Source organism: Callospermophilus lateralis, unplaced genomic scaffold (genome assembly GCF_048772815.1).
Source record: "Callospermophilus lateralis isolate mCalLat2 unplaced genomic scaffold, mCalLat2.hap1 Scaffold_91, whole genome shotgun sequence".
NCBI classification, from domain to species: domain Eukaryota; kingdom Metazoa; phylum Chordata; class Mammalia; order Rodentia; family Sciuridae; genus Callospermophilus; species Callospermophilus lateralis.
Genome location: NW_027517238.1, coordinates 507,518 through 651,696, shown reverse-complemented (window position 1 = coordinate 651,696; position 144,179 = coordinate 507,518). Strand labels below are relative to the sequence as shown.

At 44.8% G+C, this 144,179-nt stretch overlaps 1 protein-coding gene and 2 pseudogenes across 1 annotated transcript; 1 reads left to right on the top strand and 2 right to left on the bottom strand.

Annotated features, from left to right (window-relative positions):
* Positions 1-26,417: 26,417 nt before the first annotated feature.
* LOC143387292 (endothelin-converting enzyme 1-like) lies at positions 26,418-93,721 on the bottom strand. The gene is given in 19 exon segments (XM_077108546.1): positions 26,418-26,609; positions 27,386-27,481; positions 28,860-29,050; positions 29,744-29,811; positions 30,432-30,542; positions 33,756-33,859; positions 35,421-35,498; positions 36,218-36,316; positions 38,260-38,370; positions 41,924-42,038; positions 43,468-43,610; positions 47,981-48,172; positions 49,123-49,188; positions 50,203-50,349; positions 51,372-51,466; positions 59,410-59,436; positions 60,205-60,417; positions 62,115-62,182; positions 93,561-93,721. Coding segments are annotated over 19 exon segments (2,277 nt in total).
* Positions 93,722-94,729: 1,008 nt separating this feature from the next.
* LOC143387393 (bifunctional purine biosynthesis protein ATIC-like) lies at positions 94,730-117,792 on the top strand (annotated as a pseudogene).
* A 10,104-nt stretch (positions 117,793-127,896) lies between these two features.
* On the bottom strand, positions 127,897-141,245 carry LOC143387392 (fibronectin-like; annotated as a pseudogene).
* Positions 141,246-144,179: the final 2,934 nt, after the last annotated feature.

The window sequence follows — 144,179 nt, the reverse complement described above, 5'->3', positions numbered from 1 at the left end:
ACAAAATACATAAGCATATGGTTATTCACTGCTACATCTCTGTAACTTTTAAAATATTTGAAACAACCTAAACACCAAATATGGGTGGTTGAAGACACTTGGTACACCCACACAATATGATACTCTGCAGCTATAAAAGAGAATAGGAAGATCTTCTGAACAGAAACAGTGATTTCTAGCGTATACTTTTCCCTTGTGGTGCTAGGCACAAAACCCAGGACCTCAAAAGTGCTTTATCACTGATCTATACCTTCAACCCCAAGGGTATAATTTTAATTGGAAAAAAAGACCCCAAATTATCTATAGTATGCTATCTTCATGTAAGAATGGACATAAGAAAATGAATAGCTGGGTGCGGTGGTGCACACCAATAATCCCAGTAGCTCAGGAGGCCGAGGCAGGAAAATCAAAAATTCAAAGCCAGCCTCAGCAACTCAGAAAGACCCTGTCCCTAAATAAAATATAAAAAAGGGCTGGGGGCTGGGGATGTTGCTCAAGCGGTAGCGCACTCGCTACTCAAGAAACTGAGGCAGGAGGATTCCAGATTTGAGGGTCAGCTTTGGCAACTTAATGAGACCTGTCTCAATAACAAGGGCTAGGCATGTAGCTCAGTGATAAAACACCCCAAGGAGGGGGGAGTACTTGGAGAACTGGTTGATCCCTAGACAGAGACAGGGAAAATACAACATGATGCTGGAATACCTTGTATACCAGAAAGCAAAGAAATTTTTTCTTTTTAAAGGTAGTGGCTTATTCAGAGAACTCAGGAGTCAACCTGAAGGAATCCCAGAAGGCCAAAGCCAGAACAATTTGAATGACAAAACAAAAAAATAATTATGGATTAACTCACAGAATAAAATACGTACCTGTGAGTACATGATGATACAAATAAATAAATAGGAAGAAAAAGTTTTTCCACATAGAAGTACAATCAATAAATGCAGAAAGAAAAAGAGAAAATCACAATTAGGCAATTCCAAATGTAAATACTGCAGACAAGATCCACCAGGAGAAAAAACATTTATTTGTAGTCTTGAAGTATCTCTCACAAGCTACTTATCAATTTGAAAGGGAAAAACTCTATAGGAGAAATACCAGCAGACACCAGCTTAATAAACTAATCATCACTGACACATCACTCCTGATACACTGAGAAAGAACATATAACCTCATTCTTTTCATGAGAAAACACTCAATAAATTCAAACTGAGGGCCATCTTATAAAATATCTGATCAGGAATCTTTTCAAGTGTCAAGTTCAGGGTTGAGGTGTATCTCAGAGGTAGAACATGTATTTAACATGTGCCATGCCCTGGGTTCAACCTTAGTAACACACACAAGCGTCAAGGTCATGAAAGAGAAGGTGAGGACATTTATAGATTAGAGAAGACTGAAAAGAAATAACAAGTAGGGATTATAGCTCAGTGGTAGTACACTTGCCTAACATGAAGGACACTGGTTTCAATCACCAATACCACAAGAGAAAGAGAGAAAAAAGGGGAAAAAAATTTAAAATGCTATTAGGATTCTGGAACAGAAACAGGATATAATGGGAAAATTGGTAAAAGGTGAATGAGGGATATAAAGGTTGAATGAGATTGTGCCAGTGTAAATTTGCTATTCTTGAAAACTGTACTATGGTATGGAATATATTAATATTCTATAAGTCAAAAATTAGTTCAAAATACAATTTTTCTTTTTTAAAAAATGGGGCTAACAATAATTTGCTCCTATTTAGGTTCACATACTAATGTTAAAGAGCTTTACAATTTAAAAAAGATTAAACACAAATTGTTAAAAGAATGTAAAATGCCGTCTCAAAATTATCAGTAATACATCTAGACTCATAATTTTCTAAGCTCTGAAACAGTTACTAGATGGGGTAATCATATAATTTACCATTCAAATTAGGCCCTTTACAGGAAACAAGAGAACTTTGGTCATCCTATTAGGTCAGTGGTCAATGTCACTGAAGATCTCAAATCACTCTTAGTTGGCACAAACTTTTTTTTTATGAAAGATACTCAGACCTCCCCCCTCAGCCTCTGGAGCAAAGGCACTAGGGACAGAAAGTTGAACCAGAGGATGCAAAACTCCCCTACAACTTAGAATAATCAATGATTCATGGTAACATTCTTCAAACACATCTTTTGACATATTAAAAGAGTCTACTATGTATAAGGGGAAAATAAGCTAATGCATATTAATTTGGGGATCCCTTAATTGTGATTTTTTAAAAGAAGGACAGGAGGGCTGAGACTATAGCTCAGTGCTAGAGCGCCTGCCTCACACTTGTGAGGCACTGGGTTTGTTCCTCTGCACCACATAAAAAAATAGATAAATAAAGATACTGTGGCCACCTACAACTAAAAAAAATTTAAAAAAAGAGGACAGGAATGAAGTCACTGCTGCAGACAAAATCCACCAGGAGAAGAAATGTTATTTACAGTCTTGAAGTATCTCCCACAAGCTACTTATCAATTATGAAGGGGAAAAAAGTAACTCTATAGGAGTTACTTTCTAAAGAGGCATTTAGCTTTCACTGCCTTGCCTAAAATTCAAGTACACACACTCAGTCACCACAACATGCAAGGGGGTGTGTGTTAAGGTCAAGTACTCTGCTGTCTGCCTTTGGAACTGCAGTTACCTCAGGAAGTTGGACTGGTTCCAAATTCTAATACTTCTGAAAAAGATCAACAATTGCAAGTATCAGTTGACAATATTAGCCTCAAAGATTCAAAAATATTAATCAGTTATGTCGTTAAAATTCTATATAGATTAAGACCCACTTCCTTTATTGGTTTTTGTATTTGTTTGGTACCAGGGATTGAACCCACTGAGCCACATCCTCAGCCCCTGTTATTTTTTATTTTGAGACTGGATCGCACCAAGTTAGGACCTTGCTAAATTGTTGAAGCTGCTTTGAACTCATGATCCTACCATCTCAGCCTCCCAAATTGACAGAACTTAAAAAGTAGGTATAATCTTACAAAATCAGTAATCCCATTCCCTCACTATAATACTTCAATTTTAAGTCCCTCAAGAGATTTTTCTAGTGGAAAATTCTATCCAAAACCAATAACCATCGTTTTTATTAGACCTGCAAAATTATAAAATGCCTCTCCTTTCATGTGATCTTTTTCTAAATAGCAAAAAGAATCCTGTTTGACAGAGGCTAATACTATTTACCAAATTCTGTTTCTTTAAAATAATGCATATGGGGCTGGGGGTTGTGGCTTAGTGGTAGCATGCTTGTCTGGCATGCATGAAGCGCTGAGTTAGATTCTCAGCACCACATACAATTAAATAAAATAAAGATCCATCAACAACTTTAAAAAAAATAAATAATAATGTATATATTAGAATAGCCTGAGGATATAACCTTGTAAATCAAAAATCAAATTTAAAATTACTTAAATATTCTGGGACAGAACTAACATTTAATGTGAAATACAATAACCCAAGAATCTGTAACTTCATACACAATTCCAAGTCTGCCCCAGAACAGTAAAGTAGTCAACTGCCTATACTTTTATTTTTTACAAGGCTATCCTTGCCTAGTGGGAATTTACCTTAAGAATAAAAGCAGCCAGAATATTTCATTAGTTTTTCTGTTTTATAAGAAAGTTAGAAATGGTAGAAGTTCAGTTATTCAGTAGGCCATATTTTATGAACAGCACATCTCTCATTAAATTTTAAATGCTTGATTATAAAACCTTACATGTGCCAGGTGCAGTGGCACAAGTCCGTAATCCCAGCAGCTCGGGAGGCTGAGACAGGAGGATCTCAAGTTTGAGACCAATCTCAGCAACTTAGCAAGGCCCTAAGCAATTCAGCAAGATCCAGTCCCAAAATAAAAAGAGCTGGGGATGTGGCTAAGTGGTTAAGTACCTTGGGTACAATCCCCAGTACTAAAAACAACAACAAAAAAAAAAACTAGTTGTAGTTGTGATGCCATTTCTGTTCTCCTAATCTTCCCACTTCAGATTTTAATTTGCACAAAAACAAAGTTTCAATGTCGGTTTCTCAACAACAACAACAACAACAACAACAAAAAAAAAGAAATACAGGGCTAGGGATTTTAGCCTGTGGGTACAGTGCTTGCCTAGCATGTGGGAGGCCCTGGGTTCAATCCCTAGTACCACAAAAGAAGAGAGAAAATAAATACAAATGACTTTTGACAAGGCACTAAGATAACTCACTAGGCAAAGAACTGTCTTTTCAAGAAATGGTACTGAGACAACAAATATCTGCATACAAAATAATAAAGTTGGACCTCCACTTTACAGTGTACACAGAAAATAATTTGAAATGGATCAAAGACCTAATATTATAAAACTCTTAGGGGAAAAAAAGGACTAAATCTTCAAAAATTTGGTTTAAGCTAGGCACAGCAGCTCCTACTGACAATTCCACTATACTCAAGAGACTGGGGCAAGAGGACCATAAAGTTCAAGGCCAGCCTGGGCAACTTAACAAGACACTATTCTCACTGTTTCAAAATTTAAAAGAGTTGGGGGGCAAAGCTCAGTGGTAAAATACCCCTGGGTTCATTCCTAATACCACAAAAAAAAAATAAATAAAATTTAAAAAATTTTCGCCCCTCAAGAGACATCTTCAAGAAAATGAAAAGACTGACTCAGGGAAAGTTTGAAAATCCTGATTCTGACAAAGGGTCTATACTCAGAATATAAAGATAACTCTTGTCCTTTTTTTTTGAACTATGGTCAAACTCAGGGCTTTGCAAATGCAATGCAGACGCTTTGATGCTGAGCTACATCCCAGCCCAAAATAACTCACAGCTCAACAATACACAGATAAATATTGTATTTCCAAGATCCTGCATTCAATCCCTAGTAACAAAAAGAAAAAAAAAAGAATTCACATATATAAAAAGTCTAACTTCTTCTATTCATCCCCAAACCCCTAGAACCTAGATTCATTATCTTGCATATTCTGCCACCAGAATCCTCCACTCCAAGCCCAAGGATCAGGTCCCTGAAAATGCGACATACACCATGCTTATTCCAAGCCCAAATCTTTGCTCATGCTGGTCACCTGCTCATAATACATATCCCCTCTTCCCATCCAAACCCTGCCTACAGTGGTCTTAAGTTCTTTTCTTTCTTTTTAACTGATCTCTCAAGTTTTTTGTTTTGTCTTCATTTGTTTATTGTTGCAGTGCCAAGTATTAAACCTAGGGTCTCAGACTTCTATACTTAAATTAGTACTTGCCTAGGGCAGAGAGAACTGGGGGCAACTTATATGGTTATGTACTATTTCCTAGGGCCTACTTAAAAAAAAAGTCAGGAGTCATCCAATTTATCCTTTCTTACATTCCTTTTTTCTACCTTCAGGGTTCAATCCTTTCCATTCTCCTTAAAAAATTATATTCTGATATATTCTGATTCAAAACTGGCTGTACTCATTCTTCATCTCTGCTTACTTTTCTTGTCATTCCAAAATTCTGTTTGTTCCCACACTTCAAGCCTGCTTTCCTAATTCCACCTGAATCCTTTATGGTCTTTTCCTCCTTCCTTTAATCACTCCCTAGTTAATATTAACACTTCCTGAAAACCAAGTAAAAAAAAAATCAAGGAAATAAACTGGGCATGGTGGTGATGCCCATAATCCCCAAAAGTCAGGAGGCTGAGATGGGAGGGGGGAGGGGGGAGCAAGTTCAAGACCAGCCTGGGCAACTGAGGGAGATCTCACCTCAAAACCAAAAAAAAACTAAAAGGGCTGGGGATATAGCTCAATGGTACAGCACCCCTGGGTTCAATCCTCTGTTCCATCAATGAAAGAAAAAGAGAAAAGAGGAGGGTAGGGAAGACTATATATGTATACAAACACCACTCTGGCCACTAGCTTTTTTCAAAATTTAGTATGAATATATGGATTACAGTGGTTTCTAAAGAATAAATAAATGTAAATAATCATGGGGGGGAAATGTGATGTTGCATTTGAGTTTTAGCATTGTAAATTATTACAGACACAAGAACTGAAAAATGTTTGACTTACTGATAAAGGTTTGAGAGTTTGTTTTGTTTTGTTTTATTTGTGGTACTGGGGATTGAACCCAGGGCCTTGGGCATGCAAGGCAAGCACTCTACCAACTAGGCTATATATCTCCAGCCCCTGAGCTCTCCTTTTTCTAATGAGCAGTCATAACTTCTGAGCTACACACCAACGGTAAAAAGACCATCTTTCAAAACCAAAAGTTCATTTATATCATTTATATTCTAAACTGACTATTCAAAAGTGAATATTTCCAGTGAATCTCACACTTATGTATAATTATAATGCACCAATAAAAAATTTTTTAAGTTTTTTGGGGGACTCTTTTTTTTTTTGTACTGGGGATTGAACTCAGTCACTCAACCACTGAGTCACATCCCCAGCCCTATTTTGTATTTTATTTAGAGACAGGGTCTCGCTGAGTTATTTAGTACCTCACTTTTTGCTGAGGGTGGCTTTGAACTCACAATCCTCCTACCTCAGGCAGCTGGTATTATAGGCGTGTACCACCGCACCCAGCTGGTACTTTTTGATAAAAGATACAGTCAAGTAACAAAATAACAAAGATGCAAAAGCTGGGTGTAGCTCAGTGGTAAAGAACTTGCCTAACATGTACAAGGCCCCAAATTCAATCTCCAGTGCCATAAGAAAGAGAAAAAAAACTTCAAAAGATGCAAACTGTACAGAATTTGACCTTAAGTTATATTAAAAACAGGGGCTAGAGATATAGCTCAGTTGGTAGAATGCTTGCCTTGCATGCACAAGGCTCTGGGTTCAATCCTCAGGACCACAAAAAAAAGTTATATTACAAAAAAGGACAAAATTTTAAGTTCAACAAATTAAAATCCATAGTGGGCACATGTTCAGTGCACAGGTGGTCCTGGGTTCAGTCCCCAGCAAAAATAATTTCCATACAAAAAAAAAAAAGAACAGGAAAGAAAAATATTAAATGTTAATAGTGGTGACCCCTACATAACAAGATTATAGATGATTCTTACTTCCTGTTTTTTGCTATTTTTTAAATTTCCTGCTTCATGTAATCACAAAACAAGTTTTTGAACACTAACATTTGACTATAGATGTTCCTCTTTGGCCTTTATATCAACCCTAAACCTCAATAATATTCTTCAAATCCAAGTCTGCCCCTTTAGTTTTATAAACTGGGTCAATGATACCCCATCTCAAAGGAAATTACAGAACCACTTTAAATTTAATTACATATCAGGGCAAAACAATTTTAGGGCACTCCTGAATGCTAAAATTGAGTTGTGATACCATCTATTTTTGCCCTAAAACTTACCTGAAATTGATCCCTAGACTCCAACTTACTCAACATTTTATGTGATAAATATTTACCAATTGCCTACTGTCTGCCAAGCACTATTATACGTGCTGACACATCCACAGTGAATAAAAAGGACAAAAATCTGCTTTCATGGAGTTTACATTCTATTGACAAGACTCAGCCAGCACACACCGGGCTCAAAAAAAAAGTAAAAAACAACTACTAGTTAATACAGGTCATAAAAACTGACAAACTTCACATACACTTAAAATAGCTTAAACTGTCTCAAATTTCAGCTGAGGCTTCAGGAGATTGAAAAACGCCTCCTGGTTGGCAGCAAGCCAAGGAACTAGAAGCCATTTGAGAATTCAGAAGTAGCTTGAGATCCTGCAGTATTTCATCCATGTAAATCTCAGCTGCAGTTTATTCACGGCTTGAAGTCATATGCACGCCTAAAAATCAGGAAAAATAATAGTTTCTTAATATTTTAGGTTAATGTATTATTCTTTTTTAAAAAAATATTTATTTTTTTTAGGTGTAGATGGACACAACACAATGCCTTTATTTTTATGTGGTGCTGAGGATCAAACCAGGTCCGGCCCATGCTAGGTGAGCGCTCTATAGCTGAGCCAGAATCCCAGCCCCAACATATTATTCTTAAAGTAAAAATAGATTATGTCTTATCACAGGAGTTTATTCCAGAACTTACTTTTTCCCTCATACTTCATAATGAACCAACTCAGTGAGCCAGACACTAAATAAGACTCTTTGGTCTCAAAACATCCCACAACTGATAATAGCTAACAGGATTGGGGCACTTTAATCTCTTTGGCTAAACCCAATAATAAGACAAAAACTAGAGGCCCAGCGGTACCTCACTTGCCTGGCATGTGTAAGGCACTGGGTTGGATTCTCATCACCACATATCAATTAATAAAGGTCTATCAACAAATTAAAAAAGACTTAAAAAATAATAAGTTGTCCTAGAAAAATGTCATAAGACAAATATCATCAACTAGTCCCTATAAATCCTTCCCCTAAACATGGAAGAATAAAACAAACCTCAAAGCATAATCTTCAGAATCACAACCAATTATATATAAATCAAGGTCACTAGATAAATGACTCTTTGGGATCTTGGGGGTTGGGATCTTGGGATTGAACTCAGAAGCACTTTACAACTGAGCTACATGCCTGAGCATTTTTTTTCCTCTTAGTTATAAATGTCACAAATACTCTTGTTTTCTTTCACACATGCTAGGCAAGCACTCTATCACCGAACTACAATGCCAGCTCCCCCCAGGCCTTTGAATTTTTAACTTTGAGACAGGGTCTCACAAAATTGCTGAGGCTGGCCTGTAAAGGGTAATCCGTCCTCCTACCTCAGTCTCCAATTTGCTCAAATTACAGGCATGTGCCTGTAATTTTTAGTTTTTAATTTTTGACACAGTTTCCCTAAATTGCTGAGGTCTCACAAGTTGCCCAAGTTCATCTCAAACTTGCAATTCTCCTGCCTCAGCCTCCCAAGATAACCTCTATATTTTAGAGAAGGGAAAACTTGACACCAGAATCAGTTAATGTGACTACTGTAATACAACACATTTATTAAAATGGAAGACCAAACTCAAACCCAGATTTTTCTACTGCATGTCAGAGGCACTGCTGAATATACCAAACTAAATCATATATTTTAAGACCAGCAGGTACCATTTGTAAGCGAGTATTTAATATCAAAAGGGGAGGGTTATTATATAATAAAGTGGGAAAACTAGCAAAGATTAGTTGCATTTCTTTTCATACATTAATTTCTGAGGTTATAGTGCAGAAGATACTTTGGATCTATAGCAATAAGTGTTTTTACCACTGCTTTCTTTTTTTTTAATTTATTTTCTAGTTCTCGGCGGACACAATATCTTTGTGTGCTGAGGATCGAACCCGGGCCACATGCATGCCAGGCGAGTGCGCTACCACTTGAGTCACATCCCCAGCCCCTTTACCACTGCTTTCTATGGCACCTTCACTAGCTTCCCGGCTCCAACAAACAAATAAATAAAATTAAAAAAAAAACTCAAAACATGATTGAAATGCACTTAATTAAAATTCCTTGCATCAACAACAGCAATGGAATTAGGAAAAGTAGGTGGCAGAAGAGAAGCTAGTTAAGCCTGAGGTAACACTCATCCTTCTGATTTAGTTCAGATGTCAACTTCTAAGAATCCCTAATTCCTTCTTCCCAGACTAGATGCATAATAGAGTTAGCACTGTACTTGTCTCATGATATTTTATCTGTTTACCTGTCTAAACCAAGTTCTTTGAGTCCTCAACCCCAGACCTAGCACCAGTCTGGCACACAGAAGGTGCTGAATAAGTGAACAAATGAATTCAACTTACCACTTTTATTAAATATTTTTATTAGTTATTGATGGACTTTATTTAGTTGTTTTATATGTGGTGCTGAGAATCGAACCCAGTGCCTCATACACGCTAGGCAAGTGCTCTACCACTGAGCCACAACCCCAGCCCAACTTTACCACTTATGCCAAAGCTCCAATATAATTGACCCAAATGGAAGTCCTCTTCATTTTAACAATGACAAATAGATAGAGTTTTAGCATGGTTTTCAAACCATTTTTAGCAGACAGACCTTTTGGGGCTGTGGACGTGGCTTTGTGGTAGAGCAGTTGCCTAGCAGCATGCTCAAGGGCCTGGTTCTAGTTATCATCATATTTTGCTGGAGGCCTTCTTGACTTCTGAACAAAGAGAAACACGAATTGAGTCTAATGTAAAGAATCTCTGCTTAAAGATCAGTGAGATAAAGATAACCTACTTGTCTAGCAGTTTGTAGCTATGAACTAATTAATTATGGTACAGTATCACTATGTTCTCGATTACTCCACAGAGCTTCTTTTCTGTATATAGACTTTCCCCGGCTCTCAAATATAGGAGAGTATTCTTCCTCTCATTCTTACATGCAGGTTGCATAAGAAATAGCACAGCATAATAAAAAAGGCAATTATGGGCTTGGAGTCAGTCATAGCAGTGCAAATCACAGACCACACTTTACTGGGCAGATAACCCTGGCAACATTATTAACTACTCTGCACTCCAGTTTCCTTATCCATAAAACAACAACAATATCTACCTTATTAAAATTCTTGGAGAAATAAATAAAATCATGTATGTATGGTTCCCAGATAGTAGGCACTCAATAAATGGATATTATTATTATTGCTACTAATGTTATTTTTTTTTAGATCTAGCTTTGGCAAAGAGGAAAAAAGAATACAGCAAATATTACTGGCTTCAACCTGTAAGATAAAACTGAAAATCAACAGAGGGTGAAAAAAAAAAAAAAGAAAACTAGAGGGCTAGGGTTGTGACTCAGTGGTAGTATACTTGCCTAGCACACATGACACACTGGGTTCAATCCCCAGCATCACATAAAAAAATTAAACAAACAAAATAAAAGTATTGTGTCCATCTACAACTAAAAACAATTTTTTTTAAAAAGGAAAACTATAATACAAAAAAAAAAAAAAAAAGCAACAAGAATATTGGTTTTTCATCACATATATCAGCCAGGTGTAGTGGCACACTGCACTTAATTTAGTTCAGATGTCAGCTTCTTCTAGGAATCCCTAATTCCTTCTTCCCAGACTAGATGCATAACAGAGTTAGCACGTACTTGTTATAATCCCAGGAACTGAGGAGGTTGATGGTAAGTTTGAGGCCAGCCCCAGCAACTTAGTGAGACCCTAAGCAACTGAGCAAGACCCTGTTTCAAAATAAAAAGGATTGGAATATACAGTCTGTGGTAAAGTGCCCGTGGGTTCTATTGCCAGTACAAAATAATAATATCATATATCTATCACAAAACAGCTGAGGACACAGCCATTTTCTGGTTGACACAGGTCTTTTACAAATTTAGTTCCTTCAAAGAACGCACTGATTTTCTTTTTTCTTGGGGAGAGGGCTACCAGGGATTGAACTCAGGGGCTCTCAACTATGGAGCCACATCCCCAGCCCTATTTTGTATTTTATTTACAGACAGGATCTCACAGATTTGCTTAGGACCTTGCTAAATTGCCGAGGCTAGCTTTGAACTCATAATCCTCCTGTCTCAGCCTCCTGAGCCTCTGGGATTACAGGTGTGCACCACCTTACCCAGCCTAATTTTCTTCATCAACCTGGCTGCCCCAAAACAGCAACTAGACTCCCCAGAAATGTCTACAGCCCTGAGAGATATTACACTCTGAAATCTTTTCATACAAAGAAAAAAGCTTTGTGTTCATAATAGACTATAAAACTGTTCTGTTTAAGTAAAAACTATTTGGACACCTGAATTCAAACTCATTTGTCTTGATAATCTGAAGGATGACCAGTTTCAATCTAAAGAGTTAGACTTTTAACAGGGACCCAAGAATGCCCTGAAAAATCTAAAAATCTAAATCTAAAAATCTAAAAAAAATCTAAAAATAAAAATCTAAAAATCTAAATCTAAAAATCTAAAAAAAAATCTAAAAGTAAAAATCTAAAAATCTAAATCTGTGTATGGACAATTTTCTGTGGAAAAGGTCAAAGCAACTTTCATCAAAATGTAAAAGTTGAGCCAAGTGCGATGGTACATGCTTATAATCCCAGCTATTCCAGACACTGAGGCAAAAGGATAACAAATTCAATCAATTCCCAAATCGATCCCAAGTTTGAGGCCAGCCTGAGCAACTGAGGAGACCCAGCCTCAAAACAAAATTAAGCCAGTTACATGCACCTGTAATCCCAGAGGCTTGAAAGGCTGAGGCAGGAGGACCTACAGTTCAAAGACAGCCTCAGTGGGTAAGCACCCCTGGGTTCAATCCCTGGTACCAAAAAAAAAAAATTAAAGGATTAGGGGTTTAGCTCATTGGTAGAGCACTTGCCTAGCATGTGCTAGGCCCTGGCTTCCATTCCCAGCACCAAAAAAAAAAAAAAGTCAGAGTGGTTAAATCACCACCCCCCCCCCAAAAAAAATGTTAAATATTCTCAACACAGCCTCTCTCGACCTCTTTTTCTTTGGGGCAGGGTGAACTCTACCACTGAGCCACATGCCCAGTCCTATTTTGAATTTTATTTAGACACAGGCTCTCACTGAGTTGCTTTGGGCCTCAGTAACTTGCTGAGGCTTTCAACTTAGGATCTTCCTGTCTCAGCCTCCTAAGCCACTGGGATTATAGGTGTGCACGGCCCAGCCCTCCAGCCCTCAACCTCTTAATAGGTTGGGGTAAGCAGATCTCACAGCAGTTTTTTTCCCTCAGAACTAGGGATAGAATCCTAGGTCTCACAAATGCTGGGCAGGCACTCTACCACTAAGCTACATCCCTTGGCCCTTTTAAATTTGAGAGAGTGTCCCTAAGTTGCCCAGGCTGGCTTTGAACTTGCAATCCTGCCTCAGCTTTCCAAGCAGCTAGTATTACAGGCATGTACCACTGTGTCTGACTTCATTGCAAATATTTTGAAGTGACAATTTAATAAAAACTCTAAGTTCCATATCGGCTTATGTTATCAAAATTCTAAGCATATTTCTCCCTTGCTTTTAGCATTTTTCATATCAGAGTTTTCTTCTTCCAGCCCCTACTATCTACCAAGCCCCATGTTCTGCCTCTTCGCAGTCAAAGAGGTCATTTCTACATGAAATGGTTTTATGGGTCCCGCCATGCAAAACTGATGCCTACTTAAGCAGGTTCCAGTTTACATTCAAATTCATTATTGCTAACATTTCCCTTCGTTTTATGCTTTCTCACTTGAACACTAAGTACAAATGAAGGACACCTTGCCATATGACTCTCTCGCTCTATTTATATATATTAAAAATGTTTGAACTCGTTAATTTGATGCAAACAGATGTACCCATATATTTTGAGGAACTGATCTATTCAAGCTATGGAAAAAGCAATTCTAGTTCTGCACTCCAGCCTGGATGCTTCAATGTTATCAACTAATCACATAATGACCACTGTGTTAAATACAAATTCCCACATTCCCTCTCAGGTTAGAAAAACAGAACTGCTCTGTTTCAATCCATTTTTAACCAGTTTCCATTACCAGTTGATATCATTTCCCCACTAGAGTGTTCTGATGAAATCTGTAACCTCTAACTCATTTACTATTTATATAATGTGTTTATATTTTAGCAATTGTAACCTTTCAGTACATAAAGCAAAGGGAAAGGAAGGTAAGGAGTTGAAGAATATACATCAAGAGGAAAATTAATTTTAGATTCAATGACATGAGACAAAATTAAACCTTGAAGTTACATAAAAGTATCTAATATACTAGATAAGTTTAAAACTGATCCCCACTGAAAATAATATCTTAAATTTATCTTTAACAACTGTTTCTTTTATTCAAAGGAAAATTAAGTTGCAGAACTAGTAACTACTTCTGTTACAACCAACTCAGAGCTTTTAGAAGTCCTCTCTTCCCAAAAAACCACTGAGAAAAACAAACTTCAAAAACACTCAAATCACAGTCTCTGTGTCTAGGAAGTTACCCAATTCACCAAGCACTGTCATAGTCAGCAATGCAGTCCTACTTATTACTTTCATTTAATTGCCAAAACATCTCAAAGATGCAGATAATGAATAATGCACTTGGTGACACAATACAGAAACTTCCAGTCTTACTCAAGAGTATGGAAAATAAGGGGGAAAAAACTGAAATTAGAAAAAAACTTAAACTCACAAAGTACTATGGAAGATAGAAGTACTTAGGAAATCCAGCACTGACCTCTACCTTGAAGTAGGCAAGCCAATCAACCTTCTCTCACAGTAAAACAATTAGGGATATTAATCAAAACTAACCAGGTTTTCCAGGAGCAACACTCAATATTCTCATAGGTAAACAATTCTTAATTGAACAGAATCATGCAGGATAAAAACATTGTGAAATCAGTACACACATCACACTGGAATGGAACTTATCTTTCCTCTGCGCCACAATGCCTGCATTGAAAAATGTGGACTAACAATATTTAAAGAACAGAGAAAATGACACTTGACAAAAACCAATGACCTGAAATGACTCTGGAAGGGAGATGCCTTTTCCTTCTCAAAGTAATTGATACAGACAAGAATCAAACTAGATTGTGAAATAATCTGTGGCCCTCGGAGGAGTTATTTACTCAAATATCCTACTATCTCTAAAAATCAAATTCAACATGATTCAAACCCCAAAACACATCCAATTATTATTGATTAACAGAAATACAAGGGATGAGAGAAGGAGGAGGTGCATGAAATGCTACCCTCGGTAGGTAATACCTTTCTATACCTCTATGGAATTCATTAATAAAATGTTCTACCTTCCTCAGCTAGTTTTTGACTAAAACACCTCATCACCAAGACTTTTCAATCAAAGCTGTCCAAAATTCCACAAATAACGCAAATAACGTAAGACACAATACTAGCGTTTCCTCCAGGAGCCCCGCTACCCTGTAAAACATCAGGCCTACGAAGAGCAAATTAAAGCCCTTTAGAAATATTCGTCCTAACACAAGCCTTCCAAGCAGTGAGTCTTTTGGGGGTGATGGGTAATGTCAGTTAACTTCCTCTTCCTTTAAAAAGGTCAAAGACAGGGAAGCGTCAGGTGTAACATTTCCTCCTTAGATCGCGCTCCACCACAAACCACATCACAACTCCCCCAATCGTTAAAAAACATTAGCCAGAGGGAATGCTTTTTTGTACGTTTCACCGTAGACTGAAAATGCAACTTACCTCGGGAACGAGCTGATTGGTTTCAAACAGGAAATCTACCAATAAAGTTTATTATGTATTAATAATGATTCGGGGAGCCCACCAAGGCCCGCTGCAAAGGGAGCTGAAGGGAGAGGAGGAGTAGGAGGGTATGTATCCTCACAACAACCAGAGGAAAGCCTTGCCTGCAGGGTCGATCCCAGGCACCAGCAAATTCTGCCCAATAAAGGGGAGGGGGGGCCACAGGAGGAAGAGGAGGCAGCGACAAGAGAGAAGGTTCCGCAGATCTAAAAGGGAAGAGCTGCAGAAGCATGGCCCAGTGGAGGTAGTTTTCACCGTACTGCGTAGGGTCCCAGTGCGCCCCGCAGTGCTGCTGCCGAGGAACCCCAAAAGCTCCAGCCAAGCCCGGTGCCTGGGCTTGTGCGGCAGTCCCTTTCCTGGCTGGAGGGTGGCGGCGGGCAAGAAGGTCCCCCCCGGACTGCGGGGTACCCCCCGGGCTGCGGCAACGAGAGCCGAAGGGCCGGCAGGAAGGTGAAAAGGATACTGTTGGGGCGCCTGGGTCTGGAGGGCCCTGATGTTCGGGTGAGGAGGTGCCGCCGCCGTCGCCGCCGCCGCCGGGTGAGGAGGTCATACCGCTGTTGCTGCTGCTGCTGGTGCTGCTGGTGCTGCTGCCACTGCCGCCGCAGCTGGGTGAGGAGGCCGTACCGCTGCTGCTGCTGCTGCCGCTGCCGCCGCCGCAGGGTGAGGAGGCCGTACCGCTGCTGCTGCTGCTGCTGCTGCCGCTGCCACCGCCGCCGCAGGGTGAGGAGGCCGTACCGCTGCTGCTGCTGCTGCCGCCGCCGCCGCCGGGTGAGGAGGCCATACCGCTGCTGCTGCTGCTGCTGCCGCCGCCGCCGCCGGGTGAGGAGGCCGTACCGCTGCTGCTGCTGCTGCCGCCGCCGCCGCCGCCGGGTGAGGAGGCCGTACTGCTGCTGCCGCCGCCGCCGCCGCCGCCCCCCCTCGTGCCCGTTTCCTGCTGCAGTCGCTGAGCCTGATTTCAGAGCCGGTTTCTGCGGTAAACTCATGGCAAAGGGAAGCCACCAACCCCCCCAGAGCGGGACCGGGCGCGCCCGGGTGCAGGGGCTGGGGGCAGCGGGGGGGCGGGTTGGGGGCTGACCCGGGGAGGCGGCGGGAGCGGGGGCCGGGGGGAGGCTGGGAGGAGGAGGAGGAGGGGGCCTGGGCCAGTCACACACGCCCGACGCCGCTGCAGCCGCAGCCGCCGGTGGCAGCAGCAGCCGCCCCGCGGGCCAGCACACCGGCTGCCGGTCTCCGTGACAACGCAACCCCAAGGGGGGGGGGCGGACCGGAGGGGGCAGGAGGCGGAGAGACTGGACCTTTCACAGCAATATCCTCATGGGCCGGGGGCGGGGGTCTTTATCCCCCTCCCCGGGGGAAGAGGCGCCCTTCTCTGTAGCAGGGCTCAGGCGATGCCGGCGGATTTTCTTCACTCAAGGAGCAGAGCATCCAACATGGCGCTGCAGCCGCCTCCAGCAGACCGGCAGGAACGCTCGGAAAACTTCAGGTATGTTCGGAATGACTAGGTAGGCCGAGGATGGGAAGCACCTTCGGCTCTTTCCGGAGACAGAGAGCGGTCGGGATTCTTCGGAAGCTTTCAGGCGCGTCTTCGGTCTCCGTTCGGGAGGGCTCTAGGACTGACTGCCTTCCTCCGGAAAGGTCGGCTAGGGGGCTTCTCGGCTCGCCACAGCCGAGTGCGGGGCGGAGGGAGAGACCAAAGGCGAGGTCTGGCAGGCGAGAGGCCTCCCCTGCGGCCCAGCCTGGAAGAACAATGGTAACGGCCTCGAAGTCTGCGTCCCGCAGAGCCCTGCCTGCAGGGGCAGCGAGCCGACAAACCCCAGTTCCTGCGGAAAGAACCGCTTCACCTGAGTGAAAGCGGGAGGTTAGGAACCCGCCCACAGCGGGCACTTATTAACATAACAAATACCAATCTGCTGCTCTTGGCGACACCTTTCACATCCATTACGTCGACAAGCTGTCTGTACTCATTGGGAGGGAATTGGAATGAGGAGGCCGGGGGAGGAAAAGTGACCGGTCCAAGGTCACTCAGCTGGGCAGGGACTGAGCCAGCCAAGCCTGCATCGGAATTCCACTTTCTTTGGGACGAACCTTGCCTGGTCCCAAGTTGATCTGACCCGCCTTATCTAGTCAGCATCCTTAACCGAGGGCTCTGGATGGGCTCTTCGGAAAGCCTACCCCAGGACTGGCGCGCCTCTTGGGAGGCAGCCCATGGTCTTCTCCTCACGTCCATTGGATGCTGGGGCAACACTTGTTGATAAGGTCTTTTATCCCCATGCTGGCTCCATCACAATAACTCCCACCCTCACCCCGCACACCCAGCCCCGTGCAGGAGCCTCGTCCCAAGCGCTCAGTAGCACTGAGGGAAAAGGAGCCTCAGGATCTCGGAGTAGTCCAGTGGCCACCGGGCATGGCACTGAGCCTTCATTAGCTCATGCAGTCCTGTGAAGTCCATGTGGAGAAATTGAGGCCAAGAGAGGCTCAATACCAACACACACACACACACACACACACACACACACGGAAATTGAGGCTCAAAACGAACTGGAGACTTGCCAGGGTCGTGTGGACAATAGTTGACAATAGTTGGGGAGGGGAAATGCCACATGGCTCTGTGGTAGCAGCACAGAGCTCTAAATCACGGGCCAGAAGGGCACAGCGGTTAAGAGCCCCAGCCTCAGGGCCAGGTTACTTGGGTTCCCATCTCAGCTTACTAGCCATGTGATCTGAACTTCAGTTTCTATCTGTAGTGTAGTCATGATGATGCCAGCCTTGATCTTCTAAGAGTTTATAAATGAAAATGTGGAAAGCACCCGTTGGGGGTGAAGGTCAGTGGTAGAGCGTGCTAGGACTGCATGAGGCCCTGGGTTCCATCCCCAGCACCAAAATAAATCAGAGCTCCCGATAGATAGGAAGCTCTCAAGAAACCAGAATGCAAGCCAGCTCTTGTGTTGAAGAAGTCTCCTGCTAGACTTGGTCTGGTCAGCCTCGTAGCTGCCCCGTGACAGGACCTGCCACCATGACTTGAGGTCTGCAAGGACTAGAATCTCTGGATTACCATTCCTTGCTGACCCTCACTCCACTCCTGGCCTGGAGGTGAGGAGAAAACTGACTGCAGAGGTGGCTCAGTGTACTGGGTACCATGGTTTAAATAAGCCTCCAATGTTCTGGAAATATCATCTCCAGAAATCTTGATAATGGTAATTAGAGGTGGAGATCAATAGATGGAGATCCCTTGCCTTGCAATGATTAGAATTAGATGAGGTCACAAGGGTGGGGCCCCAAGGATGGCAGTAGTGGCTTTATTAAAAGAGGAACAGAGACCAGAGTTAGCCTGCTTGCTCTGCCTTACTGTGTAAGGCACTCCGCCATATTCTCCTGCAGCAGGAGGCCCTCATCAGATGCCGGTGCCAGGCTCTTGGACTATAAGAAATAAATTTATTTTTCTTATAAATTACCCAGTCGGTGGCACTCAGTTGCAGCAATAGAAAATGGACCAGGACAGTGGACTGTGAGGTCAGGCTCAAACTAGGTCTGAATCTGTTCCACCTCTTCCTGGCTCCTTTACCTTCCAGATCCCAGTTTCCCACTAGGAAGGACAATGTCCCTCTCACAGAGCTGATTTGAGAATTACAGAGGATCCCACATGCAAAGCCCTGACAAAGGAGCCAGGCCCCGGAGTGGAAGCTCAGGGGAGAGTGGTTCCCTGCCCCGCCTTCTGGGATGGTGCTCTGCCCCTTCCTGGCTCTGGCACTGCCCACTGAGTTCAAAAGTGGCTGCTGCAGCTGTCATTTCTGAAAATATATTCCCTGGCTGCTTTCTGTCTTTTCATCCAAGTCTTTCCCAAATCCTTCAACAATCTCAAATTGGGGGTTTCAAAACACACATACACACACACAAAAAAAAAAAAACACCCCTCAAACTCTGACCTCTGTGTGCCACCAAGTTGGAAAATGTCCCAGAGGATCTTTCCACTAGTCACTGAGTTAGACATTCAGTTCCCTCGGTCAAATTCACTCATATCTGACAAGATCAATAAGGGAAACGGGCAGCAATGATCAAAAGGGCCCACACTGGCTCTGGAGGCAGCTCTCACAGCAGGATCTCACACCACACAAAAGTGCATGCAGGGGGTGTTTTATAAAAGCTCCTCTACTCACAGGCAGCCCTCATGCCCAGAGACACTGAAAAATATTGTTCCCATGACAACGTGCTGCAAATGTTCTATATAAATGAGTCTGTGTGCTCCTGTGTGTGTACATAGCCACACAGAGAGGCACGGAAATAAACTCTTGGCATGATTTTTTCCTTTTCCAAACACAAAATAACTTGCAAGGATTGATGGCTGTAAGGAAGAACAAAGCTTTTTGAACCAACATTTTTCCAATGGACTGGCTCCCAGGGATTTCCAACCGTTTTAATGTGGGTCTGTTTTGGTTCCTGCACCTGAAATATAGTAGATTGTCAATAAATGATTGTTGAAGGAATGAATAAATGATGGATAAATGGAAGAAAAGAAAAGAAAAGGAAGGAGGGAGGGAAAAGAAAAGCCTGGAATATCAGGGCTGGAAAGGCTCCTACTAAGAATCCAATCCCATCTTACTCCCTGTGTCTCTGTTGGAGAAACTGAGGCTCAGAAAAGAAGGATTCTTCTTTTCTTCTGCCCCAACAGAATTATTGGCAGAGGATAGTAGCATAGACCCAGGCCTAGAAATTCATTAAATACTTAATAAATATGAGTTAAATTTCTATAATAATACACATGTATTGAACAATTATTATCTGTCAGCCCTGCATTAACTACATGCAGACAGTATCTCATTTAAAATTTGCACCCACGCAAGGGATAGGTTAAAATTCCCATTGAATCCAGGGGTGGTGGTGCATGCCTATAATCCCAGCAGCTCAGGAGGCTGAGGCAAAGGGACCAGGAGTTCAAAGCCAAAAGCCAATCTTAGCAACTTAGCAGACTCTTTATCTAAATAAAATACAAAGGGGCTGGGGATGTGGCTCAATAGTAAAAGTGCCCTTGGGTCCAATCCCTGGTACCAAAAAAAAAAAAAAAAAAAAGCTCCTTTACCAGAGATGGAAACTGTTTATCCGAGAGGTGACATCACTTTACCTAAGTTATAGAGTCAGTATGCGGTTGAAGGAAGGGGGAAATTAAACTCAGGACACTCAGATACCAAGATTTGAGCCTCTCTGTTCAGGACCTCTCTCTAATTCCACTGCCAAGGATAATTAGCTGCCTTCTTGCAGAAGTTGAGGGCTCCAGGGGTAAAATAACTCGCCTAAGACAGGAAGCTGAAGAGGAAGGACTTGAACTCATATTTTCAAATATGTAGTCCAGGATTCCCTCCAGTTTCCTTCCTGCTTTTGAGAGTCAGCCATCTAATTGAGCAAAGGAAGGGGACACCCTCTGGCTGTCTTTGCCTCCCAGGACTCAGTTCCCCCAAGGACTCTGCTGATTCTAAGCGTCTCTTTGGGTTCTTGCGCCGCCTAGTGGTAATATCTTAAAACTGCATCAGACCTAACTCCAATGAACCAGCCCAAGCCCTCTTGGGAACCAGGTGTTTGCCCTAGTTCTCTGGAATAAAATAGAACTGGTGCTTAGGTCCAAGTTTAGGCTTCTTGCTGCCCTGGACGTGCCACATTCCCCTTTTCTCCTCAGCTTCCTGACTGGCCTCCCTGACTCTATTCCAGACCTCCTCCAGTCTGTTCTCTGCATAACCAGCCAGCTTTAAAAACCCAAAATGGACCATGTTATTCACTCCATTCCCTGCTTATACTCCCCATAGTGTTTTTTTTTTTTTTTTTTTTGGTGGTGGTGCTGGGGATTGAACTCACTGCCTAGTGCATGCAAGGCAAGCACTCTACCAACCAGCTATATCCTCAGCCCCTATACTCTCTCTAGTGTCCATTTTCTGAGGATGAAGTCCATCCTCTTATGGCCTGCAGGACACAGTCAACGGTCCCCACCTCTCTCTCTCCCTGCCTCCACCCTGTCTCTCCCTGATCTTTAGCCTCACTTGTCTTCTTCCAATTGCTTGTGTCTGTCGGAGCCACTTCCTAAGTCAGCCTTTACACACACAGCACCACACCTAGCCAATTCCCTACCCTGTACCTGGAAAATTCTTAAGTTCCTGCTTGTGAAGCTGAAAGATGACTGCCTCAGAGATGTACTGTTTTGAACCTAGGCCTGACCCTTGCTAGGCAAGTACTCTACCCTGAGCTGCACCCCCAGCCCAAGAACGCACTTTTGTATTCCCCTGCAATGCCACTCCCAGAGTGCTCTTTGGACTTGCAGTTACTTGTGCAATGACTGCCTTTATTATAGTTAACAAAAACCCCATCTCACTCAATGGGGCACTCCCAGCATCAGGCACAATTCCTAGACATGTAGCTTCTCAATATTTGTTAATGAATGAATGGATTAAAATGAAGAAAAGGAAAAACCTGATAATTAGTAAGCTCTATATGCCACAAAGTACTCTAAATTATGTGTGTGTGTGTGTGTATGTGTGTATATGCATGTGCACAACTGGGGAATGAACCCAGTGGTGCTCTACCACTGACCTGCATCCCCAGAACTCCCCCTTTTTTTTTGAGTCAGGGTCTCTAAGTTTCCCAGGCTGGTTTTGAACAAGTGATCCTCTGCCTCAGCCTCCTGAGTCACTGGGATTACAGGCACAAGCCACTGTGTAGAAAGAAAAGACCTTATAACCATTACCTCACATGAGCTATGACATGGCCATTATTAGCTTCATCTTACAGGTGCAGAAACAGACTCTGAAAATTTAAACTGGTGGGGCATAGTGACATGTTCCTGTAGTTCTAGCCACTCAGAGGATTGAGGCAGGAGGATAATTTGAGCCTGACCAGGCACTGTGGCGCACGCCTGTATTCACAGCAATTTGGGAAGTTGAGGCAGGAGGATTGCAAGTTCAAAGCCAGTCTCAGCAATTTATTGAGGCCTTAAGCAATTTAGCGAGACCTTGTCTCAACATAAAACATAAAAAAGGTTGGGGACATGACTCAGTGGTTAAGCGCCCCTTGGTTCAATCCCAACCCTGGTACGAAAACAAACCAACAAACAACAACAACAAAAATCCATAATGCATCCATTGCTGGGCATGGTGGATCATGCATGTAATCCCAGTGTCATGAGAGGCTGAGATAGGAGGATCAAAAGTTTAAAGCCAGCCTCAGAAAAATAACAGGTCCCTAAGCCATTTAGCAAGACCCTGTCTCAAAATTAAAAAATGAAAAAAGGGCTGGGGATGTTGCTCAGTGGTTAAGTGCTCCTGGGTTCAATTCCTAGTACTTAACAAAATAAATAAATAAAAACAAAAACCTTACTATAAGGCTATTAAAAAAAAGAATGCATACAAAAACTAGTGACATCTGAATAATGTCTGTATTCTGCTTAAAAGTATTATACTGGCTAGGATCCATCTCCAGCACCTCCCCCTGCTGGGCCACAAGGTGGTGCAGGTTGAGTCTGAGTATTTCTAACCATTGGAAGTGAGTGGCTGAATTTCCTGGGGGAGGGAGGGACTGGCCACCAATAATCAGCAATGAGCTGGCATTCTGTAAGAGCACCCTTAGCCTTGGGTGGCAAGGCAGCAGGGTCCCTGGGCCCAGTGTTAAAGTCCACCTGGAGTGGGGGCAGGGCCGTGGACTCTGCACTACCCTGGGCTTCTTCAAAGAAATGGACTACAGATGTGTACTGGGGTGTTCCCAGCCTTGGAGAGGATGGAGAATCAGGCTCCTGATGATCTGGTGAACCGGTGAGCTCCTAGCCTGTGCCAAGTACTTTCCATACAGTTTTCAAATCTCCATGCCAGACTGGACCAACTGGTCATTCTTCGCTCAGAGACACTGTTGCTCACAAGAGAAGCCATGTGCCCAGTGAGACCCAGACTAAGAGCTCTGGGTGGGATGGGCAGGAAAATTTTCAGCGGTCCCCTGGTATCCACAGGATATTTTTTTTTTCTTTTTGGTACTGGGGATTGAACCCAGGGAGTCTCTACCACTGAGCCACATCCCCAGCCCTTTTGCTTTTATTGGGAGACTGGGTCTGACTAATTGCTGAGGCTGTCCTTGAACTTGAGATACTCCTGTGTCGGCCTCCTGGGTCACTGGGATCACAGGCGTGTGCCACCACACTCAGCCCTCCTTTTATCTTTTAATTTTGAGCCTGGTATAAGGGATTGAGCCGGGCACTTTACCACTGCACTACAGCCCTGCTCGAGGAATACAATATGCAGGAGGATGTCAACCTGGGCCCTGGGGAGGAGCCTAACACACCTGGCAGGCTGTGCTTCCTGCCCCTTGGGAGCCACTGTCATGTAGGAAGCTCAGCCCTCCTGAGACCACCAGGTTGAGAAGGAGGCCCTGGTGGGCAACAGGCCATATACAGAAGAGGACCGGAGGGCGCTGGTTCATTTCTCCACTCAGGAAGTTTTTCCTCTATCTTACCCTAATTCCTATATATGAGCAAGGTTGTCTCTGGCTTCTGGTCTATTCCAGTTTGATACCTGTTCCTAACCTACAGCAGCTCTCACTTACCATTGCTTTATAAATATTTACATATGGAATATAGCTCCTTCATTGTTTCAATGTTTTTTCAGAATTGTCCTGATTGTGCTTTTTCCCTTTCATGTGAATCAGCTCGTCAAATTCTATGCAAAATTATCTGGGGATTTTGGCTGAGAGTACGCTGAAATCATACATTAATTTGGGGACAGCTGGACTTTTACACTGGACTTTTCCGCCCACCGGCAGGGTGCTCAAGGGCATTCTCTGACGGCCTTTGGTAAAGTTTCCAGTTTTCTCTTCTGAGGTTTTCCAAGTTCTGGTTGGGCTCTACAGTGGACCAAATTCTTTACAAGTTTAAAGTCTGTCCTAACCCCCTGCTCCCTCACCCTTTCAAAGGCCTCTGCAGGCCCTTCTGCTTACACGATTGTTACAGATTGCTTACTTTTTCCAGCTGTTCCCAAGTTACATCCTGTGTGTTTCCACATGTGTTGGGTGAAGTCTGAAGGCCAGACTGGGGTTTCCAGTCCTGCTTGGGAGGGGAACAAGGTTGGGCAAGGATCTAGGAGGATGGGGGCGGGCAAGGGCACTGGGACCCCGGCCTGGGGAGGAAGAAGCCTGTTCTTCGTCCCTGGGAGGTGGCCTGTCTGGAGGGAGGGCATCTGCAGGCCCAAGGCTGGGGAAAGGGTGGCTAAAAGCTAGGTCTCCCTTCTTGGGAAAAGGGTGGGCAGCAGCCAGCTCCTCCATCCTGTGCCTTCATGCATGTGTGTGTGTGTGCGTGTGTGTGTGTGTGCGTGTGTGTATGCGCATGCGTGTTCTGCACATGTGGCATCCCTGGGGCTTTCTGTTTCTAGTGGCTTCTCACGTTTTCCAATCGAGTGGCCTGGGTTCAGAACCCAGCTCAGCCACTTCCTGCCTGCAACCCAGTGTCCCCGAATGACACTTCCTCTGAGCATCAGGGCTGAGAAATTCTCTGTCCCACAAACTGTGAGCTTCAGGGGAGGCGGGGTGAGAACTCTTGCCCATGGCTGCACTCCAATAGGCACATGACTCATGGAGGGTCTAAACAGAATTCATGCATCCATCCTGCTGGGGAGGGGTGTGCCCTCTGGGCAGAGAACATTCCAGCTGAAGGACAAAAGGGACCCAGAGCCTCAGTGGGAAAGGGCTTGGCCTGTTTGGGCTCCAGAAAGAAGCTGGAGGCCTGGGGTGTGGCTCAGTGGTGGCGCTTGCAGCTTGAGGCCTGGTTAATCCCTGGCACTGCCCCAGACAAAGCAAACAGGACACAACAGGGTCAAACACAAGAGGTGGGAGCCAGTGACAGGGAGGTACCTTCTCCTTAAACAGGCTGCTCTCCTGAGGACAAGAGCTGGAGGGGAGGGGGCTCTCCCAGCTGCCCGGGGGAGAGACACTGGGGCCTATGGGGCTCGCAGGCCCCTTCGCACCTCGTGGGGACAGTCTGAGCTCAAGCATCTGAGCTCTGGCATCCTTACTGTTGCCCATATCTGATGGTTACCAAGACAGTAGAAGAGAGTACATTGTAGGTCTTATAGCCAGAGAAACAGAGTCCAAGAGAAATGACCTACTCCTATTAAAGACAGGTAGAGTCAGGCCGGGCTTGGTGACCCACACCCGTAACCCCAGAGACTTGGGAGGCCAACACCTCAATCTGTCCTGTAGGCCACCATGTTTGTGGTACTTAGTTACAACAGCCCTAGTAAACTAATACCCTCTGGAAGGAGAGGAAAGCCTGTGTGAGCCTCCCCATGCAGACCTGAAGCTTCCTAGAGGAGGTGATGGTGAGTGGGGCACTGAAGGGTGGTAGGAGTTCACCAGGTGGGGAAGTCAGAACATTCCAGGCAGCGGGAAGTACATATGTAAAAGCCAGGGGAGGCTGTTTTTTGGACCTCTTTGAATTTCCTGCCTGCCCTGCCCAAGTATCTGAGATCCAGAAGCTCTTTGGCTCTGAGATAATGGAAACATGACGTTGACCAGGGAGCCCCTTGGGCCCAGGCCATGAGACACATCACTCTCACAGGTAGGGGGCGCACACAAGCCTGCCCACGAAGCCCGGCTGGCTAGGTGGGGGTTGGCTAGGTGGGCGCAGGCAGGAGGAAGCCCCAGCTGTTCCTCAGGTTCCAAAGCCTCTTCTTAGTGAGGCTAGGGTGGGCCATTCTGGGCTGGCTGGGGCTTTCTTGTGGTTCCAAAGGATGCACAGCACCCTGGAAGGACAGGTGTGTGTGTGTGTGTGTGTGTGTGTGTGTGTTCGTGTTCCTGACTCAGCCCAGCCTTGCAGTGAGGGGGTAAATCAGTGGGGCTTCTTTTGTCCACAGGTTATTTAGGAAAAAAAAAGAAAACATAATAAATATAACAATCCTTCCCTCAAAAAAAAGTGTTTTAAATGCATTTTTTCCCTGAAGATTTCCAGTGTATTCCACAATGTTTAAAAAATAGTTTCCCCAAAAATAGATCTTAAAGCATTTGACACAGTGGTAATTGTGGTCTATGTGGTGCTGGATGTGGGCGAGGGGGCCATGTCCCCCGGCCCTTGTCGCTGTGGGGCCCAGGCCTGGTGAGCCACCAGCCCGATACCCCAATGCCCACTGGAGCTGGTGCTCGCTGGGACGCCGGTCTGCACAGGGGAGCAACTCAGGTATGCAGAGGACCCCCACCCGGCCCAGTGCCAGCTGCAAACCCTCCAGTTCGGGGAAGGGGCCCTGGGCGGCAAGGGGTTGGAAGAAGGGGCAGACTTGGCAGCCTCCCCTGGGGGCTCATCCTCAGCCCCTTCCTCTCTTCCGTCTTGGCTCTTTGTGATGAGGGTTCATGGGTGACCCAAGGGGGCAGTGGAAGTGTTCTGAGAACTCTTTGGAATTGGAGAGGGAGCCGATGACCCTGAAGCGAGAGGGGCTGTGGGACTCGGTGATGAGGCCTTCGTGAGAACTCTTGGGGGTTCGGACAGAGCACCAGACCTTTGAGGGACAAGGGGGAGAAGCTGGGGTCACTGTGGGGCCCTGAGGCCGCCAGACTGGTCCCACCACTGCAGGGGTGGAATGAGCCCTCGCCTGGTGCTCACACCCCAAGGACTCAGGAAGGCCCATGGGTGGGTCGGAGGGGAGGCTGGAGTGCGCCTATGCCCCTCTCTGACGCAGGTGTCACCAAGCTGTGTCTCTTCAGCCAGAGCCGGGTCTCTGTCTGATACCAACGTACCAGGCTGGGATTCTGCCTAAACTCCACTTTACAAATTTTGGATTTAGTCCAGATTTCATATTTTCTGGGTAGGACACTCTCTCGAGAGGCAGCTCTGGGAATCAACTGAAGGCCAACTCAAGTGCCAACCTGGTGGGTCTTGATTTCTTTCTCCCCCGGTTCTGGGGACTGAATCCAGGGCTGCTTTCTCACTGAGCTACATCCCCAGCCCTTTCCATTTTTTATTTTGAGACAGAGTCTTGTTAAGTTGCTGAGGCTGAGCTCGAACTGGTGATCCTCCTGTCTCAGCTTCCCAAGGAGCTGGGATAATAGGCATGCATTACCGTGTCTGGCTATGTTAAGAAGTTTCTAGAACCCCAGAACCAGGAGGGGCCTTCTCCACCACATACAGGATACTAGTATTCTTTCTTGGCCCTTCCTTGAATCTCTCTAATGACAGGAAGCTCACCTCCTCACAGGCTAATGACCTGAAGACGGTCTGATGAGTTAGGGAGCTGGTGATTGGGGGGGACCTTACCTGTTCCCCTAATGAACTCACCTGTGCAAACCCCAGGAAGAAGAGCTGGTCATTGGTGAGACCCAGTGTGGGCAAGGTCTGTTCCTCCCTGTTCTTCTTTACCCAGTTCTGGTAAGCCTGGGAGGAGAGAAGGCCAGAGGATGAGGGCAGCCAGGACACAGGGGCGAGGGGCTAGTGTGCAGGCCGAGGCTGGTTTCTGGGTTCTGGGCCTTGGCTCAGCCTGGAGGATCCCTCCTCTTTCTCTGCTCCCTCCCTAAAGGGGAGTGCAATCGACCCCATGGCCTAAAACGCCACACAATGCTGATGGCTCTCCAATGTGCACTTTGGCACCAGCCTCTTCCCTGATCTGGATATTCAACTGCCTTAGCTGGACACCCAAGGTCACATCCAACTCAGCATGGCACAGAAGGAAGAAGTCATTTACATGAACCCTCACCAAACCTGCCACCATAGGATGGCACCACCACCCTCCTAGTTACTCAGGCTCAGAGTTCCCCCCAACTCTTCCAGCCAAGCCAAACACCCCAAAACTGACACTCCTCACCCTTCCCCCTCTAGCCTGGGTAACCTCACAACAGCTTCCAACGGGTCTCCCTAATTCAGAGGAACCGAGGACACAAGCCTGGTCCCCTCCTCATGTGGCAACTCGAGCGAACCGTCTAGGGCGAGTGTTGGCAGACCTCCTCTGTGAGGGCCGGAGTAGATGTTCCAGCTTTGGGGCTACCGGTCCCTGTTGAACTATCCTCCTCTGCGCTCAGAGTGCAAAAGTAGCCACAGGCAACCTGTGGATACAGTGTGGCCAGGTTCCCCAAACCTACGGGGACAGGCTGGGGCTGGATTTGCCCATGGGCTGCCGGCTTGCAGACCTGCCTTAAAGAAGGAATTAGATCATATCTCCTGTTTGACCCTGTAGTGGTTCTCACTGTCGCCAGAATAGAACCAAGCTCCTTTCTCAGTGACAGAGGCCCTTGCTCCTGACTCCTTCCACTACCCCCTGCCTCTGGCCCTTGGTGAGTCGCCAGGCTGCCTCTCAGGCCGGGACCTGTGTCTGAGTCACTTGGTTTCACCTCCGGCCACCTGAGGGTGCAGGTCAGGGGCTCAGAGCCAAGCCAATGGGCTCAGATGGTAGCGACATACTCCAGACTAGGATCGGAACCCAGAACTGGCTCTGTGCTCAGTGTCCTCCTGGGCCCTGCTGCCCTACCTGGCAGTGGGTTCCCCGACAAAGGCAAGAAGGGGCCGGCTCTGCAGGTGGACCCTGCCCTGGCTCTCTCCTGGGACTCTCAAGCAGGTGGTCTCCAAGCAGAAGGCCTTGGGCACTCGGCTCAGGTGCTGCGTCCACAGTCAGTGCTCACGTCCTCCCCACCCCCACCGACAGACGAGGAAGCCAAGGCACAGCACTCCTGCAGCTTGCCAGGCGTTTCTATGCTGACGTACTGATGAGGCATCTGGACAGATGTGGACCTGGACAGGTACACAGGGGGAGCAGACCCACCCGATAGGCCACCTTGAGGCCCCCGTTGTCTGCGATGTTCTCCCCGAGGGTGTGGCGGCCGTTCACCGGCTCCCCGTTCACGCTGTAGCTGCTGTACTGCTCCACCATGCACTCCATCTGCTGTTTGAAGGCCTCCACCAAGGAGTTCTTCCACCAGGGCCGGAGGTTCCCATCCTTGCCATACTCCCGCCCTGTGGTCAGAGCGCAGGAGTGGCACTATCGCTCTTCTTCCCTCCCAGTGGGAAGTCGGTTCCCCTGTCTGACCCCACCCTCCAGCCTGTACAGGGACAGGATGCCCATCAGAGGGCCAGAGGACGGGCCAGACCAAGTGGGAGAGGGTGGGGAAAAGTGGCCAGGCAGGCGGCCATGTGGCTGTACAAAGGTTTGAGGCGCAGGGTGGATCTCCACTGGCCAAGGGCCTCGGATCCCAAGGAATGGAGTCCAGCAAGGGGCCAGTGGAGTTGGCAGAATCAGGAGCACATGACAGGCCTGGTTTCCAGGGTCTCTGCCACTTCCTTCTTGTCCCTGAGCAGGGGGCAGTTGAGGAAGACCCTGGACACTAGCTGCTGAGGAGGGTGTGACTTCCACGTCTCTGACTCCTGACTCCTACTGAGCACCGTGCACCCAGCACCCTGCAGAAAGTGCTCACTATAGCCTTCACACAATCCTCCCCACCCCCACCTGGACCTGTTGCACCCATTTTGCAGATAAGGAGACGGAGGCTTGGAGAATGATGTGACTTGCCGAGGTGAGAGCATTTGGCAAGCGGCCGAGCCAGGGTTTAGACTCTGGTCCTTCTCTGCAAAGCTAAGTCCCAGGGAGCAGAGGCAGTGGGGCTAAGAAGCTGATGGGCTCTGTCTGGAGGGACCCCAAGGAACCTGTACCTTGATCATCAAAAGCATGAGTCAGCTCATGGCCCACGACGACATCAATGCCACCAAAGTTTAAGACCCTGGAGGGAGACACAAAGTGAGAGCAAGGCCTGTGGCTCCTGCCCTGCCATGTGGCCCTCACTTGTTGGGCCTGAGATGTAGCAGGGGCTCTGTGGGACACAGCCCTGGAGACAGTGGGAGGCTGGGCAGTCTAAGGGAGCCAGCTGTGCCCTGTGGGTGACATGCACGTGCTGGACACTCTAGAGGATCACTGTCCCCTCCCACAGACTAGCAGTTAAGCTTTAAAGCAAACAAAGCCTGGGAATGGGCCAGTGCCTCTTCCCAAGCTCCACACAGTCATCCCGGGAGTCCAGCTTCTAGGACAGCGCCCTCACCCCGCCAACTCCCTGGCTGCAACTGCTCTAAGCCACCGTCACAGCAGTATTTCCCACATGGGGCTCTTGACTGCATGACTGTGCCACGTTTCCCGATTGCAGGAGCTTTTGGCCCCAGAGACCCTTGGAGGGAAGGCAGGGGACAGGGGCTGCTGCGCTCTGCACCCACGACGCTGCAATCCTAGGCCACCTGGGCCACCAGGGCACAGATGGCTCAGTGAGATGGCTGTCAGGGTCAGCTGCAGACACAGGGCTGGCTGAGGGGCAGGGGACCCGTCGGGGCACCAGCACCAGAGATGGCCTACTTGGGCGAGGAGCGGGTGTAGAAGGGCGCCTGCAGGATCCCAGCCGGAAACACGATCTCGTTCTTGGTGGGCGAGTAGTAAGTGTTCACCATGGGCGGGGTCATGCTCCACCTGCAAGCAACAGGTGCGTGAGAGCCCAGGCGGTGGGCGGAGCGGAACTCCAGTGGGTACTCCTTGACCCCAGGACCAGGTCAGCACAAGGACATCAGGCAGCACTGTTTCTGAGGGGGAAGCTAGAAAACACCTGAATACCTATAAATCAGTGATGTCACCTCAGAGGGTGCCACACCGAGACACTCACAGACAGCAAGAGGGACCATCAGATATTGAACTGAGGTTATTTTTGAGGCTTGAAATGTGTCTAGCAGCCGTTCTAAGGTGTGGTCTAAAGTGACAGTCCCCAAGATCCTCTGGTTTATGATGTCAAAACTATTTTCATTATAACATTGAGACACTCTGTCTCTGCCACCTGTTGAGATCTGCATCATGGTACAAAAGCAACCTTGAATGACACTGCTGCCGCCTGGGCAGGGGGTCGGGCAAGTCCTAGTGGCCACCTGCTCCTTTCCTAGCAGGTGCTCCAACCAAAACAAGCCAGCGGGTCATTTTCATTGACAACACCCAGGAAAAAGTAGCCTAATCATTAATTCCATTAAATCTCGACCCCCAAGTACCAGTCTTTTCAATATCCTGTGTGACCAATGGGGAATACCCATGTGGTGCTTCAGGTCTCTCTCATCCTCTTCGGATGACCGACCAGCCATGGAATTTTGGACTTGGGCAACAAGGCAGACATGTTCTTGAAAATGAAAAAGGAAGCTTAGCACCTCAGGGGAACTAATTCACATTTTGTCATTTATTACCAATGATAAAAATCTGAGGTTTCAAGAAAAATGAAGTTTCAAAGAAATATTAAAATTTTGGAAAACTTGTATTGACCATCATGAATTTGATAGCTTCCCAGTACTTTAAGATTTTTCTCAGGAGGTCAACTATGATGTTAACTAATGTGGTTTTTTTTTTTTGGCTGCAGTATATGAGAGCGGAAAATCTATAAATCTTAGTGGAACCACAATTTTTTTTCTTTTCTGTTTTTTTTTGTACTGGGGAATGAACCCAGGGGTGTGTAACCACTGAGCCCCATCCCCAGCCCTTTTTTATATAGTATTTAGTGACAGGGTCTTGCTGAGTTGCTTAGGGTCTTGCTAAATTGCTGAGGCTGGCTTTGAATTCATGATCCTCCTGCCTCAGCCTCCTCAGCTGCTGCGATTGCAGGCGTGTGCTACCATGCCTGGCAAAACACTATTTTCCAAAGGACCAATGAATGAGCCATTATGTAAAAAATTATGTAAAAAATCCAAAAAAGTGCAAGACAGATCAATGATTTTAGTGTACAGGGTATGAAAAGTTCATGAATAAGTTTTCAGATTTTTCATATTATATTTTTTTGGGGGGAGGGCAAGGAGGTTAATGGGGATTGAACTCAGGGGCACTTGACTACTAAGCCCCAGCCCCAGCCCTATATTGTATGTATTTAGAGACAGGGTCTCACTGAGTTGCTTAGTACCTCACTTTTGCTGAGGCTGGCTTTGAACTTCTGCCCATGCCTCCTGAGCTACTGGGATTATAGGTGTGCACCACCACGACTGGTTCAGATTTTCCATAATGCATTAATCTTTCCTTCCTTGGGGACTGAACCCAGGGGTGTTCTATCACTGGGCTTCATCCCTTGCCCTTATTTTTTACTTTGCTAAATTGCCGAGGATGGCCTTGAACTTTGGCTCCTTCTGCCTCAGCCACCTGGGTAGCTTGGGTTGCAGATGAATACTGCTGTGTCTGGCTAGAAGACAAGTTTAAGTGAAAACTTTTAATCTAAAACTTAAGAAGCCAGGTAAATTGGCAGTAGTGTCTGTGCCATATTCTGAAGGTGAAGGTCCACCTACCTTCTTGTTTGTTAGGGGGACCCTCATTGACAATGGAAAACTTGGAGGAAAAAGATGTTTGAACCTCCATTGCCCACAAGAGGGCGCCAGAGGCAAAGAGGACTCGTTCTGACTTGGTAAGATTTATCCTGTTTCAGGAGTGGAGGGACTAGTACCAGGCTGACTACATCTAACTTTCCTGGGGAGACCATTTTAAAAAGAAGGGTCGTTCTCCAGATTATTCTGACTTAAGATCTGGGGTAGAAGTTAGGCTATGGCTAGGTGCAGTGGTGCACAACTGTAATCCCAGCAAATTTGGGAGGTAGAGGCAGGAGGATCACATGTTCAAGGCCAGCTTCAGCAACCTAGTGAGGCTCTCAGCAACTTAGTCAAACCCTGTCTCAAGATAAAAAATTAAAAAGGGCTGGGAATTTAGCCCAGTGATAAAGCACTCCTGGGTTCAATCCTCAGGAACTCCCTACCCCCTGCTGCAAAAGCCCCCGCAACCAAAAACTACAACAAAAAAACGTCAGGAGGCAACCCCCACACCCCCCCCTCACATTTTTGGCAGTGCTGGGGAGGGAACCCAGGGTCTCAAGTCCTAGGCATGTACTCTACCGCGGAGCTACACCCTCATCCTTGGAGACTATTTTTGAAACTGCTCTCCAGGGGACACTGATGCACAGTGGGATTTGCAGTGTGTTAAGTGCTGGGTCATCAGCGCCCATCTAGAACCTTTCCCAGCCCTCAGTGGGACAGTGGGAGAAACCACTGCTCCTGTTTGTGAGGAGTTATGGGACACTCACCCATACGGAGGGCCTCCTGTCAGGGCCTGGCTCTCCCCAGTTCCCACACTGGATTGCTTCAATGACCCAAGAACCAGTTCCCTTCCCTGCTACTTCGAAGATAATGAAATGAAGGCTCTGAATGCTGAGGCCATGAAGCTGGGATGTGGTGCCAGGCCCCCTCGGCCTCAGAGGCCAGGTTCACTCTGCCAACAGGCTGGGCACTGCGGCACCCAGACTGGGGCCAGGATGGGCTCTACTTTGGCTTTTTTTGCAGAGGATTCTGGGGATTGAACTCAGAGGCACTGGACCACTGGGCCACATCCCCAATCCTCTTTTGTATTTTATTTAGAAACAGGGTCTCACTGAGTTGCTTAGTGTCTCGCCGTTGCTGAGGCTGTCTTTGACCTTGCGATCCCCTTGCCTCAGCCTCTTGAGCTGCTGGGATTACAGGCATGTGCCACCACACCCAGCGGCTTTTGGTTTCTTAATTTGAAAAGAGGGCCTCTGTGACAGTCACACCTGGCACCTGACAGTGGGTGAGGAAGGCAAGCTCAGTGGGGTGCATCCCTATGGTGGGGAACCAAGGCCTTCCTGGCCGGGCCTGGGGGACTCACTGGTCTCTGTTGGGGGCTTTCCTGAGCTGGTCAGCGGTGACCCTCCATGAGAAGTTGAAAAATCGCATGACGTTCTCAAAGTAGAGGTCTGGAACTGCCGTGTACTGGGAAAGAAGCAGAGACACAGATGGGAGCAACCCCAGAGGAAAGTCAGAAACTCAGACCCCACGAGGTGAAGGGATGGGTAGGCAGGCCCAGGGCCAGAGTGTGGGCTCGGAGCTGCAGGCTCTGCCCCTCTGAGGCTTCTAACCTGCTGGGCCCAGCAACAACTGTCTTCTTCAGGCACCTGACAGTGTCACAGTGCTGCAGGATGCCCCATCAGTGGTTCCCTTGAGCAAGAAGTATCTCCATCACTGTCCTACAGGACTGTGATGATGGGTGTGTTCTCCGTGTGTTTTCCACCTACACTGGCCAATATGGTAGACTCTGGTGACAGGTGGCTACTGAGCATCTCAAATGTGCTAGTGTAATTAAATTTTAATTAACTTAAGTTTTGATTAATTAAATAGCCCCCCATGGCTGGTAGCTAACAAATTGGACAGCACAGATTTAATGAACCACACTGGAATCTGGCTCTGAAATGTCAGGGGACAGGCGTTATCACACCCCCCACCCCTGGGCCCGGCCTCTCAGCTCCTACCAGGTGCAAAGCCCTCCCTCAGGTCTACTCCAGATCTTTATGGCATACCCAAGGGCTGTGGTAAAACACTGGGCCCTCAGGGGCAGGCCCCTGTCTGTGGGCCCTGCCTGAGCCGTCTCCAGGAGACTCTGGGTCTTGCATCAGGATGACCCTGGGGTGTCTGAAAGTATTCTCAAGAAACATGGCTGCGGAATGAGTCTCCTATTCTCAGAAGTAATTTTAATAGTCTTAGGTTTTAAATAGAACCATGATGAGAGGTTATTATGATTTCAAAAATGCCTGAATTTCACTCATGAGAAGATAGCAAACTATCATTTGGGGCAAAATCACAACCCACTTAAAGGGGTGATGTGCCGAAGGTTCTGGCAGCAGGGAGGCAGTAATCCCCCTCCGCCTCAGTGGAGCTTCACTGTGCATTTGGGATGGCTGCCTCCTCTTTCCCATCCCCATCTCAAGGTCAAAATTTGAGTTCCAAGTTTTCTCTGAGGAGGTTGGGGTACGACCCTGAAGACAGGTGGCCGTTCTGGGGCAGGAGCGGGGGTGTGAGGGGCTTCACTTTCTCCCCCCACCACCGTGGTGTTTTAGGGCTACGATGCTGGCCAGCTGACCCCAGCCCTGTGGGCTCTGGGCTCAGGGTCAGGTACTGCACCTTTTAGGATCTGCTTCCCCAAGTCTTTTATTTTTTTTTTAAATTTCTTAGTTGTAGATGGACACAATATCTTTATTTTTTTATTTATTTAATGTGGTTCTGAGGATTGAACCCAGGGCCTCATGTGTGTGAGGCAAGCGCTTTGCCACTGAGCCAACCTCAGCCCCGCTACCTCCCCCCACCCCATTTTATGCAGTGCTTGGGTTGAACCCAGTTGGAGTCATGATGCGAGGCCAGTGCTCTCCCGCTGAGCTAATCCCCTGATCGCTGTCATGATGCCAGGTCAGCCTCCCTGCCTCCAGAAGCCCTGGGCGCCCCGCCCACCTTGGACCCTCCCCAAGTGGGCACTTGGGATAGCAGGGCGTAAGCCACTCACGTCGTTGAACAATTTGTCCAGTTCCTTGGGGTCCATAATGAAGTTGGGGTAGCCTATCATGTTGTAGATGGCGTCCGCCTGGATGGGAGGGACACAGAGGACTGAGCACCCGCGATGCTGACCAGCTGGCCCCAGCTTTGTGGGCTCTGGGCTCAGAGTCACGCCAAGGGGCGGGAGATCAGGCTCCTCCCCACTTAGGGCTTTCACATCTTTTTGGAAACATTCCCCCCTTGCCTAAGTTATCTTTTTTTTAATATTTATTTTTTAGTTATAGGTGGACACAATATCTTTTTTTTTTTTTTTTACTTTTATGTGGTGCTGAGGATCGAACCCAGTGCCTCACATAGGCTAGGCGAGCGCTCTACGGCTGAGCCACCACCCCAGCCCCCAGTTAATCTTTTGGGTTTCTGATTAAATGTTGCTTCCCCAAGGGAAGCTGCTATGGTCCAAATGTGTCCCCAAAGTTCAAGTGTTGGAACCTTTGGGAGGTGATGAGGTTCTGAGATTCTGAGGCTCTGTCCCCTACTGCTGGGGGACTGGGAGCTGTGGAGGGAGCAAGCACCACAGTGGCTTGGTCCACCTCTCTTGTGCGTGCTCTCCTGCCTGTCCACCTTCAGCCAAGAGATGTGTGACACTGGGCTTCAGGCTGTCCCCCCAGCCTGCTAGACTGGTCACAAGGCAGGACAGCATCCATGCGTGCCCAGGGGACACGCTGGCCTCTCCTAGCCCTGCTCTCTCTCTGTTGCTCTTGCCCGGTGCAGGAAGCCTGGGTGGCCCGAGCTCCCGGGCGGCCTCACCTTCTCCTTGGCTGATTTCCGGGTGACCTCATCCATCCACTTCAGCATGCTCAGGCTCTCCTCAAAGGCCTTCTTGATCTCCAGGATTATCTTGCTGGCCTGAGGAGACAGATGTTGCACCCTCAGCTCTGGGCACTGGCCCCCTGGACGCAACCAGTGCCCCAGGCAGGATGACACTGGACCCGAGGTCAAACTGAGGTTGGCTCAAGGCCTCGGGTTCTGCAGAGTGGGCTAAGAGGGTGGCCATGGCTGTGCTTCCAGACCATGTTCCTAACATGGACAGACATCCCTCGAGACGAGACGGGCCTTCCATGCACTGGTCTCTGTGGCCGAATGAGCTTGGACGTGCCTTGGGGAAGCGGAAAGGTCTGCAGGAGGACTTTTTGGAGCCTTTAGAGTGGTAGAGTGCTCTTTTGGAGCCGTCCAGAAGACATGGCCTCTCCCAGGCTGATGGGATCCTTTTTGATGGAATAGAGCTTTAACACCCAGAGAACTTGATCTGAGAGGCACTCAGAAAGGTCTCAGGGCACAAATGGCAGCTGTTGAGGGTGACAATGCAGGGCAGACCCGGGGGCCAAAGATAGAAGATGGAAGATTCTAGGGAAGGGGAAGGCAAGAGCCATGGGGCTGGGGCCAGACAGACCTGGACTCAGATTCTGCCTCAACAGATTAAAAAAACAAAACAAAACAAACAAACAAACAAACAAAATATATATATATATATATATATATATATATATATATATTAGTTGTATTTGGACACAATACTTTTATTTTACTTATTTTTATGTGGTCCTGAGGATTGAACCCAGGGCCTCGCATGTGCTAGGCGAGGGCTCTACCGCTGAGCCACCACCCCAGCCCCTGCCTCAGCAGACTGGAAGTGCAATGCTGCCCCTTGACTACAGATACTAGTTACGCAAACAATACCATTAGTGATAAACTATCGCTACCATTGACTGTAGCTTATTTTGGGCCAGGTGTTCTTTATGTGTAGCATCTCATTTTGTTATGGCCAGGCTGTGTGGGCAATGACCACACAGATTCCATTTTGCCCTGAGACCCCACATCATGTAAGAAAATCTTCTCCCGTGGGAAAGCCCCGTCTCTGCACCCATCAGTGAGCGGTTGCCTAGCACGGCATGTTAGGCGACACAGATGGCAATTCTTATACAACATAAAAGTGTCCCCTCTTCAGTTCCCATTTTTCTTGGACAAGCTACCCTGTCAGAGGTGTAGATGTTAGTAGCCATTCTTTAACTTGTTCTCAACTAGGGACGTTTTGGCCCACCCTCTTTAGTGCTTATGATTTTAGATCTTATGATGTTTGCTTATGGATCTGAATCATAGCAACAGCCACTTATATGTTAATATGGTTTTGGACTACAAAAGGTGTGCTCGAACCCTGGGAGGGGTCGAAGGGTGTGGACTAGCAGCCTGGCCCTTGGCCCGCCAGCTGGTGGATCCAGACATCAACTGGTGAATAAAGGTTCCATCTCTTGCTTTAAGATCGACTTGGTGGTTTATTGCTGTCTCACCTTAACACCCCTCTGCAGAAGGGACAGCCCCACTTTCATGTCCCAGGTGAGGGGAGAACACCGCTCAAGTCACCCAGCCAAGTGACAGAGCCAGAATCTGAGCTGGGGGCTGGCTGTCTCCCTAGCACTCAGCCATGATGATCCTCTACCTGCTTGAATAATTCTGTCACCCTCAGAGTAAGAAAAATGTCACTTCCAGGTCAACATTACCTGGTGGGGTCCTTCGCAGACCCAGGAGGTGGAGATGGCTGTGGTAGCCTCATGGGGTCACTGGGAAGATCAAATTAAATAACACAAACAACTGGCCTGGCCTCAACCACGGAAGTCATTTAGCAAGTCACGCCCTGCAGCCTGAGGAAACGGCCTCTGAGTTAAAGAAGGCCCCGGGATCCTGTGGCCTGGAGCAGGAAAGGACCAGGGCAGAGCAGAGTGTGGGCTGTCAGGCTGGGGTGGGGGGCGCCCAGTAGATGCGATGCCCACTCTGTCCACAGGGGAGGTACTTACTATGTTCTTGCTGTCCTCGGCGAAGGTCGCTTTGACAAACATGGGGCCCAGGGCAAAGCCCAGGTTGTTTTCCGTGTCACTCACGCAAAACTTCCAGTGAGGAAGGCAGGTCTGGAAAACACGAGCGCAGAGGGTCACTGGGCACAGTCCTTCTTCTCCCAAGGCCTGCCTGGGAGGTGGCGCCATCGGGGGCCTGTGCTTCCCCCCAGAACTCCAGGGAGACAGACCTCTTCTGACCGCAGAAGTTACTTTAGGCCACCGACACCCCTCATGGCCACCACCTACTGTCTCCTGAGTGCCAGTCTCCATGATTGGCACTTCACGAAGGTCTGCCACTGAGCACCCCTAGCGAGCAGGGATGAGCCACTGGATAGACGGGAAGCAGAAATTTAGTAAGGGCAGTCACTGGTCCAGCAGGTGACAGTAGGTGACAGGGGTGCCACAGGGATGGGAACTCTGACATGCCTGGCCCTCCATCCAGGGCTCCCGCCAACTCCACCTGGTCCTGCTTCCTGGAGGACACAAGGAATCTTGGAGGCGCAGAACCTCGGGAAGCTGCCCATCCACCTGAGCAATGGGAACCTTCCTAGAAGGCCAGGGGCCCAGCCCCAATTACAGCCTCCTAGAGACAGAAGGCCACAGTGACATCGCAAAACTTCAATGTCGGCTTTTTTTTTTTTAATGTGCTAAGGATGCCAGGCAGTGCCTCACCACTGAGCCGCACGCCCACCCCAACCCCAGCTCTTTCCTTATATTTTATTTTGAGACAGGGTCTCTCAATGCTCACTGCCCAGACTGGCCTTGAATTTGCAATCCTCCTGCCTCAGCCTCCCCAGCAGCTTGGACCACAGGTGTGTCACTGCGCGGGGCTTAAATTGGTTCTTCCTCAGTCTCACCCACAAGCAGCGCTAGCCCACAGGATGCCTCAGTATGAACCAGAAATGGTCTTGGGCTGCAGCTCCCCAGATAAAGAGCTGATAAAGAGCACTGGGAGGGTTTCAGCCCACTGGCCCCCTGCCTGGCCATCCCCCCATGGAGAGTGTGAATGACCAGGTGTGATGACCCTGCTTATGGAAACCGGTCCAGCTGCAGGGTCCTCTTAACCCTGAGGAACAGGCGTGACAACCAGCTTGGGGCAGCCTGCTTTACACCAGCCCTACTGCGAACAACCCAAATGCACATCGGCAGACAGATGAATAAACAAAATGTGGTGTTTTTCTACAGCGACATACCACTTGGCAGCACGGAGGAACCAGCTACTCAGAGATGCCACAACATGATGAATTCCACAGACTCACTGAGCCAGGCAGCCAGGCAGGCAGCGTAGGACTCGGCTGCCCATCTGCAGCACCTCGGGGAGACGCAGGGAGGGGCCCGAGGGCATGCCGGGTAACTGGGCCATAAAAACCTTCTCTGTCCTGACTGGGCTGGTGGTCACACACACGACTTCATTGTCACAAATCAACCAACTGTATCCTTCACCCACACTCTATGCATATGTGTGTGCATATTGTTTTTAAGCGTCGGGGGTTGAACCCAGGGCTTCACACATGCTAGGCGGGCTTTCTTTCTTTTTTTCTTAATGGGGTGCTACGGATGGAACCCAGGGCCACCCTAGCATCACACTAAACTGGTCTATGTCTCAAATTTTTATTTTGAGACAGGGTCTCCCTGGAATTACAGAGTGTGCCACCATGGCCATGTATATTGAATACTCTATTGTATGTAAATTATGACTTAAATTTTTTTTTTCTAGTCAAGAAGGAAGGGAAGGCCATTCTAGTGTAAGTGTAGCCCCTGGATTCTGCTTAGCTGTCGCAACCTGTGTCCATTTCCAATGGCTGCTTTCTGCTCCCCTCTCCCTCCTGCCCGCTGCCCTGCCAGTCATTGGGCAGCCCACAGCTGGACACAGACTTGGCCTGGATATGCTGAGGCCGAGCACATAGTGGGTCACAGCTAGGGAGCCTCCAACTTTGAGGATGGGCAGAGGCTCTGACGGCTGGATCACGGGCAGATTCTTACTCATCTTCTGCCCGCGTCTCTGGAGAAGCCCATTCACTTTACACACATGCATTTGTCCCCTGAGTGACTCCCCTGCAAGGGGACTGTGCCAGTTCTCAGGAATTAGAGCTGAATCAAACGCAGGCCTGCCCTTGAGGACTCTGTGGAAATGCCCAGAACATCCAGCAGGAGACAGAGGCGCAGTAATGATGTCAACAGCCGTGACAGCACTGAGCGCCTGAGTGCCCAGGGTGTGTAGGCCCCACGCCTAGAATGCTCCAGGGAGACTAAGGGAGAGAAATGAAGCACAGAGAGGTTAAGTCACTGGCCCAAAAGGAGCACTCAGGGAGCAAGTGGCTGTGGTGGGCTTGAGCCCAGAGAGTCTGGCTCCAGTGACTTCCCGCAAAAAGGCCACTCTGACTGGCTACGACAAAGGTTTTGGAATGAGGAGAAAACTCTTTGAAAAAAGAAAGGGTCAGGCAGCATTCATCTGACATGGGGGCCACCTCCAGGCACAAAAGGAGGGGCCAAGAGGCCCCTGAAGAGGCTGTGCGACTTGTAACTTCTTCACTGTAACCGGAGGAGCCCAGCAGGGAGTGGAGAGGGGTCCCTCCTCCCAACAAGAACTGTAGACTGTAGGCAGGTAGCACGAGGACAGCCGGCCAGGCACCCAGCAGAAGCTTCCACCTTTGGAACCGACTTTACGGCCTGAGGAAAAGGAGCCCAGGGATCAGTCACCCCTTTTCACAGATGGGAAGACCGAGTCCCTGGCCCATTTAAGTGACCCGCCCAAGGCTGTGTGATAATAAGCAGAACCTCCCATTCAAATCTCTGCCCAGCCTCCCCTGCTCTGCAGCCGGGGCACACCCAGCCATTCTCTGGGCCTTTGGTACATGAGGGAGGTCAGCCCTGGCACCTCCCAGGCAGGCAGGGCTCCTGGGCACAGACCCACCCCACCCATCTTGGTATTCCCACACTGGGCTTGGGGCCTGGCCCATGTGACAGTGCAGGAGTAACTGTTTGCTGGATGCATAAAAGAGAGGTGACGGCCTCATTCTTGGCATCAGAATTCCTACGGGAGGCAAGCTTCCCCGGCGGGAAGGAGGGAGGCCTGGGGCCTCCTACAGAAGGACCCGCAGAGGTTTGGGGGCACTCAAGATGGGTGGAGCTTACTGGGTCTGGGGCCTGGGACTCCTGCCCCGAAGAGAACCTGAGGCCTGGATCTGGACTGGGGTTCCCCCGACTACAAACAGGGAGGATAATAATCAGGGAACCCTCGTGAGCAGGTGTTTGATGTGTTTGATGCTTCTGAGGAAGAAGTCCCCACCTTTAGAGTCACAGTTACATAAGGAGAGTGCTGACATCTCCACAGCTGGAGTGTCAGAACAGAGACTACCTTCTCTGCAAACCAGCTGAGTTGCTAAGACTCCTCTTTGTGCTTGGCTTAACCACCTCCTTCCAGAAGCCTCTAAGCCACCTAAGTCCCCATCAGTGTTCCCATGACCCCAAATGGACCCTTCAGTGGCCTCTTCATTCTCCTCCTAGACTCAGCCCTCGTAAGTGCCACAGCCCGGAGGGTACAGTGGTCTTTCCAGCCCCCAACCCAGGGCAGAGCACACAGTAGGTGCTCAGCATGAACCTGGGAATCACTGTCACAGCTCACCTTCTTGGTCCCGTACATGACTTCCATGAACTTCTCATCGGCGTCCTAAAAGCGCTGGTAGAGGAAGGAGCTTGTTTTCCGCACCAGGTTCCAGATCATGTAGTTGTTCAGCAGGCTGGGGTGAGAGGAGCGCTGGCTCAGAAATGCCCGGGGCTCCCGAACAGCCTCACCCCAGCCTCCTTCCTAGCCTATCTGGGTGCTCGGCTGGCGGCTGCCTTCCAAGCACATGGAATGTAACTCTCCGAGGAACGCCTGGCGCTCCACCTAGAACCCCCCAGTGTCCAGTGCAATCACTTGCATACCAGCAGTGCTCAACACATGCTGCTGCTTAGCTGCTTTGTGTCTGAACCTGTGAAGCTGCTGCCTAGAGACTTGCCTGGTGGTGTATGCTACAGTGGGGAGGAGGCTGCCATTCCCTGCTGAAGGCCAGACAGGAAGTAGAGGCCTTAGAGCAGCAGGGGCAGAAAAGGAAGCTCTGGCCACCAGGTTTCCATGAATGACCGTTCCCATGTCCCCCACCCACAGGGCACAGGAACCTATCTGTGGCTGAGTCATGTTTGCAAAGATGTTACCTTAGTACAAAGATGTTCACTATATTGAACATCTAACCTCAACCGGAATCACCCTAAAAGCCTGACTACGGGGAGAGTGTGGCAAATATTGTATGAACAGTTGACGGAATACTATGCAACTATAAAAATGATCCTCACAGAGGGTTTGGGATGGCACTGGGAAATATTCATAATGAAAGTCAAGGCAAGGCTTGGAGCGGTGGCACATGCCTGTAATCCCAGTAGCTCAGGAGGCTAAGGCAGGAGGACAGTGAGTTCAAAGCCAGCCTCAACAACAGCAAGGCCCTAAGCAACTCAGTGAGACCCTGTCTCTAAATAAAATACAAAAAGTTTGGGGATACAGCTCGGTGGTTAAGTGCCCCTGGGTTCAATCATCAGTACTCCTACTACTAAAATAAAAATGAAAAGTCAAGGGAAAAGTAGATTATCCATCTTGTCACGTTAATGAGAAAGAAGAGCTATGGATTGGAAACCTCCCTTCCCTCACACCTTCTCTCCCTGATATGCACACACACAAACACCCCCCAAAATGACCAAGAGTAATATTTTGAATAATTTTACATTTTTCCTATTTTTCTGTAATTTTCAACATTTTTATAAGCCTTTGAAATAAAAAAATAAAATAAAATAAAAAACCTGTAAGTATTAACCAAAAATTATGGGTGGTATTGGCGGAGTCCTGTTCCATGACAGGCACGGTGTTAAAACATGAATCATTTTGTGTGACTCTCAGGAATCCCCTGCTTGGTAGGTGCTATCTGATCCCCATCTTATGGGTGACAGTATGACCCCGACAAAGGACAAGGGACATGCCACAGCTACACAGCTGGCTGAGGGCAGCAGGATTTGAAGCTGCCCAGGGGACCAGCACCCTCTGCTGCCTCTCAGGGAAGCCCACCAGGGTGCAGCACCCTGCGTCCGGCCGCCTTGCCGCCTCCTGCCCCTCCTGCCCAACAGGGCTGCCGGCCTCACCATCTGTCCGTGGCGTTGATGAGCGCGGAGGCCTGCTCCAGGCAGTCCTTGTCATAGACCACAATGGGCTCGGACGCGTTGATCTCCACGGGGTGGAAGATGGCGTTGAGGAAGGGCAGCCAGTTGATGGCCGGTGCCAAGGTCTGCAAGGGAAGGGGACAGCGTGAGGCTGGAGGGTGGCTTCTCCTCAGCCCCATCTTTGGGTGTCCCTCAGAAGGTGTCATTGTGCCTCTCCCTGGGACCATGGTGCTGATGGAGCTCCAGGCAGAGGCAGCGTCCCCAGGAGCCAGAGGCAAACCTCATCTGAAGCGGAACCAGGGTGGGAGGAGAGGCTGCAGCAGCAGCAGACACAGCAGCCGCCACCGTCACCACGCCCTTCCCATGTGGCATGTGCCACTGCCCAACTGACCAAGCAGTGGCCACAATTATCCCCATTTACAGAGGAAGAATGGAGCCTCAGACCCCTAACAGTTAAGAATCAGGAGCTGGACTGGGCTCCTGGTCTAGCTTCCTTGCTTATAAGCTGTGCAACCTTTAATAAGTTAATGTGCCCATCTGTGCCTTAGCACCTCATATGAAAAACAGGGATCATCATGACAATGAGTCCCGTGTATCTGGTAACTGGGAGGGTCACACACAGAAGCCAGCACTGTCCCACTCAACAAGAGTATCAGCAGCAGCAGTCTTCTGCAGAGGATCCAACATTCAGGAAGGCCAGCATTGCGGGGGTAAATTGTGGTCCACAAGAGAGGCTGCCGAGTGGGGAGCTGGGACAGCAAAGTTGGTGATGACTGCAACAAGAAGGGAGAGGCCTGCAGCTCAGCCCTGCACACACCAGGCCCCCGGCTATTTGCACTTGTTTGTTTTGGGGAGTTATTGGGGTCTGAACTCAGGGCCACTTTACCACTGAGCCACACCCCCAGCCCTTTTTATTTTGAGGCAGCTAAGTTGCTTGGGGCCTCACTAAGTTGCTGAGGCTGGCCTTGAACTCTTGATTCTCCTGCCTCAGCCTCCTAAGCTTCTGGGATTATAGGCATGCACCAGCATGCGCCGGCTCTGTTTTTTTTTTTTAAGTATTTTTTGAGTTGTGGGTGGACAGGATGCCTTTGTTTTTATTTATGTATCTTTATGTGGTGCTGAGGATTGAACCCAGTGCCTCACCCACATTAGGAGAGCGCTCCACCACTGAACCACAACCTCAGCCCCAGCAGCTCTGTTTTAAGGTGACCCAAAAAAGACCCTGTACCCAAGGGCTTTCCAAAGAGAGACTTGGCTTTTCATAACTGTCAGCTCCCAACAGATCTCGCTTTCCCTTTGGCACCCCAAGGTGCCCTGCGCAGAGGTTTCTCCCCCAACACCTCCACGTCACGGCCAGCATCTCCTGCAGCAGCAGCCTCCAGCCATGCGAGCTATTCCTCTTGAGGTTGCAGATTTTTGTTATAAAGTCCTACAACATTTTAAAAATAAATTGTGGTAAAATATCTTGCACATTTATAATCCCAGAAACCCAGGAGGCTGAGGCAGGAGGATCTCGAATTCAAGGCCAGCCTCAGCAACCTAGTGGGACCCTGTCTCAAAATGAAAAATAAAAAGGCCTGGGGATGTGGCTCACCCAGCTGCAGATGACTTTTGCAAGACTTGAACTCTGTGCTTTCCACTTCCTACCCCCACCTGTCTCTGTGAGTCTGACGCCGGCCCAAGCGGCCCAACTTACGTGCAAACACATAGGATTCGGGCTTCAATGCTGGCATGTGTCCCTTGGTGTCACCTCCTCAAGCAGAGCTGCACAATGTGTCTGCTCTGGCCCTGTATTCCCCACACGCTCAGTTATTTTTAGTGTGCAGTTTTACAGAACATGAGGCTTTGGGCTGCATATCTCGTCTTTTAGCAAAGACGCCTCTATATGTCAGTCACTTGGATGGGCACCTGACTTAGCTAGCAATCCCAGAAATTACGATCATCGCTTAAGACCCACCAAAAGTGACCCTGGGCCTGGCAGATTTCAAACCCCATTCTCTATTCTCTTGAAAGGGTGAAATGTAAGACAAAAACGGGAAGTGAGAAATGCATTCCCTTCATACAGGAAAACCGTGCCCATAAAGCCACCTAAGATCCACCCCGCCTGCTGGGACAGGCAGTCAGCCACAAGACCCCCAATTCACAGAGGCTGAGTTTGCTGATCAGGGAAGGTGACTTTCCTGAGGTTATATGGCTTACTGTGGGTGTATTTGGCGGGGTGCTGGGGATTGATCTCAGGGCCTTGAGCAGGTAAGCACAGGCTTTACCACTGGGCTCCACCCCAAGGCCATTGTTCCTGGGTTTGTTTATTTATTTATTCATTTATTTTTATTTATTATTATTTCTTACATACATGACAAGGTTTATTTATTTTTATTTTTTAATTTTTTTTGGTTGTAGATGGACATAATACCTTCATCTATTTATATGTGGTGCTGAGACTTGAACCCAGTGCCTCACACGTGCAAGGCAAGCGCTCCACCACTGAGCCACAACCCCAGGCCCTGCTCCTGGGTTTAAGTGGACATCGTATCTATTGGGGAACAAAGATCTCAAAGGACAAATGAGGCTGGGGATGGAGCGGGGGCAGCTCCCAAAGGCGGTATTGTGCTGGTACAAGTCATAGACCAGGTCTCAGTAGGGGGCTGATTGGCATCATCCCTGGGTGAATGTTCCCACCAACACTGATGGCAAACCCCCACAGGGCTGGGAAGAGAAGCACACAGTGGGCCCTGAGCCAGCAAGCGCCAGCACAGCCCTGTCGCCCAGCTGTGACATGAGCTGGTGACATGAGCTGGGCATTAGGAGGCCTAGATCAGAGTCCCCAGCAGGAACCAGCTCTGGGCACTGTCTATCCTTTTCCTAAGATGGGGTCAGCGACCCTGCCCCCAGAGCTGACTGCCGTAGGCCTCTCTGCCTGGCCTCCCCTGTGGCCCAGATCCTCCCCTCTCCCTAGCAGGAGACTCTCAGGCCAATCTCTACATTTCTGTGGCCACAGAATTCAGAGGTGTGTGATGAGACCTTCAAACTGGGTCCAACAATCAGGGTCACCTGACTGCATGGCCTGGGGCAAAGACCTGGGAAAGTGGGTTAGTTTCCTGAATGTCACTAGTTACAGGGCTCACGAGAGCTTCATGAACTGAGGTGGCGGGTCCTGGCACAGGGTGAAGCATCAGGTGGGGAAAGCCCAGGATCTGCTGCATCTGGGGCCAGGTGGCGCCCTCACCCCCGGGGCCCAGCAGCCTCCCCGCTGGACCATGTAGTTCAGGTATCCGGTCAGCCCTGGGACTCAACACTCCCAAACTGCTGTCCACTAGGCCAGGGTGGAGCAGGGCTGGTTGTAGTCCTTTGTCTGGGGCCAGAGGGACACACACTTCACCCAGGAAACCCAGTGGAAGCACGACTTCTGGAATGAAGCCTACGAGGCCCTGCACACACCAAGGTCCCCGCGGGGCAGGTGTACACTCAGCTTCCCCAGCCCCTCCCCACCGGGCCCCAGCGTCCTGCTTCTCTCGCCCACAGCACTAGGCAGGGAGACTGGGATTGTTTCTTAGTGTCCCCACTAGACCAGAAGCACAGGAAAGCAGGGCCCAAGGTGGCTCCTGATACATCTGTCAGATGGAGGAGGAAAAAAGGGCAGGAACTTCCTCCTTGAAGGAAGAAGGAATGGATGGGTGAGGAGCGGGGAGAAGACCGGCCAGTGGAACCCACTGCAGGCGCAGGGTCCACCCCAGCAGAACAGCAAGGGCCACCAGGTGCTCCTGCCTGAGGGCAAGGAACTGGGAGATACGTGGGACCACTCTGCTCATTCCTCGGAGACCAACAGGGCCCAGGACAAGCGGGTCAGCAACAGCACACGGGCCAGAAAGAAGGAAGCAGTAGAAAGTCCACCCCAGGCCCTGGAGGCCTGAGCAGCCACCAGGGGGCAGCCTCGGCAAGGCTGACCTTCAGAGGGGACAGCAGGTCTCTGGTGAGTCACACAGTTTCATAGAAAGTGCAGGTCTGACTCCCCGTTACGCTTCTGGATATTGCCTAGGTACATGGTCAAGAGCTGAGCCAAGCCTGAGTCCAAGGGCCAGCACCCCTGCCCTCAGGAGCCTCCGGGACCTGACCATGTCTCTCCATCTCCTGTTCAGCAAAGGGAGAAGCAACGTAGGAATCCACACCCCACCTTTACTTAGTGCTCTGTGCTGGATGACTGGGAATGCCCCTGTCCATGTGAGCCTTACATCACAACCATGGAGCTGCTAGGGAAACGCTGTCACACGAAGCAGCCCGGCGAGGGAAGAAGCCTGGCTCTGGAGTCCCTTTGCACTCTGTGGTCACTAGCAGGTAATCTTACTTGTCTGAGCCCCAGTTTATCTGTAACCTGGGCATAAACACCTCCTCCCAAGGGTGGCTTTATGGTCATGATGAAGTTGGTATGACCCCTCCCCCCAAGAGCCCTGTCCGACTCCAGTGGCCCTGCACCTGCAGTAGCCGGTGCACAGGGTACCTGCAGCTCGGCGGCCGTCACTTTGTGGTAAATGAGCTCCTCGTCCCGACGCTTCTCCTGGGGAATGGTGATATTGGCCAGCGCCGTCTCAAAGTCCAGGATCTGCTGCATCTGGGGCCGGATGGCGTCCTCATCCCCGCCGCCCAGCAGCTTCCCCAGCTGGACCATGTAGTTCAGGTATCCAGTCAGCACCTGTAGGGCCCAGCACCCCCAAACTGTCTGTCAGTGGCTGTCACCTGCCACCCAGTGGGCCAGGTGAGGCCGGCCCAGCTGCGGCCCTGTGCATGGGGCCCAGGAAACATGCTGGAAAATAGCTCTGGGGAGGATTCTGGCGCTGTGTGTCTTCACTGGTGTCCGTGGCGCTCCTGGTAAAGCCCACCGCCTCTGCACACACACAGGTCCCTGAGGCTGGCCCCTGCTGCTCTGGCCCTGCCTTCAGGGCTCGTCCTCAGCCATCTTCCTGTTCTGGAAATGCACCTTTTCTCAACCACCCTCTGCCACCACGTCCCTAGAGCTGAATCAAGTCCTTTCTCGGCTCCCTCTGCCCTGATCACAATGTATACAGTTGGCATCTAGTTGGGTGGTCCGTTAAGTAATGTCTCCCTCTCCTACTGGACCTCAAGCCCCGTGGACAGGTGAGTGAACCTCAGTGGGCCGGGCAGGGGAAGGGAGAGCTGTGAGCGGTTGGAGGTGATCTGGTTGTGGCTCTGGATCTCCCCACTTACTGGCTGTGTGACCTTGAAGAGGTCACTTCTGTGTCTGAGACTTATTTCTTCCTCTGTATAGGGCAAGGTAAAATGAATATCCATTTGACAGATGAAGAAAATGATGTTCAGAGAAGCTGAGTGACTTTGGGGTGACTGGGAGGGTTAGAGGTGAGGTATATATAAGGTCTGAGACCCTCAAATGGTGGGGGCTGCTACTGCCACCTCTCTACAATGGGGACAAATAACACCTAACCCCTGCCCTTTGTGCCCACAGTGCCTGAATATGAACTAGCAAGCCTGGGGGCATCCCTCCCCTGCCTGGGCTGCCTGTTGCCCATCAGGAAAGTGATACCCCTGTGTTCCCCCAGCTTCTAAGACCTGCCCAGGTATGCTGTGGAGGACACGGTGGGAGAACCACCGCAAAGACGCACTCACCTTCTCGTTTTCAGTCTTGTTCAGGCAGTAATCTCTGGAGGGCAGGCCCAGGCCAGACTGGTCCACCTAAAGAGGGAGGCAGAGTGAGAGGAAGGCCCTGCTTGTGTGTCTCCTGCGGCCTCTGCCTGCCCCAGGACTTCTCACACCAGGCACCGAGGACCAGCTCATGTTCCAGCAGGAGCACAAGCTGGTAGCCGAAGTCACAGATGGGATCACTCAGTGATAAGACAGACACGTTCCTGCCCACCTGTGGGGTCAGCTGCAGGGACCTGGGCCTTTCTGAGGGCTGGACAGAGCCTCCTTCCTCTTTAAACACCACTTGGCTTCAGCAATGCACCCTACTTCTCTAAACCCTTCCCAAGTGGCGAGGAGCCAACACAGGTGACTTAACCTTAACCCAAGTTACTTAACCTTTCTGATCCCCAGGTTCCTTGCCCAGAAAGTTAGGGAGATAATACCTAACCTTCGGAGCTGGAATGAGGATTCAAGAGGACGGTGTCAGTACAGGGTTTCCTGAGAGTGGGGCAGGCAGAGGAGGGTCAATTCCTGATGGCTACCATTGGAACCTTCTGGCTATACCTTGACGCACCTTGGGTAGCTGCTATTATATAGTTCATTAGGGTGAAAAGGGAAGTGTAGCTCAGTGAGGTTGAGCCTCTTGCTAAGGTCACACAGTGAGTGTGTGGCACAGTTGGGGGCTGAGAACTAAGCCTTTATGACCCCTAATCTGGGGGCTCTCCTGGGCGTGCTGTTCCTCAGCCTTGGGCAGGCTCTGGTGGGAGAGATGGACCAAAAGCATTCCAAGCAGCACCACAGAGCCAGAGGCTAAGGGAGGGGACAAAGAGGTGGCTACAGCTGTGCACAGAAGTTGATATCACTCGTCACTTCTGAGGCCCACAATGAGCTGCCCACCAAGATGGGTAGTCTGCCCTCTCATAGTCTCTTGCCTATAAAAATCTCACTGTTTGGGGCTGCCAGAAATAACCCCGGCTTAGAAACCAGAGCCTGCTGCCTCGGCCCAGGGCAGGTCTCCCTCCACCCCAGGAGGCCACACCCCTTCCTTGGCCCAGGCCTGCTCACCTGGATCACATTGCTGTTGGAGTTCTTAGAGTCTTCACTGACGTAGACAGAGAAGAAGGGTGAGGTTCAGTAGTGGGCAGTGACCACCTGCAGGGTGTCCTGGAAGTTGTCCTTGGACCAGGGACTTGTGATATTCCAGCCTCCGAGCTGGGAGAAGGCAGAGCAGAATAGGGAGGGGAAGGTGGTAAGGAGACTGTATGCAAATTCTGGTCCCGCAGCTGACTTGCTCTGTGACCCTGGAGCAGTCATCTGACCTCTGGGAGCATCCAGGGCAAATTAAAGGGCTTCTGACCTGTGACCTGGAGACCCAAGGAGGGAGCAAAGACTCATCCTTGACAACTGAGCTGTGAATCCCAGAGACTTTGCCCCATGTGCTGTTCATTTGTTGGACAATCAATCACACAAACGTGATTACTATTAAGACATAAATCCAATTGTGACTACGGGAAATAAGGCTCTGTATTTTTAAAAAGGCTGATAAGCTATGGTCTACCTTGGTCTCTCTCCAAGTTGGAATTTAAAAAAAAATCTCTTTGGTCCTCCAGGATTGGCACACACTGGCACATGGGGCCTGTGCCAGAGAGGAGGGACTGGGAGAGTCCCCATGCCTGCAGCAATACCTTCCGCGAACTGAGATAGGATGGCAAGCCCTTGAGCAAGCAAGGGGTGGCCAGAAAAGCCACAGCCATCTCCGTCTGTGCCAGGCAGCCTGGCCCAGAGGGAAGATTTCTCCTGGGCTCAGGAGCAAGGTGAGGCCTCCAGCCAGCAGGTCTGGCTCTGTTGCTGGCCTAAGACTCCCTGTGGGTTTCTCTGGAACAACACACACCTCTTGCACACTCACACCCACCTCCTGAAGAAAATGAAGTGGCAATCCAGAGGAAGAGATTCCCAGTGAATACTGTCCCCAAGACCCATGCAGATGCACTGAGACACTTAGATGTCCTCAACAGATGCTGACACACAACCCCACACATTACAACAGACAGTCCCCCCACGCACAGACGTGCATGTACATGCAGTGGCAGACAGACAGGCTGCATGTTCCAGCTGGGTGTGGAGGCTGGAGGTGTGGGGGTGGCTGAGCACCAGTGGGCCTGAGAGCTGCAGCCAGAGGGGCTGGCAGGAGGCACGGCAGGAGGAGGAGGAGAGAGTGTGTCCCAGGGACTCACCTTCTCAATCAGCTCCATCAGGGGCTTGGCCCTGAGCTCCTCGATCCTGGTTTCATCCATACATGCGCGGTAGTATACTTGGGCCTTCCTCTTCACTCTTTTCTAGAAGGATAAGAGATAGCAGATATTGAATAAGCCCCCATTTACCTGCTGGGGATCCCCAGGCAAGTTTGTTTTGGAGCCTCGGTGCTCCCCACTGTGAAGCCGTCAGGGCAGCTGCTGTCAGGCAGGAGCAGCCAGCCCCAGTGGGTATGAGTGCCCCCATCCTAGCTGGGTGCAGATCAGGAGGGCATGCCCTGTCTCTGCCCATCTGCTGATTGGGCCTGAGGACCTGTCCCTGGCATGGCAGCCCAGGCCCACCCAGCAGGACAGTTGGCATCCCTGCCAGCCAACACGGGGCAGGAATTCCCCTGCCTGGTGCTGGGACAGAGCCATGTCTTGGCTTTCAGATCCCAGCTGACCTTCCTTGTGAGAAACACTGGGGTTGAGTGAAGCCTGAAAGGCCTCATTCACTGTGAATTGACTTTCCGCTTCCTCCTCGGGGGGCCAGGTGCAGTCAACAGACCTGCAGATGACTCCAAGGGCTCTTTTCCCCATCCCTCCCCAGCTCAGGCAAGCAGCACCTCATCCTCTTTGGTTCTCAGACCCCCACCCACCCACCCACCCAGAGACTCCCTTCCCATCCTCCCTTTCCTTAGCCCCTGGTCCAGAGCCGCCTGCTAAAGGCCACCCTCCTGTGTGAGCACAGCACAGAAGGTCCCCATCTGTACCTGGTGAGTTTGAGTACTCAGGTCCCCAGGACCTACTATGTGCTGGGGTTTCTGGGCCTGCATGTCTGTCTCAGAGCTCCATTCCAGACCATGCCAGATTCTTGGCCCCTGCGTTCATCTGGCCACTTGTCCTTCTCTCAGATTAGTTGTTCTCTGACCTTAAACCTCTTCCTTTGCTTTCTCCCAAGATCTCTCCAAACCCACCTCCTCCACAGGCACCTTTCTCGTGGGGCTCTATCAACCCACCCATCCATCCATCCATCCATGGGACCCAGATCAAAGGGCTGCTCTGTGCCAGGTACTGTGGGTACTCTGGGACCAGACAACAATGTCTTCAACCCCAGGAGGCTTCGGCATGGGACCCAGCTAAAACCCCACTTGCTTCCATCCTTTCTCAGACTATTTTTTTTTACCCAGAGCCTCTCCTATGATACTCCTTCCAGAACATTCTCAGCACTCTGGGCACAAAATTAAGACCTGCTCTCTATCCCCAAAGAGCTTACGGTCTAGCGGGGACATAGATGTGCGAAGGAAGGAATACAGTACACAAAAGTGCTTTAACACTGCAGAGGCTCTGGAACACATAGAAGCACCCCGCTCTGCCTGGGGGTGGGGGGGCCTCCAGAGGAGGTTCTATTGGAGCTGGGTCTCAAAGAGAAACATAGGCGGTCTCCAGGTAGAAACAAGGGGAAAGGGCACTGGGTGGAGGGAGTGGACAGCGTGGGGCCAAGGAAGGAAGCAGGAAGGGCCTGCTGCTGGAAGAAAAGGAAAGAGTGTGGCATTTGCTGGGTGCCAAGGGCATGAGTCACTTCCTGGCCAGTCTCTAATCAGCTTATCCAGTCCTCACCCCAGAAGGCTCCCTGTCCCTCCATTCTGGCATAAATAGCACCATGGTTATCATTGGTCAGAGGGCATCAAGCCCAGTCTAGCTGAGGTCTGGAAGGTAGCCCCGGAAAGGGGATGGGCATGCGGGGGGCTGGACTGAAGGCAGATCAGAGCCAGAAGGCCCTGAGCGAGAGACGGAGGTTGGGGGCTTGAACAGGGAGGGGCAAACCCTGCCCTGGAGACCAAGGGCTGCCACTGGGCTCTGGAGACACCTGTGTGAGGCTTCCTGGGGACAAAGGAGGAAAAGTGGGCGGAGCTAGGGTTGCTGCCACACCTCAGACTCAGGAACCAGAGCATGGGGGGGCAGGGGGGAGTGCCTCACCCCAGGGGCCTCAGCTCTGTGGTAATACTTCTCCCTTCCCAGCAGCTAGGCTCTTGGAAGGACAAGCAGGAGAACTGTCATCATTTGCCAGGCCCAGAAGCTGCGCCTCACCATCCACATCTGGCTCCAGTCATGACCCTGAATGCCAGGGCCACTGTTAGGGGAGGTGCTCTGTGCACAGCTAGAGGGCCTGGCATCTCCCTCCTCCAGAGCCCAAGGCCACCCAGATAAGAGGCCCATGGAAGGCTCACCAGGAACAGCCTGGCTGTGCTATCACAGCACATTCTGAGTTCCAGCTTGAGGCTGCCTGGCCCTTCCTTCCCAAGCACCTGGAGGTCAAGGACACCACCTTCAAGCATGGCCTCCCTCTCTCCTTTGTTGAGAGGCTCCCCAACCAAGCTCAAAGTTCCTCAAGCAACCTGGGGTCCTGCTCACTGACTTTCCCACAGCTGTGTGTTTTTGGCGTTTGGTGGCTGCCAGGCTGGGTATGGAGATGCATGGACCCATCCGCGGAAGCTGGCAGCCCAGTGGTGAACAGATGGCAACTAAAGTCACAAGAGTGTTTGATTCCACACAGGGGAGTGTGAAGAGAAGGTGCCGGAAGCCATGAGAGGATGGTGGGAGAGGCCTGGGAAGGCGGCCAGAGGAAGCCCTGCTTGGGCAGGAGGAGGCTGACGTGGAGCAGGAGTGGGGCTGCGTGGGCTGCCTCGCCCCACATTGTGTCTTAGTCATCCCTGTGTCCCCAGAACCTGAACAGGCACAAAGTAGGCCTTCAGCAACATGTGCTCAAAGAAGAGAGCTCAGTGTCCGTGTTTAACAAGGCAGGATGTCACCTCAGGGGAGGAGGGTGAGGGGCTGGTGCCACCCAGGATTTGCATGGAGAGGAAATGCAGGTGTGTGCTGTGCTACGCCCCCTCCAGGGGTACCACACCTGGACCCTGCTTCCAGCTCTGGCTGGGGCAGGAGCCCTGGTGGAAGTTCAAGTGCCTCTTCCCACCTCTGCTTCCTGGAGACCCCGGGATTCTCCCACCTCCTCTCCTTCCTCACTCAAGGGCTCCAGGGACAAGTGCTGAAGCAAGATGGCCAGGTGAAGGCCACTGGAGTAGATCAGATGGGCCAAGATGGGGGCATGGGCCAGCAGAGGAGGGGTGAGAGTGTCAGGATTGGTGCCAGGCTTCCTCAGCCTGGGCAAGAAGCTGCCTTTACCAGGATATGGAGCCCAGGGAACCAGTGGCAAGTGAAGAGTGTCGGTCTGAAGTTCAGGTTCAGACACTTGGGGATCTCTACCAGACCCCCGAGTGGACCTCTGCCCTGGGCCTCAGCCACTGACTCCACTGACTCGTGCGACCTCCAGTAAGTTACCCAACCTCTCACCTATAAATTGGGTATGGTACTAGTAAGAGCCGCAGTGGGAACTGTTAGGATGAGATGTACACACATGGCCACACCCACACAGGGGTGGCCGGTCCCCAGAGAGGCCTAAGCGGCCTGAGTCCAAATTCCAACAAGCCCAAGCCGCTGTGGGCTCTGCCCTCCGAGGCAGGTGCCTCCCCTCCCCTCCCTGGGCCTAACCTTCTCCCAGTCTCTGAAAAGCGAGGATGATGCTGAATCCCCATGGGGTGTCCATGAGATCTCGGTGCAGGGCCTGGCCTGCAGTAGGCACCAGGAATGGCAATGACACATGGTATCCTTATTTTTTTTTCTCCTGCAGAACAAGTCGCCTTCTTTATCAGCTCCCCCTTTCCCCAGCAGGATGGGGCTCCGGAGGCCTGTGACTGTTGGAACTGAGTCTGTGGTTTTTATCTAAAACAAACACAGGTCCTGCCCTGATGGCCAAGTGGGGGCCCCACACGTCCCTGGCCAGGCAGTCCTGCTGCGGCCAGGGAGACCATGGAATTCCCAGCTCCCCCCCTCCCTGTCCCACAGCCCCCCGGGTCACCGCCCCGCCCCCCTGGGTCACCGCTCTGCCTGCCTGGGCTCGCGCAGGCTCCTGAGGAGTGATGTGGGAAAGGGCGTTCCAATAAAAACTCCCAGAGGAAGAAGTGGCCCGATTAAATGGGATGCTGTCTTTCCTCTCCGGGACTTTGGGGAAGTGACTGGGGAAGTTCCTGGAACTCAGGGCCCCAAGAAGGAAGTATCCAGGCAGTTGGAAACTCTGTGGTCTGGTCTCAGGTTGCCAAACAATTTCTATGCCCTTGGGACCCCAGAGTGACCCCATCCTCAGAATGTGCCCCGCACAGAGCCAGCATTTCAGAGGCACAGCCTGTCCACAGAGGGCAGGAAGATGAAACAGCAAATGTGGGAAACATAAAAAAAAACAAAACCATGAGCGATGACACAGGGTGACCTGATTCATTGCCAGATCAGTGACGTGGACACATCTCATGCTGCTGGAGTAGCGTGCATGTGTATATTGTGTTTGAGATAGAAGGAAGGAGGCTGTAAACTTTTCCTTATGGTCCTGGTAATGCTTGAATTGTTACAAGCTTGCATTACGTTTTTTTGTTATGATTTATGATATATATATACATGTATATATATATATATATATATATATATATACATATATATATATATATATATATATGATATTGTAGAGTAAACCTGGCAGCACCATGATGCACGTGTAGCTCAAGCCCTAAGAAGCCCTTGGAAAACACAATAGAGGCAGTGGGTCGATGGGGTCTTGAAGGGCTGGGTGGGGGCACTCTAGAGGCTGGAATATCTGATCCAAGCACAGTGGGAAAGCCTCAGGCAAGGGCCAGGCTAAGGAGTGAGGGGCCTGTCTCTTGGCTTCCCCGATGATGTGAGGCCACACTTATTTTTTTTTGGTACCTGGGACTGAACCCAGGGTCGCTTAACCACTGAGCCTCATCCGCAGCCCGTTTTCTTTCTCATTTCGAGACAAGGTCTCACTAAGTCGCTTAGGGCCTTGCTAAGGTGCTGAGGCTGGCCTTGAACTTGTGAACCTCCTGCTTTGGTTTCCCAAGTGGCTGGGATTACAGGCCTGCGCCCCTGTACCTGGTGAGGCCACACTCTTGTCTCCCTTAAGTCCACAAGGTAGTGCTTGTATGTCTCTTGGGAGAGTGGCAGAGTGCAGTGAGGCGCCTGTGTTCTGAACAGCTGAGGTCACTCCCTCCAGCCAGCAGGCTGCAAGGAGGACACCCACAATCCTAGTTCAGCCCACCTGTTCCAGGTCTCTGGATTTCCTGAGGGCCTGGGATGAATTCACCCATGAAAGAAATGCACAGCTTGCCCAAGCTCACTTGGCACATGGATGGTAATTGCTGTCCTCTGGACCAGTGGACGCCGTCCTTGCTGGCACTGCAAATATCCTTTTCCTCTGTCCATCTAGAAAGAAGTCTGCTCTGGGTGACCTCAGAGGAACCTGAGCACTCTCGTTCCAGTGTCCACCCAGGTATCGAGGCCCACAGGTGAAGGGCTGTTGTACACTAATCCCCAGGAGTAACCCTGATGGGGATGGGACCCCAGGATGTGCCTTCCAAGCCTCTGGTCAGTGTGATGCGAAGGTGATCCCAGTACTGAGTCAGGCCTAGGCCAGGGCTTGGCTGGCCTGCAAAGCTAGACCAAGCAGCCACTGCAGATGGGAGCCGTGAGGCCAGAGGCGCTGCCCAGCCAATCTCTTGAGCAGCGACACTCAGGGCCTGTCTATGGGAATCTGACTTCAGGAGAGCCAGGAAACAAAGGACAGAAGTTTTGAGGCCCCATAGCTGATCCCAGCTCCACCTTTTCCTGGGAAATACATTTCTTTTGTCTTTGTGAGTCTCATCTGTAAAATGGGAATATACTGGTGCCTACTTGAATGCACCACAGGAATAAAATGAAGTAACCCAAGAGCCTCGGTGGCGCGGAAGTGCCTGTACTGCCTGCTCTGGAACCAGGTCCGCGTCAGTGCTTCCCTGAGAAATAAAATAAGCAGTGATCCTTTCCCTTAGAGTATCCTTATTAACCATGTGAGTTAGATGCCACTTTACAGGTGGAGAGCTGAGGCCTGAGAGGCTGGTGGCTCTCTGCAGTCACACAGCTTGTCAGGATGAAGTCAGGATGAAGGTGGGGTGGAACCCACCCCACCAAGAAGGGCGCCTATGCCCTGCTGAGCCCTCGGTGGGTGCCAGGCCCTGTGCGTGGCCCTCTGAACCACACGTGCCAGTCAGTGTCACAGCAGCCTCACTCTCGGTGGCACTGGCTCCTCCATTTCACAGAGACTGGAGCTCCGGTGGAGAGAAGCAGGTCACTTGGCAGTGGCCAAGCTTATGCCAAGGCCACCAGACTTCGCAGCTCTCTGGTCTGCCACCTGATACCATCAGCCCCTGGCCCTGGGGTCAAGGGTTTGATCGCCTGGTGCTGGCTGTTCTGTGCCCGGCTCAGAGCAGCTTTCCATGTCCAATGGGACTCTCAGGGACATGGTGATGTAAGGCTACAGCCCAGGCCTGGAGGCCACTCCTCATGAGCCCTGCCAATGTACAGGGAACAGGACAGGATGGATCCAGTCTTGGCACAGGTCTAAGGTCCTCCCAGTAAGAATCAGCTCCAGGCCAGTGGGAGGCCAGCCCCCTTGACCACAAAGCAAAAGGACTGGTTCTGGGCCTAATTGTCCATCTTTCTTCCTCCCCCCCTCGATGCTCTCTGCCCCCAGAGCACGAGCCCCCCTCCATTATCTCACATTTCTGGGCCTCAGTTTCCTCATCTATAAAATGGGAACGATAATCCCTAAGTCCCAGGATGCTAATGAGAATTAAAGAGGCAGTGGATATAAACAGCCTAAAACATAATAGACACTCAAAAGATGCCAGTGTCCTTCCCACTCTCCTCCAGCCCTCAGTGTTCTGTGCTCCCTTCAACGCAGTGACAAGGGAGCTATGTCTGTCCCTCATACCTGAGGAGAGGGCATGGGACAGGGGAAAGGGCACATGACCAGGAATCAGGCCAACTATGAGCATATCTTGAGGACCTCTCTGAACCTCAGTTTTTTCATCTATCAAATGAGGTGAATGATACCTCCCCAGCTCCCACCCTACAGGATAAAATGGGATGACAGTTCAAAAGCATTCTGTGAACCATACAGTCCTGTGCGGGGATTAATGTGAGGAATGAGAGTACTACCACTGCAAAGAGCAACCATCATGTGCAGACTGAGAAGAGCTCTTTATACATATTTTCCCATTGAATTTTACAACTTGGAGGAGCGCAGTTGCCAGTGTGTCAATGAACAACCAGGCTCCAGGACTGGCCCAGACCCCTCAGTGAGAGTCGGCACTGAACCCAGCTCCTGCGGCTACCGCAGGGGGCCAGCCCACCTTGCTACATGTCTGGACACCCGCAGCTTCGTTATGGTCCTGCCAAGGCCCCGGCTGTGTCACTGGGCTCTAGGGAAGGGACTGTCCTGAGCTGTAGCCTTGAAACCACAGAATATTTGCCACTTGAGCTTCCAGATCTGAAACAAAAGGCAGCACCCCCTTTGGAAGACACCTTTGGTGGCCTCAGATGGCCGGGGGCCATCTCAGGCTGGGGCTTGGCCGTTTTGGCCTGCAGAATTCCTTTACTCTCAGTTCGCGTACCACCCTGCTCCATCCCTGGGGGACCAGCAGGAGGCTGTCACTGCACTGGGTGCTGAGGGACATCCCACCCAGGAACTGCCCGGGTCAAGGAGAAAGGACAGGTAGGTTTACCTGGTGGCAGCTGTGCCCCAGCATGAGGCACGAGCGAGTCAAGGACTCCTTCACCACCTTCACCAAGAGCCCCAGCTGCCTTGATTTCATAATTGTCAAATTAGAATCATTTCCTGTCTCGTAAGGAGATGACTGTCCTTTTGAGAAGATTTGTCCCCTCTCAGGTAGCTTCTTCCATTTTACCTATATTGGGTGACTTGAGTGGTTTTCAAAAAGTTAATGAGTATTGTCAAACCCAAGGTCTGTCCAGCATGGTTGCATGGATTGTTTTTTTCATAATCTGGCCCTTCCCAGCATTTAGGGTCCCAGGACAGGGGACAGCAGGGGGCAGCAGGAAAAGGTCCCTACTGCCAAGGGGTTTGAGTCAGGACTGGGGTGCAGCCTGGCGCTGGAATTCCCTCTGGGTTCCGTGGGGCTGATGGGAATTCAACAAACATGAACCAGAAATATAGCTGCACACAAGGCAGGCGGGGGATTGGAATCTGAGGATGAAACCATCAACCCCAAAGTCAAAAGTACTTTGGAGAGTCTGTGAGGTCACGGAAGACCCCTGCCTACGTGGACAACTTAACTCTCTGATAAGCTGTTACAACTTTCGTTGGGCCGTAGCCTTAAAGTCTGATGTGGTATGTCCAGCCTTGACTCCATTTGCTCACAGCTTTCAAAACTCAGTCAATGCTAGCCAAGGACGATGCTGCATCCTGAAGCCACAACATAAACTGACCACAGCTACCAGCTCCTGTGTACCTGGTATAAGTCACACACGGGCTGACGCATCACAGTGTGTTCTGTAGTGCTCAAAGCTCTGCAGTTTGGGCTGAGCGCAATGGTGCCTGATTGTAATCTCAGCTCCTTTGGAGGCTGAGGCAGGAGGATTGCAAATTTGAAGCCACCCTGGCCAATGTTGCAAGTACCCTGTTTCAAAACTTTGACAAAGCACCTGCCTAACATATGCAAGGCCCTGAGTTTGATTCCCAGCACCTCTACGGTTTGGATGTTATTAGTGCTGTTTCACAAAGAAACTGAGACTAGAGATGAATAACTCACACAGCAGGGCCCCACAGCAAGTGACAGGGCAATGCCCCTCCTCTGACCAGGCCTAGCTGGCAGGTGCAGTAGGTGGCGCCCCCTGCAGCCCATTCCTTAGTGTCCGCATTGGTGCTTACCCAGCAGGTACTTGATGATGGCTTGATTGTGTTCCCAGAGGTTGCTGAAGGTCCCCCAGGGTGAGTGGCCATCAGGCACAGGGTTGGCCTTGATCCAGCCCCCACAGGCATAGCTGAAGAAGTCCTGGCAGGGGTCCACCGTGGGGTCCATGGAGTTCAAGATGGAGCTGGTCACCGAAAAGCAGGCCTCGCTCAGGCACACTGGGGGTGTTCCTGGAGGGGTAAGGGAAAAAAGTCAGTGATGGGCAGGGAAGAGGGTTGGGGAGGGCAGTGCAGGTGGCCTAGGGCCCCAGCACACGAGCTCCACCCTTGCCCTGACCGAACAGATTTGGAACTGGATGGTCACTAGACCCCAAACAAGAAAGGGTTCTAGTAGCTTCATGATCTTCTGCTTTGTAAAATAAGACTTCTGCCCGTTGCCTAAAGTCCCTTCTGTGGCTTAAAAGTACCTGGAGCCCAGGTGCTTTTTTTCTCCTTCTAGGGATTGAATCCAGGAACTCATCACCCCGGGGCTACATCCCCAGCCTTTTTTACTTTGAGACAGTTTTGCTAAACTGAGGGTGACTTCAAATGTCCTATCCTTTTACCTCAGCCTCCGACGTAATCTGGGATTACAGGCGGGCACCAGCACACCCAGGGGTGGTTTTCTCTTAATCAACCCTTCCCTCCACAAAGATTCTCTGACTTCTTATTATTCCCCTATGCTCAACACAATTATCCACTCACTCACGCACTCATCTACTCCACAAAATCAATACTGGGGCCCTCTGCGGAGTTCAGAGTGTGTGTGAGGTGGGGAGACAGGAGGCTGTCCTTCACTTCAGGAGCCGACCCTTCTGCTGGGGACACACGTGTTACAAAAGCAAAGTCAAAACACCAGGAGAAACTGCCACTTATTTACAAAACTAAACTGAACCTTGACTAGGAGCCAACTGGGTGATGTGGACATATGGTACCAGGACTCAGGGACAGGGAAAGGACTGGGAGAAGCCATTCCCTCACCAGGCAGGAGAGCTGGTTGTCCCAATTGAGGGTGGGGGGCAGTGGCTGAACAACCCTAAACCAAAACAATAAATAAATAAACAGAAACAACCTGAGAGGCTGGTTTGCCAAAGGCGTGAGCAAAGGCCGGACCCTGCCTCAAAGCTGTCTGATGAGCTCTCGCAAGGGACCAACCTGGCAGGTCCCCAGAGGCTCCTTGAGGCCACAGGACGAATGAACCTGCCCACCTCATGGCCTTCCCACAGGAGCCACCCAGGCCACAGGGGGTACTGCTTCCTGAACAGGCTGGGCACCAGGACCACCACCCACGTTCACGGTCTTCCAACCCTCGCTCCAGCGTCAGATATGGGTGGAATATCCCTGAGGAAATTGAGGCTCTGAGAGAGCGACCAGATCAAGTTCATCCAGCCACACGGGAGAGCTGAGAGCCAACGCTGCCCTGTCCTGGCCCAGCAGCCCCAAGGTCGTGTTTTCCTGCTGTCCGTCTCCTCTTTGGTGGCCACAGCAGGGGCTGGAGTGGCCTGACGGGCAGGATTGTTTCCTTCACCACACAGGGAGGCAGTGAGGCTGGGTAGATTTGGAGACTGGTAGATCTGGGTTCAAATCTCAACTTTCCGCTTCTGCCTGTGCGGTCTGGTGCAGAGACCTCCTTTAAGAGCCTGGATTGGGGGCGCAGCTCGGCAGTATGCACTCTGCCACCGAAGGCCCTGGGTTCAACCCCCAGCACTGCCAAAGAAAACCGAAAACAAAACCTCTGAGCCTCAGTTTTTCCAGGGTCCATTTCACTGTGACGACAGGAAGACCTCCCATGATCCCATCACACAGGGTACATCAGACAGGTCTGAGATTCCAGACTAATCTCTAGAGAGGAGGAAAGACACAGCCTTCAGCTCACTCAGAAACAATACCAGCAGGGCTGGGGGTCTTGAACAGGTCCCCCAGGGTCTTATCCCCCTCAGCTGACAAACACCAAGTCCTTCAGGTGGATGAAGGGCTCAGAGGAGTCACACAACAGCAAGAAAATCAGGGTGACTTAATTTTGAGATTAGGCAGTAATTTAAAATGACAGAGCTACTGTGCGTGAACCCAGAGCATCTCTTCTACGGCAGGACTGAAGCTGCCATTTTCAATATTTCCGAATGAGCTCCTCATGAGTTTCAGAGTTGCATGTCCCCGTGCCCAGCCACAGCGACGACAGGACTCTTTATGGGGGAAGGCGGAGGAGAACTTGTGTGTGGCTTGACAAGGCCTATTCACTATTATGATAAAACTTCATATTTGGGAAAGAATAAGAATACCTATTGTTGTTACAACCAAACTACAGGAAGTAAAGCTTGGTATGATCCTGGCTGGTGGAAAGACCCAGAAGGCAGAGTGCTGAGGGGCTCAGGGTTGAAGACAAAAGCAGAAACCAGCACCTAGAGTCGGTCCTGCAGGTGGCATCTTCAGTGGGTGCCTCCTCTGCAGACACTGCCCTGGGTTCCTGGCTGGGTCCGGGGAGTGACTGTTGGGTTATCTAACTATTCTAGGGTTGACGATCTTTAAACAAATAGTCTTGGCCAAGCAGGTGCTTAATGTAAATTTGGTTAGTTAATTAATGGTTTCCCACCCTGCTCATCCAAGGCTTCCGTTCCTTAGGGAAACCTTTCCAGACTCTCTTCCCCTCTGGGTCCCTTGCTGTCTGGGTGTTTGCCATCTCAGTGTGGGCTGCACTGGGTCACGACCGTATCTTCCTGTCCACCTCCTGCACTAGAATATGAGCTTCAGGGTGGGTCTGCTATCTCCCTTGCTCCTCTATGTCCTCTTCTTGTCACTGTGCTTGGCATCCGGCAGCTCTTCAATACATGTCTGTGGAACGAACAAGTGACTGAATGAAAGTGCCTTGCCCAGCGCCTGTCACCACCTGCAGCAGGGCTCATATTTCTTCCCTTTAGGATGTGTGGTCAGCTGAGAAGCAGGAACCAGACCCACATCAAAAGCATTCATCTGGATAGTGCCATCAAAGATGCTTTGAAATATTTCCTGGGAGAACTTATTGTTTGTTTGGCGGCTGCTGTTTGCAAAGCATCTGAGAGTTTCTGGGAGGGAGGGCATAGCAGGAGGGTGGACGGGAATGCACTTCACTGGCCAGACATCACTCACTGGCGGGTCTTGTAGAATCACCAGAGGATCTGCCTTGACTGGCCTGATGTTTGCGCATTCGTGGCCAATGTCAGCACCTACTGCTGTGTAACGAGGTTACTGTCAACATCCGAGGTGGCCACTGCTTTCTCAGGTGGCCCAGGGTCACTGATCCTCTGCCAGGCTCATTCCTCTCCTGGGTCCAGGCCAGGGAAAATCTGAGGCCCTGAGAGCCACGAACTCAAGGCCGAAGCAGGATACTTCCGTGTGGGCCCCACTTGGCAGAAGTGTTTTGGGTTTGATTGCTAGGAGCTGACCCTGGGGGTTCCCTTTTGGTTCCCAGTGAAGAAACTTCCTGGGCAGGAACTCCTAGGGATGGTCGAAGGCAACACTGGCTGCTGAATCTGCCCACTCCCCATGTCCTGGGCCATGAGCTGAGCAACGGGGCTGGCCAGCTCCACACTGACTTGCCAGTTGTTCTGGACTGACTTCGGTGAGGACAAGGTAAGGTGGCAGCTTCAGGGTGAGGAAGATCTGCTTGTGCCCTGTTGACAGAGAGGTGCATGCACACACTCGCAACTCACACCTGCACAGTCAGGTACACACGCACACTCGGCAGAGAAACGCTGTCCCCAGCTTAATCCTCCTACTCTGTGGTTCACTCCAACTTCCAGTTCCTAGGCCAACATGATGGAGATTAGGTGCAGGATCTCTAAGAAAATTTCGTCTATTCAATTTACTGCTTGCACAGTTAAGATATGCAGGCACGATGCCAGGCACATATGGTTAAAAGTCTGGAGATTAGTAATTAATGAATCAAATAGGCATTAAGCACCTGCTGGGCCAAGCACATTTGGTAAAAAGCCCATAAACCATTAAAGAGTTAAATAATCAAGTGATTATTTCTTAAGTATTACACAGGTCCTTAGCTCAGTGCCTGTACACAGATTAAGCACCCGTCATGTTTATGGAATGAATGAATGATATGGGTCTCATACAAGAGGGATGCAGGGGTGACTCAGATGAAGTCTCTGCCCTCTCCTCAGGCCCCCAAGGGCCCTCCCCACCCCAGCCCAACATGGCAACCCTCACAGGTCAGCAACTTCACAGTGGCAAAGGCTCAACACAGCCATGAGCTCTCTGGTGGAGTGAGTGACCAAGTTGGTGGATGGAACCCCTGGGGCTGCTCACCAGGTGGACCAGCAGAAAGCAGGATGTGGGGGTACAGGAGAGTGGGACCCTGGCTTTGGTTATAACCTGAATCTACCCTATTGGGTTGCATAAGGGTTGAGCAATGAGGCACTGACTGGATCTACACAGCTGGACATGAGATCCAGCCTCGGACCCCTGACCGCAGGACCTGAGAGGCCCCATGGCATCACCATGTGGGATGGAACAGACACACCCACTTACAGAGCGGTGCGAAGGCCTTGAGTCACAGAGCTGAGCTCCTCTGGGGTCCTGGTGTGCTCCGGAGTGCATCCTGATTACAAAGCAGGTGGGCAGGGCCTGGGCCTCAGAGCCCTCAGGAACCCGCAGCCTGTGCAAACTTCTCCACTCAACCTGCCACTCGACTCCCACTGACTGCGTAAGCTTGGCCAAGTTACTTGGTCTATGCCCATTTCCTCATATGGAAAAGGACCCAAAGCAACCACGCCTTGCAGGGGTGCTCCGAGGAGGACAGGAGGCAACAGCCTTAAATGACAGGCGTTTGGCCCACGGGTGGTGTACAGTAAACAGAAGCCTTTGTTGCTAGTCTGTTGGGACTGAGGACAGCAGGCAGTGGCAGCCTGTCTAACCGTCCCACGTCCTAACAACAGCAGTGACCAGAACTGAGCTGAGGAAGTCCTCTCAGGCACCAGGTACATCCTCAGAGCCATCTCCAAATTGGGCACTGCTTACCCATTTAAAGTAGAGAAGACGAAGGCTCTGGGAAGTGACGTGGCCTGTCCAGGTCACACAGTTGAGAACGTGCCAGTCCTTCTGGTTCCAAGAAGTCCTTCTGCCTTCCCTTTGAATTCCAAACCTGTAGATTTCAAAGATTTCAAAGCAAACGAGAAGCATGTATTTTTTGCATTAATTTCCACCAAACCTACCCAGTCATCTACAGTGAACCTAACCAGAGCTGTGTGCTGAGAGCTATTCCACACCCTGCCCCAGTCTCTGGGGCCTCTTTCCAAAGGACTTGAAAGCCCCCTTTGTTTTCCAACACAAGTTCTGCCTTCAAGGTTGTGAAAAGGAGTGAAGAAAAACTGAGAGCCTCCAGGACAAAAGAACTTTGTGTCTGGGATATTCTTCCTTCCTTAAGACTAATCAGTTTGCTGAAAGGTTCAGGTACAAGTTCCAGAACTGTCTCAAAGCCACGCGAGTTTGCACAACTTTCAGTCTCCCTATCCTGAAAAAAATTCTTCTTTCCTGTACATTTATTCTGACTGGCCAAGGTTTTAATTGAAGCTCTACTAGGAGCCACGCACTGAAGTAATGAGTGCACACAGAGCAATTGGCATCCCAGTTGTCCATCCCCAAATTCCCTCTGTGGGCAAAAGAATCCCTTTCCCTGTGAGTTCTGAGGGAGCTGCCCTGCCATGTGACTCAGGTCAGCCAGTTAACACACTTGTTCTGGCCACAGTCACTGGGCCCAGTGATCCCAGGATCCACACGGGGCCACCAGAAGACTCTTAGCCCAGAGCTGAGGAGTCTCTCCTACTGGAATCTCTCTGAAGAGAGGATGACTTTGGTCATCAGTGGCCACCTGCCTGTCTGCAAGAGACCAAGTGAGCCCTGACCTAGAAGGCCCTGAGACAGTAGACCTACCCTAACCTGAAGCCAAAATCAGACCCGCTCCTAAGATTTGACATCAGCCCACTTTTTTCTCTTAAGCTAGTTGGAACAGCGTGCTCCCATCTGAAGCCCCAGCTGCCTCAGTCTACAAGCCTGACTGTCTCAGATGGAGCTTTGGCTCCTGTCTCCTTCGGGGCACATCCCATATGCTGAAAAACAGCTGATTCCTCAGAGACACCCTAGTTACAGGGACAAACTCCAGACCTTGGTACCTAAAGCTGTCTTCCCAACAGACTCCCCTTATCAAACTCCCCAAATGCTCTGTTCCCCTGATTCTGCTGACTGAGATGTGGTCTAACCAGAGAGAGGCCACCATGTGCTGGTTTGCTTGGGGCTGTCCTGGTTGATAAATTGAAAACTTCCTGTGTCCCAGACAATTGGGATGGGTGGTCACCCCGTCTAGCAATCAACTCTAGCAAGCAGATCTCCCTTTACAAGGCAGTATACTCATGCAGCTTAAAGGCTCAACTCTCACAGCAGATGCACATGTTTTTCTATTAAATAATTAACTGTTAATTCTTTGGCCCATTGTTCACTACCTCAATGACCACAGTAAATGAGAGCAATCTTGTGATCTCATCTTCAGTTGGATCTGGCCTGTGTCTGGATGACACCCGGTGCTTGATGGATACATGGCTTCCGTCTTGGAGCGAAAGGCCTTCCCTCGCTTGGTGCCATTGTTACAGAACACTGCTATATGACTCTGCTTCTCCATGGCTGTTTCTCAAGGACCTAATGAATGAGATGTCTGGACAGAGAATGGCAGGTCAGCTCATGCTCCCTGCCTCGATTCCAATTCTGCACAGGGCCTGACTTTTAATGGGCATCAGGAAGGTGCAGTTCACCGTACAGTGACATTACGGCCAAGGGTTCCTGTGAACCAACAGAGGCTTTGTATTAGGACCACCCTGCGGCCTGCGCAGTCCCAGGCCACCCTGACACCCACCTCCGTGAACTCGGAGGGCAAATGCTGGAGTACAAACACAGCACTGACGCCTCACATGAGGGCCAGCGTCAGAAGCTGCTTGTCAACAGAAACCCACACGCTTCATAACCAGATGGCCTTGGAGACGTCTGTGAGGACCCTGAGGGGCTGCAGGTTCTGCCTTTGAGAACCGTCAGAGAAAGTCTGCTCTTATCACGTGTGTGTCACAAATGCTCCCGTGTACTGGTGACATGCTAATTCTTACGAAGTGGTGGGGCCTCTACTCAGCACAGCATCTCAGCTCCCAGCCCGCCATCCAGCAAGGAGGCCCAGAATCCAGCCGGAGGGCTGTAATTATTCCCCTGCTTCCTTTCTGCACTGGAAGGTAATTACCCTGCTAATGACAGATATTTGCAACACATTAATGACCTACAATATCACAACTCAGCTCCTCTCATGAAGCCCTAACATGCACTTACTGTTTGTTGTGACTCCCCTTTCCTCATCAACCACAGGCGAGACTGCAGTTTAGAATGGTCCCATTCATTTAGCAAAGCAAACCTTCACTATGCCTCTGCCATACGTCAATTGTTGGTCCAGGGAACAGGGACATAAAAGTGAACAATGTGTGAAGCCCTGTCCTCTGGTTGGCAGATGAATTAGTCTACTCATACTGCCATCTTCAAATTAGCCATCACACAGAGCTCTGGCTCTGAGGTCCCCCTACCTGGCCGGCCAGGAATCCTAACGTGGCCACTTAAATGCAGTAGGCCCCAACTTGAGCCTTGGTTTCTCCCTCTGTCGGTATGGAAGCAATGATCATTTTTCCCTGAGGATGTTGGTTGTGTTTACAACTGGGTCTGGCACATAGGGTGAGCTCAGAGTTTGTACTCCATAAACATTACTTATCAAAATATTTAAAGCAGTGTAATTCAGTTAGCCCTGGCAAAATGTGGAAATGTGGATGGTTTATGAATTTTCTCAAGTTTCACAAAATTCCAGGGAATTCTGCAACTAATTCCAGTTAACTTCTGTCATATTTTCTACAACTTCAAACACCCAGAACAGAATTATACAGAACTTGAAGAAAAAGGAGACCCATAACATTAAAGTCCTTCACAGGAGTCCAATGCTGCCCCTCTGGGGTGTTTGGAAATGTCTGGAATCATTTTTGACTGTCCCTACTGGGAGTGGGGGTGTCCCTGCCTCCACTGGGTAGAAGCCAGGGATGCTTGTTGGACATTCCACAGTCACATCCTACAGTGCACAGGAAAACTGCCACCATGCTAAACAGCCTGGCCTAAATGTCCAGGAGGCCAAGGTTGTATAATCCTGGCCTAAGGCAAAGTCAACTAGCACAGAGCCGCCCTGTGGCTTGAGATGTTTACAATATGGAATCCCAGAAGCCTGGATGGAAGAGCTATCCTCAGCTATTAAATCAACATCTACTGAACAGGATTTGCAATTAAATTTAAGGTTCCTGGTTTGCTAGCTAGGAGATTTTGCCTCCGCTGCCAATTTCAGTTCTTTCTGAAGACACCAGTCAATTAAATGCAGTTCAGTGTCAGGGGAATGGAGAGCCCTGCCTGAAGATGACTCATTGCAAGGTGACAGCCACCTCCTTAAAAATCAATTACTGAACTTAAAGGACAAGCACCTGATAGAATTTAGTGAAAGAGGAGGTACCAGCCTCAGAGATGTCACCAAATTGTGCCACACTGCAACATGCAATATTTATAAGATGCCTGTGAGGAACCAGGAAGACAGCACATTTGTCCCTTTCTGGTTAATAATACAGGAAAATACTTGAAAAATTTAGGAGAAATTTTAATTGAGAGTTGTTGAAATAAAAAGTTAGATTCTTAAATGTATGATTTAACACTGTAAGATTCATTCTACTATAGCAGCAAATTAACTGAGGATTAATGTAATTTTCTCAAGGTGATGAAGTTATGTGCATCATTTCTTTACCTTAAAGAATTAATGCACCTAACAGAGTAAATTTTATGAAAGATAAATGTGGCAGTCACTAAGACTATAACAAAGAGAAAACCTGACATTATCTATTTAAGATCAACCAAATAGAATTTCTCTGCTTCGAGAGGATGGAGGAAATATCTTATTTTTTTTCCGTGTTCTTTTCTCGATTTTCCTCGCAAAGAAAAAAAGATATAGAAATAGAACCTCAAACTCTGGCAAAATAGAAGGCATTTATAATCCCTAAATTACACTACATGAATATCTGAGATCAAATGGAAGAATCCTGGATGACTCCAGAGGAGAAGGAATGCAAACCTCTAAGCAGCACATGGAGAAGCAAGCCACCTAAAATTTAGAAAAGCTCAGAACTTACATTTCAAGGTGTCTTTCGAAGGTGACCTGGGACTGAAACAGGGGATTGCTTTCTAATGCATGTCAGAAAACAATTAGAGCCCTACATCCTTACCCTCACTCCACAAAGAATTTAAATTCTTTTTTTAATCTTTCTAATAAAAAGCAAACCAAAGAGCCTCTGGATTTGTGTCTACTAGGCACAGGGGAAGGCAGGGAATCTGTGAAGGTCTCAGGGGTTATCAGCAAAATGAGAGTAAAATGCACCAGCTCACTCTCTCAATTCAGCTAGAAAACTATGCAGTCATGCTTATAACAAAAACAAACAAACAAACAAACAAACAAACAAACAAAACTATGACAGAGGATAGAAGAAAACGTCAGATAAACTGTTCTTCACGTCTCCAGAAAGAACATCTTGCCTGCCTAAAACAAGAACAGAGAAAGAAAAAGCAATAAACAAGAAGGGGTCTTGGAAATTAGGATTGGAAAGGTTAAAATTTGTAAAAGCCATAAAGAGAAAATTGGAAAAATCTCACAAAAAGATAAGCACAGAAATAGACAATAGGAAAGAAAGAAAAGCAGTGAGAAAAAAAATCAAGAAGAATCTTGGGGGGGGGGATGTGCCAAATAAAAAACTATAAGATCATTCCCATATCTGAAAGATTTAAGTCTCCAAAATGCTAACAAAAGAACACAGAATGTCATTATGAAACTTCAAAATATCAGAAATAAAGAGGAGATTTTAAAAGCTACCAAAGAAGAAATAAGTAGCAAAGCAAATGCATATAAAACTAAAGAGGAATAAAGATGGTACCAGAATTCCCAAAAGCAGCATCTGAAGCTGCAAGATTAGAGAGACCAGGCCTTCAAAATTCTGAATTCTCAAAAAGATTTTTCACCCTAGAATTTTATGCTCAGCAAAACCAATCAGTTGTGATAGTAAAATAGATTCATGCACCACTTCCATGAAGCTACTCAAGGATGCACTCCACAAAAATAAGGCAGAAAACAAGAAAGAGGAATCAATGGGATCCAGAAATCAAGAGCTTCAACATAGGAGAGTTCTCAGAATGATGGTGAAGGAAGTCCCAAGGCAGTAGCTATCTATGCAGAAGACCCAAGAGGAATCTGCTCAGAATGCAGCAGGCAAGGGCTCCTCGGGGGATGTCTACAGAAACATAAAAAAAAAAAAGCAGAACTAAAAATTATTCAACAGTTTTGACCTTGTAGAAAATTATATTGCCAGGTGTTTACAGGACCCAGTCATTATAAAGGTATGGAGAGATTTTTTTAAAAAAATTGAGGTAGTCCTAGGAAAACAAAATGTCTAGAAATACGAAATGACTTTTTCTAGGCTCAAAAGTATGATACTTCTTGATTAAGTTAAAAAAGTCATATTTATACTATTATAATAATAAATACCTTGAATGTGGATCAACTCAAATACTAAGATAGAATTTGATTGGCAGCATTAAAGAGGGGCAATGATTAAAAAATGAACTGACAGCCTCATTCTGCATGGTAAGAATCCAAAAGACATAGTCAAAAATTCACAAATGATTACATGGCACTCTGCTCATATTATTTCAAAATAAAGATTAAATTTCCCAAAGAAATAAAAAGTTTAAAGAAGTTGTCCCATCCATAGAGCTTAAGGACTGTCACTGATGGTATGGAATGGGGAGCGCATTGGACAGGAACCCAGTTTTTTGTTATAATTATTTCAACACTTGGATTTTCTACTTTCTAACAAAACTGTTAAACATACTTTTTAACTTCAAAAAGCAAAACGAAGGGATATGTAGCTATCCAGAGTGGCAGGCAGGAAGGCTTTTGTTTTTCTTTGATGTTCCAGGTGTCTACAGAGAACCTACTGTGTGCTAGGCATTATTCAAGGTGTTTTGCTGTATTGTCTGTACAGAAAAATGGTACATTCCCAAATCCTCTGCTTCAGTGAAGCCATTGGTCTGCACTGTTCCTGTCTCATTTTCATGAGAAGCAATGCAAAAACATCTGGAAGCAAATTAAAAAGTCATATCCAAGTGAATGTAACTATTTAGCAGTTCTAAGATAATTGACTTACAGCTGTTCCTCTGCAGATGTAGCCCAGGGCTATCCAGACAGAAAATAAAATGTTGCTTATTTTTAAATATTTTTGAGAAAAAAAAATTAGAAGCAATGGCTGAAACTTTACAGGTTACTGACAAGCTACCACTTTGGGGGATGGTGGTAGGGTTACTTAAAAAAGTTAGATGTGACATCTGATTAGTACAGTTGAGTAACTAATCTGCCATCAAATGGCCATAATGCCATCTGAATTTTCTGCCTTCCATAAATCTCTGTGATAAACCTATAAAACTGACCAGGTACAAATCAGTTGATCCTTCTGCAAATTAGCAAAACACCTTGTCCCAATTCAGACCTCAATCATCAGTCAAGTCAGATAAAAAGAAATACTTACAGGTTTTATAGATGTTTTTTAAACCTCAAAACAATTATATTAATTATTTCCTTGCATTGGCCCAGAAAACCAGTATAGAATGAGAGCTTGAAATTAAAAATGCTGAAAAACGAAATCTATTAAATACACCATAAACCATTTGTTAATTGTTTTATAAAAGGAAACATAAGGACAGAAATATACTAATTGAAAAAAAAACTAAAGAATATTTTTACATCAACATTCTAACTCAATTCATCTAAAATCAGAGAAACACTTTGCCCATTAAGATTGGATAACTGTGGGATAAGTTGAATTCTCAGAACAAATCATCAATGGTTCACTTCCCAGCAATTCATGGAAAGAAAGGCCAGGCTCCCTGCACTCCAGGGAGGCGGCTCCACATGGAATGCCCCTTGCCGTCCATGCTGTCCCAGTTCAAGTCCTGGTTCAACAGTTCACGTCTGAGTGTCTCCCATTGCATTTACCTGTCCCTAAACTAGGGTCAGCAATGGAATCTACATGATAGAACCGTTGGGCTGGAGATACCAATCACAGGTAAAAACTTCTCACAGTCCTGGCACGAATAAGCACCCAAGAAATGGAAGCCCTTGTGGGTACAGGCATGATTCATCTTTTCTGAGGTCCACTTCTACTGTGGCCTGGGGTCACATTCATTTGATGACAAATCAGTTTCCTTCTATTACTAGGTGAATTTAGTCCATTGACAGATATTCACTAAGTCATCAATTTTTCTTGTCTATTTTTATTGTTGCTTTTAGCTTTTGGTTTTTTAAAATACATAATTATATTATATATTATGTATAAATAATATATAGATATTTTAGCTTTTATTTTATTTTAGCAATTGACATGTTTTCTTTGCTCGATGTGCAAATTGCCTCTGGAAATTTTAAAGGTTTAATCTTTTAGTGGTTGATTTAGTAGCCATGCCTTTTATGTAGCATAGTTATTTCTGTATTTTTTTTAGAAACTTTCTTTTAACTTCTTACTACAGACAGTGAAATCGTGATTTCTACTTCCTGTAGCCTCTTCCTTTACCCCCTTCATCATCTCACCTCATTTATTACATTATTCTTACATTCATTTTATATACTTTTTAATTTTAATTGACTGGTTTTTAATTTAATTATGATATATGTATAATGTAGTAATTATACATCTATTTATGGGGTCCAGAGTGACATGTTAGTATTTATATACAATGTACAAGGATCAGATCATGGTAATTGGCAAATCTAAAACTTCACATACCATTTCTTTGTACCAGGAGCGTTAAAATCCTCTCAAGAAGCTATTTTGAAATAATCAATTAATTGGTGAAAACCACAGGCATCTTTCAGTGCTACAGATCATCAGAAGTGATTCTCCCATTCGACAGCACACCTGCACCTGTTCACCATCCTCGCTCCATCTCTCTCTTCCCCACTCCCTTGCCAGCCTCTGGTAACCACTATTCTACTCTCTACTTCTTCAACCTCAACTTTTTAGCTTCCAAGACCATGCAGTATGTGTGTGTGGAATTTTCTTCGAGTGGTTTCACAGTGCCAGGCCTTACATTTAAGCTTTTGAGCCTTTTCAGTTGATTTTTGTACATGGTAAAAGATAAAGGTCTACTTACTGTCTTCTGTATATGCATATCCCACTTTCCCAGCACCACTTATTAAAGAGGCTTTCCTTCAGTATTTGTCTATTTGAAATGAATGCCTGATTCATTTCACTTAACACACATCCTCCAGTTCTATCCATGTTTCTGGAAACAACATCCTTTTATGGCTGAATAATATTCCACTGAGTATATACCACACTTCTTTATCCATTCACCTGTAGATGGTCACTCAGGTTGATTCCATCTCCTTGGCTGTGATAAACAGTGCCACAATAAGCAGGAGAGCGCAAATATCTCTTAGACGTGCTGACTTCGGTGCCTTCGGCATGCACATCCAGCAGTAAGACCGCTAGGTCATGTGGTTGTTTTTGGAGGAATCTCCATGCTACTTTCCTTAACACCTGCACCAATTTACATTCCTGCCAACAGCGATGAGAACTCCCCTTCTCTGCAAGCTCACCAGCATCTGTTAATGCTCACCTTTTTTAATAACAACCCCTCTAACTGAGGTGAGATAGTATCTCTTTGCAGTTTTGACTTGCATTTCCCTGTTGATTAGTGATGCTGACTGAGCATGTTTCATGTATGGTGCTGGTCATTTATGTCTCTTCTTTGGAGAAATAGCTATTGAGGCCATTCACTCCATTTTTAATTGGGTTATTTGTTTTTTTGTGGGGGTTGTTTGTTGTTTTTGTTTTTGTTTTGCTATTGAGTTACTTGAGATCCTTATATATTCTGGAAATAAATCCTGTTTGGGATGAATAGTTTGCAATTGTTTTCTCCCATTCTGCAGATGAACTCTTCCCTCTTGATGGATCCCTGTACAGAAGATTTTTAGTTTGATATAAACCCATTTGTCAATTTTTGCTTTTGTTGCCTATGCTATTGGGGGTCATAGCCCAAAACATCTCTGCCCAGACTAATGTCCTTAAATATTTCCCCTTCCTTCTAGTGGTGTCACGGTGCCAGGCCTCACATTTAAGCTCTTGAGCCTTTTGGGTTGATTTTTGTATATGGTAAAAGATAGAGGTCTACTTTCTTTCTTCTGTATATGCATATCCCGCTTTCCCAGCACCACTTACTAAAGAGGCTTTCCTTCAATACATACATTCTTGCTGTTTCAAAAATCAGTTGGTTATAAATATGTGAAGCTAGAGGGACTGCATTCCATCCCAGGGGTCTTGGTGTTGAGTCTCAGCTCTGCACTTAGTGGCTGTGGAAGAGGGCGGCTCCTCAGCCTCTGACTTGGGCTTCCGCATCTCTAAAGCAGGGCTTTCCCTCTGGGGATATTGAAGGCTATACGAAGTACTAATTTCAAGACATTCAGTGACATACTAAAGAAAAACTCCCGTGGTAAGCAGAATAGGGGCTACGCCTGGGCCAGGTACCTGTGGTTCCTTCACAGTCCATGGCCACAGGTCAAGGCTCCGGGCTCTGGGCCCTTGAACCTCCACTGTAAGAAACAAGAGCAGCACACTGTCATCATTTTGGTAAACACACATTTTTAGTTTTCTGGGGCAGTCCAATTTTAAGCATTTGGTGCTGCTATTTTCATAAAAATCCAAATATCAAAAATTCCAGGGTTTTGGCACCCAAACTGTCTCCTAAGACTGTTGCTTGAAGCCAGATGTAGAACAAAGGCCCTTTATCAGAAAAGATGCAACATTCCCAGACTCAAAAACGACAACCGCCGCTTTGCCTCCGCAGCCCTGCCCCTACTAGCCCCTCAGAAGGACTTGCTGAGTCACAGCGAGATCTGTGCAGGCAGAAACCAAAAGGAGGCTGAGCTTAGAGACTCAGGAAGGTCGAAGGTCCGGGCAGGCTTTAGGGTCCAGGACTTGGTGGAGGGTCCAGCGTCGGCAGGCACAGGACCTGCAGGGGCAAAGCTGAGAAAATGACTCCAGGTTCTTCCCACCAGATGAGGCATGGTCGCCACTTTGGCCAGGGGGCCCCAGGTACAGCCGGGCCGAGTGTGGGCTGTGCCCAGGCACATGAACTCCAACCGCAGGATAAAACTCTGTTGGTTCCCTATTCTAAAGCTGAGTTCCTGTCGTCAGGAACAGAAGGCACCCAGGAAGCCACAGGCATGGGCTACATTCAAGGCTTACCCTTCATTTCAGGTGAAAAGAGATCAGAGTGCTGGAATTGGGTCCCAACACCAGCATCCAGGTGTTCTGGAGATGTCCCTTAAAGGACCAGAGAGAAGCCATGCTGATACCAGGGTGGAGGGAGAGAGAGGTTCTATTATATCCAGACAGTTCAGGAAAAAGGAACAACGTGAGGCCAAACTGAGCGTTCTCTAACACTCAAGATGGGGGCCACCAAGTGTCCGACATGGCAGCCAGACCATCACAGAGACAACGGGAGGTGTGAATGTGGTGCCACCTTCCATCTCAGGACTCTAAGCACTGGCCCCTCCCTCCCAGCTCTGGTCCGAGCACCAGCTTTCTTACATTCTCAGCTGTAGGCAGGAACCTAGGGATACCTGCCCCGGGCACTTGTTCAGGGTTCCTTTGCTCCTGGGTTGGGTTCTCCCAACCATAACCTTGAAGACTTACAAGGGAGATAGAAACCAGCCCTTCAAAACAGCCAAGGCAGGAAGCTCAGAAATCTCCAGCTAAGGAAGCCCCAGCACCCTGGCAGTTGTGAGACACCTCACTGAGCAGGGGGTGCTACCTCCGAACCCCCTGCCTTAGAGTACAAGCATGGAAAGTGGGTCCTCAGAGGATGCTCTGGGAAGGGAACAGGTGAAGAGCTGCCATTAGACAACCCATCTAACTACCGGGCTACCTCTGCACAGTGACTGCAAGCAATTCAGAGGCAATTGTCAACATGCTCTCCTGGAGACTCGGAATGTCAATTTCCAATCTGCGGCTTCCAGAGCAGGAGAGCCCACTGATGCTTTCTACATGAGATCAAGCCTCCTCTCAGGACTGAGTATAGACGGTCCTGTGCACACTGGAAGAGTAATCAGAGGGAGAGGACAGCCTTCACTTTCCGCCTGCCTGACTCTCTCCTGAAATTCCTGGAAAATCTATCTTGTCCTGGTGTCCTCTCTGAGCTTATATTATTAAATTAACACAAGTAAAAGTCTACTTGGAAAAAAAGGAAGCTGTAAGCTGAGCTAGGAAGATTCTTTCAAAGTCCTCTGCTTAAAATGAGGGCAGAAGAGGGAGGTGCTTCTGCTACACCTTGGCAGATGCTTTCCAGTAAAAGGTCACAGTCTGCAATATCTTGCACCACAAAAACCAAGTACATGGAGAAAACCAGGTAATAGCCAGACCTTCCAAAAATCCACGCAGCTCCATAATCAGAAGACTCAAAAACAATCAATTCTAACAATATTAGCACAGTTTAGACAGGTAGAATGCAGCAATCATGATAGGATTCGGCTTTAGAGAAGCAAACAAACAGCACAGGCAGGTGAGGGAAGGGGCAGAAGGCAGAGTGGAGCTGCTGAGCTGCAGGGACAAGAACAATGCTTACAAAGGATCAGAACACAAGGCAGCACATGGCCACTCTGGGTCAGAGGAACAGGAGGTGAGAGGATCCTGAAGGACCTTGTTCCCTGCAGACTCTGCACTCGCCCAGGCTAGTGCACTCCACGCTCAGGGGCTGGGACTTGATCCCACCAACATTACTGCACACTGGGCCTTCTGGCCGATTCCACCAACCATGAATCAAAACCTTTCCAAATCAGGATTTGTGTTTGTGCTGAACACATACATGTTTCTTATCATTACTCCTTAAAAAATGCAGAATAACAACCATGGAGCCTGCATTTACACTGTATTGGGTATTGCAAGTCATCTAGAGAGGATTTAAAATATATGGGAGGATATGGTGGGTTGCATGCAAACACAGCCGTTATTTAAGGGACTTGAGTAGCTATGGATTTTGGAATCCAAAGAGTGGGGGGCTGGAACCAAACCCCCACAACATCAAACGATAGCTATAGTAGCAAAAATCACACATGAACCAATGCTACTTGTGTGTGTCATGATGACATCATTCCTGCGTCTGCCAATCACATAGAAGAAAGTGTGTCAATGACAGCAGACCCTCCTTCAGGACAGCTCCACTGTCGCTATGGAACCCATATGCATGGCAGCAACTGTCCCAAAGCCCGTGTGAAGCACGTGTGCAGACACTGCATGGACACTGTGCAGGAGGACCCAAGAAAGCAGGATGCACATGATTGGCAAGGGGCTCATCACCTGGCCAGGGGACAGATGAGTACATCTACATGTGCTCCCTGTCAGAAAAGAGAGGAACACAGACAAGCCATCATTCCAGATGTTGTAGCTGGAACACCCCAGCTGCCACCGTGGGAAGCAGCTTTATGGCACTGGCTGGGCAACAAATGGAGGTTTCAAGCTGCTGGGATTCATAATCTACCCCTCCTGGGAAATCCTAGCTGAGTCACTTGAGCACCCTGTCCCTCCTGTTGAGAAATAAATGAAGCCACATATGCAAGGTACTGAGCACAGTGTGGACACCTCTCAGGGCCCTCCTGTCACTGATCAAAGCCTCTGGAAGGTGGGCAGTCAGCAGGAGCTTTCTGTGCCTGGCCAGAGGAGGCACTCTGCAAGGTCCCCTGAGAGTATGAACAAGGCCTCGGAGGGACAAATCTCCTTCTTTACTCCTCTTTGTCCTCACACTACCAGGACAGAGTCAGAGGTGGGACTCGTGCTTTCCTGATGGTGACACTGAGTCTCCAAGGAGGTGGGCATCTCACTAAAGCCACTCAGCTAACTGGAGCCTCCCAGCCTGTGCCTCTGTGTGCTTCAGCCTGGACTGTGGCCACTGTGTGCCCAGAGAGCCCTGAGCCCATGCAGGGCTTCACTCAACATGCTCACGTCCCACGAGCGCTACAGAATATGTATTTAAAATACGACTTCTAATTCTGACACGTTGCTGTTTCTCGCACTTAAAATCCCATTAGCTTGACACGCCTACAAAATACTCATATGTGAGACAAGATGTAGTTATTTTTAAGTTGCATTTGAAACCGTGATGTGTGGGGAGAAGTATTTTTGGATTGACTTTAATTGTGCACCTGCGGCAGCGGAATCACGAAGCTTATGGAGCTGACGGGGAGGTACAAACCCCAGTGGGGGCCCGACCTAGTCTACTTGCTGTGGGGGTTGGAATCGAGCCTGCTGCTGGCCCATCTCCACACTCTGGGGCCAACACCAGGTAGCACAGGTGGTGTCCAGAGGCTGAGGGATGGGTGGCCTCACCCTGGCCATTAAAGCAGCACATTCACACTCTAAGAGCAGGTCTCAAGATGTTCTTGTGAGGGGACATCAGGGCAAAGAATCTACCACTGAAGAGAAAAATCCCCATAAAGACAAATGTGACTTCCATCCACCCTGACGGAGGGCAGGGGAGTGGGCTCTGCTGACTCACTCATGGTGGGGAGCCTGGTTGCTCCCTGCACTCTGTCTCTCATTGGTAAAGGACAAAGGAGGAGGTAATATGGCCAGGAAGTGAGCACAGGACACATCCACCAGGGGCCTGCTGCACAGCCCAGTGAGGCAGGCCATGAGCACTCTGTCCACGTCAGCCAGTTCTCTGGCCACATTCTCTGTGTGCTTCAGGGAATATTTTGGGGCATCCGGGGAGAGAGGAGCTGAAGACCAGGCCCCTCTCATGGAGGATGGCTCAGATAACACCATAAAGAAACATTCAGAGACAGGTACACACACAGAGACCGAGAGGGCTCGGGCACCCAGGGACTAACTGGGGGTTTGTTCAAAGAACAGCTGGGAGCCACCAGGCGTGTTCAGCAGAGGAACGAGGTAACCCAGCAAATGCTTCAGAATTGTTGTCCCTGCTCAATCAACCCTGTGGACACTCAGGAGGCTCATTTTTCTGATGAGGCAACTGAGGCTCAGAGACATGAGGTGATCATCCCAAGACAAGCTCAAACATAGCATGTCTGACCCCGGCACTGTTGCTGCTATGCTCTGCCCATCTAGCCTGCTGGTGGACAGTCCTTCCAGGTCAGCACCCCACCTTCTCACTCCAGGCCCTACAAGTTTAGGGTCAACAGGGCCTTGCCATTGATGGCAGACAGCATGAATAAATATAGGCTCCTTTATTTAAAGGATAACTTCATTTGTAGAGAAAGCATCGAAGGCATCAGATGAGCCCCCCTTGTCGATGCACAAAACAGCCCCACGCTCCCATGTGGATCTAACCCCTTGGGTCTGACTCTGGTTCCCCTTTGGAGGCCCTCAGGTGCCTGGGGCACTCAGGGATTGACAGCAGGAACTTCTGGTCAAACTCCTTTCGGAGTTCCTGTGTAAAATACAGGAGTTTTTTTTTGTTGTTGTTTTTATTTTTATTTTATTCATTTTTTTCTGAAGTTTCCAGTTGTATAAAACCAAATGTTTCTTCACAGTTTTTTTTAAAGGAGTATTTCTAAACCAATCTGGATGGGCTCAAGTCTTAGAAAACCCTGAGCCCCTGCACTCCCTGGGAAGGGGCCTCTGGCACAGCACACTTAAAATGACCGCAGGGTTCCACACTGCCACTTAGAAGTCACTAGCCTGAGTGTAGCACGGTTGGAAGGACCTGAGCAAGATGGCACTTGTGCATAAGGCTTTGGAACCTGCATCCGCTTTACAGAGTGGATGGGGAAAAAGAAATGAAATGTGGAACAGGAGAGAGCAACACAGGGCAGGACAGATCAGACGTTTCATTGAGAAGAACTGACCAGCGGGAGCCAGGGTCGGGGAACGGCACCCGAGAGAGGTGGGCAAAATCGTGTCCCCCAAGAGACCCATGTCCCGTGCACATGTCAGGCTACATGGCAAGGAGGAATGGAGACTACAGATAGGATCTGGGTTGCAGAAGGGGAGGGAGAGGGTCCTGGAGCATTTGGACAGGCCCAGCATAATCGACAAGGTCCTCAAAAGTGAATAGAAGAGAGAAGCAGAGAGACAGCTGCTCCCAAGGACTCGGCCCGCCCTGCAGGCTCCCAAGAAAGAAAGGCCGCAAATCAGGAGCAGGTCGGCCTCGGGGTGCTGGGACAGGGAAGGAAACACATGCTCCGAAGCCTCCAGAAGGAACCAGCCCACCCACACCTTGACCTCACCCAGTGAGACCTCCAACTGCCACACTGTGAGGGAATACATGTGGGCTGACTTAAGAGGCCAAAAGAGTTGTTGGAGCAGGGACAGCAGGGATCAGCGGGGATTTCTACTGTGAGAGGCAAAGAGGTTCCATGCAGAGAAACCCACCTGAGGAAAGGTGTGGAGTCAAGAACCATGTGGTGTGTAGAGTGTGTGGAGCCATCACTTGAGAGGGACACTTGACAGTATGGAGGGCCAAGGTCACAGTGGCCCTGGAGCCTCAGGGAAGAAAGAAAGGCGGGATGCACCCAGCCCCAGAAAGCACTAAGGATTCGACCTTGAGGGACCTTTGAGGTCACTGAACAGCCTGGAGGAGGTGGGCACAGTGGAGATGAGAAGAGAATAAGATTGGCAGGGAGCCAAGGAGGAGCAGGGCCACCACCTCTCTGTCCCACGCCTCAGCCACAAGCAGGTCCCTAGGCTTGTTTCGCTTTGCTCCAGCTCCTCCCAGACAGAGGGCCTGTGGAGGGACAAGCTCAAGAGGGAGGCAGACCCACCTGGTCTAGGTGCCAGGGACCTTACTTCTACCAAAGGCCATCTTTGAAGAAGACACGCCCTCTCTGCATCTCAGCGTGCTCTCTGCACAGTGAGATTTACGCAGCAATGCCACATTTGTCGTGAGAGCCCAGACCAACAGATTTTAAATGCCATGCATGGCATCCAACCCGAGCTCAGTGAACCCTGGCCGCATCTGTACCTGGATGTTGAGTCTCCCTCGATGCGCTCCCAGGCCGTAGCGCTTCACCGTGGAGGCATGGAGCTGGAAGTCTGTGATCTTTAGGGTCTCCAGACCAAGAGGCGGGCAACCTGGAAGAGCAAGGCGCATTATAAACAAGGCCAGCTGCTGCAAGAAACCTTCCTGGTTTTCTAAAGGTGGTCATGTGCTTTTCCTTTCCCTCTGAGCCCTGGCCTCCGGCACACATGTTTCTAGACAGATAGGGTCACCGTGACTGTCAGTGCTCTCGTCTCTTGCTGCCACCTGCTTTCTGGTGCTTCGGCCCTGGTATTCCTTCTCTGTAGCTGTCCCTGCTGCTGTCTGAGCCTGTTCCCAATTAAGGGCCCTTCCACAAGGTGACTCAGTCAGGCAGCAGCACTGGGTAACAATTTCAGAAGGATCCCATGGTTGAGCTCTGCAAATTAATCAGAAGTTGTTGATTTTGCTTCAGTAACTCTGGCCTCCGCATTGTGCATGCTAATGAAGAGGACGCCAAAATAGAAAGACTCTATTGTTGTCTGTTCTGACAACTTTGAAAACAGCTACTAGTTCACTTTGACCCTGGAATAAAACGCCAGTGCTTAGGCAGACCCTGGGGATTCCAAATTCAGCCCATCATCCCTACACATGGGAGTACTAACAGCAGCCGGGGCTGAGCCATAGGCCTCCCCCATTGGAGCTGTCATTCTTACCTATAGAGCACTGGGTGGCCGTCATCTTGCCAGGCTCTCCAGCCCCCTGAGACCAGCAGGTCTTTTCCAATGGGACTCCTCCTGGATATACAGATGCCCCACATCCCCTGGACTGCCCTGAGATCCCAGGGCACTTCCTGCCCAGTTGTGACACACACAACTGCTTGCACCTGGTGTGCTCACCTGCAGACCTGCCACTGTGCTGGAATCCAAGTCTCCAGTGGCACCTCCACCTTAGCACCTGACTTGGCGAAGCCCACAAAACTCCCAACTAGGAGTGAACCAACCCATCCCTACCAGAAGTTAGACAGCTCCAAACGTAATAGGGTAAATGCAAATAGTCATGTGGGTCACCACTGAGAAGGTGTCCCAGGATCCCAGGGCCCCCAGGAGATGTGGGGCACCTGAACATCCCGGATGACTCCCCTCAGGGAAAAGCCTGCTGGTCCCAGGGGGCTGCAGGACTGGCAAGCGGACAGCCAGCAGGCCTTCTGTAGGCACTTGACGGCCAGGACCCAAGACACCACCAGGCCTTCCTTGAGTTCTCAGAAAAGGAAACCAAGGCCCTGAGAGCTGAGGCTGGTCACCAGAGACAAGCCTGCTGGCCTCAGAGCTCCGGCTGACACATGATGCCACTCGGCTCCCTGGCCCTGCTGACACCCACTGGGAGGAGGCATCCTGGACCAGGAACTGTTCATTTGCCATCTGCACTGTGCATGGGAGGCAGAGGCACAGGGTCCTGCCATGATGAGGAGCAGGAGCTCGCAGGTGAGGTGTGGCTGTCCACCTACTGGGCACTGCAAGAAGACAGGGAAGCTTCCGGTGAGCACTAGTGCTCTAAAGAGGTTCTCTGAAAGTATCCTGCAGCAAGGGGGGATGGAATGGGGGAGATGTGAGTGGGGCAACACGTGAACGGGGGTCCTGCCATGTGCCTGGAGAGAGGCATATAGGAAGTGAAGGGGCCACGGGATGGGGCCACACAGCAAATGGGAGCCATGCAGTGAGCCAGAGAGAGGCTGTGCAATAAGGGATGACCATGCAGCAAGTACCCAGAACCACCAGAGGCTGATATGCACTACCAGGAGGGGCACAAACTTCAGGTGAGAGCTGGTGGAAGGAAGTGGGTCCTTGGAGGCATGTCCTTGGGGATTATGTCTGACCCCTGATTCTTCCTCCCTCTTTTCTTCCAAGCAGCCAAGAGGAAAGCCTCCTCCACACACCGTCCCACCCAGATGCCCTGCCTTGCCTCAGGCCCAGACACAGCAAAGCCAAAGATGGGCTGCACTCTGGACCCCAGGCCCCAGACACAGTGGGTGACAGCTGCTAACAGCACAGCTGCAAAGCCTGCTTCTCTGGAGCAAGAGCAGCCTCGCCAAATCCACAGCAAGGATGAATGGCTCCAAGGACACCTCCATGTCTCAGAACCAGAAATCCAGGAGGACAGGGGAGACCAACGGCATCCCCAGCTGGTCCTCCTGTGACTCCTGGAGAGGACAAAGTGCAGTCATCAAACCAACAAGACTCCTCGTTGGCAGTTCCTGCATCGAAGGCTTGAAAACAAATGAATTAGAATCTGGGCTCCATTACCAACAAACTACCCGTCCACAATCAAGACAATTAAGGGCATTTTAAACATATGAGTACTCGGAAAATGACCCTCCCATCATAAGCATAGACCTTCCTGAGATAGTGTGCTGGGATAACGTGCCAGGGACAAGAAGATAAACCCTGGGGACAGCAAGAAGTGAGGACCCTGCCAGCCAAAGGACTCCAAACACAACACAGAATTGGAACAAGAACTTAGAATTCCTTTAGTTTAAATTCTCAAAGAAACATCTGTCCTTGGCCAAGGTCATGCCAATCACAACACTGCCTTTCAACAAGGAGGCCTTTCCTTCAACCTTCAGGACACAAAGCGGAGGAAGACAGGTACATTAATGATCAAGCAGAATGAAGGAGGAAAAAAGGGGTTTCAAGGCAATTTAAACATCTATAAGCAGAAAGCAAAAGACAAATCTTGGATGAACTATAACATATTTCTATTATTATGTCAAGCCATGAGAGAATTGTTGTGCTTAAAGAATGCTTGAAATAAATGGGAGTCTCATTCACAGCAATTCAGCCCTCGTCAGTGTTCTGCTAAGCTCCCAGCCAGGCTGAGGGAGAGCCCCTTCCCTGGCACCAGGACCCGGCTCCCCAGCGGATCTGGGCCAGCAGTGCCATCCACTTCCTCAGGCAAGCTCCCCCACCATCTAGAAAAACAAGAAGTCATGTATTTTACCATCAAATTACGTTTCCATTGCTTCTAGGAAGAAAAAGGCTCTAATCCTGAGAAGCATGTGGGTGAGCAGAAAGGTGTGAACAAACATTTCAGGAATATATTAGGCGCCTAGTTATAATTCCCAGCCCTCCTGAACTTTTTGCTTCCATTGTTGCCTATAAGTGGAAGAACTGTGATTTATGGAATGCCTTCCTTCCCCTTTCTGAACTTGACATTCCCTTTGACAAATGAGGTGCACGAAGGCAGCTTCCTGGTGCGTGGGACGTCCTTTGAGTGGCTCCTGCCCGACAGACACCACTGACTCCAGCAGGGCATAGGCCTCTCAGGGTGTTGGGAAATCTCTGAGCTGGTCTTTGTTTAATGTTAATGGAAACACAGGAATGTAAAAGGAAATTTTATCACCAGAAGGTGACTTAGGAAAAGTCCTCAAGATGTTGGGGGAGGCAAGAAATACTTAAATAAAGAAAAAGCACTAATCATAAAACCTTTATGATTTTTTAAATTTAAAATTCACATTTTAAATTTAAGAACATCTTTTATTTAAAAGACGCCATTGCTGGAGCGATAAGATAAGCCGAGGAGTGGGAGAAGATACTTGCAATGCACATATCCAACAAGGAACTCATATCTGCAGCATTTTTAGGGAAAGCAAATAAACAGAAAACCCTCCTATAAATTAGTAAATGAGCAAAAGACCTGGATGAGTAGTCACAAAAGAAGTCAGCCTGATGGCAAGTCATCAAGAAAATACCAATTAAGACCACTGTGGCATAGCAGTACACAGCTCTAGTACACAGCTCTCAGTACAAATAAAATCTTAAAAACTGATAATGCCAAAGGTGGGCCTCTAAAGAAAAGAAGCAACTGGATTCTCATTCACTGCTGGTAGGAGTGTTAACTGGTCTAATCAATCAGAAAAAAATTTCTAGCAATACTAACTAAAGGTAATACTCACACCCTAGGACCCAGCAATTCCACTGAATGCATTCACACATGCACCTGAAGGCGGGCACAAGAATGACCCTGACCTCACCACGTGTAATAGCCCGACACTGAAAACAACCCCAATGTCCATCAATATGAAAATGAATGACAAGGTCAGTCTTGCAAGAGAATACTGTAAATCAATGCGCCACAGTAGGGCGAATCTCCAAAACACAAAGCTGAGCAAAAGGAGTCTGGTTCAAGAGTTTATGATGAAAACTGCCAAGTTCACCCAGGCAGGTCATCTCTAATTGTGGGGATCTCTGAGGAGAAGCTGGGGAGTGCCAAGCTGGGGCAGCGGGAGACCCCAGAGGTATTGCTGGTTCCTCCTCCTTCTAAGGCATAGTTTAATGGCTCATTCACACAGTGTGCAAGTGGAGTCTACGACAATTCATTTCTATGACGATTCCTTATGATTTCTATAATCTTCTGTATACATGTTACACTTCAACAAATTTTAAAAAGGCCTCAGCTTTTCCTAACTCAAACACCATACTGATTACAGACTAAACCCATTTTTCCAATTCAGAAGGCATAAAAGAGAATTATGTTGAATGTTAAAAAAAGGCTATTTCAAAAGTTACATACTTATGATTCCATATATCTAATTGTTTAAGAACAAAAAAATTATAGAGAAGAAAACAGATAAGTGGTTGCAGGAGTTAGGAACAGGGTGAGGGACATGCGGCTACCAAGCAGCAGCACAAGGGTGCTTTGGTGGGACAGTGGTCTTTCCACAAACCTGCACAGGACTGCACTCAGGCACACCAGCACACGCACAGCTGATGAAGTCAGATCATGCTCCATGGCTTGTACCAACGCCAATGTCTCAATTGTGTTATTGTACCACAGTTGTGCAAAATGTCAGTGCTAAAGGGGGAGAGTGAAGGCTGTACGCAATTCTTCTCCCCAAAATCTTTTTGCAAATTCCCGTGGTTCTGTAATTATTTCAGGAGGACAAAAATTTGCATTTTTTAAAGAGAATTTAAAAGGAAAAACTCTCTTACACTATGTTCAAGACTATTTAATATATCTCATAAAACCACTGGTTGTTCACAGACTTTGGGGAATTCTCATTTAAAATTTTGCAACCTCCCCCAAACTTGCCCAAAAACACATGAAAAAATAAAATAGGAAAGTCTCCCGACAGGGCTTCAACCTAATGCCAGATGTGCATTCACATGACAATCTGTCATAAAAATTTAGAAACAAAAAAGGAAGCTTAAAAAAAAGAAATCAGCCAGGCACAGTGGCGCACACCTGTAATCCCAAAGGCTGGGGCAGTGAAGACAAAAGGATTGGGAGTTCAAAGCCAGCCTCAGCAACAGAAAGTCGCTAAGCAACTTAGTGAGATCCTGTCTTTAAATAAAATACAAAATCGGTCAGGGGATGTGGCTCAGTGGTGCCCCTAAATTCAATCCCTGTTACCCACCCCCCAAATATCTAAAATAAAACAATGATGTCAAGCAATCTAAGTAAATTTTCAAGAATGAGTGAAATAATTATTATTATTTTTAAAAGGAGTATTATCTTTAAGGACAGACTACAAAGATTAAGGTGAAATCCTAAAAGTGACGAGAAGAACTCTGCTTTCAATATGGTCCAGAAAGCTCCTAAAAATAGCTTCAATAAATCCTGGAGGGCAGGGAGGGGGGAGAGGGAGGGAAGGAGGGAAGGAGGGAGAAAGAGAGGAACACAGTTAATCCTCAGTATATATGGGGTACCAGGATGAATGAGTTGCTCTTTTTAATAGGTCTTAGAGACCAGAACAGGTGAGTTTCCCATTCCAAAAGCTTTGTCCAGCAGGCAAGCATCCATAACCTCAAGCTATTACAATTACAACAGGAAACCCATTATCTTCCTGGCCTGAAGAAAAAGAGGACCCAGCCAGGACAGCCACAATCACCAAAAAGTCAGGACAGAATTCCAAAAGGAAAAAGACACCCCCACCAAAAAAAAGCCAAATTTCTGGTATATATTTTCCCCAGTCTTTAAGCCCACATTAAAGGACAGGCCCAAGCCAGTTTGCAGCTGAGGACAGACAAACAGACAGAGATCTGAGCAGGTGCTATCCTCAGCCAAGTTAGAATTTGAGTTTAACAAAATTAAAGGCTCACTAAAACAAAGAAATAAAAAAAAACCCTTGAAAACAACCTTTGAAAGAAACCAAAATTTCCACAAATAACACTGATAATATTTAAAATTCCTTGGTAAAAAATGTGATTCAATCTCAAGGGAAAAGATAGTCAACAGAGGGTAAGTTCAAAATGATAGGTTAAGATTTTTAAACAAGGACATAAAAACAGATACTATAAATGTGCTCAATGAGGAAAGGACACAGGAAGGTAATGAATGAAAAGAACAGTAATCTAAAAGAAAACAAAAACATTTTTTAAACAGCAAATTAAATATCTAAAATAAAATTTCCTAGAAGAGACACAACAGGGAAAAGAATAAGTGAATTTGATGACAGATGAACAGAAATTATTCAACTGAAGAAAAGATTAAAATAACCAGGGCTTCAGAGACCTAAGGGGAAGATATTAAAAAGCTAGCCATAGATAGTAATGACAGAACAGAGAAAACAGAGTAGGAAAAATATTTTCATAATGACCCCCCAGAAAATTTACAAATGTGACAAACTTGCCCATTAAAGACTCTACTCAGTCCAACTCATACAGGTCAAATACAAAGAAAACCAAACACAGGCATATCATAATCAAATTGCTGACAACCAAAATTAAAGAGAAAACTCAAAAATTACTAGGAAGGGATATATTTCATAGAGAGGAACAATTCAAATTACTGTAGACTTGTTTTCAGAAACTGTGGATGCTAACAGATGTGGCAAAACCATCCTTAAAGTGCTTGGAGATCGGGTTGGGCATGGACAGAAGAACAGGGAGAGCAAAAGTATCCTTCAAGAATAAAGGTGAAATAATGACAATTTCAAGTAAAAGAATACTTAAGAATTCATTCCCAACTAACTTCAGTACAAAAAACACTAAAAGAAGTTCTTCAGGCTGACAGAAAATGTTATCGGAGGGAAACCTGGATCTTGAGTAAGGAAAAAAAAAGCATCAATAAGTAAAAAGACTTTCTCCTTTTAATGTCTTTAAAACACAGCTGTTTAAAGGGAAAATAACATTATCTCATAGGAGTCACAATGCTTTTAAATATAATACACAAGGCAATAACAGCATAGAGATGAGCAACTGGACCCATAAGGTAAACAGACACGTAGGTCAAAAGATTTCTGCATTTTATGTGAAGTTGTACAATATTAACTCTCAATAGTCTATGAAAAGTTTATGATGTATTTTAAAATCTAAAGAAGCTAACCAAAACAAAAGACAGAGGCATTGTTAAAAAGTCAGTAAAAAACCTAAAATGGAGTCCAAAGAAAATCCAAATGTCAAAAAAAGGATGGAAATATAGTCAAACAAAATACACTTACATGAAACAAACAAAAAACAAATAAATTAGAAAGACCTAAATCCAGTCACACAAATAAAATATTCCATTTTTATCTAGAAGGAAGACAGAAAAGCAATCAAACATATTCCTCCTTTCAGTAAGAGTACACCTCATTGCTCCGTGAGCTCATAAAGTTCTTGCTGCTGTTCTTCTTGAACAAGGCAATTATATTTGGGTTTGGTGGTTAGAAAAAAAGGTGAAAATATTACAATTGCACTTACACATTAAACAAAAAAAGATACAATGCTATACCAGTGTGAAAACTGCATACAAAGGGTTTTTGTTTGTTTGTTTGTTTTTATAATACCCATTACGACCATAAGTCAGTACCAATAAAGCAGTTTCTGTATAACTATCAAGTACATTTTAGTGAATTTTTGCTGATTACCTAACACAATTTGCTATTTAAAAACAGCTATGTGAGCAATCTCTATTCTTAACTTAATTCCACAAACAATTCTATTCATTTCCCGTAATGAGGCCCATGTACTCCCTGTTCAAGTCTTAGACCATTAATTCCTATAATGGCAACACACTCTGCCTCTCCAGAGAAACTCTGTAAAAATATTCCTTTCATATTTTTCCTACATTTAAAAAAATTTCTTCCTTATATACACTTTGAATTACTAATCATTTATTTCTGGATTCATAAAATAAAATTCTACATTCACCATTTCCATTTTTGACCATTTACATACTGGTTAATTAATTTTCTGCTACCCAGCCTCTTCCTAGATTATACCAGCAAAACCCAGTGTCAGACACAAAGCACATTCTCAGTGGATATTTGTCCACAGGATAAATATTTCCGGTTACCAAAAGCATCATATATATATTATATATATATATATATATATATATATATATAATATATATATATAAAATAAAGGCTATGCTCTTGTTCTTCATTTCTTACGTTTCTATAGCAGAGGTCAGCAAACTTTTGCTGTAAAGGACCACACAGCAAATATTTTAGGCAATCAGAATTCAATTGCTCTCCATACCAACTCCTCAATTCTACTACTATACCACAAAAGCAACCATAGACAATATGTAAACAAGTAGGAGTGGCAGTGTTCAATAAGTTTTATTTATGAAAATAGACAATGAACCATGGGCTATATTTCCCCCATCCCTGCACTAAGACATCAAACCTTATGAACCACTTGGCCTCCCTCAGATTTAAACTTTGGGTCTCTCTTTTATATACTTTCACTTCTGTTTCCAAAAAAAACCTTAAAAACTGAAAGCACCTGCCTTTCATTATGTGCTCTGATTTTATGTTGTAACCCCTGAATGGCTCGTTTAGTTTTGTGATTTTGTCCTCTATGGATAATAAATTTCCAAATGCACATTCCCAGTTTTAAATTCAATTCTGCATTTTGGATCCTGAGCCTCCAAATTTCTACTGAAAGCATTTATTTTTAGTAATTTGCCATCACTTAAAATACACAATATCTAAAGCCAAATTCATCAAATAACTTTCATTTATTCCTCCTATGCCTATGGACAATATCAATCCTTATTAATATTTCTAACACCACAAGTAGTACTATAATCATCCAAGTCAACCAGATTTGTAAACTAGCAGCATCTTTGATTCCCCTTTGCTTCTTTCTCCACCATCCTTATAATTATTTTTTTTTCTTATATCTCCTGAGTTACTTTTTACATTGGGCTTTTGTGACATATCTATTTAACTCCTGAGCAAGAGTCACTCTTAATCATCCTAAAACACAATTTCATAATACATCACCTGCTTATAATGTAATCTTCCTAAAATACTTCTCCAAAAACCCATTACTCCCAGATTTAAGAGGTAAATGAGCATTTTCAGTACTTCACTGTCAACAGAATCTCAAATTCTTCAATCTGAAAAGGAATGTTTATTCTAATCTGTTCCACAAGTGTTTATTGTAAACAGTGTTTCTAACCCTAAAAAAAAATATATTAATTTTCTTACAATGGCACATGTTAGTGTCATCATCTAGCGAGGATTATAGGCACTAGGGTCAGAGATGCACAAGAATCACAGACCTTGCATTCAAGGAGTGAACTCTGGTGCCTTACCATTCAAACACTCTTGGTTACATCCAACTGTAATCACAAGGCAGATTAATACTCCTACATGGTTTCAATCATAAATATTTTATGGTTCTTTAGTGTTTCTACCTTTTGTCCATTTAATCAAATCTCACTAATACAATGCTCACCTTCAATTCCATATTTTTTGTACAACTTGCTCAGCTTCCCTAACCTTACTAACTTCACCTTAATACTAGTATGGTATTTATAAATCTGTGTCATACGGAATGGAAGTTACATTGTTTCTTGAATCAACACCAAATAATATGTCGCCTCAAATTAAGAATAAAGACCACACTTTCAGCTCTTAAACTGTTATCACCTATTATACTGAACGCATAAAAGCAGCAATAAAAAAGTTTTTATGTACACAATGACACTGCTACTCAATATAAAAACTTTTTTCCTAGTAGCGGATTTAAACTTTTACTTAACCTACTTACATTCATTCCAGTCCTGATAAACAGCTTGATTTTGCAAGGCAGCCTTTATAAAGGAAACAACTGATGACCAAGAATCAGAACAAAAATAAACAAACCAAAAGGCACTCAGCTGAACCCCTGACATTAGCACAGTGCTCTATGGAATAAATTAAAGCACTCATGCATATGTATTATTGTAACTTGTAAGCAAAAATTGCTGCTGTGAACAGATTTCTAAATTTTGAACTTAGTCTAAACCTTAAAAAAAGTAAAGTATTTTAAGAATGTTCACACTTTAGAAGTCAATAATTTTATCAATAAGCTATCCCAAAATTCATTTTATTTTAGAAAAAGTTAAAATTAGTTGGAAAATTTGGCCATTATCTATGTAAATAAAGCCTCAACAATAAATTTACCAAACTATTAATCAAAGCAGAAACTAAACTCTGCAGAAATTAACAGAAAGCAAAACTTTACAACAGATTTTCTACATTTACAACATGAAATTAAAAATTACTAGATACATGGAGAAATAAAAATATAACCATTAGGAATAAAGCATGCCATACAAACATACAGAGATGACACCAATGTTGACATAAGAAGAAAAGAATTTTAAAAGAGTTATAAATATTCAAACACTATAAGCAAAATATGGTTACAAAATAAATGAACAGAAACTCACTGTACAGCAAACTATTTAAAAATGGGATTCTAGAATCAAAAAATACAATACTTGAAAATTTCACTGAGTAAGCTTAACAATGGACTAGAACAGAAAATATGATAAGTGAAACTGAACACATCTCAATAAAAAGTTTTCAGTAGGAAAGAAGAAAATACTGCAAAACATGAATAGACCATCAGCTAAAAGGTCCAAAACATGGAGTATCAGAAGTAGATGGGAGTGAATAAACTGTCAAAACTTTCTCCAAAATCAGTGAAAAACATCAACTTGCAGATCTAATTTGCTGAACAATCTCTATGCGGAACCATAAAGCAAATCTCACCAATTTGCACAATTGTCAAAATGCTAAACTACTTGTGTAAAGAAAGAAATCCTAAATTTCATCAGAAAGAAAAAAGACAATTTACAGTAAGGGGAAAATGATACCAAGAAACACTACTTCTCATCAGAAATAACGAAGGCTAGAAGGTAATAGGATGACAGACACCCTTAAAGGGAGAGGAGGAAAAACAAAAGTCATCTCAGAATCACAGACCATAAATGTAAACTGCAACATATACCAACTGAAGATTTTAGACTGAAGGAAAATGATATGAGATGAAATTTGGATTCACACAAAGAAAAGAAAAATACGAACAGCAAATATGTGAGTAAGGATAAAAGACTATTTCCTTTCATCTTTAAAATGCATGTGATTGTTTAAATTGAAAATCATAAAATCCTTTTGAAAACTTTATGGTATTTTTAGGACAAAGAACATAAAAGAGTTAATGGAACAATACCTGTTTAGATTCTTAATTTTATAATAATGACATAATATAAACACCAAGTACACTGTGATAAGAGTATATATTATAATCCCTATCAAAATCCCTGAAAATAAAGCAAGTATAACTAAAAATCCATTAGAAGGATTAAAACTGAATACAAAAACTATTTGATTAATCAAAAAGAACAGAGGTACCAAAATATTACTATGATGGAACTAAATATAACACACCAATGAGTACAAAATGATAGACTGTAGAGCAACTAGAACTCTCATATATTTGGAAAATTCTTTGGCACGTTTTCAGGAAGTTAAACATACTTCTACAATATGACCTAGAAATTCTACTCACAGTATTTACCCAGAAGAAATGAACACAAACAGAATTACACAGAACTATTTATAGAGCTTTGTTCAAAATAGTCAAATCCATGAAATAATCTTAATGCCTAGAGATACCTAAATGGATAAATAAATGGTTTATCAACACAATGCAATACTACCATTTAGCTACAAAAAGAAAAACTACTAACAAACACAACTTAGGGGGTCTTCTCAATAAAAGAAACCAGACACAAAAGATATCCTGTATCATTCTACTTTTATAACATTGTGGAAGTGGCAAAACCAATCTAAATATGATTTAGATAGCAAAAACATCAAATCAGTGGTTGCTTGGGATGGGTAGGAACTGGCCGAAAGGGACATGAAAGATTTTTCTTTTTTAATATTTTTCAGTTGTTGATAGACCTATATTTATTTATATGTGCCTGGGCTTTTTCACCACAGCGATGGAGGATCCTCTTACCAGATGGAGTTCTTGACCTTGTGTGGCAGCGCGTTGGCCTCTGTCCCTGGCAGCCCGAGCACAAGGGCTGGCAGAGCCACCCCGGAGCTGGGGGTGCTGGGGGGAAGCTGCTGATGGGCATCAGGCTGCTGTGGTGGCGGCTGTTGTTGTTCCTCTGCCATCGCTGCTGGAGGGGTGGGGGAGAGGAAAGGAGGGAAGATGGAGGCGCGGGGAAGGGTGAGGGAAGAGAGGGGGAGGGGAGGACGAAAGGGGGTGGAGGGGTGGAGGGGGTGGAGGGGGGAGGGGGGAAGGGTGGAGGGGGAGGGGTGGAGGGGGAGGGGTGCAGGGGGAGGGGTGGGGGAGAGGAAAGGAGGGAAGATGGCGGCGCGGGGAAGGGTGAGGGAAGAGAGGGGGAGGGGAGGACGAAAGGGGGTGGAGGGGGGGAGGGGGTGGAGGGTGGAGGGGGTGGAGGGGTGGAGGGGGGAGGGGGGAGGGGGAGGGGTGGAGGGGGGGTGGGGGGAGGGGTGGAGGTGGGGTGGAGGGGGGGTGGGGGGGAGGGGTGGAGGGGGGGTGGGGGGGAGGGGTGGGGGAGAGGAAAGGAGGGAAGATGGCGGCGCAGGGAAGGGTGAGGGAAGAGAGGGGGAGGGGAGGACGAAGGGGGGGAGGGGTGGAGGAGGAGGAAGGAAGCTGGATAAGCTAGGCCTATACCCCAGGGCTCCAGTAAGTCGCTTTCGCCTGCCGCCTGGGCGACATCACCGGGGAGACCGAGCGGCTCCTCACGGCCGGGCGCTTCACCGCGGCAGAGGCATGGCGGCGCCCCTCAGCCCCCCGCCGCCTCCTCCCGTCAGCGCCCGGGGCTGGGGGGTGAGGAGGGGGACGTCTGAAGACGAGGTGTTGGGGCAGGCTCACCCAGATCCGAGGAGAACGGCCGCTTGGAGACTTGGCGGCCCGGCCTTCCTTCCTTGTCCCCGGGGCTTTCTATTCTGAGGTCCCCACGCTGCTGCAGCCCCAGGCTCCGCTCCACGCCACTCCCCACGCCACCGCCGCCGCCGCTCGCTCCCGGCCCCGCCCCCGCCGCTGCCCGGCCAGCCCCGGAGCAGCCCAGTGCGCGCAGCCGCACTGCGGCCCAGCGCAGACTGCACTACACCTACCGCTGGGCTGGGGGGGGTGTGGACTAGTGTGTGCGGTGCATGGGGCAGGGGGCCCGGGAGGGGGGCGCACGGGCGCGGAGCACGCGGCTGCGGAGGGTGGGCACGGGCCGGTGGGCCTGGGGACCGCACCGCTATGGGCCAGTGGGCCTGGGGATAAATCTGCTATCTCTGTTTTAAGTGATAATCTTTAGTTGGAAGAACTGAATTTTATTTACTAAATTTATTCCTGTGTAGTGTACTCAGGAAATCTGTATCCTATTTTCAGAATTTGCTGTTCTAAAACTTTATTTTTTCTTCCTATAAATGCCATATATGCTGATTGCAGAAAATTTTTTAAAGTGTGGAAATCTATAAAGAAGATAGTAAAAGGGCTTATAATTCTCAACATGTTAATGTCTTTCTTCCAGTGTTTTTATAAGCATTTACTTTACTTCATAGCTTACACAGAAGATACAGTTTTGCTTCTTGCTTTTTTTCCCCCTTGCTCATATATATTATGGGCCTTTTCCCACATCATTACAACTTATAATTTGCCAGAGAATGTTTTTGTGTGTAGCTTTCTGGAGGTCAGCTTGACTGATGTGGGTTAATATTTTAAAATTGCCCTTTATATTTTGTGATCTCTGTTATCATTTTTCTATGTAGTTTTAACATTTACATAGTATTTAATGACGTTTTGTATAACACCCACACTGCTTCTTTTCCCCCTTTTTTATGGTATGAGGAGTTGAACCCAGAGGTACACTATTCCTGAGCTTCATTCCAGTCCTATCATATTTTAATTTTTTTTGAGATAGGGTCTCACTAAGTTGCTGAGAACCTCTATAAGTTGCTGAGGCTGGCCTTGACTTTGCGATCCTCTTGTGTCAGTTTCCAGAGTAGCTGGGATTTTGGGCATGTCTTGCCACGTCAGGCCTTACCTCACTTTTCAGAACAGGTTTCTTTTTCCACTTGTTTGATATGCCACTTTTATGCTTTTTTAATCATAAAACTCAATTCTTATTTCTACTTGGTTAATTTCTGAGATAAGAATATTTTTAATGCTTCTTATTAGATACTGCCAAATTGCTTCTCAGGTTGAATCTATTTCTTGATATTTAATTAGTATGGTTTATGATTCAATTTCTGGATTCCTGAAAAAAAATGTAAAATTAGTGCTTTAGTATACTGGTTTTCCCCAAACATACTTCAGTTAGAAAATAGAATAACATTTATTTGGAAAGTTAATAGAATTTTATGTAAGAAATGAAATGTACCTGGCCAAGGTGGTGCACTCCTGGAATCCCAGTGACTCCAGAGGTTGAGGCAGGAGAATCAGAGGTTCAAAGCCAGCCTCAGCAATTTAGCAAAACCCTAAGTAGATTAGTGAGACCCTGTCTAAAAATTTTAAAAAGTTCAGGGAGAACTAGGAATATAGCTCAGTGGTTAAGCACCTCTGGAATCAATCTTTGGTACCAAAAAATAAGAAGTCGAATAGTGTGAGAAACTTAGGACACTGGAATAATTTTTTTGTTCAATTCAGGCTGTGAAAAAAAATCTCTTGAAATGAGAACAATAGACTTGATGGGAGCTGTTTGGATTATTGACAGTTCAGAAATAGTCCTAATTTTCTGTTTATGTGTTTCAGAGATGTCTCTGAGATAACTGGATTTCCTGAAATGTTAGGGGGGCATGTGAAAACCTTGCATCCTGCAGTCCATGCAGGTAAGTGATATTTTCAGTTTAAAACAATCAATGGTTTACAAGAATATTTAAAACTTTATAGAACAAAGGAGAAAGAAAGCAAGTCATAAGCTGAAAAAAAATTACTGCTTGTTAGGTTATATTGGTTTTGTCACATCAACTGTCAAATTTCATACTGCATTAGAACCTGTTTAAAATCTGCCTTACCTTATTACATTATTAATTCAGATTATTTACTTTTGCTTGCTCTTACTCTTGTCTTAGTAACTACTAATTTAGAGTGTTGTACTTCCTATTGGAGTTACTGAAAATATTTAGTTTTTATAGTATAAAGTATAGACTTTTAAAATCAGAAGATACCTGATTTTTTTAAAAAAATATTTTTTTAGTTGTAGATGGATCTTTATTTTATTTATTTATTCTTATGGGGTGTTGAGGATAGAACCCAGTGCTTCACACATGCTAGGCAAATGCTGTACCACTGAGTTACAACCCCAGCCCCCAAAATACCTGATTTTTAAAGGATATTTCTTGGAGTGCTTTATTCATTTGCCTGACACAGTTAATTGCAAATAAACAAAAATGGTAATAAATAGTATATTGCTACCTTGTCAGTTGCAGTAAAATTGGGCAAACAAAAACTGGAAGGCTAATGATCATCAGAAAAGCTGTTGACTTAGGGAGCACCTGGACTGTGATGGATTTGACACTATTGGTATAAAATTTGTTTTGCAATTTTTACATTTGTTACTCAAGAACCGTATATTAGGTACTGATCCAAGAGATTTTTAAATATACTCACTATTATTTTTTGCTCAATAACTCTTAAACTGCATTTTGTCTTTATATAATTAAGAGCATTAAAGGATTTAACTTGATTGATGGGACTTCATTAAATTAAGTACCTTCTTGTTTTCTGAACTTAATCTTTCTTTAACTTTGTTGAATTAGGAATCCTGGCTCGTAATATCCCAGAAGATAATGCTGACATGGCCAGACTTGATTTTAATCTTATAAGGTAAAAATCTGAAGTTGAACTTTTAACACATCAAGAAACAAAGACAAAGAATATGCCAAACCTGATGTTCTTCACTCTATTTTTCCTTCACTGTAAGCCTTGCAGAGTCCATCTTTCTCTCCCCTCCTCTCTTCCCCCGGTTCCTTTCCTCTACTAATACCTCTTCAGTTTTCCTGAGATCCCCTCACCTTTCTTTTTCTTTTTCCTCTTTACCTTTCACATATGAGAGAAAACAACCCTACACTCAACCTTTGACTTTTCACATTTCAGCCCCTGTATATTTTCTTTACAGGGTTTTTAGTTTAGGTATAAACTTAGGTCATTGATTCATTTTAAATTAATTTTTATACATAGGTGTGAGGTAGGGGTTCAGCTTTACTTTTTTGCATGTGACTGTCCAGTTGTCCTGCATTATTTGTTGAATAGATTTTTTTAAATCGTCATTGGGTGGGCTTGGTCTGCTGTGTTTCTATGTTCCATTATGCCAACACTACTTCACTACTGTAGCTCTGTCTTATGTTTTGAAATCAGCAGCTGAGTTTTCCAACTTTGTTTTTTTTTCTCAAGATTATTTTGGGCTCGGTGTAGTGGCCCACACCTGTAATCCCAGAGACTCAAGATGCTAAGGGAAGAGGATTGCAAGTTCCACTCCAGCCTTGGGCAATTCAGCCAGTTCCTGTCTCAAATAAATAAATAAATAAACGAAACCAGGCTAGAGATACAGTTTAGAGCACTTGCAGGTTCAATCCCCAGTTCTAGAAAGAAAAAAAAATGATTGCCCATTCAGGGACACTTGCATTTCCACATAGTTTTTTAGGAACACTTGTCCATTTCTACAAAAAAAAGGTAGTTGTAATGGGATTGTGTTCAATCAATCAATAGGTGATTTGGGAAATGTTGCCATTTCAGGAGTATATTAAGTCTTCCAACCCATGAACATGGGATGTCTTTTCATTCATTTCTGTTTTTCTTCACTTTGTTCCATCATTATTTTGTACCTTTCAGTATGCAAGTTTTATATGTTAAATTTATTCTTAAATATTTTTATTCTATTTGATGCTATTGTAAGTAGGTTTGTTTTTTGAATTTCAGTTTCTGATTGGTCCTTGCTAATGTATACAGTTGCTTTTTGTCTATTAATCATATATCCTGCAACCTCCATGCATTTTTTTTTATTGGTGCTAGTAGGTTTTCTTGTGAGTTTCTTGGGATTTTCTGTATATATAAAACATCATGGCATCTGTGTGTGGGGATAACTTCACTTTTTTTTTTCTAATCCTGAGGATGCCTTTTTTTTTTGGTGAGTTTTCCTGACGGAAACCTCTAGCACAATTTTGAATATTAGTGATAAGAAAGGCTTTTCTTTTTAAGTATTGGGGCTCGAGCTCAGGAGCACTTAACCAATGAGCCACATCCCCTTGTCATTTTTTTTTTTGAGACAGTTCTGGCTAAGTTGTTGAGATTGGCTTTGAACTCTAAATTCTCCTGCCTCATTTTCCTGAGCTTCTGGGATTACAGGTATGCACACTGCTCCTGGCTTGCCAGGTGCTTTTTTTGTGCATCTATTGAGATGATCAGATTTTTTTTTCTTTATTCTGTTAGCATTATATTAACTGTTTTTTCTGTTTTAAGAATATTTTTTAGTTGTAGCTGGACACAATATCTTTATTTATTTTTATGTGATGCTGAAGATCAAACCCAGTACCTCATAGTGTAAGGCAAGTGCTCTACCACTGAGCTACAGCGCCAGCCCTTAACTCTTTTTTTTTTAAACTTACCCCAACTCCACATTATTGGGATAAACTCAGCTTGCCATGATGTATAATTTTTTTCTATTTTTGTGGATTCATTTTGTTAGGATTTTTTGTGTCAACATATATAAGAGGTAGTGGTCTGTAGTTTTCTTTGGACACGTTTACCTGGTTTGGTATCAGGAAATAGACTTAATAGAATGAACTGGGGGATTCAATCTCCTATTTTCCCAGAGTTTTTGATCATTTTCACTGCTTAAACATGTTTGACTCAGGAGCCTGCCCACAGGAATTTGAAGTCCAGAGAGTGGAAGTCTACTTCATTAGTCATTTTAAAATTATTTCTGCATTTTAAGTTATTCTTTTGGCCTTCCTGTTAACATCATTTTTGTGACCACTCTGAAGGCAAAACAAGTATTTCACCTTTAGAATGTTCTATTGTTTTTCATCATCGTGAACAGTCCATTGGTAAGTAAATCTAAATTTGAACATCCTAGATAAAAGTGATCACAGTCTAAAATGAGGGTGTTATTTGTAGTTTGGTGTTTTCCATTTCTGTTGAAGTGTTTTAAGTTTCTGATGGCCTGATGAGGTTACCCAAGTGGTTCCTTGGAGGGACCACTGTGTGACCAGCTGGACAAGTAGACCTTTTAGCACAACTTTTTAGAACTTTTTAGAACTCTGAATGTCAGGCTCACAGTTTGTAATTTAGATCTTTTTGGCTTTGATCACGTTTCTAGTACTTACCTCTTCCTAGATAAGCTGTAAACCACATAAGCTGAGTCTTCGGTGACGCTCGCTTCTCTCCTTTCTAGAGTTGTTGCCTGTAATCTGTACCCCTTTGTGAAGACAGTGGCTTCTCCAGATGTAACTGTTGAGGAGGCTGTTGAGCAAATTGATATTGGTAAGTTAGAGAAACCATTTTGAGGACTGACTGAGGAAGGGATTATTTGAATTCTAATGAGATTTTCTTTCCATTATTAGTGAAACAAAGATAGTTACTTCTCCAAGATTATCTTCTGGATAATTATAACTTTTCTGTTTTATTATCTATTTGTGGTATGGAGTTTTATTTAGGTATTTTTTTCCTTATTTGTTTTCCTTTTTAAGTCAAGAATTAAAGATAATTTTGTGTACAGTGAGTATAAAGATATTTTTTTGTTGTTGTTCTTGAAAGGTGGAGTGACCTTACTGAGGGCCGCAGCCAAAAATCATGCTTGAGTGACAGTTGTGTGTGAACCAGAGGACTATGTGACAGTGTCCACAGAGATGCAGAGCTCCGATAGTAAGGACACCTCTTTGGAGACGAGACGCCAGTTGGCCTTGAAGGTGGGGGATGCACTAAAGTTACATCTGAGCCAGGCATGGTGGTGCAAGCCTGTGATCCCAGTGACTTGGGAGGCTAAGTCAGGAGGATTGATGGCAAGTTCCAGGGTAGCCTCAATAATTTAATGAGGCCCTAAGCAACTTAGTGAGACCCTGTCTCAAAATGGAAAATAAACAGGGCTAAGGATATGACTTAGTGGTTAAAACCCCTTGGTTCAATCTCTGATACCCCCAAAAAAGTGATGTTTATCGAGTACAGTGTTTGCCAACCAAATTTATTCAGTTCTTGCTTAGATATATCACCTAACAAGGCTTTGTTTGGAACTGCTATCCTTTTGTTAAAAATACAATCTACCAAAAAGAATGAAAGACAACAGGAAGGGATCAATTGTAGAGTTATTCGTTGTTTGTGTCATGTTTGTCTCTTGCACAGGAACCAGGTATGCAGTTTGCTGTGTGCCTAAAACTCTCTTATCCCTGCTGTTAGTGTCTCACAAAGCTTACACCTTTTGTAGGCATTTACTCACACAGCACAATATGATGAAGCAATTTCAGATTACTTCAGGAAGCAGTACAGTAAAGGAGTGTCTCAGATGCCCTTGAGGTATGGAATGAACCCTCATCAGACTCCTGCCCAGCTCTACACACTGAAGTCCTGGCTTCCCATCACAGGTAAAGCTTAGTGTTGTGTGACTGTGCTGTGTATGGATACTTGTGTGACTTTCTCTGCATTGTACTGATATGAGTCACATTTAGAAAATAAGATAAATTATATAATACCTCTTGCAACTATCCAAAATTGGGATACCAGTTGGACTTGTGAAATGTTGAAGAAATCTGGGGTAGCAAAGAGGTCAAGTTGGAGATGCAGATTAGAATGTCCTTCGTATGTGGATGGATAGTTGTAAAGATGTGGGATAGGATGGGATGCCTGGGTTTCACAGGGGAGGATCAAGACCAAGCCTTGGGGTGCTTCTCCACTTGGTAGCAAAGCAGTGGAGGGACCAGTGGAGGAAAACCTACACATTTCGATGAGGTGGAATGCTTTAGAATAGAGGAAGGAGCAGTTTCCTTGGAATGATAGCTTTAGAATCCATTTGAAGTGGGCCAGAACACAAATTTGAGGTTTGGAAATAATGATACATAATTCTTCAAACAAATTAGGATTTCCATTGGTTTCTAGAGTGAAAAGAGGGTTTTCAGTGTTTGTTCTTGATGTGGACTGTTGGAACAAGTCCTTGGTTAGGGAGAGTGGAGAACAGGCAGAGAGAATTATAAGTGTGGCAGCTTCGGAGACCAAGCACTGATAGAGCAAGAGCAGCCTTGTTCACAATACAAGGGCACGCCCAGAGCCCACAGGCTGGCATCTTTGCTGGTGGGAAGGAGCAGGTCTTCCTGTCAGCTTTCTTTGTTGGCCTCAACAGCTTGGGGAGAGGTGAAGGGGAGCAGGATAAGATGTCTGTTAACTTAAAATGCTCTTCTCCTTCCCCTTCACATTCTTTCACTATCTGTTTTTATTCTACCTCAGGTACATTATGTGTCTAACAATACTCATGTCTCCATTAACTCCATAACAGACACGACTGTCTTAACTAATCTCTGCTTTCTTTCTTGGCCTTCTTGTTTCAACAACAGAGAATCTTAAAAATGTGCAGCAGATGATGTCACACCTGCTTGAAACCCCTTTCAGCCTTTCCTCTTCAAGCACCTGCCCAGATCTATTTCCTCTGTAGTGTCCTCACCCCGCTCCCTAAAAAATACTAAAAAATGCCATGGGCATTTAAGTTCATCCATGTCTTTTCATGGCTTAATAGCTTGTTTCCTTTCATTGCTTAGTTTTTTTGCCTCCCTCATTAGCTTACTGAAGACAATGATATGGGGGAGAGGTAAGAAGGGGTCCTTTATTCACTGATGTATCCCAAGTGCCTGAGAAGCCACTAATGTGGTAGGCAGTTAGCAAACATCTTGTGCAAGGTTTTTACTTTTTTCAATAAGTCTCTACTATTCAAGATAACATGTGGGAAATGAAATCATGCAGATTTGTTTTTAGTTAGTGCTGGCTCACTGTTTGCTTATATGCACATCTTATGTTTATTCATGAGAGATACTAGCTCATGCCAAAGGTAGGAAAATAGTTAATGCTAGACTCTGAAGTTGCAGGCTCTTCCTAATTCTCCTTTCCTCCCACCTGCACCTCTTGCTTTAGCTTGTAGTATAACTTTTTCAATTGACAAATTGTAAAATTGTCAATATGTACTCTTTATCTATAATTACAACAATTATCTCAATTCTGAATTTACATGGATCTCTGACTGATTTCCAGTCTTGTCCCGATTCCTCCTGTACCTGAAACTCTATTGTTGATTGATGTCTAGTCTGGCTGGATCTGGTCCTCCAGCAGTGTGTGTGCCTAGCACCTGTGTATGAGTTCACGCTCAGCTGCTTTGTTTTTCTTTGTCAAGTTCCTATATGTTAGTGTCTCCTTGCTCTTAATTGTACTTTACTTGAAACATTTGTGTAGACTTGATAAGTTTTATTTTTTAAGGACTGTAAAGTGTGTGTGTGTGTGTGTGTGTGTGTGCACGTGCGTGTGTGTGTGTTTGTATACAGTGCTCAACGGAGTGCCTGGATTCATAAACCTGTGTGATGCTTTGAATGCATGGCAACTGGTGAAGGAACTCAGAGAAGCTTTAGACATTCCAGCCGCGGCCCAGCAGGTAAAGCACTGTGTTCCTGAATGCTCTGGAGCTGCTCACCATGTGTTTCCTTTAAAATCCTTTTATATGCTTTTGTATACTTGACACGCTGTAATGTGAATCTAGGTGTTCTGTGAAGGTTTCAGTGAGTCTAGTGATAATAGTATCAATATAATAATATCATAAAATACGATAACACATATAATTATTTGACTGTATTATGAGATAGGAAAATCAGGCCTTTTTTGCTGTGTAAGCATGATTTTATCAGTCAAATGTTTTTCTATGTTTAAAAATGAATCTTAATAAAAGATGAAGAAGTTGTTCTTAAGACACTTCATCTGTTGCTCCCCCCGCCCCCCTGCCCCAATACTGGGGATTGAACCCAGGGGCACTCTACCACTGGGCTACATCCCCAACCCTTTTACTTAAATGTTATTTTGAGACAGAGTCTTACTAAGATGCTAAGGCTGTCCTGGAACTTGCAATCCTCCTGCCTTAGTCTCACAAATTGCTGGGATTACAGGCCTGCATTACTACAACTTTTTATAGCCATGTATGAGATACCCTTTTGCTTCTGAATTTAAACCCTAATTCATATATACATATACATATACATATATATATATATATACATATATATATATATGTATATATATATATACACACACACGCACATATGTTATAGAATTAAGAATATACATATGGATACACACACATATCACCAACTTTGCTGACAGTACAACATATAATTATTTCTCAGTATTTATTACTTGTTAAAGCAATAGGAGCAGGGAAGAAATAATTGGTGTGTGTTACCAAGCAAAACAGAAACAGTCAATAAGGAAGTAGCCCAGCTTCCTATACACTGGGTGCTATCAAGTTTCAGTGACTCTGTTTGCAGAGGCTAGAGAGGAGATTAAAGCCCCAACCCTACCCTCCTGCTGCCTTGGTTCCCCCAGCAACTCTATTTTTGGTGTTCAATTTTGTGGATAAGTAGGATTTTATTTGGCACAGGTGGTAAAAAATGTGCTGCATAGACTAGACATTTAAAAGAGTCTTAATTTAGGAGTTGACTACTAGCAACTTGAGGCTTTAAGTTTATTGATTATTTTGTGGTTTTTGCTATAGGAGCTGCGGTTGGAATTCCACTCAGTGAAGATGAGACCAAAGTCTGCATGGTCTATGACATGTATAAAACCCTTACACCCATATCAACTGCATATGCAATAGCAAGAGGTGAGAATAATAGGATTTTTATTTTGGGGGGAGAAAAAGCAATATTTTATCTTAAACAGAATAAAATAGTGATGTCGTTGTTTCAGTATAAAATTTCAAGTTATATTTGTTTTTATTAATACTTAAGAATGAGTATGAGTACCTTGGAACAAACTTGTTCATAAAATTATGTTAGATTTTAATGTGATAAATGGAATTTTGTACATATAATTTGACATTGAATGCATTTTAATTATTATATGGTAAAACTATATATTACTTTAACTATAAAACTATATTGTTTTATATACTTCAGAAATATCTAATTCTTGAGTTTATTAACATGGATTTCATTGTAATTGTATAAAAGATTATTGAGAAACCTATTGTAGTTTATCATCTATAGCAGAGTCAACAAACTATAACCTTCAGACTGAATCCAGCCTGTTTCCTATATTTATAATGTTTGATTAGATCCCGGCCACATGCATTTTTGTGTATTTTTAGTGGCTGATTTTGAACTCCAGCTGCAGATCTGAGTAGTTGCAATAGAGACCACTAAATGCAAAGCTTAAAGAATGTTTACTGTCTGGCCCTTCACAGAAAAATTGTTCAGTGCCATTCTAGAAGGTAAAATTGATGAAAGCTTGCTGATTGCTTCAGTTAAATGACATTGATGGATCTGTTAATTGTCCTATGTAAACAATAAGAAAAACGGATTTTTATATGATCATATAGGCATGGTTTAAATGTCATTTTCTGTTCGAGTTTGAGTGAATACCTTATTTTTATTTTTATTTACAGGGGATGATAGGATGTCTTCTTTTGGTGATTTTGTTGCATTATCTGATGTTTGTGATGTCCCAACTGCAAAAATTATCTCCAGAGAAGTAAGTGGACATTCATGTATTTTGATCTGTGTGTAACTGAGTAAAGAATTATTCATTCATAGTGTTTTTTGAAGCTATAACCTATATAGTATTTATATTTGTACCTGCTATAAATTAGCGAAGTATATCATGTAGAATTTTCATATATTTTATGTAGTGCATGAATGCTTATTTTTCTAATTTTGAGATGTAGTAAATTGATTTTAAATGGATATCTGATGTTTGGGTAGTTTTTCTTTATATATGTAATTCTTTTAAGTTCTCTAGTGAGTATTATTGCCAAAGTTGCTGTTTCTGCAGAGCCGGGCCATCTTGGTTGCTAATGAAATAATGAAATACCTTTGGAGATCCTGAAAGAGACCATAATTGGCAAAAATATAAATTGATTTGAATACCTAACAAACATTCCATAAAGGTGATATTGCCATTGGTGTTGGGGAAACAGAAAAGGAAAATGTTATATCTCTGGTTGCATCTGGTCTGTTTGTCTTGCTGTGGAAGAGCAGGCTTTACCTGATGCTCTTGAACCAGGTCCTGACAGAGCCTGGGCTAGAACCTGTGTCACCTAGTGCAGAACATCACCTTGTGAAAAGAATAATAAGAATTGGGTTTTCTTCCTGTGGTATATGTAGTAGAGCAAACCCTCATGTTCTTAGTTAAAACTGAAGAAAACTAGCCAACAACAACAACAAAATTACAAGAAAAGCAAGGAGATAGGGTCAGTTGTAGAAAATAATTCTATTAAAATAAAGTTTAAAGAATTTTAGTATCAGCATTATCTGTTGGTAGAAACTTGTAAATGCTATAATATTTAAGACAAATAATTTTTGCTAGACTTTTCAGTCATTTTTTTTTTAAATATAGAAACTAACATTTAATGTACTTCTAGGTGTCTGATGGTATTGTTGCCCCAGGATACGAAGAAGAAGCCTTGAAAATACTTTGTAAAAAGAAAAATGGAAACTACTGTGTTCTCCAGGTTAGTGTTAGTGAAATTAGTTGGAAACATTTATTTGCTCTTATTTTGTGTTTCTCTTTCCCCTTGTTTAATCTTTCCTTTATGCAGACACCTTAATTTATCCCTCTCCACTGTGACATCTTTATCCTTAATTCTGCAGTTTCTTATTAATTTGGGGGTTTAAGGTAAGGATATAACTTCCTTTGGTAAGGATATAACTTCCTTTCTATTCATGATTTTTTTTAAGAATTTGATGTGGTTTCCTGTTCAAAGGGTGTGTTGTTGCATGAGAAAATCTCCTCATCCTTTTCTGCTATTCTATTTTATTTTTTAGAAGTAACTTTCTTGCTATCTTTCTTGAAATAGCATATACATATTTATCAAACAATAGCACTTGCATTTCTTTTTTTCTGTTTTCTTACTGAGACAGGTATACCCTGCTTCTGAGTTAGGAGTTTTTCCCATTCTATACATCTTAACTTACTAGCTAGTCACCAGTCACCTCTGCACACACCTCTTCAGTGAATAACTTGAAAAAGTCCTAGAAGTTGAAATAGGACTGAATCACAGGCTGTATATATTGATGATTCTGATAGATCCTACCCCTCTTAGAGGTCACACAACCAATTCATATGTTTATTTTTTTGATTGAACTTAGGGGTGCTTACCACTAAGCCATATCTGAAGCCCTTTTTATTTTTTATTTTGAGATAGTTTCACTACACTCCTTAAAGCTTTGCTAAGTTGCTGAGGCTGGCTTTGAACTTGCAATCCTCCTGCTTCAGCCTTTTGAGCTTTGCTGTATAACCAATTTAATGTGCTAATGGGCATTGTAAGAGTGCCTGTTTTCTCAGTATATCGACAACATTGTATGTTTTTAACTTTTTCCTCTTCACAGATAGGTGAATGTAGCATCTCATTGCAGTTTAAATTTCTCATTATGTTTGGAGTAACTGTCTTCATATTTAAGAGTATTTTTACTTTTTTTAATAAACTATTTTCTATCTGTTTTTCTGTGAGGTTCTTGAGGTCTTTCCTTACTGATTTTTATGAATTCTTCTGTATCAGTACGATCAGCCTATGAAAGTAAAAACTCATAATACAATTTCCCACAAGGTCTTATTAGAAAATCTGTAGAATTCCCAACTTTACATGCTGGAAGTTGCTAAGTGTACAGTTTATTGTTCCTGAGTATCTTAGGGGGATTGGTTTCAGTTCAAGGATGCTCAACTCCCTTTACAAAGGGTTCAAAATTTGAGAGAAGATCACAGTAAATAACAAATTCCCTTCCAGACAGCAAAGGCACAGAATGCCAGTTCTATTTTCTCCAACTTAACTTCTAATTCCAATGTTAGCTAGGTATTTTGTAATAGATTTTTAGAAAGAAAGAAAAACTAGAATGTAATTCCCTGCCCCCTTGGTTACTGGGGATTTAACTCAAGGGTACTCGACCACTGAGCCACATCCCCAGCCCTATTTTGTATTTTATTCAGATACCAGGTCTGACTGAGTTGGTTGTGCCTCAGCCTCCTGAGCCACGGGGATTGCAGGCATGTGCCACTGTGCCTGCTTAGAATGTAATATTTTTGCTATAGTAGTTAATGTAACTGAGCACATACGCTTCCTGGAATAATTGGTTTTATTTTAATTTTTTTTCTTATTTATATATTCCCCACACTTTTTTAATTGGTGCTGTACAGTTATGCAAAATAATGATTTCATTAACATTTGTATGTGCACATAATATAACAATATAATTTCGTCAGTTTTGTTCCCTAGTACTTCTCCTTTCCTCCTCCTACTCTCCTTTTCCCTCTCCCTGTGCCCTTTCTTTATTCTATTGGTCTCCCATCCATTTTGGAATAATTACTTTTCATATATTGTATATAAGTTGTAACTTAATACCTAAACATTTTGGAACAAAATATTGATGCCTGGGTGTAGTATTATATCTATATTAAAACAATCTCATGTTTGCATTAGGAAAATGAATGTAATTTTATGTAGGATGAAATCTTTTAAACATAAATGAAATGCAAAAATTTAAAAATGTGGACCTAATACTTTTAACTTTTTAAATTTGTGTCTTAGATGGATCAGTCTTACAAACCAGATGAGAATGAAGTTCAAACTCTCTTTGGTCTTCGTTTAAGCCAGAAGAGAAATAGTGGTGTCATCGACAAGTCATTATTTAGTAATGTTGTTACCAAGAATAAAGAGGTAAGTTTGAAAATATCTCAACTGAATGCTAGTAACTTTAGTAGGTCTGTTTTTAGCATTTATAAATTAACATTAAGGGCCATATCTGCAACTATATGCAAATGGATATAATCTTTGTACTGAGATGGATATTTAGGTTGCTTCTCAGTGCTTGTTCTCAGTGCTGTGATCAGTGTCATTGTGTAGATAGTTTGTATACTTGTACGGCTTGTTTCTTTGAAGGAGGAATGTATTAGGGTAATGGTGATTTGGGGAGGCTTATGTATTTTATCTCATTTAATCTCAGGGCACTAGGGGCAATGTCTGTCATCTCTTGTAAATATCACATAATTGTGACATTAGGTTCAGTTTGAAAATGTGCTTAAGTGAGCATGCTAAGTGACATGCACCTGTAATTCTAACAACTTGGAAGGCTGAGGTGGGAGGATCCCAAGTTCAAAGACAAGATCATTAACTTAGTGAGGACTAGGGATGTAGCTCAGTGGAATTGCCCGAGTGCAATTTCTAGTACCCCCCACCAAAAAAATATTGCCCAGCGTACACATTAGGAAAGTGGATGAACTATTTTTTATTTTCTGAAATAACTTCTTTTTCAATATTAGTTTTAGGTGGAAACAGTATCTTTATTTTATTTTTATGTGGTGCTAAGGATCAAACCCAGGGCCTCATGCATGCTAGGTGAGCACTCTACCACTAAACCACAACCCTAGCCCATGAAATAAGTTTTTCTCTTTTTTTGGTGATGGGAATTGAACCCAGAACTACACCCCCTGGACACTAAAAATCTTTATTTGGCTTTCAATTTGGAAGGATATTTTTCTGTATCTAAAATTGTGTGTACTGCTTTTTTTCCAGTGATTTGTTTTCTTTCTTTATTTTTGTGTTATTAAAAAATTGAATGTAGGGATGATTTGCCACTGAGTTAGATTCCCAGGCCTTTTTATATTATTGTTTTACTTTGAGAGAAGGTCTCACTAAGTTGCTGAGGCAAGCCTAGAACTTGGGGGTCCTTGTCCCTCAGCCTCCTGAGTTGCTGGGATCCTCAGTATGTGTGTACCACAGTGCCTGGCTTTTCTAGTGCTTTAAAGGTACCACTGCTTTGTTTTCTGGTTTGATTTGGTATGAAAACCTGGAGAGAGATTTTGAGGGTCTCGATGGTGGCATTTTGCTCCAGAAGGCCAAGTTATACTTCTGGCAGGCAAGTAAAAGGTGTCAGTCAAGAGTTGAGCTGATTGGAATGTGGGCTTCAGTTTGTGAGGACTGGTCTGTTGATGGGTCAGCTGTGCTCTGCAGAAGCCATGGGCATCCATTAGTATCCTCTCCTCTGGACTCCAAGTGTGTCCTTAGCTCTGAAGTTGGCAGCATCTATGCCCAGCTTATTGGAAAGTGCCTTGAGGGGAAACCATAGGTTGTCAGGCTTATATTTTCCTGCTCCAGTCTCTAGAATCTTTCCTGTCAGTATTTGCTGTTGTCTGAGCTCTGGGTCCATCTTTTTGTCATTCCTGGAAAAGGACTGGTCTTTTTGCAAGCGGTTTATTTACTAAGGAAGAAAAAGAAGTTCTCATTCATGAAGTTGCACCTAGAATGAAAATAAGCTTTAAAGTGTTTATCAGGATAGTTCTGTCTATTAAGCATGGGGTGAATAAGATATCTTTCTTGTTTTTCTTTATTGATTTAATGTATATTTTTTCCTTTTATTATTAGCATTGCTTCAATGCAAAGAAACATGTAGACATTGTACATAGGGATATCTTTGAGCCCTTGGGAGTTCATTCTTTATCAGGTCTGTGAGGTTCTGAAATTTTCACATAGAAACAGTATTTTGCATTAGCATTAGAGGATCACATTTTTTTTTAATTTGAATCACTTTATTGACCTGGTTGGTTAATTTTTTTGAAGAAATTTATTTATTTTGCAATGCTGGGAATGGAACCCAGGGCGTCCTGCATGCTAGGCAAGTGCTTGTATCCTAATCCAATGTATTTTTTAAAACATTGAGTGGGTATGGACCTAGATTCCATGGTAGTTATGTTGGCAGTTGTTCCTGTTGAGAGTGTCACTTTTTCAAGTTTTGGGTTTTTTTTATAGGTCCAGATGTATTGGACTGATTAATAATTCAGCAATTTTTGATAGGTTTTGTGTCTGAGTATTTTTTATAAGGGTGGAGGGTATGATCTTAATTTCTTAACCATTTTTTTTTCTTTTTCCAAAGTATTCTTAGTAGAAATTTGGAAATTTAAGGATGAGAGTGATAGTTTCATTTTTCTTTATATTCTGATTCCTCTGTCCCTCTTATTTTACAGCAAATTTTGTTAACATTTGTGCTTCAAAATCATTAGTTTTTATTACTAAATCTGGAACAGGTTCAGTCCTGCAATAGCTGGACAGTGGAATGAGTGTGTAGTAATATTGAACATGTTTGAATTATTTTCTCTTTTCCCATTTTTCTTGAAGTGCTTCAGTTTATTAGATTCTCTCACTCTTACCACTTTTTCTCATTTCCTCATATTCCTGGCTCTAACTCAGAAAAGCAGTTTTATATTTGAAGGTAGACACCTCGGTGGCTGGCTCTCATTATTAATCTTTCCTGGAACCTAAAGAATCAAATTTGTAGTTGATGACTCAGATAGCAGATAGAGATAAGAAAGTACATATAACATTAGTAATCTTAGAATAATAAATCTTTCATAAATTCTAAAAATGTTTTTAATCAAATTTTTAATTTTGAGATTTAAAAACAAAATTGTAGGTCCACACATGGTTGTAAGAGTTCCTATGTCCCTTTTGTCCCCTTTGCCCTAGTGATAACTTCTTGCAGAACTACATGTAGTCCAGACCTATAGCCATAAAGTTGAGATACAGAACATTGCCATTACCACCAGGGTCCCTCCTGCTGCTCCTCTGTAGCCAGACTCACTTTCCTGCTGCATCCACCCCTCCTTAACCTTGGACAACTGTTAATCTGTTTTCCCTTTGTATAATTTTCATTCGTTGTACGCTTGTGTGCTGGGTTTTCCGTACACTTAATTTTCATTTTGTTGGTTAATTGCTTTGTGGCATGGTAATTGTAGGTTTAGTTTTTAAAAACAGGCCAAGCATTTCTCAGAGTGACTATACCATTTCACCTTCCTACCCACAACAGATGAATGATTCAGCTTCTACCAACTTTTGGTGTCACTTTTTACCACTGACTTTAAGTTTAATGTACATTTCCTGATAACTCATGATGTTAAACGTTTTTTTATGTGCTCATTTACCATCTGTATACCTTTTTGGCAAAATGTCTTTTGTATCATTTGCCCATTTTCTAATCAAATTGGCTTATTGTTTTTGTTACTTTGAAAATTTTTTTAATATTTTACAGTTCTTAACCAGTTATATAGTTTGCAGGTACTTTCTCCGAGTTTTTAGTTTTTCTTTTCATCTTCTTAATGGTCTTTCACAAAAGAGAATCTGTGACTTTGGTGAAATCAAACTCTCCATTTTTCAGTCACTAACATTTCAGTAAGCTGCAGCCATATCTTGTGTCCACTTAGCCTACCAGTGTGGATCACTGTCCTTTTTTTCAGTTCATGTTCACTCTTTCTATTAAAGATGGTGGCATTTTTGACTGTGGTACATATTGTTGTATTAGGGCGGATAGTTCTGCTCACCATATTCTCAGCAAAGCAGAAAAGGATCCTATTTGATTTTCCTGGAACAGCTTTGGCTGTTGCACCACAAAGGTCTGTAATAGCTGTGAAAATTAATCTCAACCATATTCCTCAACATAAATTTTACCATGTCTTCAGAGAGTGAAAGGTATTCTTGTCAAGAAGATATCATTCGTCAGTTTGGGAGTGCAGTATTTCATATCTCACATGATGTACATGAGCTTAATCCAGAGTTGCCACAAAATGGCATTAGTTTACATCTGTGACACCTTGGGCTTGTGCCAAGTTCTGCCATGAATATGTTAAATAGTTGATCCTTTTAGTAAAACATGGTAGTGGATAGCCAGGACAATTAATTTCACTCTGCCATTTGAGTGGCATAACTACATTAAAGGTCTGTTACTTTAACTGGCATGGAAGAAGCTTAACATTAAGTTCTAAAAGCCTGATGTGACTTCTCCATCCTGTGTTTGTCTCAGGTGCTGGAGTCTGCCCTCAGAGACCTCATCGTGGCCACCGTTGCTGTCAAGTACACTCAGTCTAACTCCGTGTGCTATGCCAAGAACGAGCAGGTAACCAGGCTATCAGATTCACCTCAGGGGAACTGTTGTTTTACAAAATGATATTCAAATATCCATCTGCCTCTGGTACTGGACAGCTTGAAAGGGAACGCTTGCCAAGTTTTTTTTCTTCTGGATTTGTCAGTATTTACTCCGCGCCTTGGTGTAGACTGTTAAAACTAATGATGATTAAGAAGGAGTTTTGGAACCAAGTACTAAAATTAGTTGTGGTGCTTCTTGCCTGGAATGTGTTGGATCAGTGAGCTGTTGAAAATCTGGTTCCTTCACTTCCCTTCCCCCACTGTAATACTTCCAGTGGAGAGGAAGGAAGGTCTGGGACCCTGCAGGCTCTATTTTTTGCAGCTTTCTGGGTATTTTCACATTCTTATTTTTGTTTGTTTGTTTGTTTTTGCAGTAATGGGGACGAAACCCAGGGTCTTACATATACAAGGCAAGCGTTCTGCCACGGAGTGATATCCTCAGCCTTTTATAATATCTTCCTTCAAATCTGTTGTATAGAAACACTTCTAGAGAGGAGTTCCTCCACGCTTTTAAAATCAGGTCTATTGGGGTGTGATCTGTACACAGTAAAACTCAATCCTTTTAAAATGTAGTTAGACCAGTTTTCCCAAGGTGTACCATTGTGTGACCACTGCCCTAGTCAAGATGCAGATGGTCCCAGACATTTAGGATTTGGGGGCTTGATGAGGGTGTTAAGCATGCCCAGATTACCATTCTGTTTTTCACTCTCAATACAAACTAAGATATTCAGTACTTCAGTATAGAATAGGCTTCAGGTATATGATGTTGCACATTATAGCTAATGTAAGTCTTCTGAGAGTGTGAGGTAGCCATGCTGTGCCATGGTTTTCAGTAGGGTAGGTGTACTTAGGGGCTTACTTTGTTCTTGTTGTTGTTGTTCTTGTTGTTTTGGTACAGGGGAATGAATCCAGGGCTGCTTAACCACTTTATACCCCCAGTTTCTTTTTAATTTTTATTTCTGAGAGAGAGTCTTGCTAAGTTGCTGAGGCTGGTCTCAAACTTGGAATCCTTCTGCCTCAGCCTCTGCGTTTTTGACTTAAGATCTTTTCAGCTTCCTGAGGGTTTATTGGGATATAAGCCCACTATAAGTTGAAGAGCATCTGTGTTGAACATTTCTTATTTATTTATTTTTAAAGGATCGAACAGAGAGAGAGAGACAGACTCTTCTACAGAGGAGGGGGGCCAAGTTGCTGCCCGAGGGAGTAGGGATGTCCTGCCCTTTATAGATTTTAGATTTGCCTTGTTCTCATGCCCTGTCTTCCCATCCTGCCTAAATGACTCAAAATGTGGAGTGATCCGAGGGCCTGAATGAAGCCTCTAGGGACTGCTCACTAACATCTCCTTGAAGGGAGGAACAGTTCCCTAGTGGCAGATAACCTTGTCAACAGGTTGGGGGAAGGGAAAGTGCTTTGGAGGTATTATTTCCTTCTGAATTAGCCCTCATTTTCCTGACCCAATCATCCATTACTGAAGCTGACTGTCCTTTTGCCCCTCACCCCCCAACTACCACAGTCTCCCTTTTGGTTAGGGAACCCTTTACTCCTACAAGGGGAAGTGGACCATGACCACTCTGGCTGCTTGGGGCTGAGAGGGGGCAACATGGGCAAGCAGTCTGAGTTTCCCTTTTAGGAATGTTTTGGGGGTAGTCAGGGGGGGTCCCTGGTAAAAGCCTGGTTTGGAAGCAACAGGTTGTAAAGTTATCTGGGAAGTGGGTACTTCTCTGAGAGAAACAAAAACACATGAATGCTTGAAAGAGATTAATACATAATAAATGTTGGAGCATCCAGAACATGTCAGTGAATATCATGATGATGACAGAAACCCGTAATCTCTCACCAGGAGGTGCAAGAGCTAAGAAGCTGTTCCCATAACAAGGCCAGTGAGGACACAGCCTCTATTTGTGAATGTGAATCTTTAATATTAGTCACATTATCAGAGTTATCAGGAGTGTAAATGTAACAGTTTTTATAATGTCATAGATGCCCTTATAATAGTAGTTAAGAAATATAATGTCCTTTGACTTTTGTAAAATATCTCTCTATTGGCATAACCTCTGTGTAGGAAAGATCTGTTACTTAGGGCTAGATGATCATAATAGCAGACACAGTTCAAGCCTGAATAGGAGAACATTTCTTACTATTAAAATAAACTTCCCTGCATCCAAACCACAGAATGCAAGATTGAACTGGTTTATCATTAAGGTCTCTCCTAACTCGAGGGTGAACTTGATTTTGCTGTAGCTTCAGCTCTATGGGGAGCCCTTTCGTTTCAGAGTGTCTTCAGCTTGGCTCTTGACATTTGTTAAATTATTTGGTCCATAAATTCAGGGGAGGGTATAAGCAAGAGAATATAATTAGCATGTGACCTAAAAGATCCTTTAGTGGTTGCCAGAGGTTAAGATTGCCAGTCTCTGGTAACAATTTTGGAAGGTGTGGCTCTTGATGTCTTGGACTCAGATTCTGATAAAATCCAGTAAGGCCATGTAGAATGATTGCTTCACTGCTGACATCCTTTGAGAAGTAAGGTTTGTTTCACTAGGTACTCATTTTAATGTCTATCTTCCCAGCTTGTCGGCATCGGAGCAGGACAGCAGTCGCGGATACACTGTACACGCCTGGCAGGGGATAAAGCGAACTATTGGTGGCTTAGACACCATCCACAAGTGCTCTCAATGAAATTTAAAACAGGCATGAAGAGAGCAGAAATTTCCAATGCCATCGATCAGTATGTGACTGGCACTGTTGGCGAGGTAAAAGGATTGTCATTGGGTTCTGATCAGACTGTTGTTTACCCTTTTATGTGTAATAGACTTCAATTTCATCACTAGAGAGAAGACATTTTTCTTGAAATTCTGTATTGTTTACAACTGAAGCTTTTTACCATTTTTTTGTACCCCCTCTTACCTGTTTTATCCCCCCTCCCCTCACACCAGTCCCTTTTGTTTTTTATTTTGAGACAGGGTCTCACTAAGTATCTCCTGTCTCAGCTTCCAGAAGTTCTGGGATTGCAGGTGTGCTGTTCTTGGCTCACTTCATTGTTTTTTATCCTTTTTTGAAACCCCAGAGCTACTGTTTTTTTTTGTTTGTTTGTTTGTTTTTTAAGTTATAACCACTGGTTTAAATCTGGATGATTGTACTTCCTTTGTGTACAAGCTTTTCATGACCAGGATTGTTTTTCATCCATCTTGAGGTGCTGAGCATGAGGCTTTCTGCATGATAGGTGTGTATCCAGCAATAAATACAATTACCTGATAGCAGGTAACTAGTGGCTTTCTTCTTGTCCCAGCACCTTTCTAACAAGCAGCATTAACAGCTCCATATAGTTTTGTTGTCTTTCCTGTTTTTTAATGCCTTCTGTTTTAAAGAAGGCATGTGGGAGGTTTTAAATTGCAAACATCAGGTAGCCTGCCAGAGGAAAGGATTTTAGCCGAGTTTCTGGACACAGCAAGTGCTTAACAAAATATCGGATAGAAAATGGATCTGGTAATCAAAAACCAGGTGTTCTTTTGAATGGGTGAATTGACTATGCTAAAGTGTCCATTCAGGACCAGGAAGCAATTCAAGTGTCATTGAAGAGTGAGGTTGCACACTGTGCCCCAAGTACTTAAAACACTCTTCTTTTTCACTTTGATACTTGGAATTTTCAGTTTGCTATTACCCAGCAAACACCTACTAACAGTCCTCGAAGAATCTTTATGTAGGAATAAGAAGAAAAATATGCTAAAGTCAAAACGGAAGTACTCTTTAAAATTTGAATAACTGTCATGTCTGTGCTGCTTCAATGTTATCACAGACTGGCTAATTTATACCATAGAAACTTACTTCTTATAGTTTTGGGTGTTGAGAATTCTAATGTTAAATTGCTGACAGACTTGGTGTCTTGTGAGGGCTAATCTGTGCTTCAGTGATGACACCTTTTGGTGCATCGCTGGCAGTGGTGGGACAGATACTGTGTCCTCACAGACGAAAGAGGTGGACTTGCCCCCTGAAGCCATTTCACAAGGTACTAATTCATGACTGCCTTCATGGCATAATGGTCCCACTTCTTAGTACCACTGTATTGGGGACTAATAAATTTGGGGTTTATACAAACATTTAAGCAACGTGAATGGTGTTTTGATTTGTCTATATCTGACTTTATACCTGAGTCTAAAATTGTGTGGAAATGTAGTGCTAGACTGTTACCTGTTTCGTAGATTAGATATGGAGGATTGCTTTGGAAACCCTTTGGCAAATGAATTTCTATTTGCTTTAGTACAGGGATAAAAAGTAGTGGGTTTAACTTAAGAGATTTGAGAGCAAATATTTGGAATAAACTGATTTAGAAAGTAAAAATGATATAGTCTATATTTGGTAAACTTAGAATCACTTTTCTTCCTTAATGAAAATGTTTTTAAAAACATCAAAGAACTCCTTAAAATATGTCTAGTTGTGTCATTAAAATGCCCAAGTGCGTTTCTGTCCTTGTTGCTTTGCTCTTCTTCAGTTAGAACTAAAGATGGTGTTGGACTAACTTGTCCTCACTCCCACCAGGGTGAAGATTTGCTGAAGTGGCAGGCGCTATTCGAGGAAGTCCCTGAGTTACTAACTGAGGCAGAGAAGAAAGAGTGGGTGGACAAACTAAATGAGGTTTCGCTCAGCTCCGATGCCTTCTTCCCTTTCAGGGATAATGTTGACAGAGCTAAAAGGGTAAGTAGGAATTGTGCATTTGCATTGGATTGAGCATCATGTAGAAATGATTTCCAAAGTCCTGCTTCTGATTTTTAAGTTTCTTGGAGTTGCATATGATATGTGATATAAACCAGTACTACCTAGAGGATTATTTGACTTCATCATTTGATGTGTGGATCATCCAAATGCTGTTCTTTGGCCTGTATGAATGAGATTTCATTGGCTTACGCTCTGTGTAGGGGGATTTTGTTTTTTGCATAAACTGGTTTTGAAAATCAATACCAATTTTTCCTTCAGAGTGGTGTGGCGTACATTGCAGCCCCTTCTGGTTCCGCTGCTGACAAGGTTGTGATTGAGGCTTGTGATGAACTGGGAATCCTCTTGGCTCATACGGATCTTTGACTCTTCCATCATTGATTGTGTCACACGTCGGTGGTGTGCTCGTGTGTAAGGGAATAATCATGTGAAACTTTGAAAATACCTTTTTAGAAAATAAAATATTTTAATGATTAGATCTGTGGTTTTAGATGGTTGGGTTTTATTTACCTGAAATCTACTCTAACACTGGCACTTTATGCATGGGGGTTTTTGGGCAGAGCACAGGAGCATCCCTACCTGTTGGAGCTTGGCTCATCCACAGCATTCCCTGAATGAAACAAATCTGCCAGTGAGCCACAGAGGCTGAGCATGTGAGCAGATGTAGTTGGACACAGTACCTTTATTTTTTTATTATGTGGTGCTGAGGATGGAACCCAGTGCCTCACACGTACTAGATGAGCATTCTCCCGCTGAGCCACAGTCTTCCGACATGGGTTTTTACCATACTTCTAGGTGGCATGGTGTTCTACTTCCTAAACAATCAGCAAATTATCCCCGATGAACTGGACCCTTAGAGGGGATTCATTACTAAGTTATGTTGACTCTCTTTGTGGATAATGCTAGTGCATACTTTTCTTTTATGTGGGATGGCCATAATTTTAGGAGCCCAAGATCTCTTCCTTTTGGTATTTTTTGCTTTGTTTTGTGGGGTTTGGTTTTTGTTTTGTTTTGTTTTTTGGTGCTAGGGATTGAAGCCAGGGCTTCTTGACTACTAAGCCACATCCCTAACCCTTTTTATTTTTACTTTGAGACAGATCTTGCTAAATTTCTTCGGTCCTTGCTATGTTGCTGAGGCTGGCCTTGAACTTATGATCCTCCTTACTCAGTCTCTGGAGTCACTGGGGTTGCTGGTGTGCATTTCTGTGCCTATCAACCTCTGTCCTTTGGAACGACATAGAAAACAAAAGAGAGCTGGGCTGAGTGATGCAAGCCTGTAATCCCAGCAGCTTAGGAGGCCCAGGCAGGAGGATGATGAGTTCAAAGCAAGCCTCAGCAAAAGTGAAGTGCTAAGCAACTCAGTGAGAACCTGCCTCTAAATAAAATACAAAAAATAGGTCCGGGGATGTGACTCAGTGGTCGAGTGCCCCTGAGTTCAATCGTTAGTTCCCTCTTCCCCCACGAAAAAAAATGAAAAATAGAAGTCTAAGGGTGTGGCTCAGTGATAGAGTGTATTCTTAGTGTACATGAGACCCTGGATTCAATCCCTAGCATCAAAAATAAACTTTCCACGTAGTCCATATTTTGGTTCCCAGATAGACCCAACATTCTCCTTTTGTACTGAGGGTTAGGGCTATGAGAGGGCAATGCCTCCCTGAAGCAGGCAGGATGGTGTGTGCACGTGTCCTGCAAGTGGTCATGACTGCTTACTTACATCATACATCTGGTCTTCTAAAACCTTTTGGCATTGTTCCCCTTTATAAATAAATCCTACCCATTTCTCATGTCTTTAATCTATTCCCTTAGAACTTTTCAAATATTCTTCAAGGTCATCTTTTTGAGTCATTTATATATTAACACACCTTCCATCCATTAGTAGTACTCTGCCCCATTGACCCAGGCTAAAAGTATTGCAGAAAAAAATACATAACTTCAGCAGGTAGGTCATAAGACATTGCAGCCTCAGCCTTAGTGTCTTGTATGACCTGCCACTCTGGGATGGGCCCAGGCCTTGTTGTAAGGAGGTCTCAGCGACCTGCTTGAGAAAAGAACCTTCCTTGGTTCCACTGGCTGCCAGCATTGTGAAGGAGTCACCCCGAAAGGAGAGTTTCCAGCTCCAGGTTCTGGCAACACCTGGCTTCTACCTCTTGGGATGTCTGAGCCACAGTTGCTCACTGGAGCATTCCATGAATTCCTGCCAACAAATAGAGAGACACCTACCTGTTGGAAGTCATGGAGTTTTGGAATAATATGCTATATAGCAATAAATAGTTAATAGATTTGTGCTGAGGGCCATTATAAATTATTAAGTATATTTTTTGTCTTTCCCAAGCTACTGAGTATTTTTTTATCTTGACCAAAGGTTAATATTAAGGACATCATTTTGGGGGGGCAAGTGTAGCATAGTAAGGCATCTGTATAGCATATGTAGTATTAGGTTCAGTCCCTAATAATACACACACACACACACACACACACACACACACACACACATAAGATATAATTATTGAAACAGTTTTTGCTCTATTTAACACTATATTGCCTAATCATGCTTACACATGTAATTCCACCAACCATTAATATTTTGAGTTTAAAAATTATGTATTGTGCCTCCAGCCTAGGAAGTAATATGAATGGTAATGATGAAATTTCAGTTCTTACACAGTCCTCTTTTCTGCAAATGTAAAATAGCAAGAAGAAATGGATTAACTTGGAAGAGTTATACAACAGTGTTTGTGTTTTGTAGTACTATTTTAAGAATATTTGTGTAAGCATGGTTAGGCAATAAATATTCAAAAAGTATTAAAAGACCAGTCATAATTTTTAAATTCTGCAACATTGCAAAAAAGATGAATTCAGTAGGAACCATACACACTGCAATACTCAAGCTGGGAAACAACAGCAATCTGTAGCTTCCAGCCATTGATCTTGGCTCCAAACTACTGACCTCTGTAGCATATTGTGCTGGTAAGCTGCGGTGTTCAGTAGGTATATGAAGTGCATCTTCAATGTGCGATAGTTTCAACTTAGAATGAGTTTACTGGGACGTGACTTCACCGTACACTGAGAAGCAGCTGCACACTCAATACATGATCTTCATTACTTTCTTTTTAAATATGCTGTTTGTCTCATCTATGGAGCTGATCATTTCCAGATTTACATTTTTCACATCTATGAATATTTCTGTGAATCTGTAATCTACTGTTATTTTTCATTTAGCCACTTTATCTTGAAAGGTCTTGGTGCGTTGGTTCCTGCACTCATATTGCCCCTGGGTGCTGGCTGCTCTGGCTGGAGCTTGAGTCAGAGTGACTGGTGCTTCCTCATCCTGGTCAGCAAGAGTTCAGGAAGGGGACTGAGGGTTGGGTGCACCTGGTGAGAAAACTGGAACCCATTAGCCTAGTCTTTCTACTGCTATTCACACATCAAAAACCTTGAACACATCTCTGTAATCCAGCAGTTTGGGAGTCTGAGGTAAGAAGGTTGCAAGTTTAAAGCCAGCCTCAGCATTTTAACTAAACCCTATCTCAAAATAGAAACCAAAATGGACTGGGAATGTGGCTCAGTGGTTAAGTGTCTCTGGGTTTAATCCCTGGTACAAAAACAATAACAACAACCCCAAACAAACAAAACCTCAAGACTGGCCAATTATGGTGGTGCAAGCATTAATTCCAGTGACTCGGGAACCTGAGGATGGTGGATTACACATTCAAGGCCAGCCTGGGCAACCTGGTCAGGCCTGTCCCAAAATAAAATGGCTGGGGATACCCCTGGGTTGAATTCCGCAGCATGGGAGAGGGGATGAATAAAAACAAACCCCTCAAGACTGATGTTTAAATGAAAAGCATAAAGACCTCATGCCTGTTATTTCAGTGGTAAAGAGGGGCAGAAGACCCATAAAATAAACCTAGATCAATAAACTTTAAATTGGGGAGTACTGGGGCACAGGGAGAAGCATCCCTTATTGTTTGTATTATCCATTGGAGCCGCTCTTCACTCAGTCTGTTGCCTGGTCCTATGACACCAGGAGCACCTTCTTTTTGAAGCCTAGTCAGTTTCTCAGCACAAAAACCTGAAGGGCTCTAAGCTCCCCAGTGACTTCCATTCTTAGATATTCTTTTTAAAAATCTAAAACAATTTTTTAGTTATACATGAGAGTAGAATGTATTTTGACATATTTTTCATACACGGAGTATAATTGCCCATTTTTGTGATTAAAAGTGATGTAGAGTTACACTGGTCATGTATCCACGGGAAAGTTAGGTCCGGTTCATTCTACTGCCTTTCTTATTTAGATATTCTTAAACCTTATTGTTGCTGAACATTGCAAGGCACAAATTTATCTAAAACAAAGCAAAACAAAACAAATTGTAAGCAATCATGGAAAAAGTGCATGAAAAATCTATAAAGAGTACCTTTTAAACATCCATTCATGGGGCTGGGGATGTGGCTCAAGCGGTAGCGTGCTCGCCTTGGCATGCGTGCGGCCCGGGTTCGATCCTCAGCACCACATACAGTCAAAGATGTTGTGTCCACCAAATACTAAAAAATAAATATTAAAAAATTCTCTCATTAAAAAAATTAAAAAAAAAAAAACATCCATTCATCATCAGTGAGGTCATGAAATAGAACTTTGCCAGCAGCCGTGTACATTTTTGTTCTTGATCACACCTCTTTTTCCAGAAAATCAGCTGTGTGTCTTTTAGGATAAATGCCACCTTGTTTTCCACTTAGCAGCTGGGTGATCATGGGTGGGTGCCTTAGCCTCTTGGAGTTTGCTGCTTTTGTACAATGGAGATAGATTCACTCCTTGCAGAGACTGAAGAGCTTCTGGTTAAAATCATGTGCCCTGGAGCTAATCTATCAGCTTGGAGTCCCAGCTCTATGACTCACAAGCCATGGGGACCTTAGGCAATTCATTTAGCCTTTCCTACTTTCTACTTATAGGATGATGGTAACTATAATATTCACTTTATAGGGTTGCTCCAAAGAGGGAATAAAAAAAATACTAAGGACACTTGGAACATCACCTGGGACATGATAAAAGCTGTTTTTCATATTATTTTTATGTATATGGAGGCATAGGGAGTAGTGGGAGATGATATTAATTTATGGGTATCACTATCAAAAATAGTGTGTATTTTTGGATATTTTTACTTACATTTCAGATTGGTAACCAGAAAGTTCCTGAGTTCTTTCAACCTTCATCTATTCTGTTTTTTACTTCTTAGAAATAAGCAGAGGGATATAAAAGATACTTTCTGTAAAGTATATTTTTCTTTATCAAGATAAAATCACATGAAGTTTACCATTTTAACCATTTTGAAGTATATAATTCAGTGATTTTAAGTATATTCACAAAGCTGTGCAGCCATCACCACTATCTAGTCCCATAATATCTTCTCTGTCCTAAAAAGAAGCTTTGTTTCTATTACTCATACTCTCCCATTTTCTCTTTCCCCCAGCCTTAGGCCACCACTTATCTGTTTTCTGTTTTTATGGGTTTGACCTATGTTGGGCATTTTCAAATGGGGTCACTTAGCATAATGTTTTTGCATCTAACTTTTACTTTGCATAATGTTTTGAAACTTGGAGTTGCAGAGTGTACCAATACTTTATTCCTTTTCATAGACAAATATCCCATCACATGGATACACCACATTTTGTTTATCCATTCAGTTGATAGACATTTGGGTTGTTTCTACTTTTTGGCTGATATGAATAATGTTACTGTGAGCATTTGTGTACAAGTTTTGATCCTAACTTATATTTTCATTTCTCTTGGGTATTTGGAGTGGAAATGCAAGATCATATGGTAAGTCTATATTTAGCTTTTTTAGATGCCACCAGACTGTTTTCCAGAGCTGCAGCACCATTTTCCTTTCTACCAGCAATGTAGGAGGGTTTCAATTCCTCCACCAGAGCAAGGATGCTTTTGAGTCAAAATAGCTGTTCAGTGTGTGTTAGTCAGTTTTTCATTGCTGTGATCAAATACCTAACAAGAATGATTTAGGGGAGGAAAAGTTTATTTTGGTTCATGGTTTCAAAGAATTCAGTCCATCCAGGGCTGACTCTATTTCTCTGGACCCAAGGTGAGGCAGAATGTCATGGTGGAAGGGTACGGTAGAACAGCCCTGCTTGGTTTATGGCAGCCAGGAAGCAGAGGGAGAAGGGGCAAGGGGCCACAGAGAAGATTAACTCTTCAATGGCACACCATAGAGATCCACTTCTCCAGCCATGTCCCACCTGCCCACAGTTACCACCTAGGACAGTATTCCTTTCAAATTACTAATCCACCAAATGGATTAATCCACTGATTAGGTTTCAGCTCTCACAGTCTATAATCGTTTTATCTGAAGATCCCTGCATTGATACAGGAGCTCTTGGTGGACACCGCCTAGCCAAGCCATAACACAGTATTTGGTTGTTGAGCATTTTGCAACCAACGCTGAGACAGAGACTGGCAGTTTACATTTAAAGTCCTGATTAGTGGTCACCTGGCAAAGGTAGTGCCTCCTTTCTGGAAGGAAATGGCAATTTCCAAAGTACTGTCATACAATGAGCTCCTTGGAAGAATTCCTGATCTTCAATTTGTTTGACCTAAGGGAGCCTACTGTGGTGCACAGCACACAGGACAGGTGACTCCAACCCTGGAGTGCAGAGTGCTTCCTGTGACTTCCTGCCATCCCCAACCAATGCTAATTTCAAAGCCTTTGGGAGACCCCACATAAAAACTGTTTTAGAGATAAACTTAGCTTCTAGAATTGTTAAATTCCGTATGTCTCTAAAGAGTAAGTAAAAAAAAGAATTCAAGGTAATGTAAAACACACTTTAATATCTATATCCGGCTTTACTGAGGAATGTTAAAAAAGGAATTTTCCATTTGGGGCTTTTAGCTTCTGAAGCACCATTTCTCTTGCTTTTTTATTACACACGGCATTTTCTTTCCCTTATTTGTATTTTATATAGATTTTTGTTTGCAATTCAAATTGAATCTTATTTTAATGAGATTATGGAATGGGACAACATGATCATGAAAACAATTCGCATTGCAAACCTAAGTGCCATCACTCTTGAAAAGAACTTTCTTAGTCTAAGGTCATCTGTACGTGCTTCTGCTTTGCTGTCCTGGGGACAATCTTAAAATATCCCCAAACATGAGGAGTCCCAACAGGAAACTTTAAAAAAAAAAAACAGCATTGTATTCCCTGAAAATGAGACTTTTAAAATTGTAGCCTGCCACTTTCCCTACCACAGTAATGGGAACTTACTGAATAGGAAGCAATTTCAGCACTTAAATGTGCTGATGTGATGTTTCTTAATCACTTTAATGAGTTTCATACAACTAGAAATGGAACAGAATTTTCAATGGAAATATAATTAAATAGAAAAAGTCATTTCCTAAACTTGTAGTATCCACCTGATTATTTCTCTATTCACCTCCCCAGAAAGTGTGCCTTACATACACAGTGATATTATTATAGGTAATTGGCATAATTCTTTTAGGTCATTAGATCTGAAAACAATATTAATACACAACAAATTTTACTACAAATCAAGCACAGCAAGGCACTGTAAAACTTAAAAACCTTTATTTTTCTTTTTAAAACCTGATAATATTTATTACTTTTACTTTCACCTGGTTTTTCTTCCCATTTGTTGCCTAAATCCAGATCGGTCTTTTAATTATGTCTTTTTGATCTGCCTTGCTTAGAGAATTCTCAGTGGGAACAGTCACATGAGTCAATTAAAAACTGTAATAGATCTTTGGAAATACTTAGTTTTTATTTTGAATGATTTTGCCGAGAAATGGTTAATAAAAAAAGATTATTATACATGTCTTGCATTGTAATGCCCAGACAGAACAGAGCATTTATATTTACTTGATTTGTTCTGAGTTTAATTCATAAGTTTACTATACTGCTTTTGAAAATCCAGTAGATTGTTTTTTAAAATAATTTATATTTGTTTATTCTTTTTAGATACATGACAGTAGAGTGTATTTTGACATATTATACATACATGGAGTATAACTTGTTTTAATTAAGATCCCATTCTTGTGGTTGTACGTGATGTGGAGTTTCACTGATGGTGTATTCATATGTGAACATAGGAAAGTTATGTCAGAGAAGATCCAGTAGACTTTATTTTCAGATATAAATACCTTTTAAGCTTAAGCTGAGGTGCTGCTTGGTCCCTCACCTATGAGGGTTTGCTTTCTCTTGGGCAGACGTCTTTGATAGAATTACCTACTGTATACTGTGTAGGTTGGTCCTAGGTCCTAGTCTTCTCTTCCATGAGCAGGGGTAACCCACTTATGTCTGAGAGTCATTTAATATCACTTTGATCTGTGTTTTTTGTGTTGTTTTAATAGACATGGAACAGCTAGGCTGTAACTGATAGACTGGTAAAGCTGAAAGATTAGTGATATTAAATAGATATCTGGGAGGCTGGGGATGTGGCTCAAGCGGTAGCGCGCTCGCCTGGCATTCGTGTGGCCCGGGTTCGATCCTCAGCACCACATACAAACAAAGATGTTGTGTCCGCCGATAACTAAAAAAATAAATAAATAAATATTTAAGAATAAATAAATAAATAAAAGACGATTGTAAAATAAATAAATAAATAGATAGATAGATATCTGGAGTCTGGGTCTGTATATTGCTAAGGAAAACTCATCTGACCTGTAGTCTCTATAAAATCTCCCCCAAATGAGATACTAAATGTCAAAGCATTTTATAAACTAAATCAATTCAAATGTGTATATAATATAAAAACATGCTTCCTGAATTTTTATTAATTATTAATCAACTATTTCCTATGCCATGATTTACTATTCTGAAAGTGAGATTTTTAAAGGGTTTCTCCCTCCCTCCTTCCTTCCCTCTCTCTCTCTTGCTCTCTCTCTCCTGGAGATTTAACCCAGAGGTGCTTTACCATGAAGCTTTACATCCCTAGCACCTAGCACTTTTGTTTTGAGAGAGAATCTCACTAAATTGCTGAAGCTGGACTTGAACTTGATCTTTGTGCCTCAGATTCTGAAGCCACTGGAATTGGAGGCATGCCCAGCTTCTTTTCTTTTCTTTATTTCTTTTTTTTTCATGGTACTAAGCATCAAACTCAGGGCCTCATGCAGTCTAGGCAAGCATTCTGCCGCTGAGCTATACCCCCACCCCTGAATGTCATATTTAATCTCAGAGTTTTGTTGCTTCCCCAAGGTGAAATTGAAAAGGAAATGATCTTTGCAGACCATGAGTAAGGCAACTGTTGAGATGGTAGTTTATCAAGTCATGCTAAAGTGTCAGTCGACATGAATTAAGACAGATTGGATGAGGTTATTATACTGTGGGGATTCCCTAAGACAAAGCTACTTGAATAGTATAGTGCAGGGAAGTACTAACAGCTCAGCTATCCTTTTATTTTCCTCACAAGTAATCTATTTGAAAAGATGTTTATTCAATGAAGGAAGGAAAGGAGGAGGAGGGAGGGAGGGAGGGAAGAATAATAATGCCTAGAAAAAAGCAACTAAAGGTTGTTTCAATTATGCTTCTGAAGTGCTAGCTGGCATGTTTCATAAAGATGAGAGGCTACTTAAATCTGTTAAGGGAAAAAACATAAATCTCTCTGCTCTTGAAGAGTGGAGAAATGACAAAAGTGAAGCTGTTTTTGCAGCAAAAAGCAGAAAGCCTTGTACAGAAGTAACCCAAGAATTAAAGAGCCTTGCATGTCAGAGCTATCTAAATGTTTGATGAATTGAAAAGAAAAAGAACATTCATGGTGATTATTATTTTCTCCCCAAATACCTGATATAAAAAGAAGTGGTCTCCAAGTTGTGGAATGTAAATCTTTTATTAAAACAGTTGTCTTTCCACAGTAGTAAAGCTTTGGCACATACAGTATAAAAAATAATCACCAACCATAATTATACCAAATTTCTCTTGTCAACCGCATACCAAGTGTCTTCAATACAATTTTTTATCTGTATAAAAATACTGAGAAAAATTGATAAATAACAGGTAAGAGAAAGACACTTCTAAGCAACTGTTAGAATCATTTGGAAGAAGTGAATACTGTGGATATTTTAAATATCACAGTAGCAAGGACACGCCATTCCTATAGTATTGTGGGCCAGACAATTAAATGAAAGCAGAAGTGTTTGGGCAACTTTCCTATTTAAACTTTTGGTAACATTATTCAATACATTATGCAAACCAAATCACACAGAGAATCATTTCATTTAAAATACTGAGCAGTATTGACTATTCTGAAGCAGAATAGGCAACATACTGCCCTCATTTATGAGAAAAGTCTCAAAACACTTCCCAGGGTGATGCTTGGAGAAGCTGTGAGTTGAGCTGAAGCTGGAGTCTCCAGAGGAAAAGGCTAAGAAAAGAAACAAACATTCAAAGATGGGATCTGCTAACATCACTCGACTTCGGATAGACCATGGCAGACACAGATGCTTGTTCCGTTGGGTTGCAAATATTACTCTCTGGAATCTTCTTTGTCACCCTGCACATCTAAAGGCATGAAACATTCGATTGGGCAATCAACATTCTGTTAATGGAAGAAGAAGAGAATCAGTAGCAAATACTCTATAAAGTATATGGGGGTGTGGGTTGGAAGGGGAGACTTGTGACAACTGTTCATAGAAAAGAAACTTTCTAGTTTGAAGATCCCAGCCATATACTGAGCAATGAGAGATGTTCAAAAATTCAATGATGCTTTAGGATACAGTATTCCACACAAGTCACTTAAGAGATCTTTAAAACAACAACAACAACAACAACAAATATTTGGTTCATTCAGAAGAAAGGAATCTGCAGAAAGAGATTCCCTGTCATGCACCCAATTACATTTAGGGAGAGTCTACAGGGGCAAATTGACTTATAGTGTTTGTTCTCTGATGATATCTCGGTGTATACTGGTTGGGGGAGTGACCTGAGGAGGGGCCTTCAGGAACAGTTGAACCACCTGGTCTGTAACAGTTGTCACAGAGCCAACCCTGGAGGAGAGAGATGAAACAAATGGAGCTTATGACAGACATCCCAAGGGCATCATAATTAGTGCTTGAGTTAAGAATTTCAGCTCTTGTGCATTGGTCAAATATAAGCAGTTAATCACTAAAGAAGCACTGATGAGAATCTCATGCATTTGCAACTCTTGGAATACATTTTGGTTTATCACCAAAGCTCACACTGGCCTCTGCATACACTTTGTCTTTCTCCTGGAATTTCCTCTCTTCTCTTCCTATCTAAATCCCACTCAGTCTGCTAAGTTTGATTGCAGTCCCAACATCCTCAGCAATGTTTTTTTTTTTAATACTAGATGATGGAAGAGATTGTTTCAAAGAATCCTAGAGCTTTTAAAAGAGACTTGAGACCACATAGACACATACCTTCATTATACAGCAAAGGAAATAGAGATCCAGGGGAGAGGAGTGGCTTGCTGAGACAGAGAGGGAAGTCACACAATGGGCCATGGTTTGGGGCTGCCACCATGGAGTTGGGCTGATGCTAGCCATGGTCTTTCCAGCATTGTATGGCTACTCCCTTCCTAAACCACCCTGGCCAGTAACATGGAAGTCTTGTCTCTGGCCAGCAATGGAGTGGAGCATAGGAACAGACCACGCTACACCAATAAAGCTCTCTCAGATTTTTGCCTGAAGTGTGAGGAAATGAGAGTTCTCTTTCTCTGTTCCTAAATTGGGAGACGGTAAATTTGAAGCTGGTCATGGATGTTACCATAAGCAGGGAATCTACTAGAAAAGAAAAGGTAGCCCAAGAGCAACAGACTCCATATGCCATGGTGGGAGCTGCCCCTCAAGCTGGTAGATACAGAACTTTTCAGTTATGGGAGACATTTTTGCCCACTTAACTTGAACAGGACTTTCCTCTTGCAACCCAAAGAACAATAATATATTCTTTCTTATTTTTTTAAATATATTTTATACATTATTTCATATCTTTTATATATTCTAGACATTTTCCATTTTGTAGCCTACTTCCCATAACACCTAACATAATACAGGTCAATGTCTACCTACAGAATCAGGAATGTTCCTACTCCTGTCATAAGTGGTTCATTGAGCACTTTGGAACAGAATAGGGGTCACAGGGGAAAGGTTTCATGTTCATTAAGTAACAAAGTGACTGAAGTGTGACCAATGTCTACTTCCCAATAAATTCTCCTTTACACATTTTTATACCAAGATGACTGAGTTCTATGATCGGTCTTTATGAGAGAAAGAGGTGGGGTTTGAAAGAAAGAGACCAACTTCACACTCTAGGGATGGAATCAGATCAGTTTCCTTGGACTGTGTCCCTTGGTAAGGTGATGCAGAGAGAACCCTGAAGAAGCTTCCCTGTTGCCAGATGAATCTCCCCAAAGTACATTTTCCATCATGCTCATTCTCTTCTTGTGCATCTGTAACTGGTTAATGCCAAATATATCATACTGTGGACCTCGCCTGGGGTGTAAGCATGTTTCCTTCCCATGGATCAGAATTTGGAGTGTTGTTAGGAAAGGCATGTCTCCATTGAAAACGAAGGACGATGACCTTCCATTACTTTCCAGTTACAAGAGTCATTTCCCTTTGAAATTTTACTTATTTGGGAGAGGCACAGCATTCTGTTGTTACAATGAAGGAGGGCATATATTAGAAATAGCTGAGGAGTACTGGCTTAAATTTTTTTGCCATCTAATTTTTGACAAGAAGACACTTAGGCAGAGGTTTGGTTCATGGAGCCCACCTGGGCCAGTTCATCCTGTCCCTGGGGGTGTGCTTACTGTCCTTCTGCTCCCTCAACCAAATCTGAGACACCCCAAGTCCAGCCAGTTTATTCTTCTCTTTTCCATAAACCCTTTCTTGCTGACTCCAGTATAGTCAGAACTGTATTTGTCAGACTCAACTCAAAAACCTTCCTTAATTAGCTTGATTTTAAATACATACTAATTTAATTTCTGACTATATCATTAAGTAGAGCCATGACCACTTCTCATTTCCTGTTTGTCCCATTTACTTAGCATATTAGTAGAGCTAGTACAAGGATATATATTTGGACTAAGAGAGGGCACAAAGTGGAATTTTCTTAGACCCAAAGTATTATTTGAAATATTTCACAACAAGGCCACAGGGAAATTGTCCATCAGCATAGAGCTGGCTACTCAGTGCTCCATAGCAGGTAACACTTCCAGTGCTGAAGAACAGAACAGCCTGAGAAGAGCAGGCATGGGGAGGGGCTGTCTGCCATTCTCAGGGAGGATGCTCCAGAGTCTTATCAACTCTTCATAAGAGGCATGGAGGCACCTTGCACACAGCATGTAAATACAGGAGCCTCCCCTGTGTCATATCTAAATTGCAGGGAACCTGGCACATCCCATCTTACCTGCTGGCCTCCAAAGCATGTGCAGGAACAAATGGCACCTAAAAATTCCTTCTACCACCGTTCTCCCACCTGGTAAACCTTCCCATCATCGTAGCATGTTGTTCCATCTACATGTAGGCACAAATCAGAAGCACATGTAAGACCAAGAACAGCAATGCAGACTCAGCTTGATACAAGGGTGGGTTCTATTTTATCCTAAATTTGTATCACCAAAGTCCAAATTACTCAAATTTATATGAATCATCATAAGAGAGGTACTACTTCTCAGATCTTAAGGCAGCATTTCCACAAACTAGATCTAATAGGTTCAATGGAAATCATATTTTAAAAGTTGAATTGACTGACCAATAGAGACTTCTTCCACCATTTTCACTGCAGATAATGATCAAAATACTCAGAAAAGTGCTAAAGTGGCCTGTAATAACATTCCATCATGACTCCTTTTTGAGGCTCACCTCCACTTTTCCAAATCAAAAGATGAACAAAGCCTCTGTTCAAACCTCAAGGGGACCTAAAGTCTCCAGTCCATCCTGTGAATGGGCGTTACAGCCCCTAATGGAAGTGGGTGTGCCAATAGAGCTCCAGAAACCATTCTCAATGATGTACCGGGATTGCACTTGAATTCTCATTTCCCATTGCCCAGACACGTGCAGCTCAGCATCTCGCCGTTGTCTGCCCTGCGAGTCCACTTCTCCCCAATCTTGTAGTTCACATCATTGTCGTAGCACCATTCTATGTGGGTGGGAAAATCACAGGCAGAGTTATTTGTGTTCTGACTCTCAAGAGAAAAGCACACTGGGATATAGGATTTTAAAATCCACATATCTGGAAAGAATGACAAGTTAAAGGTCACAATCCCTACTGTGAACTGATTCTTCAGTTGAACTTAAAAATACAGTTTCTACTATTTATTATTTTCTAGGCCATTTTAAGGCACTCCGCAGTAATCATGTCATAGCACTTGGTCAATGATTTCCATTTAAATTTTCATTAAGGTTTAAAATTGTGGTGAATGAAAGAAGGATCAGAGTAGTCTTTTAGGAATATATATATATATATATATATATATATATATATATATATATATATATATATATATATATATATATATTTAAAGTCAGTTTTGGATTTGCAGAGACCTTAGATACAAAGAAGTGCAATGAAACAGATCAGCATTTTCTTTCTGCCATGACCTCTTGCATGTAAGTTGAAAGAAAGAATAAACATAGATGACAAAACAATGATAAACCCTGGCTATCATCCCTACAAATAGAGACCTGGTGCTGAAGAGGATCCACAAGTTCTATGCCTTTACCATATGTAAAAGATGACTTTTAGTCTCTGAGATTTATACTAAATAGAACACACTTAGGAAGTTTACATCAGAATGCATTTTTTCTTCTAATTTATAAAATCAACAATTCAGTCTTCTCAAATTGGAAGAAAAGGCATTAAACAACTATGACATTCAAGCAAAGAATATGTAAGTTGATCTAAAGACACTCATAAACAACCCTAGACTTCTGCTCCCACAATTGCACCTAATACTTACGCAGGCAAAAAAACAGGCAGACTTTAAGAAAGTAGTTCATTTTCAGAAGTTAAAAACCAACCACCTCATTGCTGCCACATGTTAGCACACCCAACTCTACCGCAGTGCACACCCATACTTCTGCTCAGCCTCCCAATTTTATATACCATTTTCAGGTGGCCAAGCTCAGAAGTCTACACTGTAAAAATCAGTTGGCTTTTGAATTTCAATCTGGATTAAGCCATTTCATGTATACAAGTCAACTAACAACTTTTAAGAAATCTTTAAAAATCTGTTCTGTTTTACTTCCATGAATATGATTTCTGTAAAAGTTGATAAAAGGGTTGTTTATATGGTATAATGGTTAACACCTGTAAAAATGAACCATTGGTCAATAATGATTATATCTCCTAAAATCAAAGGATAAGTGAAAGGTTATAAATTCTAATAGTAACTCTCAAAGCACAATAGATAATCCTAGGATCACTGTAATTTGAAACATTAAAATCTCTATAATTTGAAAATCAAATATATTTTGGTGAAGTGGCTTTTAAATTATGGACAAGTAGTATATCTGTACATTTTCCTTTACATTACTAGCAATATTCAAACTATGTGGCTGGTGTGTGTGTGTGTGTGTGTGTGTGTGTGTGTGTGTGTGTGTGTGCACGCACACATATTCAATGTGTATTTGTGATGTGTGTATATAATGTGAGAGTGTGTGTGTACATGTGTATGTTTGATTTGTGCTAAATGAGTATGAATATGAATCATCATCTTGAACCACATTTAACACTAAAGATTAAAAGAGAATTGGGGTTTCTCTGACTGGTACTCTCAATGAGAACTGACTCCACTGAGTTTGACTTAACAGAAAATTTCAAAAGCATCACCAACAACTTGCTTTAATCAGTAGTTGTATTAGCATACGACTTGAAATGAAGCAATATTCAACAAGTAAATTTTCCCATCATTTTTCAATGATGCAAAATGTTACTTTGAGTCCAACAGTTTTCTCAAATATTTGGAAGAGCTTGTGTCTACCAAACATGACTCCTTGGTACGTTCATGCGAATGTATGGAACTGGAGGAGATGGAGGAAGAGTGGATGGTCAGAGCAAGCTACTCTACTCACTAGATGAATCGCATCTGAAATGCCCACTGCCAAAGCCCAAGCACTGGCACGTGAGTTTAAAACCAGTTTCAGATATTCGCTCCCATTCATCTCCAATGTCATAATGGGAAGCCGAGTAGGGGTCAAAGCAGGTGTCATCAATAGGTTGGTTTGGGCCTATGAGCAAAAGGAAGAAAAAGCAAAAGAGACCTATTATTTGTGGTTTGGAAGAAGAAGAAGAAACCAGAACATTATATACAATGACTTAATCTAACAGAAAAATTCCGGTAGCTCTAAAATTCCATCTGCTCCATGGATGTATCAGCCACTCTCATAAATGATGTAAAGGTGTAGCCAATGGACACTTGCCACCAGCATCTGAAAAGGAGACCATCTTTCACTTTTGTCTTCAATTGTAAAAATGATCAAATCTGGTAAATCTACTTTATAGAACATGGAATCGACCTTGAGGCAATTTAAGCCAGGTAAGAACAAGGGTAGCAATGCCTCTCCATCAGGACCTGAGTGACCTTGAGTTAATTATTTAACATCTCTCTCACGAGGCCAAGAAGCCAATGTATTGTCCTTTTGCCAACCTGTAGAAAGTGCTCACTAAACTAAGAAATATTATCAGAGGCTACCTTCTGCTTATGATGCAAAGGTCTTAGCATTTTTATATACTGTTATAATGCAGTCTTCACTTTTATTATTGCATCTTTTTGCATAATAGTTTGGAAATCCTAGATTTTGCAAAATAGTTATTATGATAGTAAAACTGATTTTATTAATAAAACCAACTGTTTCAAATAGGAGAAATCAAATGGGAAGTACATGAGTTAGGACTAAGTAACAGTCTCATCATGTGACCGAAGATCTTGTCTCTTTATGTTTTAGAAAAACTTGTTTTAAAATAATTTGTGTAAGCCAGGCATGCTGGGTACACACCTGGAATCCCAGCGACTCAAGAGGCTGAGGTAGAAGGATTGAAAGTTTATGGCCAGCCTCAGAAAAATAGCAAGGCCCTGTCTCAAAATAAAAACTTTTAAAAAGGACTGGGGATATGGCTCAGTGGTTGAATGCCCCTGAGTTCAGTCCCTGATACCAATAGCCAAAGTCAAGAGACCCTGGCTATCATGAAGAACACCACTGCCAGGAATACGGAGTAGGAAAGAAAAACAGAAAGAACTTAAGACTGTTAAATGGGGATTCATTATTCCAAAAATATTCAGGAGTTAAAATTCTATCGTAACTAATGTTATGGAGATGGAATCTTTTAAAGAAAATAAAAAGATGTGGAAAAGCACAAAAACCTTTATGCTCTCAAAAATTCCTTTCACACAACAATTTTGCCATTAAAGCCACAAAATGCAATACCTAATAACAAAGACAAAAGAACCTCCCCCCAGCCTGCCAGCAGTTAGCTGCTATAATTCACCAAAGTTTACACATATAAAATAGTAGTCTTTTGTCAGATGAAGAATAAGGCTGAAGTTATATAACTGGACCCTAGGATGGAATTCTGTCACATGGCATAGACATGAGTTACCACTCCTTTTTGGTGTGGAGAGAGACCCTTCCAATGGGAAGATTCAGGATTCAGGATTCACGATTTTGATTTTTTCCTATCTCATGTTCCTGGGTGAATAACATCAGCTGCTGCAAAGTAAAAGCCAGGTGGCATGCTACTGGCTTGAAAGGACTTGCAAAGTGCTACAAAGAAGAGTGAGTGGTTGCCGGGCACAGTGGCACATGCCTGGAAACTCAAGCTACTTAGGAGGCTATGGTAGGCCAGCTTCAGCAATTTAGCAAGGCCCTAAGCAACTTAGCAAGCTCCTATCTCAAAATAAAAAATAAAAAGGGCAGGGGATGTAACTCAATCCCCAATACCCATTCCCCACCCCACAATAAAGTCAATGGTCATTTAACCTTTATGATGGTTTTACACCTATATCATCAGGAGAAAAAAAGTGAAATAACTTTAGAATTAGGAAGCTCTTTGGATAAAAATGGGTTGCAGAGGAGAATTTCCCATTAGTGTTGGTACTAAGAATCACTCTAGGGGACCACAGCATGGTGAGAAGGAAGGGGTACGGGAAAGTATACCAGGAAACCAGTGCCTCATATCAACTCAAGACACTGGGAAGGATTCAATACTTTTGGGCTAAAAAACTGGCCTGTCATCCTAACACTGCATGTGTGTTGGTGAGGACACTTAAAGTTAAATGAACTTAAGGTTGCTCATGTACTTCATATTGATGGTAGGCACACTTCCCACAGTTGCAAGGCAACAAGCAACAAAGGAACAGTCACTAGGAAAAGCCTTCTCTGGTGCAGTCCAACAAGGAGCATGTGCCTAAACCACATGTGAATTTACATACCAGGGTTGCCCACAGTCACAACCTCCTCCAGAACCTTGTGCCTCTTCAGGTTTTTCATTGCCTCCACTAGGATGATGTAGGTGGCCCCTCGGGTAAGGCTTGTCAGAGTGGTACTGGTGGAAGTTCCAGGAACTCGGAACTGCAATTATTGGTACAGCCAAAATGGGGAGAGAGCATTATAGTAAAGAACAGATGCGGGCTCCCCTGGTCCCTTATCATTAACCCTCACTGTTTAAGCAAATCAAAGGGGAACTAATAAAGACCAGGGGTATATAGGAGTCCCAACTGGCCAAGGAGAGAAATGGAATGAGCATGGAATTGTCACTTCTCTCAGATTTTCCTACCCAAAGTCTGCCTATGTGCTCCATAGTTAGCAGGAGCCCTCAATGACACTAGCCGCCTCTTAATCCTACTAGATGTGGCTCTGTAGAAGCCCATGGAAGCCCTGCATGATCCTTTCACATCAAGCACAGACACTGCTCTCTGTGGAGACAGGCAGGCCATGCACAGTGGGCAGTAGACCACAACACAATACAGAGTCCTTAAAACAATGGCACATCCTCAAACTCAGGTTTCTAAGCTCAGGAATCTCCCACAACATAGTCATTTTAAAAAACTGTGCCAGTGGGGCAAATTAAAGGATGGGGTTTTAGTAAGAGAATCCGTTACTTCTAACAGCTGACATGCACATCTCCTCTTACATTCTTTTTCCTTGTATATACTACAGATAATGGGATTCTTCAAGGACAAACTAAGAATGGTGCACAAATGTAAATTCAGTGGAATATCTTTCTTCTTTTCTAAGATCATCTCTTTGTTCATCTTACTATGGAGCCTCCAATGTGTGAAGATAATACAAATGATTTCATTCTCTACTGAATAAAAGCTAATGACGCTCTCTGGTACATCCTCCCAAGTAGAGCCATATGGACTTTTAATAAATGATCAGTGCTTAAATGTGCCATCTCTCTAAAAGTTCTAGAAGTAGCCATTTTACATCAGAGCCTCTTAATCCTACTAGTAAGAAGCCCATGGGAATTGATAACCATTACCAATTAATAACCATTATCAATTCAAGCAATGAAGACTATTTATCAACCTGATCAAAGCCCCTGGGGAAATCAGCAATTCTCAGATTACAAAACACTTTCCCAGAAGGAAAACTTTGTCACTTCTTTCCTCTAATTTATTCCTTTCTGAGCTTCCCAGCCACAGGCAGGGAGGGAGCTGATTACCTGTAAGGTTTCTTCTGTCGTGCCAATGGGCTGACATGAAATGATATACTCAGAACTGTCCTGGAATGGAGTCCAAGAGATGGTTGTCTGAGAGAGAACTTCTTGTCCTGTAGAGGCATTTGGATTGAGCTCCCTAATGTGAGGGTAGAGGTGGTAGTCTACTTCTTCCCTGGGGACATGAATCTCATCTATATTCGGCGAGTATGGTTTTGGCCTATGCCTTACGGGAGTGACTGCTGTGGGTGGTGTGGTTCTCCTAAAACCATGTTCCTCATGACCATTTGTTGCCCCAAACTGGGCTGCCAATGGCTTGTGCCAGGAAGCTGAATACCATTTCCATTGTCAACCCCAGGGCTGGTGATGAATGGGGTCTTTGGTACTGTGGAGGGAACATCCAAGATCTCTGGTCCTTGAAGTTTGGGGTGAGGAAGGGTTACCAGTTGGGGAAGCTCATCTAGCCAAGAGAGGTTATAGCAAAAAAAGCAAAGTGCGTTAAGTTTCAGTAAGTAGCAACCATTATCAATTCAGGCAATGAAGATTGTTTATCAACCTGATCAAAGCCCCTGGAAAACCAGCAGTTCTCAGATTACAAAAAAAACCACTTTTTCCCAGAAAGAAAACTTTTTGATTTTTCTCAAAGGTTTCTTTATAGTTTAGAAAAAAAAAAGTGTTAGCATGAATTTGTTAGAGACACAAAGCTTTGAACCATTGAACACCACAGAAGCTGCCTCTGTTCAAATTAAGCCTAATGAAACTGCAATGTGTAGTGCCTCCCCACCCCATTCTCTTTTTAAACCTGAGAAACAAATTATAGGAACTAGAATCCACAGCGATCATGTCAGTATCAGAAGTATGAGAATTACAGAGGTTTAAATCAGAAGTATGAGCATTGCAGAGGTTTAAATCAATAGTTTTCATGGTTGGAAATGGTAAAAAGAGGTAAGAACACATATTTGTTTTGAAAGCTTTCCTATTGCCATATGTACAGCATTTTCTCCAAATTGAACTAAGACTGAATGACAAAGTAAAACATTATTTAGTTCCAAATTTCAGAAATCAAATAATAAGACAATGGGAGGGGTTTCTATCCCTCCTTTTTTTAAAAAAAAAATAGTCAACACAAAGTATAGAAGAATAGCAATAACAACTTGGTTTTATATTTTATATCAGATATGAATTTTTGAAAGGTAATAACAAGGTTTTATATTGACTGGCCTTTTAATAAATAAATAAATAAATAAAATGGAATTCTACAGAGGATGTTCAGTTATTCCTCCTGTCAGAGAGTACAAAATATACACTGGGCAATTAGAAAAAACATCCAAGAGATACGCATCAAAACATGGAGAAACCCTTTTCACAATGCAAAATCCATCATTCATTAGTTTAGTCTTAACATTCCTCTCATTACCTGGAAAGTGCTTTTTACCTGTCTTTTTCCTCCCAATCAGGGGCTCACTCTTCTGGTTGTTCTTCAGGGCAATGATGTAGATTGTGTACTCGGTTCCAGGTTCTAGGCCTGATGGGCAGAATAGAACGTCATGTCATATGGAGGGTACTGTGTGGAGAATGTCTTTTGAAGTGCAGGGCTTCCCGTTCTCATGATATAGCATCAAAGATACAGATGGAGTTTCAAGACATAGACTGTCAGAGGGAGTAAAGAGGAAAGGGAGGGAGCACAATACCAGTAATAGTGGCCTCTGTGACACCAGGTTGGGGCCGAGGGACCACTTCTCTGGGAGGGGACCCAGGCTTCTCATATTTGATGATGTAGCCAGTGATCTTGGCACGGGGTGGTTGCCATGCTACCAGCAAGGAGTTGGGGGTGGTAGTCAGAAAGCACTGGTTGGATGGTGCATCAATGGCTAAAAGAAAGCAAAACTAAGTCTCAGAAAATAAAAGCCAAGAAAATGCTCCCATATCCCCCCCCAGCCCTTTTAATCAGACTTAAGAGAGTGAAATTCTGTAAGCTCTTCCCATGGTTCACAGGGAGTCATATTACAAAGACCCTTCATTTGTTTCTTAAGTTCATGTGTCTGATTATACTACAAGCCAGTGGTGTTCGTCAGCACAAAGCAGTTACCAGTGGAGGCATCGATGACCACGGGGGAGCTGTGGGCATTGTCGTTCAGGGTATACAGGTAGATCTTGTAGTCCGTGCCGGGTTCCAAACCTGGGATGTGAGAGGAGATGGTTTCTATGTGTTCTTCTTTACTAGGAAAGTTTTCAAGCACACACCTGCAATTTTCTTGGCTCATCTACCCACCCATGTTTATACAGACCATGGAAGTGGTCTACCTTTGAACAATAAAGTAGAACATAATGTGGATATTAACTGTTATTGTGGAGCATACTTAAAAGCAAATCACTACTGCAGAGAAGGACCTCCGACTAAAATAAATTTTTAAATGCAAAAACGCTACTTTAGAAGCAGTCCTCTTGGAGAATGAGGGCTGCCCCACTGAGTGTACTTTCTCTATAGGGTAATTAGGTGGTCATTATTTGGTACTTGGAATCAGAATTGTACAGCACAAAAAGACCTAAATTGATCTATTTTATCAAATTTCCTCTGAACTTTGACCTTTATTAAGTAATGTTGTTTGTCTTTATTAATTATGTCTTTTTAAAATCTATATTAATGCTAAGAACTATACACCACCATTTCGTTTTTTTTCTTTTCTATTTTCATTTTTTTGTGCTTCTGGGGATGGAAGCCAGAGCTTCACCAAGTGCTTTACCATTGAACCGAATCCTCAGACCCTATTGCTTTTGGTTTTACATTATTTTACTTTTTTTTTAAATAAGAAAGGGCATAGGGATGAAAGAACAAATCTGATAAAAAGCCATTTCTCTGAGACCACACACTAGACCAAAATCAGAGATTCAAAGGACAAAACTATTTTGGTTATGGTATGAGAATAACTGTTTCAAGCTTTGTTATCATAAAAAATTGGAAATAAATTGAATCATATAAGACATAGAATAACTAAGAAGCTGGTTTACATTGTGAATGTTGATTGACTGTCACTTGTGGTGAAGGTGGTGGGTCCCCTCACCTGTGATGGTATAGCTTCTGACATCTGGGCCGATGGTTCTCTGAACTGGGGTCTGGCCATTGGCTGGGACAGCATCAACTTGGAAACCAGTGATCATCTCGGTCTTGGTTCACCAGTTAATGGTGATGGTGGTCTCAGTAGCATCTGTTACACGAGCCCTTCTGGGAGGGCTGACATCTGCATGGGATTATAGCTAGAGATTAGTGCCTGCCTGGCCCATATAGGTGAGATTTTGATCTTTTAAAACATTTCTTTATGTTTTAAAAATACATCCTCTTCAGAAAATACATTGATTAAATAATTTGTAGATTATCTCCCTTGGCATTCAAAGAATGTTCAACAGTAATTAGGAAATATGGAAATAGTTACATTGGGTGCCTTTTTCTTTGAAGAACTGAAAAGCTTTATAAATACTACCAGTGGTTCCCAGGTCTGACTTTATAGTACCTACAAATACTTCAGTAAGTATTAAAATGATTAATTTACTGTACTGTAAAAGTGTGTGGTAGGAATTATAATAGCATGGCCAGCTAGCAATTATATGTATATATAGCCAGTATTATTGCTAGTATTTCGTCGTTTTTATGGGGCTTCATATCTTTTATCTCAACAGAAAAGATTCTATTTTATCTCTATTTTATAGATGATGGAACTTTTGACACTTTATGTGATGGCTGAAAGAGCGCACAGCAAGTTATTGATGGAGCAGAAACTAAAATCTGGGCCAAATTTGATCCCATACTTATGGTGCTGTTAAGATACAGTAGAAGTCAACATGTCCTCCCCAGACCTAACTCCAGGAAAACAAATTCTAACAAGCGGAGCATAAAGTAGCTGTTAGTCCTAATCTTTAACACCAATGTTATACCATTATGAAAGGATTTCATTTTAGGTATCAGTGGAATACTTTCTGAAGGGGCAAAAAAGGTAACAGTCAAAAAGTAAGGGAATCCCACCAATTTCCACATTGGGATTCATTCCACTTTTAACTTAGTGACCAGAGAGATCATTTATCATTCTTTGTTTATACAGAAAATTTTGAAACTAGAAAATTGGATTACTTACTCTCGAGAGTGGTGATGATCCCCTGAGCTGGTCTGCTGGTCAGTGTGTCATTTAATAGGTTGTCCATTCCTTTGGTTTGAAGCTCTGTGCCTTCTTCTATCCCAATGACTCTCAAATTTGGTTTTTTGATGAGATCCCACATCTCTTGAATAGATTGCTCGTGAGATTTAAGCATCTTTTCAGTGTTGACTATGCTCTTTTCAAGTTGATAGACTTTGTCTTCATTATCTGATGTTCTGACTTCTACTTGATCTAGTCTATTTGTGATATTCTCGTTTGCATTTTTAATCTGGTTTAAGGTTTCTTGCATTTCTAAAATTACTGTTTGGTTTTTTTTTAAGATCCCTATCTCCTGGTAAAGCTCGTTCTTTACAGTTTGAATTTGTTTGTTTAGTTCAATTTCGAAATATACTTTCAATTCTTGGACTTGCTGTCTCATGTCTTCTCTAAGATTCCATTCCATCTGAGTTAGGTATGCCTTGATTTCTTTCCCTGTCCATGTTTCTGATGCTTCTAGGTCCTCCTGTAGATTTAAATTGTCCTGCATTATCTGTAATCCTTTTTTCCCTTGTTTTTTCATGTTGTTCACGTTACTTTCTTGCTCTGTTTGACTGCTTTGTAACTGCTTTCTCCTATACATTTGTTTTCACTTTGTTTATCACTGTTGTCTCTCCTTTGTGGTGGGAGATTATGCCTGTAAATGTTGGGCTTTATTGTTCTTTAGAGCTGATTCCTTCAATTTATAAAGGGCTTCGGGATTTTGTATGCATATAGTGGTTTGTTTTTTGTTCTTAGGACTTTAGGTTAGGTGCTATGCAGGTATAAGGGTTAATATGTCTAGGCTACTTTAGAAGATTGTTCTACTGAAGGGGGGTATTAACCGTCGATTGGATCAGGGTGTTGGTAGTAGCTAGGCGTTTAGGAGCACTATAGACGTCCTCGAAACATTCACCTATTTGCATTTAGACAGTTACATGAAATAGAGGACGTAATGCTTGGGATGAAAGTTGGGGGGAAGGGGAAGGAAGGTGCTCTTGAAAAGAATGGAGAGGGAGATAGATAGCATAGAGGAGAATGGCAGGAAGAATAAAACTTGAAAGGGGAGAGAAAGCGGGAAAAAGGGAGAGAAAAAAAGAAAAAAAAATGAAATAAGAAATAAAATTAGGTCTTAGAGATCCATTTTCTTCTCTCCCCGTAGGCAAAGCTGTGCCCTCCGGGCTGAGATTTGCCCTCGGTGTGTCAGCAGCAATCCCTGTAAGGCGGCTCCTGGGAGTCTCTCAATCCTGTTGGTCCAGAGCTGTTTCACTTCTACGGCCCCTCCTCCCCTTCTTCCTGCCAGCCAGCCAGGTCCTGGTCACTGGAGGCAGTTCCCCAGGGATTTGGTTACACTTTCAGCCCCACCAAGTGCTCTATTTCTCTAACGATTGAGCACTCTCTCTGTCATTCATCTAAGCCCCAGTGCTGTGGAGCTGTGGTCTGGGAATCAATAGTTTAATTTTTCCGGACCCCTTTGGTGAGCACTCCTTCAGAATCTGGCGGCTAAGACCATTGGTGTCGCCGCTGGTGATAGTGGGAGATGGGGGTTGAGGGTCCCCTCTGCTTCCCTCAGCCCCTACAATCAAGACCGCTCCACTGGCGGTAGGAGGAGTTGGGGGTCTGGGGTGTCCTCTGTTTCCCTCCGCTCCTACCGTCAAGCCCTCTCAGTTGGCAGTTGGGGGAGTTGGGGGTGGAGAGTCCTTTGGCCCTTACTGTCACGCCCACAAAAAGATTCTGAAGTTTCCCGGTTGTTTGTATCTGATGTGCGTGGGAACCACACACCTGCTAAAGTAGAATCCGCTGGGAAGGAATCTCTTTGGCCGATCTTTGGTGACTTCCCCTCTCTGCTACGGCGGGCCCCTGGCTCCTTGCAGGAGTGACCGAAGGGAGAGGTGGAACTGGCTTGTCGCTGGTCTGACACAGTCTCTGGTTTTAGATCCCAGTTCGCTAATTCATAGAGGCTTGGTTAGATTTCCTTCCCGTCCTCTCAAGGGGGGGAGCCCTTTCCCAGGTGGGCAGGGCCGTTAGCAGAGCCGGAAGGGCACGGGCCTTCTGTCGGGCCAGGCGGGGACCCTTCTGGCTGCACTGGGCCGCCGGGGGCGCCCGCAGAGCCTGGCAGACGGCGCCCGCATGGCTAAGAGCCGGGCAGGGACCCTTCTCGCTGAGCAGGGCCACCGGGGGGGGGGGGGGGGCGGGGGGGGCTTGTAAAGCCGGGCGGCTGCAGCCTCGTGGCTAAGAACCAGGCGGGCGGGGTGGCTGTTTGCAGGGCAAGAGCGGGGCCGCCAGGGTAGCCAGGATGGCGGAAGCTGTCTGTCAGCCGGGCAGGGACCCTTCTCGCCGAGTAGGGACGCCGGCGGCGCTTGTAAAGCCGGGCGGCTACAGCCTCGTAGCTAAGAACCAGGCGGGCGGGGTGGCTGTTTGCAGAGCCAGAGGGGAATGGCAGGAGCTGTCTGCCAGCCGGGCGGGGACCCTTATCGCCAAGCGGGGCCGCCGGGGGCCGCTTGTAAAGCCGGGTGGCTGCAGCCGCGTGGCTAAGAACCAGGCGGGCAGGGTGGCTGTTTGCAGGGCAAGAGCGGGGCCGCCAGGGTAGCCGGGATGGTGGAAGCTGTCTGTCAGCCGGGCAGGGACCCTTCTCGCCGAGTAGGGCTGCCGGCGGCGCTTGTAAAGCCGGGCGGCTGCAGCCTCGTGGCTAAGAACCAGGCGGGCGGGGTGGCTGTTTGCAGAGCCAGAGGGGAATGGCGGGAGCTGTCTGCCGGCCGGGCGGGGACCCTTCTCGCCAAGCAGGGCCGCCGGTGGCCGCTTGTAAAGCCGGGTGGCTGCAGCCGCGTGGCTAAGAACCAGGCGGGCGGGGTGGCTGTTTGCAGGCCAAGAGCGGGGCCGCCAGGGTAGCCGGTATGGCGGAAGCTGTCTGCTGGCCGGGCGGGGACCCTTCTGCCGCACTGCTCTGGGCCGCCTGCCGCTTGCA